The sequence below is a fragment of the Manis javanica genome, chromosome 5, assembly GCF_040802235.1.
Source record: "Manis javanica isolate MJ-LG chromosome 5, MJ_LKY, whole genome shotgun sequence".
Taxonomy (NCBI): Eukaryota; Metazoa; Chordata; class Mammalia; order Pholidota; family Manidae; genus Manis; species Manis javanica.
This window is the reverse complement of record NC_133160.1, coordinates 164,543,425-164,651,092: the sequence shown is the minus strand read 5'-3', so window position 1 is coordinate 164,651,092 and position 107,668 is coordinate 164,543,425. Positions and strand designations below refer to the sequence as shown.

Genomic DNA, 107,668 nt, shown 5'->3' with positions numbered 1-107,668 from the left:
ATGGTGAGACGCTTTGTGGAGTTTGCTAGCACCTACTCGCCAGCTGCCGAGCTCCAGGAAGAATCTTGAACCTGAGGCCCGAGAACTTGACGCCAGACACACCGGACTCTCGTGCTTGGCCTTTTCCCTAAGACCCGCGCCCAATCGGCCGGGAGAAGCAGAATGTGAAGCGGCTGGGAAAGGCTCCGCGCGCTCCTGCCCCGCGCTAGCTTCGCGCCTGCGCCTGTGACCGAGGGCTCGGAGCCCGAGGCTGGTGGGTGGGATGTGCGTGGTCGGGCCCCACGAGGACAGAACTGCAGGATCCTGGTCTTTATTCATGAGTCCTTACAGTACATTGAACGTCAACGAGCGACAGGTGCTGAGCTGGGCGCTAGGGCCACCACGGGGGCAAGCCCTCCGGGCCCTGTCTTTCCAGAGGTCTCTAGGCCAGGCCAGACGACCCCAGCGCACGCGCTGTACCCAATATCACTTAACACTGCGGCAGGTGATAAGGACCGGGGAGGAGAGACATACTCAGGAGGGACTTTTAATCGAAACCTACGGGCGTGTTGACTTGGGGAAGGCCCCAGGCCGGTGAGTCAGAACTTGGACACCGACGACGGGGCCAAGCGAGGTCTTCTCGTTGGCCCACTTTTTCTCTCACCTGCCCCGCGTGCTCGCACGTTCCTCCACCACCCTTTCTCACCACCTTGTACGTGCGTGTCTCCGGCTTCCTTTCCCACAGTCCCGGGTACCAAGAATGCGTCGCTCAACTTCCCTCAGAAATAAAAGGAGGGGCAGCGTCCCGGGCCCCCTTGCGGAGGAGAGACTCCCGGAAGTCAGTAGTAGCTCGTGTGATACTCCTACCCCCGGTCCAGGACGCTCGCATTCCAAGCCCGGACGCCCGCCCACGAGAGCAGGGTTACCCGACACCTGCGCGACAGTGGAGATTTTACTACTTCGTATTTTAATCTGCAGCGAGGAAGGTCAGTTCCACCCACTCGCATTGCAAAAAACACACGCAAAAATGTTGTAGAGAGGCAAACCCCCAGACCTGCGGCTTTTTCCAAGCTGTAGGGGCAATTCGGGGCCGCATTTAGGGTCACTCGAGCTCGTCGGCGACCTGTGACCCCACACAGCCCAGGATCCTCCAACGTCACAGTCTCCCAGACAGCTGGTGCGCGCAAAGGCATGGCCCGACCAGGGACACCGGGGTCCTTACTTGGCACTGTGGGTGCCGCCCAGCAGCCCCCGCCTCACCAGGACCCCAGTGCCCAGAGAGGCAGTACCGGCGCGCGTGTGTGCTGGTCGGTGACTCAATATCCCCACCTCACTGCTCCGCCTCGCCACCAAGAGAGGCCTTGGCGCGCACAAGGGGAGTCATTCAAAAATGTTAATAAGCTTATTAAATTAAGCAGCTTTACTGGCTCTTGTTTTACAGCATGCCTCCCACCCTTGTTCTCCGTTAGACCATGGGAGAGAAAATACTTGTGACATTAATTTTTTTTTCTTTTCTTAAGGCGTTTCCATTCTAGGACAGGGTCCGGAGCTCGTCGGCCACAGAGGCAGAACAGCCTCCGAGCGCGGTGAGTGGGGAGAAGTCGTAACCGAGGAAAAGCTGGATTTTCCAAACAACTGACCACCCAGGCCTGGGAATCAGACACAGGGGACCCAGAGATAATGACCTTGGAGAGGCCTGCAGGGTGGCAACTCCAAGGACCTAACTACTTTTTAAAAAATGAAACAAAACAACCTCCCCTTCCACACCCCATCACCACCATTAAAAAACCGCTTAGGGGGGACATTATTTAGAGTAGAAAGGCTTTGTCCTTTCCTCTGCTCCAAGCCAGAGGGGAGTGTGGACTCCACATGACTCGGAAGCTTTAAGCAGTATCTCACCTTTTTTTTTTTTTTTAAAATAGAGATCCAGAGAAAAGAAGTTAATTGCTTAAGATCCATCAAGTTAATGGCAGAACTACCTCCCACCTGTAGACTCCAGGCCCGAGGCAGAATCACCCTACGGCCCTATGGAGCCATTAAGCCGAATCTGACCACTTTCCACTCTCGTGAGTTTGCAGGCTGGAGAGAGAAGCTCTCACCCTACATCCCAGGTTCCCAGGACCGGGACTCACCTGAGCGCTGGGTCCACGCCCAGCTCCGAGGCCTGAGTGGACCGCCTGCGGGGACCAGGTCGTGACCGGAAGGACTCACTGAGAAACCCACACTACTGAGCGGCCCAAGTCAGAAGCTGTAGTTGCACTTGCAGGAACAGTAAGGAGTGATGCAGGCGCTCGCTGAAGACCGTGTGGCTTTTGCAGAGAACGCGCGCTCTTGGCTTCCCAGGCAAGCTAACCGCAGCGCTGAGGGGCCGCACACGGGACCGTGGGCGGAGGCACCAAGGTTTGAAAACGGGGGTGTTTGTGGGAGGGAGAAGGTGAGAGCGCGGACCTGGGGCCGGGGGAGCGCGTCACGCACCCTCACGCAAGCGTGGAAGAAATGTTTGAGCCCTGGAGCGAGCTTATCTTGACAGAGGCTTGAGGAAAGGTGACGCCCGGCTCCAGCAGCTACCGCATATTCCTTTTGAATTTGACATTCCAGCAGGAGCAAAGAAATGCTATTCACCTATGCGACGAATTTCGGGTGAGCTCCGGGAAAGCCAGAACGCTTTAGCTGTTCACTACAGCGCTAGCGACGGGTTGCAGGGCTGCAGAGCCATTTGCCTAGTCCTCTTTCGTGAATTGTCCCGAATTTGACGTTTTCTTCATAGGAGGCACAGCATCGTATACACCCACCAGGTTGGAAAGAAGTTCATGATTCACCTTAGCCTGTACCCTACACCTGAGCACCCCTGCTTGTAGGGCCCCTGGGAATCAATCTTCTTATATAAATGTTTTAATGATTTGAACAACCCAGTTTCTGTTGAATAACTTCTGTGTGTAACTCCAGGGGGAAAAAAACTTAAGTTACATGGTGTAACCATTTACAATATAACCAAAATTTTTGCAACCCTGCGTTGGCGTTTCTTCGTTTTTAAAACATATTTATCAGAAGACTTGAAAACTGTTTAAGAACTGTTGAAAACTTTACTTCTGAGGGACCTTTCGCTGAACATGCTACTTGGAACCCTTGGATGCAGGAGTTCAAGGAAGATTGTTTCAGATCAGCTCATGCATTGGCCAGAAGTTCATCATACTAATCATCATGGCAACACTAATAGAAAGGCCATACCAGTTGCACAGTGTTTAATGGTTTCCGCACCCTCACACTTCTGTGATCCAACCACCCATAATCAAACCTGGTGGATGCCAACTCTAAAAGATTATCCACCCTTCCGCCTCAACTCCTGAAATACGCTGCTGATGAGCTTTGAAAGACACTGAAGAGACCTCTTGATGAATGGCCTGAGACTTTGGCAAGTTACACCTCCTTTTTAAGCCTCAGTTTCCCCACCTGTAAAATGGAGGTCCTGTCCAAAAGGCCAAGGTGACCTCAGCAGACAGACAGAAGCACTTTTTCCCGTGTAACACCCTAGATCAACAAATGGAATTACAGTTATTATTGTTAGGTATTTTTTAGCTTCTCCTCCGAGCCTCCCTCGGATTAGGAGCCTCTGTTCTTGCTTCCTTAGAGGCTCTGGGCCCGGCCGTCTGCAGTAGCCACGCGCAGCTAGAGTGCGTACCAACAGCCCCCAGGCTCCTCCTCCCTGCGCTTTCTGATTTTAGGGAGCACCTGCAAGCACTAGCTGTGTTCTGCAGTTCCCCCACGCAGGTCGGTGCGGTTCCCAGTTAAGACTGTCAGCATGGTGAGATTGGTGGCCCGCCAAGACTTAAGCCCAGCAGCTCATTGGCCCCAGAGCCCATCTGTCTCGCTCCCCTCCTTGTCCTTTGAGGTCCGGGAGGTCTTCCTCCACTTTTCGGGTTTTGGGAAATTTCTAAATATCCTAGAGGCTCAGGCTCCGTCGGGGGGCAGTTTTCTCCCGAGGCAGGGGCCTTTCTGTAAAGCTAGCTGTACTCATGGACTTTGTGGGAGGCCATGCTGTACCTTTTCGTGGAGAGCACCGATGAAACATGGGTGGGGCAGCTGGTTGGGGGTTTGGGTCACAGGACACCCTCTCCACGGAACATCTGCAGGCCTGGGGTGAGGTCTTGCATCTGCAATGCTAGTTGTGCCCTGCCAGGCTTGCCAGGTCGGTAAAGGCTCCCCACGCCTCAGAAGCCCCCAGATATCACCCTCTACGAGCCCAACTTCTCGGTGGCCATGACTTGGCACCACCAAACCACCTCTGAGAGGCGGGGGGACGTCGTGTTTGAACCCTCCAGAATGAAGTCAGATTGTTGTCACCCTCCGCCCTTTGCTAGCTTGGAGGAGCCGCAAGTGAGCGGAGATTTCGCCTCAGTCCAGAGGCACCTTATTTTCTGAAACGCTGCCTATCCTCACACTCCCCCTACTTGTCCCAGTTCTTTGCAGATACTGTCTGGGGATCTGTGAGTCCCTCAAACCCCATCACTTGGAGTGCGGCACAGCTTGGGATTGCCATGGCCAATAGGCCAGCGGGTATGGGGTGTGGCGGTGCGGTAGGGTGGGAGGGCTGGAGAGAGAGACTCACCCTGCACCCCAGGTTTCCAGGGCTGGGACTCCAGTAAGCGCTGGGTCCACACCCAAATGGGAGGGAGCCGTGGTCAGGACTGAGGCCTGAGTGTGAAGACCAGAGGAGGCCAGGCCGGAAGGGAAGGACTCACCAAGAAGCCCCCAGGTCTGTGCAGCCCCTGCTCTGGATCCTCGCGTCGGAAACTGCAGTCCTCAAGTGAGAAGCTCTTTCAAATCCTCAAGTCACTCAGACACACACACATGCACACACGCAATAGCGATATTTAGCATCATTCCATACTAAATTTGCTGCCCAGAACACTATTTATAGGCTGAGCCTGACTCCTTGGGACCGATTTTAGCATGTTCTGACCCCTTCCCAGCGTTTCCTCCCGCCTTGGTTTACCCGTGCAGGTGTGTGGGTCGGTCCCAACGATCCCCAAGGGCAGCTCTGAGATTCACTGAGGACAAAAGGACTGAGAAAGATGAAGAGGTCAAAAGTCCGCTGGGCCCAGAAGGCAGCTGCTCGGGAGATCGGGCCGGAGAAGGCAGAAAGGGCTGGGCGCAGCCCAGGGGGCGCAAGGAGCTGGTGGGGGCAGATGCCCTCGGGCAGGCAGCAGGGCGGGGAGGGAGCAGGACTGACTGTTCCTCTTCTTTTAAAAACAAGGCGGGGCGGGGCGACGGAGTGGTAATAGAAAAAGAAAAGGAAATGAATAAAGTAATACTGCAAATTTCTAACCAAAATGCGACTGAGGCCGGGGAACCAGGTCGAGACACGCATCTTGGGTCAGAAAATGCGGTGGGGAATCCTCGGAGCCGAGCTGGCCTCCCAGGCTGCCTGGTTCCCGGATTCAGATCTCGGGGTGCTGGCGGTAACGTCAGCCTCATGGCTGCCCGAGTGACATGCAACAATCCGGGTCAAACTGAATTCGTTTGAGTAATTTTGTCGGGGGGTCCGGAGCCAGCCTAGCAGACCTGGCCCTGGCGGGGAGCCGGGGAGGGTACAGGTCAGCAAAGGCGCGGCGCCCGGCCTGCTCGGAAGACAGTCTCTCAGCTGCAAATTCGCACGGACGGGAAACAAACTACTGTCTTAGGACGCCGTCACAACCAACTGCCATTTTCGGACGGGGAAAATACCGACTTCCTTCACTCCGCAAAAAAAAAAAACCCTCTGGAGAGAGGCAGAGCCATCTGTGGAGACGGGAAGGGGTAGGGGGGAGATTTCAGCATTATCAGAAATGTTCTAACTTTGTAGAAGGAAAATACTTTCACGATTATTTACGAAATTAAAATGGATTTTTAAACATGTCATAAAGAAACAAAATGATTGCAGGAACCATTTGGTAGCTGGACTTGGGCGCGCCGGTGTGCCCATCGCGAAGGCTTCTGTCTTTCCCTTTGCTTTTTCTTGTTTCCAGAAGTGGAGATTTTTTCGTAAAACGCTTGTTGGGACCCTCCGCCCCGCCGTCCCGAGCCTCTGAGGTTCCAAGGCCTGAGGGTCCCGAGGCTGGGAAAAGCTGCGGGCGGGGTAGGAGGGTGCAGTGCGCTTTTCCACTGCGGGCGAAATTGAAAGTAGCCAGGGCCTGGGTTTCCGCAGCGTTTCCCCGGCTTCGGCCGCGGACTGGAGGCCTCCGCGCCCGCAGCGTGGCACTAACTCTTCTTGCTCGCCCCGGACCCGGCAAGAGAGAACAGAGAGGTGAGCATTAGGCTCTGGTGAATCTGTGGCATTCTGAGTAGTCCTGAAACGCTGGCGGGACTATATTCATCCGTGAAATGGGATAATATGTAATCTTGGCCCTACCTGTTTTCTGCTCCCACCTTGGAATTCTGTGCGAATCAAATAAGGCCGCCTCATACAGAAAGTGGAAGCGCTTTGGGACAAGGCGAATGCATTTGCACTCAGCACGGGTCAGAACGCAGGCGACCGTCCCCGGGGGACACCTTATTATCGCCTTGTTCGCCCCTAACGTCTTCAAAGCTTCAACAGGAGTTTTTGCTAGCTTATTCTCGAAACGAGATTAAAGACAGAATCACTTAGAGAAACGCATGGAGAATGAAAAGCAGAGGGAACGCAAGGAGGTGGAGGGGTCAGCAGGCTAGGTTGGGGGGTGAAAATTGGCTGCGGGTTCACCAATGCCCGCCAGAAAAAAAGGAATACTGGGTATTTGCTCCCGATTCAGTGGGCTTCATCGGTGACCCTTGCAGAGTCTCGAAAATCTCGAATCCCTGAGCTGCCCGGGTGTAAACCCTTCCTGCGGGGTGGGTGGCAGGGCGTCTGCCTGCAGGAGTGAAGCGTCCTCCGTCCAGAATTGGAAAGAGGATGGTAAAGGAGCCCCAGAAATATTCTTTGTTACTGGATTCCCTGAAGCCGGTGGAAAGAGGCTCAGAGAAAACACGGCGTCCAGGAGGGCGTGTTAAACTAAAGGTTTATAAATTAAATGAGAAAAGAAAAATAAAGCGAAGAGAACTTCCAAACTTCACAAATCTTTTTAAAGTTAATACTCTAGTTGAGTGCACGGTGCCTTGAAGGAGGCAAAAGCGGCGAAGTTGACACGAGGTTGACAGGATAATCTGTTTTAGGGGCAGGGACAGGGATGGGAGAATCCTGGGTCCGAACACAGGAATCCTGCAAATGGACGGTAGACAGAGAGCCTGGCGGCCGAACTGCGGGCCAGCCAATAAGAGGCTGGTAGGGATATTCACATTGAATACAAAAATAACCGTCATTTGAGTACAAACAACTGAAAAGTGCTACAAGTTTTAACCTCCTTTTTAAAACTTTAAAAAAATAAAAAGACAGGGAAATTTCTACGAAGGGCTGCCGAGTTTGCTCTCTCTTGGTTCGGGGGCTCCCAGGCGCCCCCCAGTTGGTCGCGGCTCTGGACCTCAGAGAGGAAAGAGATTCAGGACCCCTGCCTGCCCTGAGCTCCTGGGCTAAGGCGCTCCTTTCCTTACATGTAGCACCCAATAGGGAGCCCCACCTGAGCTCTGACTCCGGGGCAGGAGTGGGGGGGGCAGAGGGCCCGAAAACCAAACCCTTCACGGTTCAGATCAACTGGCCTGGGGCTCCTTGGGGCTGCCAGGGTTCCTCACCCCCTTGAAACAAATGCGATTTTCAAAAATAATAGATATGTAGATACACATAGATTGGTAGCATGGATACCATGAACTAGTGTGGCCTAGCACGAAGCTCCCGGCAGGCCTGAAATTCTGGGGATTCAGGCTATGTGGTCTCCAGGAGTTCTCTTTGCTCTGGGGAGACGCCATCCCCAGGCAGACACAATCCAAATTCAACATTGTCGTGGTAATAAATAATGTCCAAGGGCTTCCAGGCAGATGAGCGTGGGGCGGGTAGAGCAGGGCCCCTAGGCTATAGGGTGCCTCTGTCCAAATTAGAAAAAGGCGACCCCTCTGGACGTTCAGTCCCGCTGCCAGGGCCCACTGCTGGATAGCAGAGCCGGTGCTGTATTTTATGCACCACTTGCCCCCTCGGCGCGGCGCCTCTGTGCAGTACACAACCTGCACAGCCGTCAGCGGCCATCTGGAGCTGGGGCGTGGGGATCGTTTTCTGCCTCCCCCCAGGTCAGCTCACTGGGTGCCCGCGGCGGCCGCGCAAGTGGAGAGTGCCCAGCCCGGGAGGCAGTAGTAAGGGTAATAATAAGAGGGCTGCAGAGGCAGCAGCGAGGGTGGCCGCAGCACCTCGCCGGGCAGGTACTGTCTCTGGTCGTCACGCACCAACACTTTCACCGCCACCTTCTTGGCGGCGGGCGCCGAGGCCAGGAGGTCGGCGGCCATCTGCCGGCGCTTGGTCTTGTAGCGGCGGTTCTGGAACCAGATCTTCACCTGCGTCTCAGTGAGCTTCAGCGAGGCGGCCAGGTCGGCGCGCTCCGGCCCGGACAGGTAGCGCTGGTGGTTGAAGCGGCGCTCCAGCTCGAAGACCTGCGCGTGGGAGAAGGCGGCCCTCGAGCGCTTCTTGCGCGGTTTGGGCGCCGCGGGCTCCTCCTCCTCCGCGCCGCCCGCCGGCCCGCTGCCTCCGCCGCCGGCTCGGCTGCACAGCGTCGGCACGCGTGCGCTTCCGGGGCCACCGCCGTGGTCCTCCGCCCTCGGGCTGCGGTCGCCTGCGAACCCCAGTGGGAACAGAAACAGATGTCAGCACCGCAGGGGATGTGAGGTCGGGCCTCAACTGCGGGGATGGGGTGGGGGTGGGGGGCCCGTAATACACTTTGATCCCACCTCAGAGGTGGGAAGGGCCTGGAAGCTGTGCGTCGTGAAGACAAGTCTCAGGATCCCTCGCACTCGCTTTCAGCACCTAGGCCCTTCCTCTTGAGGGCCACGGACCCAGCCGCTGTATCAACTCTGTGCAGCCGAGATCCAGCTGCCTGCCCTCTCTGGGCCTCAGGCTCCCCTCGGTAACATGGGGGTCCTTGGCCTGAGCATCCTCACAAGCCTTCTCAGCTCTCTGCGCTGAGTCCTGGGGTTCCAAATTGCATTTCGGTATCCTTCCTTGGGTTCACCCGCCTCCCCACATTCATGCTCTCACAGGCATGGTCCTGGCACACGCATGGCGGCTTCAGGTAAAGGGAAGGTGGGGGCTGGATCATGGGGACAGAAGTATTCCGAGTCTTAGGGCCCCAACCACCCGGGATCGTGTGAAGTCTGTGGCAATAGGATGCAACAAGGCCTTCGTGGGCTTCTCCTTCTCTTTTCTCAAAGAAATGAGAAGAGGGCTGGGGGTTGGGACGAGGAGGAGGGTGTCACTGTTTTGATTCCTTGGACCCTCATCTGATGCCAGCTGCTTGGCTTCTTCCTCACAGCACCCTAGCAGAGAATTCCAACTCTGACTCTGGCAGATACTATTTGCATGGGGCCGGCGTGAAGCTGACTGCAGCATCCACCCCACAAGGGCAGACGCAGGGTTCTCTCTGCCAAATGACGTGCCAGCTCATTGCTGGGGTCCCTCTCCCCGCTGTGCCTTGGATGACCTAAATCAAGCCCCTCTGCCTTCAGCTGGCTGCTAGGTTTGCCTGCAGCTCTTGGGTCCTCAGCCCAGGGCAGCCCTCCTGGGCTGGGACTGGGAAAGCTAAATTAGCTCTCCTCCCAAAGCTTGGGCTTCGCTGATCGGCAGATCGTCGGCCTCGGCCCCATGTTGGGGAATCCCTCGTTACCTATCCTTGAGCTGTGGGGCGGGACCCTGGAACCTCAAGCCGAGAGTGTCTCTGCTCTCTGGGCCAGGGCCTGAGTACAGGCTACCCGAGGTCTCGGGGCCCCTCGCTCTTCCCCTTGGCTGATTTTGGGGAACTGGAGACAGACACCGCCGAAGGCACTGACCATGGACTCAAAAAGCCGGGGTGCAGCGGTTTACCCCCAGCCCGGTGTGGACATTGCCCCATGAGGGCTCAGGCGTCGCTCCAACACTCAGGGCTCTGAGTTATTTCTTGGTCCTCAGGCTCAGTTCCCGGAGGGTTAGAGCAGTATGCGCCAGCGCGCAGGGCTCCGGGTCTTGGTCAGCCCCGGGGCCCCAGGGCTCAGGGTGCTCACAGCAGGCCCACCCCACCTGGCTTGGTTGCCCTTCTTGCCCAGCCTCTCAGCCCGGCCCTCTTCCCCGCGAAGCCTCTGCAGACCTGAGACGCTGGCCGACATCTCGCTGTCGCTCCGGCCCGCGGCTTCCTCCTCCAGATCCTTGGCGGCTGGCAGCTCGCAGACCGGCTGGCCGAGGCCCACGGTTCCCCCCGCACGGCCGGCCCCACTGGCCCCCGGCGCGTCCGCGCAGCGCTGCCCGCCCTCGTTCTCCTCGCTCAGCGCGGAGTCCGAGTCCCAGCCGCCCAGGCTCTCGGCGGTCCGCCCCGCAGCAGTTCTGGTCCCGGCAGGCGACGCCAGCAGAGAGTCCTCGGAGCCCCCCAGAGCGCCTGCGTCTGTCTCCCCAAAGAGCCGCCAGCAGCAGACGGCGGGAGCCGCAGCCACTGCCACCGCTGTGCCCCCGGGCACCGGGCGCCCATCCAGCGCGGGCAGACCGCCGCGCTCTTCTTTCTTGTTGAGGATCGCCTGGATGGAGAAGGGCGTCAAGGTGTTGGCGCCGCGCACAGCCATCTGCGCCGCAGGCCGGGGCGGCCGGCCCAGCGGGCGGCGGGGCGCGGGGCAGCTCCGAGCTGGAGGGAGCGCGCGGGCCGCCGCAGCGCGAGTGAGCCCCGCGCGCGAGGCCCCTGCAGCCCACTCCTGCGCGGCGCAGCAGCCCCCGCCCCCCTCTGGCCAGGAGTCGGCGCAGACCCTCACCCCCACTTCCGAGGCCCACCCCGCCCGGAGACCCCCTCCCCCAACGATCCAGCGCCAGACGCTCTCGTTCCGCAGCTCAGCTGGATTATCTCATCGCCTCGCGCCCTTAGGGGCGGGCTGGGGTCGGCCCCCGCGGAGGACGTGGTGGGAGGATCGGCGGGGGCCCCGCCGAGGCCGCAGTCCCCTCCTGAGCGCCTCCGGGGCGCTCGGCCGGAGTTAACTTCTTCTCTGCGCCTCTGTCTTCCCCGCCTGCAGTATTTGGCTCCTCGACTTGTCCTCTCCCTTCCCTGACGGGTCGGCTCTTCCGGAGCGCACCCCCGGCGGCGGCGGCGGCGGCCGCTGGATTCCGAGAGGCGCGGGGCACCTTTTTACCCCCTGCCCTGGTTTTATCTGCTTCTTCTCTTTCCTTCACCAGCGTTCCACCGGGGGCCCCCTCCTCCCGCCCGGGTGTCATTCCTCACCGCTGAGTGACAGCCTTAGGCCACGCCCCTTCACGGGGCTGTCCCGGGCGCTCCCGGACGCCCATTGGCTGGCTCCAGCTGGGCAATGTTGACGGTAACAGACAAAACTGGGCACAGATCGCAGAGAAAGTCAGGGTCTGACTTAACCCCTTTCCTCCCAGGCGTGGTGCTCGAAGCATCTCCAGCAACAAGGCGGTTCACCCACCCAGACATCCTGCCCGAAATACCAGGTTGCTTACCTCTGTAGATATATACCCCTATTTCAGCGCTTTCATGGAACACGGTATTTAGTTGACTCAAAATCCGGGGGACGGGGGAAGGGAGAATAAAAGATAACATTGTCCCATAAACCGCACGCATAGTTTCTAGGAGGGTTCGTACTTATGACGAACAAAGTGCTTCTCCTTTCGGGGCTTCCTAATTCTTTTCGCTGGCATAATTAAAATCACTCTATTTTTGTATTAGATTTGATTTGATTTCTGTATTTGATTTGATTTCTATAGAAGAATCAAAAAGGTAAAGACTGTACAGTTAGAGAACCAAATTCAGGCGAGAAATTAGAAGGCATATTTGAGAGAGTTTCTGGAAATTGTGCGGTTTTTCCCTGGGCTGTTAAAACTGCATTTAATTAGAGTTTGTTAAATTTTACACCAGAAAGGAAAATAAAAACCTTTCAATCTGTTCTTTAAATATTCTGTTATTTGTAAATTGAATAAGATTAGAAAAAGATACCTGTTTTTTTTAAAAAAGAGTATCTGGGAAGTACCATAAGTAATGATCCTGAACTTACATTAAGTGCTTTAAAAAAAGTACTGCATATTTTATGTAATAAAAGGAACCAAGCTAAGAAACACAAATATTGTGGGCATATCAAAACATTTGTTACTTATTTGTTACTTATTTGTTATTTATTTTTAGATAAAAATTTGCTCAAGTAGCATACTTTACTGTCTCCGTAAGTTTTACCAGAGGTTTAACTTAACACCAAATGCTCAACTTGAACCATTAAATAAGTTGAGAATACTGTGATTTTAATTTAGTAAATTGCTGGGATTGGTCTTTTTGTTCTCACTAAAATAAATATTTCCCTTGTTTCTCTCTTTGTGGTGGTTCTTGTTCTGCGCCACAGGATGAAATACACCCATTACTAATTTCGGGGCGGGAGGAGGGGTGGAAGTTTACAGCATCTATACTTTCCAATATTTCAGCCACATTTTGCACCTTAAATACGCTACAGTGCACACATTCTGTGGTGTATTTGGGGGAAAACTCACACTTGGAGAGGCCGTTGCCCTTTATAGTTCTTTAGGATTACATCAATTTTGAGGGAGAGGTGTTTAAATTTGATGTCAATATCCCCCAAATATAAGGAAGGGGAACGCAAATGAACGTTTAGTAGGATTCACAAAAAGGGAGCCCTTTCCCTCCTCCCGCTGACCTTTATTTGTTCTTTAAATTACCCCCTCCCCCACCACTCTAAAGCAATTTCTTGTTATTCTCTGGGGGCCAATCCAGGAGGAGATTGACGCTGATCACCCGGAAGGTGAGAGATGGGCAGATGTGAACGCTGTGTCCTAGACAGTGTCTCACTGTGAGGTTAGGATATAGTGTGGTGTGCAGAGATTATAATAAAGTGTGAGACATACAGGTAGGTGGAGATGTTTGGGAGATGAATGACCGAATTAAGTAAATAATTACTTGAGACTTACTTGAAAATAATAACTATTATTTAGTTACCCCTTCCCCATCTTTTTTTTTTTTTTTTAAGAAACCCAAATCACAGTAGGATATGCCCTTTGCCACAGGGTTGGAAAGATGCGGTTCGGTGATTTTGAGTAGTCCGTTTTGTGTGTGTGTCCAGGGTGTAAGAAAATGACTGCGCTTCGAGTCTTCAGGAGGCGCAAAGCCAGAGTGGTCGTGTCATCTCGGGGCAACTGCGGCCGTGTGTCGACCTTTAGGTCTGGTGAACGGCTGCAGGCAGGGCCGGGAGGCGGTTGTTGGCGGAAGATAAACACACGGGTCTGGACTGCAAGTTGCTCCTAGCGAGGGGTCGGTGGGGATGAAAAGGCTTTGGGAAGACGGTGATCGGAGGTGGTCAAAGGCCAGCGCTTGGGGTTGAGCGGCGAGGGCTGAGCAGGTCAGCGCATATGGGGGGTAGGAGGTCGGCGAGGCCCCGCGAGCAGCCCACTGCGGGCGCTTTGCTCCCGGCGGGGCCGCGAGCACCTGGAACCCCGCGGCCGCCTGGCTGCGCCTGACCCTCCGCCGGCGCCGCGCTCAGGCCTGGGCCGGCCCGGGAATCAGCAGAGCCCTGGTGGCCGCCAGTCTTCTAAACGCGCCCGGGTAGCGTGCGGGTCCTTGGCCTGAGCATCCTCTGCTACCCCTCGCCCGGCTCTTCCCTCGTCTTCTCCCCCTCCTCGCTTCGTACCCCACCCTGCATCTACGCGCATTCGCTCCTTCCTCCTCCGCAGTTTGGTTCCTGCGCGCCCCCTAGGTGCCCCTCCTCCCGCCCCGGGAACAGCCCCGGACCGGAGCGCTGCTGGGCGGTGATGCTTCCGCCGGCCGCGACGCAGGGTGGGATGCAGGGAAGAGTCAAGGGGGGCGAACCCAGGCCTTAGGGCGCACGCCGCAAGCTGCGCCCGCGCTTTTCGGCGCCAGAGTCCGCAGGGATTTTCCGGTAGGGTTCCCGCGCGCTGCGCCCCAGCTACTACCCTCCACCTGCGCCCTCGGTCTCCCGGGGAGATGACGGCCTTCGATGCCCGGAGCGGCCCGAGGGCGCGCGCCGCGGGCGGCTCTGCACGGGGAGGTCGCGTGGGACTCGTCTTTCAGGCTCCTGTAACCTTGACTGAATTCACCTGCGTTCTCTGGGCCGCGGTTTCCAGTCCTGTAAAATGAGGGCTTGTACGTGGTGCTCTGGGAGGCCGCTGCTGAACTGCATGTGCCGGCGGGCGGGGAGGGGACGCTGGTGCGGGCGAGCCAGGGCCCGGGCTAGACTGCGGCCGCCCGGGTACTGGGGGCGAACGTCTGTCACCATCCTCAGGCTCCCGAGGGCACTCCAAGCATCTGAAGCATCTCAGGCTTCAAGCAACCCTCCACTTTTTCGCCAGCAGACACCGGCTCCTGAGTTCCTCAGTCCTCCTCTTCCAGACCCCCACCAGGGCTTTTAACGTCCAGGTACATCAGACCGCAGAAGGAAGCATCTCACGGGCTAAGGTTTAGTTTTTATATTTGAACAAATGCTGCTCACCAACAACATGCCAGGAGCGCAGGCTTTTGTTTTATTTAATCTACATGCCCTTGCGGGTATGATGAGTAGTAAACATCATTATCCCCATTTTACAGATGAGAAAATTAAGACTCAGGGACCATGTTTAAACCACTTGGCCGTCAATGAGCGGCTAAATCAGGATTCAAATTTGACTTTGCCTAATGCCAGCCCAGTTGGGCTTTCTACTCTAACCGGTTTTTAAAAATAAACTCTCTCTTTTATTTTCATTAAATGTTTCCCACCATCTTCCTTACCCGTTCTGTGCTGCTAATTCATCAGAAAAGGAGCTCAGAGCTTAAAATATTCAGGCAGGCAACTCTAACGTCTGTTTTCTGTTCCATGCAGGAAGATCGGAAAAGAAGGACGCACTGGCCTGCGGATCTGAACGTAAGCCTTTATTGTGAAATACATCATTATTATTATAATCAATAAACTAAACCGTGTGTAGAGGGAGACGCCAGGTGATGCAAGTTGTTTGGATTCAGAAATACGGACACCTGGGTTTTGCTCGAGGCCCTAACGTGCAGCAGTATGACCTCACAAAAGAGACTCCCCTTTGGAACTTAAGTTTTCTTTCCTGTAAAAAGCCAGAGTTGGAAATCACCTCCCTGGTTTAAAAGGAAACGTACCAACCCGCTTGGGTACCGTGGAGGACGGGCGCCACCTAGCGGGAAGTCCTGAGGGACGCGTGGCGCTCAGAGAAAGTTAGAGGCAAAAAAGAGGGCTTGATTTCACAAAACGAAATGTTTTTGCTCCGAGTTTTATGTTTCTCAGTTTAACGTTGCCAGTGATCTAATAGAGGAGGTGTGCCATTCTAAAAACTCACCAAGAGACAGTCCAGACCCTCACCGATGACACATTTCGCTCACGGGGATGGGGAAAAGATTGGGGCCCGGTGAGACCCCTAAGATCCGCTTTAGAATCGGGGGCGTTGCAGTGGGGACGGCCCAGAGACGCCCGGCCCAGCGCCTCCTTGATTTCCCTCTGCTGTCTCCTCAGGCTGCCGCTGGATGAGGATTTGGGGTGCATGAGGCCTGTGTGGCTTGTTGGAACCACAGGAAGGTTCTTCAGTACCTTCAAATACTAAGTTCTCCATAAGACTAGTTGGATTTCATCCTAACAGTAGAAAGTTCAGGCGTTACAGACAAACCTGTCTTCTTCCTTAGGTTTCATTTTCTCATTTGGGTTGTTTGTTCAAAAGGGGATGGAGGAGGGTTGTGTGGAATTTTAGGTGCTTGTAAAATACAAAGAAAGTCTCAATTTATTATATTTCTCTAAGTAACTATCGTGGGGACCTTTATGGGTGTGATGCCAGGTTCTCTTTGCAAAATGTTCTGATTGATTTCCCCTTCTCTAGTCTCTTTCTTTCACTCATGTAACATTCGACAGGTATCTTCAGAGTGCTTGCGATGCCTCAGGTACTGTTGAAGGCACCCTGCAAGGTGCTGCGCTCGACAGACTAACGTTCTAGCGCAGGAACGACATCAAGAAACAAATGTCTAAACAAAGCAATGGAGGAAGCGTCAGGTGGGCCAAGTGCCATGAAGAAAATGAAAATACAGTGAGGTGACTGAGGGTGATCTGGGGCTACTTCAGGTCCTTTGAAATTTGAAGTGGAAAGAGGAGGAAGAGGTTTTTCAGACCGAGGGAAAAACATGGGCAGAGGGCATATGGCAGAAAGGATCATACTTGCTCAAGGACCCAGCAGGATGTGTCTGTGGCCTGAGTGTGCTGGGGGACGGGCAGAGTGGTCGGTGTTGGGGTCCAAGGGGTACCCAGAGACCAGACAGGGCGGGCCTTTATAAAGCCACAGTAAGGAGTGTGAGCTTTTTTCTAAGTATGAAGTGAAGTCATGGGAAGACTTTAATAAGCAAAGAGGTATTTGAATATGATTTACATCTTAAAAAAGATTAACAGATGACCTCTGGCTATAAAGGTTCTGGGATGGCAAAAGGAAAATCCGGGAGACCAGCTAGAAGCCAGTGGGTCCGGGCTGGAGGTGGTGACTTGTGTTAGGTAGTGCTGGACATGGAGAGAATGCGGATTTGGCATCTGTTTGGATTGTATTCTTTTTTTAAAAAATCATTTTAAAAATCAAGATACATAACCAAATTCACCACTTCAACCATTTTTAAGTATGCAGTTCAGTGGCATTATGGACATTGACATTGTTCTGTGGCTGTCACCACCATCCCTCTGGAACACATTTTCGTTTTGCAAAACTGGAACTCATTAAACTCTGCCTATCAAACAATCCTCCATTCTCTGGTAGCCTGCATCCTGCATGCAGCTTCCATTCCCTTGGCTACTCTAAGTACCTTGGATACGGGGAGTCATTCAGTGTTTGTGTTTTTGCGACTGGCTTGTTTTACTTGACATCATGTCCATAAGTTTCATCCACATGATAGCATGTGTCAGAATTTCCTTCCTTTTTGAGATTGAATAATGTTCCACTTATGTGTGTACCACATTTTGTTTATCCATTCACCCATCAGTGGACCCTTGGGTTGCTTGTAAATTTTCACTACTGTGAATAATGCTGCTATGAGCACGGATGTACAAACATCTTCTGGACTCTGCTTGCGATTATTTTGGGTATATACCTAGAAATGAAATTGTTGGACTATATGCTGATTCTGTGTTTATTTTGTAAGGAATCTCAGTACTATTTTCCATTATGCCTGCACCATTTTACATTCCTATTCACATGACACGAAGGTTCTGATTTCTCCACATCCCTACCAACATTCGTTATTTTCTGCTGTTTCTGTTCTGCTGTTCATACCTAATGATTGTAAAGAGATATTTCACTGTAGGTTTAATTTTCATTTCCCTAATGATTAGTGATGTTGATTATCTTTTCATATGCTTATTAGTCGATTGTCTATTTGGAGATTTAGAGATATGTGTATTCATGTCCTTTGCCCATTTTTGAATTAGTTGTTTGGTTTTTGTTGTTGTGATTGACTTTTAGTTCTCTATATGCTTTAGATATTAACCTAGTATCAGACATATAATTTGAAAATATTATATGTTCAAGGCACCCTGCAGGGTGCTACGATCATTCTGTGGATTATTTGACAGTATTCTTGAAGGACTTGATGGATTGAATGGAGAGATGAGGGATAGGGAGGAATTCGAGGTACCTCCTGGAGTTGGGTTTGGGTGACTAGCGACCAAAGGAGACTGGGACTCAAGTCACCAGTTCAGTAGACAGAATCAGGAGAGTTCGGTGCTTGAGAAAGCCCAGAGAAGAGAGAGTGGCCCCAAGGAGGGAACACTGGACTGTGATCAAATAACATGAGACAGGGTTGCATCCTTTGGGTCTGGCAACATGGAAATCATTAGTCAACTTGGTAAGGACCCGTCTGGCAATGTGTTGGGAATGCGTCGGAAAGGAGACCAGGTTGGAGTGAGGTGAGAAGAGCATGCTATGGGGAAAAGTGGACATCGTGGACACAGATAACTTCTTAAAGAAGTTTGTCCATGAAAAGGAGAGCAATGAGGTGGAAGATGGAGGGACCCTGGGTCCAGAGATTTATTTTTAGATAGAAGATGCTAGAATATGTTTCTATACTGGTGTAAATAATCCAACAGAGAGGGACAGATGATAATGCAGGAGAGAAGAGAAAACCACAGAAGCAAAGTCCTTGAGAAAGTGAGAGGGGTTGGGCTCCAGTGATCACAGTGACGTGGGCGCTTGTAGGTTGGATCAAGGTGACTGATGGTCAAGTATGATATCCATGGCCAAGTTTACTGAGCACATACTGTGAGCCAGGTACTGTTCAAGCGTTTGTGCTTATTACTTCAAGTCTTTCAACAAGTATGAGATAAACTAAACATGGAGAATGGGGCAGGGGGTGGGGGACAGTGAGAAGTAGTCATTTTGGACAAAGTGAAAAGAAGATACCAGGGTGGTAAGGTGAAACAGCTGAGCAGAGTTGAGTGCGTGTTTAAGATCATCCATGAACAACCGTGTGACCAGTTAACAGAGGTGTACGCTTTACTCCCTTACTCAGGGTGAAAAGTAAAAAACCCAGCATAAGGCGTGTAACAAGTGGGCTACCCATGGTTGGGGCATCACTGGGCCATTAGCAGAACACAAGAGCATCCAGGGATTTAAAGCTGGTCTGCAGGGGAAGGTTTATAATCCTAGAACCATGGAATCTAAGCTGGATCAGGGGAAAAGTAATGACATGAGAAAAATGATTGAGTGATAGATTTAAGATACATGGATTAATTACAAGTCCTGGAAGAGTAAAACACTTGCTGGACCATGAGCATTCGGGATATGAGATGGAAAGAGGCGTGGTCATAGATGTGGGGACTTACTCAAGATGTCAGCGGTGCTCGGATTGTTGGGACACCAAGGTCAAGGATGATGGCCATGGGTGGGAGCTTTGATTGGTGCTCACTGGAGGTGCTGTCCTGCCTTATTTTCACTGATGCCTAACACAGCACATGATTCCATGATTGCTGTTCCTCTGAAACCCCTCCAAGTCTGGCTCCGTGCTGGCTGCCGTGTTCTTCACTGTGGAGATCCCGCTACCCACAAGATAAGGCAGAAAGCACAGAAACGGGCTCTCCGCCTGCCAGGCTCAGCTCACATATTCCTTTAGTCCCAAGTCCCTCTGGGATCCTCCCACCCCACTTGCTGTGAACTTTCCTCCTGGAAACAAGGAAACCTGGCACTTTATAATTCATTTGCAGATGTGCCCAACCTGAGCACTTTGTCTTTAATTAAACCGACTAATCTGGGCAGGTTGCCACCCAGTGGTGAGAAACCAGGGTGCTTAATTTGACAGTGTAGCTTTTTAGAGTAGCCATTTCCTAAATTACAATCACTTGATGCCCCCTTTCACATTTTTGCCATCTGTATCCACCTCTAATCATTATGTACTTAACACCTTTATTTAAATGGCTACTTTTCAAACTTGAAAAAAACTTGTCAAGAGAATCCTTACATAAATAACATGTGAAGGATATAAATACATATACATATATGAATAAATGCAGCACCAGGAACCTCTTGTCAAATATAATCTTAAAAGAATATGGAACGCTGATAGAACAGTGTTGGAAAACTGGCTAGAGAGAATGGGATACTGAAGGCCCTGGGCCCGAGGTTGGCTTTAGGCTATAAGGACATCTTGATGACAGTGAGAGACATGTGACCCTGTACTGGCTCCAACCTGAGACTTTCTATCTGACATAATTTGACTAAAAGGGAATTGACCCAACAGAAATTTGTATGTAAGTTTGCTACAAGACTTATGCCAGAATGTTCACAGCCTCATTTTCCAATTTTCAAAAACCCGAAACTTCTAAATGCTCATTAAGAGTAGAACAGATAAATCAAGTGTGAAGTATTCACAGAATGGGGTATTCTGCATCCATGAGAATGGCCAGTCTCAGCTACATGTAGCCACATGGATGAGTCTCAAAAACACAATGTTTTAAATGACTCCCTGTTGTGTTCCTAATACCTAGAATGGGCCTGGCGCATGGTAGGCTTTTGGCAAATACTGATTAAATGAATGGTCTCATTTTATCCTCATATACTCTATGAGATCAGCAGGACAAGGGTGAGACTTTCTCTTTACAGATGAGGAACCGGATATGTAGAGAGGCTGAGTGCTGGATTCAAGGTCACCCAGGACGGGGCTGTTCGGTCAGGACGCCTGCTAAAACTGCCTGCTCCGTGAGACGTGTCGGCCCACCTCATCCTCTGTTATATAGCTGTTCCTTAAGCCTCTTAGCACAAATACCATATTTCAGTTTCTTTTGTTGTTGTTAAATCATCTTCTGAGGCCTAACTTGGAGATGTTTATTTCCATCATGGAACAGTTTGGACTGGGCTTTGAAAGGAAAGGGCCAGAAGGCTGTGCTTTCAGAGAAAGGGGCCATGGGCAGGGGGAGCCAGTTTAACCAGGAGATTTATGTCAGGGAGTACAGCAAGCTCTGTTATGCTGTCTGAGTGAGGGTGGTGAGAAGCAGGAAGGGGAAAACAGGATACCGTGGTAGCACCGGACTTAACGGAACGTCAAATGGACGGACAGGACTGAGCTGTCCTGGAAACTGTCAGTGGCAAAAGCTTGAGGAGGCTTCTGAGAAATCCCCACACAATGCTGGTGAACTGGGGCTGAGGACATTGAAAAAGGGGCTGTCGATTGAAAAAGGGATCTTAGTGAAATTACATAAGGGAAGAAGGCAAAAGCACCTTCCGTCCAAGCCATCTCTCTAGAGTCAATCCATACACAGGTCAGAAGGAAGTAGAAGTCTGGTGGGTGGAGGATGGACACAATTATTAAGACAGGATTTTCACTTCAAGGTTAGATTTTTTTTCTTAATTTTAAGAATCTGAAATAACCAACGACATCCTTTTGAACTCCAATAGTGTTTGGGGAAAGAATCATTCTGAAGGGCCAGAAGATCCCAAAAGGTCAGGGATGAAATTAACAATTATTGAGGGCAAATGGGAACACATGAGCCACAAAGAGGGAAAGGCAAGCTCTTGTCAAATACTTTGGTTGAAAAAAATGTTAATGTGACTATTTTAAGTAAGACCCCCAGAAGGCTGACAAACTGGTTTCTGTAAATAAAAACAACTTTGAGCTTTGATGATGAAACTCATTTTGAAAAGATGATACTTATATATTTAAAAAATGCTTTGAATGAATTCTGCTAGTGGTTATAGGGACAGCACTTATTAAAAGCTAATGGAGTGGCTGACCCTTCAGGAGATATAAATTGAGGGAATTGTTTGCAGAGGATTTGAAAACTATATTCAGAGTTTCCACTTTAGAAAGCATGATATAACTAGGTACTTGTCAAGACCCTACTGCAGCAAAACACCCAGATGCTAGATTAATCACATGAATTGCAAAGTTCCAGGGCATTGCTGAACTTACTAGAAAATCAAGGAATCCACGAGCCACATGTTGCTCTTGTTGGGAATTAAATATGCACTGCAGGATGGGTGGGTGTGAATAGTCAGAAGTGTGGCTGTGCTGCTAGGAATCAGCCATAATCATGAAGTTGTTGTCTTTGAACTGCAAAGCCACCCTCATATAGTCTGCCTTGTGCTGGGACTGGGACTCCGCAAACCAGGTTCGCCTTAGCCAGCTGGCTCTCCGTGTCAGTGGGGGCACTGAAGGGGGCTGGGAGGCTCAGGTTGGAGAAACGCGTTTCTGCTGCTTGTTTGATCACTTTATTAGCCTCGCCCGGCACCGTGTCTTCACCGTAGCTGCCCCCACTGATTGCTGCCGCAGCTGGTTCCAGCTCCCCATTTCCCACCTGCCCACCCCCGCCACCTGCTCTCCCTGTCTCAGACATACCGCCACCATCAGGCAGTGCTTCTCCTCAGAGCCTGGGGCCCAGCTCTGTGTGCTTATCCTCCAGCCTCACTGAGCTCGGTTTTTCCCTTTTTTCCCCCTGCCAAGCAGTGGTGACGGCTGCTCCCTGAAGCCACTCTGTACTATGTCAGTTAGTCCTCTCATAGCAGTTGAAGCCAGTTACCAGTGTTAAATCATTTATGACAATAGCTGACGTGGTTTCTAATAGCTGACTGGGCCATGATTGCAGCAGGTCTAAACCGATCTCCTCTAATGCAGTATGAAGAGAGCATCTGGCATCAGGCCTGCAGTCCATGCTGGGAGAGGAATAAGGGGACCGGGAGTTAAGAATTCTTGTGAAGTCGCTAGTGGTTGGCCTCCAGGCAAACGACTAATCATGTCTGCTAGTGGGAGAGTTGGTACACATGGAATGCTTTTAGCAGGAAGTACCTGGTCTCTCCAAGATTGCTTATAGCAACAGCACACACACAAAACCCTGTGGAATTTATTGATTTATGGGGCATGACTCCCTGGAAAATGTCACACAAGCTGTGTAACCATCTACGTAGAGATGCTCATGACTGGATTTCCTTCCATGTAAGTATCGGAGCTGCAGGTAGGTTTTAGAGCCGTTCTGTGCTGATCTGTGTACAAACGTGTCTTGATGGGAAGGGACAGGGAGGTAGCCAGCTGTCTCAGTCTTCCATGCTGTATGTGGGCCTGGCAACTACTTATATTCTTGACATTATCGATAGCGCTTGAGGACGGGTAAGATCTCTGATCCAGATCACTGATTTGACAGTTGGTCCTTCATGTTATTACAGAGGCCGTTTCTCAGAATGCTACTGGTGCTTCATCAAAACATGGGAGGAAACAAGCATGAGGAAGATGTGCGCTCTAGGTTTAGGGGATCCAAAAAATGGGAAAAGTGAAGGGCATGCCCAGGACAGTGGTTGGGTGGGACTCAGCAGGAGGTGGCGGCCAGTCCACACCGGCAGAGTATGACTCAAACCACTGATGGCTTGAGAACTGCTCTCAGCTGGATGCCTTGTGGATGTGGGCCATTTTTGAAACCTAGTGGAGGTAGGGAGTGTTCGGGCTAGATTCTTTTGATACTTGGCTTGCCTGGTTTTTGCTTTTTTCTCCACATCCTGAACATGCGGGGCAAAACATCAAAACTTTTTGGAGATATCTTGAGCTTGAGTCTTGTGACATGAGAGTTAACTAAAAAATGACATTTATATTCAGTCACATCAAAATTAAACACTGTTCACCAAAAATACCACAGAGAAAGTGAAAAGATAAACCACACATTGTGTGTGTGTGTGTGTGTATATGTTTGGGGGTGGGTGCTATCTGCAACACATTTCACAAAAGTTTATTATCCTGAATTTTTAAAGAAATCCTATAAAGCAAGAAAAACGAAGAGAACCAAGTGGGAAAATGGACAAAAGATATAAATAAGCATTTCCCAAAAGAGGAAATAAAGATGGACAATAAAGACATTAAGAGATGTCCGCTTCCTTGTAACCAATGCAAATAAGAGCACTTGAGATGTTTCACATCATTAGGTAGGCAAAAATCATGAAGTCTTACACTACTAAATGTCAAGGGACATAAGCACCCTGCTGGTGGGATTCAGGAAACAGTGTGGCATTACCTTGAAAAGCTGGAAGAATGCTTATCCTGGGAATTAGCATTGTACCCGGGAGCAGACAGCTGTGTATCTTGGTGCAAGAATTGAGGACCTATTCATCGCCTAGCCTTCCAGGTGGCTGGGTGGCCTGGCCCTCTGTTCACCGGCTGATGGTCTCAGGCAGTGACCAGTCTTGTCTTTCCCCTTACCTCAACGCCTATTTTCTATCTGTACAAAGATGTTAGTAGTTTTGGTAAGGTCTGCCCACAAAACATTCAGACAAGCATTGTTTCACCTGGAAACAACACAAAGACCTGTGACAGGCAAAAAAAAAGCTTAGTAGCTTGTGACAGAGGGTTTCAGTGGAATCTACTGCAGAGCTGTGAGTGCCCAGCTGAGCTGCATGCTTATCATGGATGAACTTCAGAATGCAGTGTGAAAGGAAGGGCAGGTCTCAAATGATCCTTAAATGATGATTCTATGGAAAGTGCAGAAACAGTCAAAACTTAAAATATTGTTAAGGGATCTATACACATGTAATACAGTGATAAACTTGTATTAGAATGGTGGTGACCTGGAAGCTTTCCACCCACTGGTGTGGTCCTATGTCTCAAACTGAAGGGTAGGTAAATAGGATTTTTAAAAACAATTATTTGTATCATATATGTGTACCTATATTATACATATATATAAATATGTCTTATATATCACATGCATGCACATATATTCATAATATTCATCTAAGTATATCTTATATGTATGTACATACATTATTTGTATGTGGGTGTATGTGTGTATATATATATATATAAGCTTTCTATCCTTTTGATTATAAGAAATATTCAATAAAGTTATATTTAAGGCGTATAAAAAAATCAATATGCAAAATCTCATTTTTGTAAAACACTTACATATTTCATGAGTTCAAAGGTACACTTTCTTCCCTCACATTTTAACACCTCTAAAATTAGGAAGTACCTTAAAATTGTCATGAAGAAGTGGCAGTTATGCTATAGTTGTTGTCATGTGTGAATGTGTTCAAAACCAAATTGTTGTCATTGAACCTAAGTATGTACAGAATTCTATGTGCTTTGATTGTAAACCAGTTAAAAAATCTTTAAAAAGACTGTCCTATGATTTGGCATCAAAACTGTTGGTTTGCACTCTAAATGTCACAGTAACTCCATAGCAAGAAATGATTTTTTTATCAGTCAGGTAAACATTCAGTGTTGGAGAAATACCTGCCACTTTATATGACAACTATGAGATGCTTTCCGAGACCTAAGAAAGGAAGATACCCCAAAGCAGGTGATGCTGCAGGGATTTGTTTCTCTGACACGTGTGAAGGATTATCTAGCACATGCCCAGTCTCAACTGAAAGCGGGAGGAACCGTCAAGTCCCTTGGAACTGGAGAAAGATGCTCCAAAAAAAAGCATCGAGAAGCAGGTATGACAGAATTGTGCATCTCGTATCATGGATTTTTGTCATAGTTTTATTTTTTTTTCTTGGTAGCATATATGATGATGCATTTTGCAGTCAATAGCATTCCAGATGGGATGGAATGTAATCTGAGTTTTACATCTATGTGAATAGAAAATCTGGAGGAATTACCCATCAGAGTGACATTCTGACTTGTGAGATTCCAAGTTCTTTTCTATTTTTCTGTAATCAAGACATTACTCGTACAACAAAAATACTACTTAGAGAGATTCAGATTTTCTAACATTTGTTAAAGAAATCAAGCAAACAACTAAATGACTGTCAAGGGAAACTGTAGCCTCTTCACGTTCACAGGCGCCGCCCTGCAGGCACCAGCTAGGCCACTCTTGTGAACCTTGGTGATGTGGAGAAAACCCTCAAACGAGACTCAAGGGACCTGGGGCCCAGTATGAGTAATGTGTAATAATTGTGTTCTTAAATGAGTTTTGTAAGCACTCTGAACTTCATTTCTCCCAGCTATAAAATGGGGCACCTGATCCTCCTTCCCAGGGCTGTTGGGAAACTCAGGGAAGGGTTTTCAAAGTTGAATAACATCGATTTCCATGGATGTTCAATTGTTTTGTTCCAGCGTGTGTGTGGAAACAAGCATTCATAGGTTTAATAAACTTGGAAAATTCTGGGTTAAACAAAGTTAATCAGACTTCTTGGAAATTTGTGTGTGCCAATGTGTGAATTTCCAAGAAGGGCTGCAGTGTGAAGCGGCATCTCTTGGAAGGAGGGTTTTGTGTGCTGTAGAGCTATATAAAGCTATCTATATGGGTCTCCTCCTGGAAGTTTCTGGAAGGTTGACATGGTGGTAAAAATAGCATCCTTCATTGCCTCCAGTCCTCCCTGCTCCTCAGCTCCCCAAATGCTCTCTTCCCTAGGTTCTAACTTTGCTTGAAACTCCATTGTATACTTCAAAAAATTAAACTCTCTCTACTGCGAGGAGTTAGTCTTTCATGCACTCCCCTCAGGAAGGTGTCTGCCATGTCCTGCATCCCATGACTGGACACCAATCTCAATGCAACACAGCTTAGCCTCATGTTGTCACCCCTTGGGACTCGGGGTCAGACTTGTATCCTTGGTGTTGGGTGTGGGGTAAGAGCTCAACAGATGTGTTTCCCGGCACAGCAGCTGCAGTGGGAAAATGCTGGCTGTAAATCACTCAGTGTCTGTCAGCAAATCATGACATTTTTTGTCCTTGATTCAATCATACAAAGATACTTACATGGTAATTTTAGGAAATGTAAGGTGCTCTGGCATATGGGTTTAACAAGAAATAAAAAAAAACCCAAATGAAACAAAAAAGAAAGCAACCTTTGTCAGCATTTCTTTGAGTTCAGATGATCTCCTCCAGATCTCAGATCAGTCAGGTTTCTTCAGTTACAGAGATGTTTGGAGAAAACCTTCACTAGGTTATAGTCTGGTCTGAAGGTTGGTGAGCCTGCTGTTGAGGTAGAAAGATTGACATCTCCCCACCATGGGGCTTAGCAGAAAGAACCCAGCCTGGGGGTTAGCAGAGAAGATTCAGTCCCAACTTTGTCACCAACTCACTGTGAGATCTTGTTTTTGGAAGAGGAAAGGCACTTGATGGCCATCCCTAATCAGGGTGGTTACACCAAGCCACAGTTAGCGGGTTCTAGTCTCTAAGAAGTCTAGGTGGTGGGGTACAAGGTCACGTGGCAAAACCCTAAGGAGAGAGGCCTGAAGTGGGGCAGGAAGGACTGTCGTGGCTGATGAGCTTTAACTGAAGGGGAATCAGCCACATCCCTTTCCGTCAGGGCACACTGACAACCTTCCTGCCCCTCCAGGACATCTTGCTCGTCTCAGCTCTGATGGGGAAAGCCGAGTGGGGTCATTGCGGTGGTCACTAAGCTGAGATCGGGGAAATGGCAAATTTGGAGATGGTCTGCTAGTGTTCAGTAGGCTCCAGGGGAAGCCACCAGCATTAGGGGCATCATAGGATTGAGCATTCCTGAGCTCCTTCCTTCTACTAAATACTAGTACCAAGTCATCATGCTGTCCGAGAACTGCTCCCAGGCCTTTCCAGTGCCCCACGGAGGGTGGTAGCTCCTTCCTACATTGGTTTCAGGACCACTGGAAGCCAAGTGGTCTAGCTAAGTCCACGTGCAGTTAGTTCCACCTTTATTAAGTGGCAGCATTTCCTCACCCAAACCACCTTCCCTATCATATCAGGCCCAGAGCAGGTGTCACCATACCAGATACATGTGCAGGGATGCGCTTCTGGTGAACCAGCTGAAAACTGACGGCACAAAGACAGTTAGTCAAGGAGTTTGGAGCCTTGGGACCTAGTCTGGCTTCTCCCCTTGACTAAGAAAAATTGCTTTAGATTTTTGAGCTTTGGTTAAACTTATCCATGTAAATGAAAACAAGGACTCTGCATGTTCCTTGTCTCCAAGGTCCCTTCCAGGTCTGATGTTCAGTTTTACTGAGGGAGTGGCTATCATCGACTATACCTAAAGGTGAAAATGGAATGCTGTATCTAAGATCAGTTATTTAGGGAGAAGAAGCTGTCTTGACAAATTTAAAAGTCCAGAAAAAAAATTCTTACCACTCAAGTTTTGGGAAACATTTTATAATTTATATATAAAATCTCAGTAAGAAACCATGTAAAATGACAGAAATATCCACCTTACATTAAGAGTCAAAAAAAAAAAAATTCACACTGAATACATTTTAATTATAAAACAAGAATATGAACATTTTAAAATAATCTCAATTGTTTGGCAACTCATATCATTGCTAGAGACAAATTTGATCTTAAGAAAAGTTTAATCTTATGAAAAACTTAAGTTGGACAGTTTGCTCATATGGGAGTTAAAATATGTTTAAAAAAGAATCTGGCAATAGAGCCAGTTTCTATAACTGTGTATAAAATAACATAAAATCCTGAAGCTCAACAGACAGCAGTGGCCTAAACTTCAATGCATTTCTCTTCACTGAAAAAGACAGTATGGAAGGAAATAAGGGTAGAAGCCTCAGAACAGCAGAGAGGAATGGACACGGACAGGGGTTTCTGCTCCAGGTGACAGGATGTGACTTTACCTGAACCCCAACCTCGTGCGCCAGTGGGGCTGGAAGTAAAGTCACAGATTCACATATAAACTAAAAACAAGTTATGTTCTTAAAAAACAGAGTCATGGGGGTGAACAGAAAAGCAACGGAGACCCTTTCTTGAGCTAAACTACTTTACTTGGATGCATGCGAGAAGATTCTATATTTCCTGCCAGACTGTACTCAGACAGCTACAGGGTAGGTGAGGCCTACAACATTTCTACTATGACTGCATAGCATTTAAAACCCCCTTTTTTTAATTAAAAAAAATAATAAAATAAAATAAACAGATATATAGTAAAGTTCACAGATAAGTTTTCTCTGTAAAATAAATAAAGTGTTCATTGATTAGCATCATACAGAGTAAAATACAACCTATTTTTACATGTTTATATACTGTACACAGATTCCCAGTAGGCAGCCTGGTGTCTGATGTGCCGGAAGGGTTTGCGTTTAGTGATATGTCACATCGGGAAATCCCAATTTTCAATGTTAAAATATACAACTACTTTGTTTTGAGTTCAGATACAAAGTAAACTTATTTTTCTTTATCTGAAATAAATGTACATAATATCTTCTATGAACAATAGTTTATAAAGCTGTTTAAAACATAACAAGAGAAAGCTTGCACCTAGGAACTTGAGAGCACATGCATGTCCTTTCCGCGGCTAAAAGAAAGCCGGCGGCCCCGACGTCGGCCTCTTGCCGCAGGGCTATCGCTTTGCCTTCTTTCCGGGGGCCTCCTCCAGCCTCTGCTGGCCTCGCGTGCGCGCCCCTGGAGGGCTGACTTCTCTTTTGCGCTTGGTGGAAGGGGACAGCTGGGCCTTTGATCTGCAGCAAAGTCAAGGCAGTGGTGAGAGTTAAAAGGAGGTGCTTCAAATAACTGGGGAGTTCTTTTAAAAAAAAATGCAAGATTTTAAAACTCAAGAGCCAAGATAAGAAAACCCAGGTCATGTCTGTATAGGAAAAGGAGATTGCAGAAGAGCTCGTCAAGCTGGTATTTGCTGACAGCCCACACGCACACAGGGCTTGGAGGCCTGTGCTCTGGGCCCAGCTCTATCACACTGTAGGTGCTGGCCTTGGTCAAATTAACTTTCTTCTCTGGGCCCTTGTTCTTCTATCTATAAAATAGTTAACAGCCAGGCGCCCCCACAGTCCGAAGTTGAAAACAACCCTCAGGACACAGCAGGGCTACAAACGACATCTGGCCGAGTGCACAGTCACAACTCACTGCTCAGTGTAACAGAAGAGAGGCACCACGGTTTGACAGGCAGGGGAACCCCAGAGGGGCATCCTAGCCAGGCTCCCTGCCGCCCACGCTGCAGCCTGCAGCACATCATGGATACGTCTGTTCCTCCCAGCTCTAAGGCTTTCAAGTCATTGCAGCGTTAACACACGGTCCCTTATCACCTGACCTCGACTCCCACACCAACTTGCACCAGTCCTGCCTAAGCGTTCCTGCTCCCAAACACGATGTTTGCTACCTTTTCATGCTCTGACATGTGAATTTCTGGACGAATCAGCCCACACCTCCTACCTGGCAGGCCTCATTTTTAAGCCCCAGTTCAAAAGCAAGTCCTTCTGGGAAGCCTTCCTGCCCACGGAGCGGGCTGCTCTTCGGAGCGCCCACAGCAGCCTGTGTCCTCGCCACAGCCCTCACCAGTGTGATCTCTCCAGTGGGTTTTCCCAACTGCAGGTTAGTCATTATCTTAAAACAACACCCCATTAATAGAACGTGGCAGAAAACATCACTGATATTACATCTGTTAAATTTGGCTCATGAAAATCCTGCTTCAGGCACCAGCAGCAGAATGTGAGGGAGCACTCGGTGAACTGCAAGACACATTCTTATTGGGGGCCGCTGAGAAAAAGGTTTGAAAGGCATATACACACGTCTCCTCCCTCAGAAGGATGCTTCTCCAGGGCAGCTCATGAAAGCAGGCGTACAAGTTGTACCAATGAATGAAGAGACATGAAAACTGAAAATGCAGGAGATGGAGCAATGGGACTTTTTGATATGAAGACATGTTTGGCTTATTGTTCCTTTAACAGGAAAAGGAAGTAAGTTTGAATCGAGTTGGATGTTGTGTATGATGTAGTTCCAGCACAACATTCCCTATGCTTGGGTGGGGAGCTGTCCATTAATATCCCACTTCAAACTGTGCCCAGGGAAAGCCATCAGCCGCTAAATGAGCACCTGTTTACTGAGCAGTTGGTGCGAGCTGGCCTTGTGCTAGGTGCCGCAGAGCAGAACAGAAGCTCTGAGTCAGAATGCCTCCTCCTAGCTTGGTGAGCTCGGTAGGTCACCGGGGTCTCTGCTGCCATTCAGCGTGTGGCTGGTGACCAGGCGCACTGGCATCACCTGGGAGCTGGTTAGGCTCTCAGGCTCTGCCCTGACTGCCAGAATCAGAATATTCGTCTTAGCAAAACTCTGCAGTGATTGGTCTACACATTCAATTTTGAGAAATATCGGCTGGACCTTTCTGATTCATTCCCACATAAAGTAAGGATGAATACTACATTCCACTTAATGAGGACTGAGTGGGGTGGCAAGGGTCTATGTGAAAGGCGCTGGCACTTCAGTTCGTTCCCTTCTAAACCATAGGGATAGTAACACATACAAACATACACACATGCTGCGAAGAAAACACGGATGTGATAAGAGATGTCAAAACAGTTTCTGTATACAGTGAAGAGTCTTTCACTTCTTGATGCTATAATGTAGAGAAAGACACGTCCCTGATCTCAAGGAAGAACTTCCAGCTCAAGGGAGAAACCTGCAGCAATGGCCCACACCACTGCCAGTGCACAGCCCTGGCCGCAGGGCCGCAGGCCGAGGCACCCTGAGGAGAGTGGGTGTGAGGGCGGCAGGCCCTGCTTACTGGGGCTGGGTGCCGGGGCACTCCTTGAGAACCAGCATAAGCAAACGCAGGGGAGTGGGGCTCGGCGCCGCGTGGAAGGTGGAAGATGGATGGGCCATGGCAGAAGGTGCAAGCAGGCCAGCAGCTGTGTCTCGAGTGGGCACTTTACTCTGCCACCTCGCCACCTCTCCAAAGCTCTGGCTCAAACAGAAACGAGTCTGGCCTGGTACATGCTTGACCATATGCACTGACTTAACCAAGCACTTGGACAGACTGCGCTGGGAGAGACACGCCCCGCCCTGATGCCTGGTGGCCGGAGTGGGCACGAAAGGCCCCCAGGAGTCAAGGGCAAGCCTGCCCTGAGGCGAGGCCGAGCGAGACCCCTCCCACGGTCCAGCCCGTTCCTTTGAGAGTAGGTTTCCATTTGCGGAACCGATGATCCCAAACAGGTATTTGGCAAGACCAAATTGTTAAAGGAACTTTGGAAGAAAACATTACCAAAAATAAAAATAGTCTCAGGGGGTTAAAAATGACTTGAAGTGTAAGCAGGGACTTACCTTTCTAATGGAGGAGATTTACTAACTTTTCTCTGGTAATTTCTCTTGCTAATTTCTGGCATTTTCTAGGAGAAACTGTTTCTGGGCCATCAGGTTCACTATGCTCCTTTCTGAAACAGATTATAGAGACACCCTGCAGGTGGCTGCCCTGAACACGCCAGTCCCTGAGACTCCTTAGGGAAGATGTGGCTCCTCGTGGGCCAGAATGGAGACAAAGAGTAGGAAAAATGGAGGGCTTCCCCTTGATATCACCCAGGAATCCAGGACCAACTCTACCTGCATGACTCTCTTTGCTTTTACTGTGTGGGGACACTCTACTGTGATTTAGAGAAAGAAGAACCTGTGATAAATAGAAAATATACTGCTGACAAGAGAAAGATCCCCCAAGTGCTCACCCGAGGAGAACAAAGGGCCTAGATTGAAGAAAGTGTAGTTCACTAGGCCAAATGACAAGGTTCTGTTATGGGTGCCCAACAGCCGACTGCTCCAGCACCAGTGAGCCAAGGCTGGACCTGCCAGCAAGAGCTCTCGGGCGGGCTCCGCGGGCCGGACATGTAACGCAGTGCCTGCGAGGGCAGGAGCCCGACCCTCCTCCACGTTCAGCAGCCCACCCTCTGTGTAGAACATGCCTCTTCCTAAAGAGGAAGCAGAGGACTTGAGAAGGGGGTGATGAGGGGTCCCAGACAAGAAGACCTGGAAGCTGCTCCCTCATGTTCAAGGGAAAGTTCTACACAAGCCCGAGAGTAGAACCAGAGGCTACAGGGAGGCGGCTTCTACCGGACATAGGGAAGAGAATGCCAGGGCAGCCCCTCCCCGCCAGAGCCCCCGCAGAGCAGAAAGACCTCTGCAGAGTGGCCGCTGGGCCAAGACTGGGCACTGACGGGTTAGCGCTTCTGACCTGCCAAGGCCCCACCTCACCCTGAGAATCTGAAACTATGAGGATACCAGAGCCCTGGAGCCAACTGACCGATGCCAAGAAATCTAAACTAAGAGAAAAGAATCCATTTGAAAATCAGGAGCTCTTAAAGTGCACTCAGGAAAGGCATTAATGATCCAGGTGATGAAAGAACAAGTCAAATAAGATTTACTTTTAAAGAATGATTTTGAAAAGGCAAATCTAATAGCTACTTTGAGACACTTGCATGAAGACAGAGGCCTCCAGAAATCCCCAAGGTGGGCCTGCACACTGGAGGATCTCCACGACTGTTACAGAGCATGCTGTGCTCTGGGCGTCGGCATCCAAATGGAGGGGTGCCGGCCTCCAGCACCCCCACCCTCCCCTCTCAGTAGCAGGCTTGATCCTGTCACTCCCATCTATCTAAGCTGCCTAAAAACAGTCATGAGATGAGGCACATGAGCTCCTGAAGTCTTTTGGTTCTAAAATCTGATTCTTTGAGAAATCAAACCATGGCACAAATCGAACTATGGCTAATTAATGCAAGTCCAGTGGAATTAGAAATAGGTTGATTTTAAGTCTTTGTGCAAACACAAGACACTATACAATGGTGACAAGTGTTAATAAATGATATCCTTGAAATAAATGTTTCTGAACTTTTTGATTAATTTGAGTGATGAAATTATAGATGATACTGAGATTAACAGCTTGTTTCACGTTAAAAATGGAAAATATTCTTTCTTTAGAAAAGTTATCTGTGAAATGTGCTGTGGGGAAAGGAATGCCAACTGATACTAACACCTATGCCACAGTGAGGGGGTCGGGGAGTGTAATCTGCAAATCATGGGTAGACCAAGTCAAGCAGGTTTCTTTCCTTTTGGGTTATGCCAAATGGTATTTTACTGTGTATTTTAATGTACACTGTGACTTACGTAGAAGAGATAATTCATTGGCATTTCCAAAACTCATTTGACACTCGGTGGCACTCTTTCTTCAGAAGCTTCTGGTTATACTAGGATTTGGGAGAACACACTTTGGGAAACAGTTACTTAAGTAAAAACTGGCCACATAAGGGCAAGTCCACAAACTCAACCTGTTACGCAGCTCTGGTGAGATGCTGTGTGTGCTATGCTGGAGCATCTGCTCGCATTCTCTCTGACTGGAGCGAAGCAGGATGCATGCAGACACTGTGTACACCTGTCTGCTTTCAACCACGGTGCTCCGCACAGTAGCCGAGACTTCTACCGATTCTCAACACTAACTTGCAAAGGAATTGAATGAGTTCCACCAAAAAGGCATCTACAACCTGGTAAAGATTCTGATGCAAGCCTCAAAAATGGTTCATGATGGAAAATGGGTTCTCCAAGAGGAACCAGAGCATCAGAGGGCTGAGAGCATGGTTCTCTGCCGAAGATAAAATGGAAGCAAACAGCCGGCGCTGCGGCATGAGTGAGCCGGGGACAGGAGAAGCCCACGAAACCGGAAGCGGTTTTCCGACAGAGAAGCCGCGGGAGGCCTTCAGAGCCCCGCTGCCCCTACCTCTGAGCCTCTGATCTGGTGGCGGACCTCGTGGTGGCTCCTAAGGGCTCATCATCTTCCTCTTCTTCCTCTTCCTCGTCAGACTCCTGCTCTTTCTTGTCTTCAGCTGCTTCAGAAACTGATTTCTGGCGTTTTCTTTCTGGCTCTGAGGATTCTGTTCAAATAGAAGGGCAACACCTGGACTGTACGATTCCCAGAGACATTGCCAAAGACAGAGTCACGGCGTTTAGAACGTAGCATCTTAGGGACTTGGAGGCAGAAGAAGTGGTTTTCCATTTCCTTTTTGTTTCAGCACTTGCAATTCACAACTGTTTAACTTAATCTCAAACACATTTGGGATAGTTTACTTAGGCAGTTCACAGCCAGCATTCATGAAAAATTCACATGTACTCAGAAACACATCTGGGATGTACCATTTCTGACACGGGATTAGAGCCATTTCACACATATTTACGTAATATTAATACTAGCAGTACCCCACTGGATTTTTCTTCATCCATAGAACAACTCTTTAAAAAGGTGATTTTGAACTCAAGACTCTCATGAAGAAGTTACGAGGCACATACCGGCGTCATCTGATAGAGTGAGCGAACGCTTGGGCTTTCTTCCTCTCCGACGCACACTTGCTACTGTTTTTTCCTCACTGTCATCCTGGAAGTAATATAGTTAAAGTTGAAAGGGCAGTCAGGCGAGCATTTACTTAGCATGTTTCTATAGGCCGGGCCTTGCTAAGAAAATGAGCACTTACATTGCTTAGACTCCTTTCTTGGAGGGTAGCTGCTTCTTTACTGGACTCATCTATAAGAAAAGGGAAACTGCTCATTAATACTAGTGTAAAATTAAATCAACAGTCTGGCTTGCTGTTTTTGAATGCACCAGTGCTAATTAATTCACTGTTACACAATTACCATTATTTTTTATCAGGTAAGCAAAGTTCGAATCAGAATACATCAGAAAGCAAGTCAGGACACCCAGGTTTGCATTTCAGGTTTGTCATAAATAACTATGTGATCTGGGCTAATTACTTAAATGCCCTGAGCCTCAGTTCTTCCTCGATAAGAGAAGGGGTTGGGCTAGACCACTTGCAGTTCGGATGCTCTGAACTCAGAAAGGGAGGAGCAAAGGGGCATCATGGGAGTCTCTGGGACACACCAGGAACTGCAGGTCAGCATTACAGATGTCACGTAACTCTCACTGGTGCTCGATTACAATCCCATGTTACAGTTAGGAAAAATGAGGCTCAAGTAACTTGATTTAAGTCATTTGTTTAGTCACATAACTAACAAGTAGACTGACAGGATTCATTTGACTGCAAATACATCATGATGTAAAAAAGTGAGTATTATGAGTCAATTTTAGGTTGTGTATGCCTGTTGTTTATGTATCTGCTTTCTGTAGATGCTGCAGTTTTCTGAGGATTATGTCTTAGAAAGAAAAATGACTGCTCAGTTCAATGCACTGTTTGAAGTTAAAATTACGGGATGCTCATTAGACACCGAACAACCCAAAGGTACTGCTAATTAGTGATGAAGAGGGAGCTGCCCTTCTGCAAGTTGGGTATGCTAATGCAGATGGGGGCACTGGACCAAGACAAAGGCCAACAAAGAAGAACCCTGACTAATGCCAGTCATCTCCTCAGATGCAGAAACTACTGCCAACCACAACTCCAAACAACCACATGGGTTAGAGTCTTCAAAGGGCATTCAAATTATAAGGATTTCTTGTTGTGTGGATTTGAAGTATTATAAAATCATGAATAAAAACTGGTTAAAAGCTGACCATATGCAGAATCTTTTTTCAAAAAACAAACCAACCTTAATTTCTTTTCTAAGAGACAAGATTAGACATAGTTAAATGTGGAAAAATTTAAATTTAGGTTATTTGCTCTACCTTGCTGATCAGGATACTTACTTTCCTAATCTGACCATGCTGTTTATTTGATCCAAAATAGCTGTTACATTCATCTCTTTTGCTTTTGTCACCCCTTTAAAACTCGCCAATTGATCTTCTTGCTTTTACGTAAAGCACTTTAAACCACTAAACTAATATATACACACTAAAGATTTTGGAAAAGGCAGGCAACAGTAACAACACGGAATACTCCCACGAGCCCACCACCCAAAGCTAATCATTCTCAATATTTTGAAGTATTTTTTTCTTCTTGGAATGAGGACACGAATACGTAGACCAGTTTTATCTCTTGCATCCTGGCTCTGCAGGCTGCACAGGCTTCAAAATTCTTCTGAGAACAGGCCCTTGACCTGAATTCCTGTCTTCCTGATAAGAGTGCCCAGTCCCCAAGGCCATCTATTTCTCCCTTAAATACACCCAGTAAATTATTGTTTGGGCTGAGCAGTATGATCCCTATTTTGCTTTGTATTGTCTTCATTCTCCTCCCTGAAGGCTTCCCAGACTTCTAAAACCGAGAATAGCTACAGTGACTCATGGCTACAGGGACAACTGTTTTTACCAGGAGGCCACTCACGTGATTCAGAACAATGATACTCTAAAACCTTCCCAGCCAGCCAGCCTCCCCACGGCTTCCTCAGATCGCACAGAGGAAGGCTTCAGGTACACACCTGTTTGCATCACTTTCAGTTTGCTGCCTGGTGGAGATTGTTCTACCTTAATTTAAACAAACAAAATAATGAATTCAGCAGTTTTCCATCCACACACAGAAAGTCAGCCAATGAGGTAAAGAAGATTTAGGACCTCTACTATATAGGCAGAGTATCTGGAACCTGTTTTCTGCAGCTGATTAAGTCTACCAAGCAAATATGGACACCGCCCACGCTTCTCAATATACGGTCTTTCCAAAGGGAGAACTAGGGCTGCCACAAGCTCCTGCTGCTCTGCTGGGGGTCGGCACTGGGGGAGCTATGGAGCGTGGCCCACGACTAACACCCCAAGCCCGGCAAACCCTCTTACTGCTCGTAGACGCACTCACATGTGGCTCTTTGGTTTTGCTGCCTCACACGAACCCTATGACGTAAGTACTCAAGAACAGTCACCCGACTTTACATCTGAGGAAATGGGAGTTTCAGGGGGGTTACAAGATCGGCCCCGTGTCACAGATCTGGGAGTAAGTGGCAGAACTGAGGCCTGAGTCCCATTTGCTCTTGTTAGGTCAGTGGACACACGTTTGTCCTAATAATGTTCCCACTGAAACTCATGCAATGAGGTCCTGCCGTGGTGATTTTGTTGGGTATACACTTCAGGCTCAAAGAATGTTTAAAAAGATAAAGTGCCACTGAGTATTTTCCTGAAATCAGTATATTTTCTATTGCAAAAGAAACTCCAAAGTGAGTGGCGAGACACACTGGAAATTTCTATAAAAAAGTCACTATCTAGAAATCATGTAAAACTGCTATTTCTATATTTTAATCCAGGATGACCATGGGAAGGTAAGTGACTGGATAATTTTTATATAAACAAATAACAATTATGTTTATATGAAGATATTAGTAATCAAAATACTATTTGAATGGTTATTCCATGTTTTATTTAAGAAAATCTTCTAAAAGCTTTTTGAATATTTAAAAACAAATTAGTTAAAAATACTAATCCTGCAGGATACTCTTTCCAGGTCAAGGGTGAATATTTGAAGAGCTCTCATCCTTTGCAATTACTTACAGTGACAATGCCAGCATCTGTTTTGCAGTCTTCTTCTAAAAAATAAAAACCGCACTTAGAAAATCAGCTTGAAAATTTACTGCCTGTGAACTACAAACACAACAGATACGTACTTGTTTTTAACACTGTTTCTATGGGGTGTTTGCGCGGCCTCCCTCTTTTCCTTTTAATAATTATCGGCTGATCTTCCTAAAGGGGAAAGGAAAAAAAAAGCAAATGAAAAAAAACTTATTCTCTATTATATAAAGTTTGTTTCCTCAAAATGAGTTTTTGAGTTCCCTCCTAAAAGGTCTCAAATTCCAGCTCTGTCACTTAAAAAATACGTGCCCTTGGGCTTAGTGCGTTACTTTTCTCAGCACAGTTCCTGCACTTGATAAATACTTTAAGTACCGCACGAATTCACGGAGTTACGAGGATTATGGGAAAAGAAGGCAATGGAAGTAAGCTCTTGGTGTTACCTTTTATGTCTGTCATAAATATGTCCATTAAATTTGGATTTAGTCTTGGTCATTTGTGACCAAATGCCATCCCTTATAAAAAATAAAGGAGGCCACTGAATTTCTCATATGGACACATGAGAAAATAAAAGGAACTATTAAAAAAGTATCAGGACTGGCAAGCTTGGCAATGGTTATCTAGAAGATGTGGCTGGTGTACGGTTTGTTTCCCGTGGTGGATGGGCCTCTGTGTCAGGCCACTGGGCTGCTGTGCCCCACTGGGCTCCCTGCAGATCTGACTGGGCCTGGAGCAGGCAGAGCTGGAGGCCTGCAGCCTCCCAGGATCCCGACCTTGCCTTCTGAACCCAGGACCCACTCGGCCTCCCTGCTGCTGCTCCCATTCCGGCCTGTCCAGACTCCAGGGCTCAGCAGCCCCTTTTCTTTGACCTGAACTGGTGCCTGGTGTGGCCGTGCTGAGCTGCTAGGTCAGAAACCTGACACGAATGCCGAGGTACAGCTCTGGGCTGATCCTACGTGGCCACGCCAGAAGCAGGTCTCATGCAAACATTTGGATGAATTGAAGATGAAGAGAAGAAAATTAATCAAAATGACAGTGATAAAATGCACTTTATGAAATGGTCCCCCACTGCACTAAAAAAGAAAAAAAAAAATGACTTCAAAAATACTTATAGAACAGTATTATAGATAGATAATATACTAAAAAGGTAATAGCATTTAATGCATTTTATTTTTTATTACTTAAATAAATCTGAATGAATAAATATGAAAAACATTCCTTACCTCTTGAGATTTCAAGCTGTCGTCGTCATTCTGCTCTGCCTTTCCACCGGCAGCTTCACTACTGTTACATTCATCTGCAGGAAGGCAGAGCTGGGGTCACTGACGGGGGCCGCGGTCAGCCTCATCACACCACCTGCCAAGGGGACCTGGGCAGACCCAGTCACGCGCGCACACATGCACTCCGTTCTCAGGCCTACACCTCTCAAGTTACTAAGCTGGAGCCTGGTTAACTGGGAGGAAGCACACTTTAGGTAGGACAGGATCCAAATTGAACATGATGGCTGAGCCCTGCGAAGGGTCAGTGCGAGCGCACTGCATCATAAAGGGGGAGCAGGGCACAAACTGCAGTTCTAGCTGGTGACACCTGGGGACATGCTGCTGTGCAGGCTCAGTCTCCTCTCAAAACAACGGACCTAAGTAGGCGGATCACTCACCTTTCTCCTCCGTGGCCCTTGAAGCGGCGCTGTTTGTCTCGGAACTTGTTTTAGATAGTTCTTCCAAATCTCCCGAGTTCTCTTCCTACAGAGAAGTTGAATAAGTTGAGAAGTTTCTTTTGCAAACTTAACCATGCCTCCATTTGTCCTCCTCAAAGTTTTCTTTACTATATGAAAAGCAATTTCTTAGTGGTCTTTCAGAAGCTTGATGGGAAATTTTTTTAAAGTAACTTATGCTGCCAGTGAGACTAACATAGATTCTGAAGGCAGGAAAGCATAAGGTGCAACTGTGAAGCAACGAGGCTCTTATATTTTCCTGCAAAATGCAAATCCCTCTTCTCCATCATCCTGAACTCTATCTTTCTGAGAGAAACTTCAAAGAAAGAACCGACAGGAATTTACAACAGCTCTTTTCCTTTGCTGGGTGGTAGAGGAGAGGAACTGAGGGGAAAAGGATGAAGTGAAGGTGCCACAGAGAATTTGTGGGAATGCAGCTGGGCTGACACAGGGCCATGATCTTTCAATGGTTAAATTATTCACTCTTAGTTGCAAAAAAGTTTTGAGCATGAAATACCAAAATGTTTATATTACATTAATAACATATGTACACAAAGTATAGAAATTAAAATATAAAATCAGAATACTATAATACTGAAAATACTTTATATGTGATTTTCTTACATGAAAATTACTTAATATTTTACTTGAATTTAATATTAAAAAACTTACATGAAATTGAAGGGAAAATAAAAAGCTACCCCTTCAATCTGCTTTTGTCCAAACTTAGTACTGTCTCGGGATTCTTGTTCTGGATAGGGCAGGGGGAGGGATGGGGTTAACAACCTGTTTCTTTCCTTCTCCGGGACCAACTGAAAGTCATGACGATATAGAACTTTGACCCTTGGGTTGTTAAAATTCTTCTACTACTTTTTATTTAGTTCATCAGTTACTGGCAAAAAGAGACTCGGAACTGGTTTTGGTAAGCTGGACTTCAACTGCATATATTTTTACAAGCTGACAAATACTTTTAGAATAAAATAGAAAAGAATAAATTAGGGAAAGAGAGAACTAGGAGCTGGAGCTAGTCTGGAACAGAAATGGGAGAATGCCTAAGAGGTACCAGCAGGGCATGGAGAAATCTGGGACCAGAGGGCAGGGGAGAAATACAAATATTGTTACTTCATTCCGTAACATGAAAATAAGACCCTAGGAAAACAAAGGCAATGAGTGAGGTCCTTGGACTACTTAACGCTTTGGGGGCAGGAAATGAGGCACAGGCAAGGCAGAACATTAAAAATTTAAAATAACACACATCACTGTATTTCAATGTTTTGTTGCTAATGTAACTGTAATAAAGTATAACACTTTGAAAGAACACACTCAGAAACCTTAAGTCAATGAAGTAACTGAACAAAAGCTTAAACAATGATTGTATCAAAACTGATATTAATATTGCAGTTTAAGATCATAAAGTGCAACATTTGTTATTTTTGCGGGAGCCTAGGAAAACACACCTTTTATAATAAAGTATTATTACAGATACATAAAGTAAAAGGGAGACTAGAATGAAAAAAATACTGTAATAAGTATTCAAAGTGACATAATTAGGTTACCTACCAAACTTAAAATTGATATGTGGAAAAAATACCTTTGCATCTTGTGGTTCTGTTTCAGAACACTGCCTCTGCGCTGTTTCTATTTTGGAATCTAGGACATCTGGATTATCGTCTGTAAATCAGTTTGGACAGAATCACAGAGGAATAAAAGTTAAATGAAAATGAAATGCATTGTTCTATTTTAAGATAGTTTGAGACTTCTTTCTTAGGCTTGTGGTACAGTGGAGCCAAAAGTTATTCTAAATGTACTTATGTCATGTGATTTGAGCACTGAACGCTGGCCATGGCCCTGGAAAAGCCAACATAAAATGTAAAAAATTTACAAATGCTCACATGACACAAAGTAGCAGGTTCTCTGAAAAAGGGCTGAGGGCATACAGGGTCCCAGAGAGACCTTTAACTTTCTGAAGGAGTTAGTACCTAACTTTGCTTAGTGAGAAAACCTGGAAATCAGATTTACTTGGTGGAGATTTGAGTCACAGTCTCCCCTTATGTAAAAAATGGCGATAATGCCTAATTCACAGTTACTGTGAATGTGTACAAAGTCACATAGATCATACCCAGATACAGTGTGAACTCAAAAATCAGAAAATAATTACAGGTTCCTAACCAAAAAGGATTTAACTGGCTACTTTCTCATAATAATTTAATAAGTATTTAGTGCATTTGTACTTTGTGTCAGACATTCAAGGATAGCGGTCTGCACTGTCCAATATGGCAGCCACCACTTACCCATGGCTGGTGAAGTTTGTTAATTAAAGTTGAATGCAATTAAAAATGCAGTCTTTTAGTCACATTGGCCACATTCAAGTGCTCAAAAGTTATACATGGCTAGTAGCTATTGTTCTAGACAAAACAAATCTTAAGAACATTTCCATCACTTTACCAAGTTCTACTGATGGCACTGGTGCAGACCATGAGAACACCAGTATTCTGAAGCATGGGAGAGCTATTACACAAGCCTTAACTTAAGTGCTTCGCTAGCTCTGCAGGGCATCTGTTCATGATATAAAATAAGGAACGTGGTGGTACCTGGCTAAGGCCCAGGACCAAGTTACGGAGGAAGCCTGGGTTGGTGTGAGTTCCAGGGGTTGTGCTTTTTGCAGTGAACAACCTGGTTTCTAGATCAAGCCCAGAGAGGATCCTGGCGGTGTCTAGCCAGTCTGGAAATGGACTAGTCTCAAAAATTGTGAAGTAAATAATTAGCACCCTCAAGATTTTCTGTTACTGGCCTGCTATTTTGGATGTGAAAATAATGTGATTCTCAAATATGTCTAAAACAGGAACATATATATCCAAATACCCAGCTCATCTTCTGAAGAAGGGTAATGCTTCTTTCTTTTTCTTTGAGGCATTTGCCTTTCTTCCTCTTCAAGCTGGAATGAAGAATGACTATATTAAAGGCAACAGAATTTGGAACCAAATCTACTGAAATGGTAGCACATCTTATTAGCTTCTAGCCTTTGGAATTTTTATGTAAGTTTTTAAAAAATCTAGATTAACCCCGATTTGCATTAGACTCATTTTGTAAGGTTGAGTCTTTTCTTTTTGAATTTGAATATAAATCCATACAAAACATCCAAATCTGTTTGTGGCTAGATAGTGTATTCCAACAATTCTAAAAATACATTGAAAAAAAAATTCTCATTTTACCATCTCTGAAGTCAAACTATGTCTTACAATTGGTAGGATGTCATAAATTAATTGGCAGTGTTTTTCTCCTCTCTTTGTGGCCCATTAAAGGGTTGATGAAAGGCAGGGTATGAAATAACATTTAACATTCTTGACTGTACAACACGGACATGTCCAAATAATCCAGGGGCCTGACAAGTTACCTAAACATTACAAGAGCATGAACAGATAAAAGTGATATGGAGAACTCTTAATACATGCATTTAATTTTTAATATATACAAGGAAGTAAAGCCTTTCATTGTGCACTGGTGAAAACAATGTATAAAACATGAAATACTTAAGTTTCTTATGAAAACCCACCTCTTTAGGATTTGCTTCAGCACTATGATCTCTCATGGCTTCTGTGTTGTCTTTTCTACCTTTGGATATCTCTGAGTAATAAATACAAAAAAGAAAAAAAAATCCTTAAATATGTATTCATTTGAATACTCATTTTAGGGGTGTGCATGACCTGGGGGAGGAAAGCAGGGAGGAACACTTCACAGATCAGTGGGACAGGATCCTTGGGACAACTATGTCAGGGACTTCCCATGCTTTCCATTTCTAGACGTAAGTAAATGGGGTTCGGGAGGGGTGAGGGTCACTGAACCACGCAGCAGATTTCAAAGCCATTTCCCCCAGCTCGCGTAGCAACACAGTGTGACGAAGCGTCCAAGGACAACGAGTGCATGGGGCTTCCTAGTCAGCAGGCTAACAAATGCTCACCTGTCTGATAATACCAACAAGGGAGGAGCCATAGAGGGACAACTGGCGCACCAGCTGGGGACAATTTGGCACATTCAGTAAAGCTGATGAGAAGCCCATCAACCCAGCAATTCCAAACCTAGAGTTACAGACGTACTACATGTGCCCTGGGAAGTAAGTACCAGATTATGCATGGCAGCACTTTTTATAATTGGAAAAAGTTACAGAAAACCTAGATGTCCACCAAGGAAAGCTGCAGAAAGGAGGAACTGTGGTATATTCACAAAGGGAATACTAAATAGCAATTGAAATGAAATAACCAGTTACATATACATCAACGTGACAAAACCTCAGGACATAATGCTGGGTGAATAAGGCAGAGGCAGTTCCTGTAATGTGCTAGTAGCCTTTTCCTGAAGCAGACACTGTGAAGCTACGAACATACGCAGCGACTGCAGAATAGTGAGTGGTTCTCTGGATAAAAGGGGAAGAGGCTGGGATTGGGGAGGCGTACAATGTGGTTTGAGCTAATCTGTAACATTTTTTAAACAGTGTAGGAGGCAAATATACTAAATTTTAAGATATGACAAAAACTAGGTGGTGATTATGGCTGCTCTACTTTGGCTCGAAATACGGCACAACACATTATAAAAATAACTGTACAGGGGATTAAGACCTCTTTCCCCACTCTTGGAATAGGGATTAAACAAAATCAGCAGCAATCAACAAAGTTCTATGTTCCATTTGGAAGGAGAATGAATATCCTGCTGAAGTTGGCAGCCTCCACAGGTTTCACAGAATGAGGCCCGACTTCAGAAGAAGACCCACATAAATGTGACACCCCTCATCTGCGACCCAATGAGTCTGCAGCTCACAAGTTCACCCAGTTCAGTATTTAGCACAGAGTGCCTGCTATGGTACAAGCCACGGGCGACTGCATTTTGTGTTCACACTGAATTAAGTCCACTGTGAGGTTACAGGTAAAGTCCTAGTAGCTGTTTAAGGCAAGGTACCACCTACACGCTGCATGGCCATAAACAAGTCCCTAGACCTCTCCAGTTCTCAGTTTTCTCGACACAAATGTGATGCTGTTAACACTAACCTTTCTGGATTATATGAATTAAATGAGAAAACTTGCAAAATAATTAGCAAAGGGCCTGGCACACAGGAGACACTCAACAAATGCTAATTGTAATTAATATTAATGTCAGTATTACTACTATGAAATTCATTAACTGACCTTCTTTGTTAGATTTGCTATGAATTTCTTCATTTGTTCTTGAGCCTGAATTTTCCACCTAGACATCCAATAGAAAAGGTTATGGATAATCTCACAAAAGTCTTGAAGGCAGAAAAAAAATAAGGAAGATAATTTACATAATCTGGCTGTTTTGTGGTAATGCTGAAAGAAACTGGAATAGATGTTCTAAATTTCTCCCAGAAGCTCAAGGGCATAGGGCATCTTCCTTTTGAAGATGTTTCAGTTTAACAAATTTTTGTCCCACTGTGTTTATTCTCTTTAAAATGGTCAGGGCAAAACAGTTAAGAAGGCAGACAGGAAAATTTTCTGAACACTATGATACCCTTTTCATCTAATGATCCCTCATGATTTTCTTTATTCTTTACTTAAAAATGCTGCAGGATTGTGTCTTTCTGTACTAAGAATTTCCTTTGGCAACTCTTGTCAATTGCACTATTTTTTTTTTTTAACTGAGAAGTCTCAGAGTGTCCTACGACATTCTAAACCCTAGCTACACGATGTTGTGCAAATTTGCAAAGGGCAGTCATGCTCAGATGGAGGAAAGGCAGCTGTTGGTGGCCTCAGGGGGAGGAGGGAGGACGGACTGCTTGCGACTGCCTTGGCTGCTTCTGCAGGCTTCAGCCCTATGGCAAACCCTTCTAGCTTCGGGAGGCTAAACCGGAACCAAACTACGGGGTTCTTCTCTGCCGTCTCTCTCTCAGTAGCGTATGAGCTTCTGGCTACACAACAAGAGGTTTCAACCAAGTTAAGGTTAAGCCGGCTGATGCCACAGCTGACTGCAATTTGCAAGCATTTTACAAAATGTTCACTCTCAGTATGATATTAGGTTTTATATGCATTAAGACAAAAAAATTTTTTTTCAGGCACAAAAGGGATTATGAGTGCTACAGCTGGGAAGAATATATATATATATGACAGTTATAGTTTAGCATCCTCAGAAAAGCTTTCTAAAAACAGAGTGAACTTTGGTTCTCAAAATAAAATCGGTTTCATCTACAGCAACAGGATAATCTGATACATCACAAACCAACTGTCAAATCCATTATAATAAAAAATAGAAAGTCATAGTTCTTTGAAGGATTTCATCAGCATTACCAAGTAAGCTTCCTAGTCTGAGGTGTCTGGACCTTCTTGTATTTCCTTAATTATTTGAAGACACTAGCCTGCAAAGCCGCTAGAACACAGTGCTGTGAATTCAGAGTGACTGTTTTTTCTGAGGAAAGCAGTACATTTCATGACAACATGCCTGTAGGCGAACGTGGCACTGAACGTCAGTATGATGGAACTCAACAAAAGCCTCCTGTCTCCTAAAGAAATGCAGACAGCCCCTCCACTTAAGGGTCCGTCCCCAGTCACTCTCAAAACACCAAACCACAACAAAACCACCCCAAGAACAGCAGCACAGCCCAAACCACGCGGTGACTCACACTCAGAGACGCATTCACCAGCGAAGGCGCCCTCTGTATGTCAGCTGTTCAAAAACAAAAAGGAGAAATAAGGAAACTGAATATTGTTTCTGAACTACAGAGAAACAAATTTAGAGATTTTTAGGGTAGTTAAGTAGGACTATGTTTGTTGCTAAGTGGTCTAGCTGCCTTGTGAATTATAAAATTCTGACCAATTATTTTCTGTAATGTACATCCTGTCATACTACCAGAAAAACAACAGATATTAATGTTGCTGCCTTTCATACCAATGGCAGTGGTCTGTTCAGTCACTGCAGTGGCTTAACCATGCTGGTGATCTAAAGCTTAGAAGAAGGTGGAAGACCTATACCGTAACTGTTAGGCTGCAATGCAACCCTGGTTCATTTAAAAATAATGCCATCAAATGAAAAGTCAGATCCTACCCCTCAAACAGCAATGATCTATTTATGTTCTCTGGAAACCTGAAGTACAAGGTCTACTGTTTCTACTCAACAATGACAGTACACACATTTTTCTTTTAAACAACTTCCTTCTACGTAAGTAGATCTCTTCTTCAATTGTACCTAAACACAGTGATCTGAAATGTAACTGTGGGGAACAAAGGACTTCAGAAACCAAAAATGTTACCTTTTTCCCAATTTACAAATGGGATGCTAATTATTTGTAGAACAGCACATATGTACAAATTTTAGGAAATGCATTTGTCCAAGTTTTGGCCATATCAGTCATCGTTTGGGTCTGCCAGCATGAATGGTGGCTTACCAGGTCCTGGGGTGGTCTTCCAGGACTGCCTGGTACTTCTGCTTATACGGCTCTAGAGGTCACATGCTTTGAAGACTGCCCTTTCGACAGGTCTTGCCCCGACCACCCTGGATGGCCCTGGGTGAGGATTCACACACACTACCCCACACATACTACCTTTCTCTTTGCCTGGGCCACCTAATGTACACTAACTCAATCCTTCACTATTTGGCTCCAAGTTAGGGGAAGTGACAAGTGCTTATAAAATTCAAAACTTACATATTCTTTGGGAAATAACCTGAGGAAATACATAGTTATATGTACGTGGAAGTTCACTGCAGTTTTATTTATAACAGTAAAAATTACAAAAACTGGAGGCCACTGAAAGATGGAGCCAAGGGACAATGGGTCACAGACTACTTTCAGCTGTTCAAACAAACGGACTCAGTCTGTGTATGCTGACGGTGAATGCCCGCAGGACACAGCCAAGAAAAAAAAAGAAATTATAGCACAATGTAAATATCATGAGTTCACTTTTGTTTAAAAACAGAACTGTACTTAAGGTGGGTACTGATGAGGAGTCAGAAACTTTACTATGTACATCTACATCTTACCTCTATAACTAAAGAAAAGAGAGAGAGAGACTGGGTCAGCTTACATCCAGGCCTTCCCCAGGGGCCTACCCACAGGGGAGCACCTTAATCAGATGGGGCCTTCCCGCTGCGAGCTCACTTCCGCCGGCTCCCTGAGGGCAGCGCCTGCGTTTTCTATCCTGGTATCTCTTGTCCTCTCAAATACCTGGCTTACCAATGTTTGTCAGGGAAATAATTTAAAGGGCAAGGCAACTACAATGAACATATGGCTATTCTCCTAGCACCCTCCGCAAGCACCCAGCTGTGGTCCGGGGCACGATCTGGTCCCAGGAATTCCAACTCTACTCTTGCCGCAAGAACAGAGGACTTGAATTAATTTAAGTCAACCAGCAAGTTCTGTTCGCCTGGTCACAATAATTAGTCCAGGGTGGGCACAGGTAGCTAAGCTGGATTGGCATAAGTCTCAGGATTTTGGCCACAATGACGGGACAAAGACATTTTTTCTAGGAGCCGTAAGAAAGTGATTACCTCTATTGGGGCTGAGGGAGAAGAAATTGGGGCCTTTGCAAGATGTGTCTTTGGGGACATCATCATGTTCTTGAATCATGCTTTACCTAAACTCTTCCGTTTTGTGGATGCTCTGGAGTAGATGTTTGTGTCCCCCAAAATTCATATAGTGAAACCCTAATCCCCAATGGGCTAGTATTAGAGGTGGGGCCCTTGAGAAGTGATCAGGTTCACATGAGGGTGGAGCCCGTGATGGGATTAGCATCCTTTGAAAAGGAGACCTGAGATCTCTTTCTCTGCAATGCACACATGCGCTAAGGAGGCAGGTGTGAGGACATGGCGAGAAAAAGAGCCCTGAATAAGAACCTGACTGTGCTGGCACCCTGAACTCAGACCTCCAACTTCCAGAGACATGAGCAATCAATGTTGTTCAAGTACTCAGTCTATGGAATTCTGTTACAGCAGCCCAAACTAAGGCAGTGAACTAATGCATATTCCTTTTAAGCAAGTATCTGTAGGGTTTTCTGTTCTTTGCAACCAAAATCACCCTGACTGTTCTGCCTAAGAGGCGTGGATATTTCAACACTATTAAACAAAGAACTGGCTTAAATTTGGTCATGTACTCTGAAGTTCCTCCTAATACTTATTTTTCCTAGTTAATGTTCAAATCAGAAGAAAGTATACAGTAGTGACTAGAGTACAAACCACAAATAAATATACAATGATGACTAGAGGACAAACCAGAACAAATTCTCCAGTCACAATTCTCTTTTCCATTTCCTTAACACACTTCTTTCAAAATGTGGTCCAAGGATCTCCCAGACCTTCCATTAGGGGTCCACAAGGTTCAAACTATTGTCATGATAATACTAAGATGTTTTTCACCTTTTAAACTCATGAGTACACAATGTAATTTTACAGAGGCCACATGATGAACCCAGAATTATCTGAAAAGGCTATTAAAATCCAACCATTTAAGTGAGATGCTGGCTTTCTTCATATACTTTAACCAAGACAACAAACAGCAACTGACTGAATGTGGAAACAGATATGAGAAACCAGTTCTTTTCTATTAAGCCAGATGTAAAGAGTTTTGCAAAAATATAATGTCACTTTTCTTCCTAAAATTTGTTGTCTTGGAAAATCTATTTTTCATGAAAAAAAGGTCTTTATGTTAACTTACAGTGAGTTAATTGTATTGCATTGACATTTAATATCTTCTTTTAGTTTTTTAATCAGAAAATGTCAATAGGTATAATCCATTTAACACATTCTTTGGGATCCTAAATAATTTTTTAGAGTGTGAAGGGGTCCTGGGATCAAAGAGTTTAACAGCTGCTACCCTAACCCTTGCCAAGACAAAGCCCCGCCCTAAAACCTCTGCAGTGGACACTGAAGACAGCTGTAAAAACTGACAAAAGGCCATGCAAGCTGGGAGGGGCTTCAGTGCAGACACTGGGGCAACAGCCAGAGTCCAAGGGCCACGAGCAGGAGGCTGGGAGAAGTGGGCGAGTGGGCTGCCGAGCAGGCTTTTGGAAAGGAGCTCCCATAGTGCCTGGCAGGACAGGAAGGTACACAGAGACACATTTTGTGGAAAGAGCAAGAGTTTGCTCCCAAGTTACTTTCTTTTTGCCGCACTTATTTGGAGACAGAAGATTTAAACAATTATCTTACATAAAATGGATTGACGTGTCATGAGAAAAAAGTGTGTGTTAAAAATGAAATAGTAAAGACTTCTCCTAAAATGTGAGAGGCAGATTCACACAGCCTGTCCGTGCTTTATTTGAACCGGCTGTTGGTTCTAAGCATCAATGAAAGGTAAAACCACATGCAAGGAAAACATAATGTGAACAACCTGTAAAAGCTGCTTACCCACTCCGCTCTGCTCCCTCCCACCTGGACCTGCTGGTGGCGCTGCAGCAGCGTGGTTTTTAACTTCCTCTGATGGTACACATGTCTAAAACGTCCAAAGCACCATAAAAAATAAGTTAACTGCGTTTTTACACCAAGAAAGCAAGACTAACCTCAAGTGAATTAAACAAAAACATTCAGCATATTATAACAAGTCTCCCTGAAGTCTGTGCAAAATTTAAAAATACCTGCTAACCACTAAAATAAAAAATAGAGATATTAATCTAATCTTTTATTTCATCCATCAATGGCTCTCCTCATTTCAAAAATAAAACTCTGACTTGGTGTGGCACTCAAGGCTTCCGGATGAGCACGACTCCCTTGCCAGGCTTAGGTCCAATCACAGCTCGCCTAGCACCCCTGCGGTAGTGCCCAGACTCACTGGTCCTTCCCTCTCTGTCTAGTACATGCTTCTTTGCTTGGAAGGCTCTTTCTTTTCTTTCTCGTCTGGTAAACTTCTATTCTACCTGCAGAACTCCATTCAAGTGTCCTCTTTGCAGCCCCTCCCACCTGCCCACTAAGTGCCCCTGCTGGGTAAGCTGAGCCTCTTCTGCTCTGTATACAGCCCCTGTTTATAGGTATCTTGTCATATCTATTCGGAGGGTGGGTGAGATCAGGCTGGAAATGGGGCATGGAGACTAAATTGTGTAAAACATACAGGCCACTATTAAAAAAATGAGATTTTCTTCTAAGTACAATGGGAAACCACTGGACATTTTAAGCAGAGCAATGACGACCTAATTTGTGTTTCTGAAGAGAACTCTCCGGGCTGTGTAAACTAGAGACTGGAGGATGGGGGCTGGAGAGGAAGGAGGTCCAAATGGGGACACTACTGAAGGGATGGGTGGCCAAGACTAGAGGAGCAGCTGTAGACATAGAAATAGATGGAGTCAATATAGTCCAGAAATGCAAAAATCAGTGATCAATTAAATGTGGGGTGACAGGGAGACACTGAGGGTGACTCTTGGGTTTCTGGTTTGAGTAGATGGAATTATAATGGCATGATTTGCTGAGACTGGTGAAGCTTTCAGCTCTCCCCCCCACAGGCTGTGTCAGTAACAGTGCTTAAGTTTCTCAGGTATGATGAGAACAAGGGCTATGTATTGCTTTAGTGTATATATGTCGATTTATGGTGAAATGGTACTTACACCATTTACAGCTCAGCATAATGGATTTATCAGCCATACCTCAGTTTTCAAGTGGGCTTTCAGTCCCAATCCTCCCAAAACATTCGATGGAAGCTCTTCATTGCCTGATGAAATTTAAACCATTAAACCAATTTAAGAATTTGCTTGCAAAATACATCCTGAATCAAAAGGTACCACAGTGTCATCATCTGACATAGTTGCACTGCTGTTTTATTCTGCTGTCAGTAGAAAACAGTAAAAAGGAAAATGAAAAGCAGGGTTGTTTACTCAATTTTTTTGGGTGAAACTGCTTCTTACAGTTAAGATGCTGCTCAGAAAGAATGAAAAAGTATTATTTACAGAGACATCTTACTTCCACTGCTTTTCTACAGTGATCTGCATCAAGCTGCCCCTAAAAGAAAATATTCTGGGCCACTAAAATATACTCTCAATAAAGAAGGTGATACATGAATAGATGCACTTGACCTGCTTCTTGTTGACTCAGCAAAGTTGAACATAAAGTTTTAAAACTGTGAGGAAGGCAAAAAGAAAGTGCAATTTTCTCTGGTAGAGACTCAGTTCTATCCCTGTCTTGTCTCTTCTTTCTCTACCCCGTCCTTCAACTTGCAGCTTTGTGTTTCTCTCACCTGCCCATACGTATGCCTCCAAAGAAAATTCTTCCTTTCTCTGAGGCTTGCAGGCCTTTCCCTATGCAAAGCCCTTTTACTTTGCTCCTTCAGGGGAAAAATAAGGGGGTGGGAAGGAGAGGAGTAATAGACTGCAGTAATGGTTAAGTCATAAAAAGTTGTAGAGCATTCAATTTACCTCCAGGCTAAATTCCATGGAAAATTTTAAGGTTACTGATTTCAACACTTGGAACATTTCTTCGTATCTCCTCCTAAGTCCCCATATTGAATAGGAGAAACTCTAGTGGCCTCAGTTTCCTGAGACTGCATTTGACAGTATCTAAAGTCTGCTCCAGTTTAAAAGTCTGTGATGTTACAATTTATATAGCCAGAGTGGAGAAGAGGTCAATGCTCCCGACCCCATCAAGTATAGCCTATGGGGTCCCTGTGAGTTCCCACGGTGTCCTGTGCTTAACCCATTCTAAGCACCTTATGCACAGTCACTGTCCACTTACAGTATGTGGCTGGATTGACAGCTTGTCTTCCCCTCTTACATATCTTTGCATTCCTAGTGCCTAGCATAGTATTAGCTGGAATGAAGGGTCCAAGTTGGATGGTAAAATGAATGACTGAGTTCAAAGCATACACCTGTAAAACTTGCCAATTAGTTCCACACTCTCTGACATCTGACCTTGGGAAGCATGCTTCTTTTCTCTTTCAAACTGTAAATCAGAACCAAACTAAATTTTACCTGAACAATAAACTGTTAAAAAAATAATAATGTGCTCCCCTGATGAGAAATAGCCAGTTGGTGGGAACTGACACACACTGCAAATCTATATAGTTAAGTCAGATACAGGAAGAGGATGGAATGACTTGTTTATGTACTATTATCCCCATTTTATACAATGGAAAACTGAGACTCAGAAGTAATTTTTTTCTAAGAGGCAATCAAGTACTGCGCAAGTTACTCTTTGAACCTATTTCCTCATTTGAAAAATGGGATGATAAAGAATACTTATGTCACTGGGCTGTTGTAGTCTTCATTTTGATTGACAAGAAACCTGAAGATCAAAGAGATTTAGTATCTTGTAACAGTTATGCAGGTAACACGTGGCTAGCTGACTTCTTGTCCCTCGGCCTCCTGCCTGCTGTCTTTGTCCACAAAAAATGGGTCTAAGGTTTTAGGCTTTAATACACATATCTTTTTTAGAGAAGCAGAACCTTCAAGTTTGGTAAGAGGTATTTTGTGACATTCTACAACCAAAACCGTCTCTGGTAAGACCATCTGAAATGTACTCTCTGTGGAATTACCTTCGCAAAATGAAGGGATTCTCACCTATGGCACGTAAATTTTCTTCAGAAGAAACAGTGCCCCTGAGGTCTCCTTCCTCCTGGAGTGATTTCAGCATGTTGTTGCCATCATCAGGTTTCTCACTGGACCCCTGAACAGTCTGTCTGCCACTTGGCTCACTCTCTATAGTCAAGTCCTGCTCGCACGTCAGAGCTGACAGAGCTACATCATGGATTGTCACATGGGAAGGAGCAATTTCGGATTCTTGGCCATGAATACAGTCGGCGGTGGTGGTTTTCAAGTTGTCCTCAGGCCCCTGCTGCTCAGGGAGAAGAGAGGACTGCGCAGCAGCAGTGTCTCTGACTTGGGGCATGTCATCAACATTTTCAGCACCTGTATTTACTGCTGTCAAACAGCGACTACTGACAGAGTCCTCTGCTGTCTGCCCAGATGGCTGCTCTGGTCCTGGCCCTCTGAGATCTGCAGGTGAGTCAGCACTCCTTTCCAAGCCCTGCCCTGCTGAACAACTTGCTGCGGCACTGTCCCCCGCAGTCCCTGCCTCACTTTTATCTTCTTTCTTAACAGAGTTCAAGGATACACTTTTCTCTGATGCACATACAGGGCGCAGAGCTCTTCCTGTCAGTGGCACTCTGCCAGGACAGGCTTTGCCATGCCTCTCTTTCTCCTGTGCACACTCAGCACCTAGCTGGCCTTCCCCTGCAGACAGCGCAGGGCCTGCTGCTTCTCCTCCAGGGAATGGCCCAGAACACTGACAGCTGTTCTCGGCGATCAGGCTGGGCATGGGGACCTCACGCTTGCTCACCTTTGTGGCTGACAGGTCATTGTTTCCTCCTGAGTTGCTGGCAGTCAGCTGATTCTCTTCATGCCTGTCTAGGCTGGTGACAGCCAGCCCACACTCGGCCGTGCTGGTGGAGATGACGGCAGCGTCACTCAAGTCCTCCATTCTTGCAACAGTGGGCTGACTGTCATCCTGTGGGGCAGCACCCATCATGACGGCTTCACGTCCTTCTGAGGTGCTGGTGGACATCACGGTGGTGTCACTTACCTCTTCTGCCGGCGTGACTGAGGGGTGGACTGCTTCCCGAGGGATGGCACTGGACACAGTGCCCTCACAGTCTTCCACTGAGCTTGTGGAGATGATCGCACTCCCGTCCTTTTCTTCCATGACTGTAACAGGCCTCTCGTTTTCACCTTCCACAACCACACCAGAAACAGAGGCTTCACATTCTTCTGCTATGCTGGTGGAAATGAGAGCACATTCATCTTTGTCCTCCTTGCTGGTAGAGGCCAGAGGACTTTCAAGTTCTGTGCGTGCGCTGGGCATCGGCACCTCGAAGTCATCCATTACCAAGATCGGACCTTTAGCTCTTTCTTCAACTGCTGCTCCTGGCTGCTGACCTTCTGCACATTTGGTGGTGGTTGCACTGGAAATAGGCACTTCGAACTCTTCCCCTAGGCTTGTGGAAATCATGGCACACTCATCTTTCTCCTCATTCCTCGTGGCAGTGAGTTGGCCCTCATCTTCTGACACCGCACTGGGCATAGGGGCCTCGAACTCTCCCGTGTTTACCCTGGTGCCTTCCACATTCTCTTCAGTTCTCAGAGCACCTGAATGACCTCCTTCCACGTCTACAATCATGCTTAGTTGAGTGGTGTAGTCATTTGTTGTACTGGTGGAGATCACTAAGCCTTTGTCTTGACTTTTAACCCCAGCTAAACAAGTCTGATTGGTGATATTGTCACTGGCTGTAGTGGCCATGAGGCCATCACATTCTTCATTTTCCACAGAGGTGATAATGCCTTCATCTTCTTTTTCACTTGGCAATGTGTGATGAACTGCGTATTCTGGGACTGCGCCGGATACAAGTACCTCATAACTGTCCCCCACCAGCCCAGTGGAAATAGTCAGATCTTCCATTTTCTCTTCTCTAGTGAGCTGACTGTCACTTGGTCCTGAGGCTGCACTGGTCATGGGGCCCTTGCAGCCTGCAGGAACTGATGCCCCTTCACCCTTCCCGGAAACCGCACTGGTCACGCTGCTTTCCACAATCCCTTTCGCGCTGGAGCAGATATCTGTGTCTTTAATTTCCTCCTCAACGCCACTCCTGCTGTCAACATTGCTCTCATTTGCATTGGTGATGGTGGCTCCAGCCTCAGCTTCCACGTGCCCTGCTGCAGTACCAGTCGGACTGTCCCCTTCTGCACTTTCACAGACGGACACCCCCTCAGTGTCTTCTTCTGTCCCTGTGCAAGTGGAAATATGCCCGACTTCATTCCCTCTCCCAGTACTCGTCACCACGCCCTCACCTTCCTCATCCTCCTCCTTTGCGCCAGTGCTGGTTACAATGCCTTCGTCATCACATGGGCCAGCAGCGACTAAGGACACCTTTGTGACGTCTTTGGCTATAGTGCTGTCCATGGCACTCTCCCCATTTTCTTCAGATTCAGAACTTATAGCAAAGCCTTCAATGCTCTCTTCTGAGCCCGTGCAACCTGCCAGCTCCTCTCCGTCTTCTTCTGTTATCCCTGTGCTGGTGACGGCGCTCTCACCCTCTGTGCCGTCATTCACAGAACCATCCCCTTCCTGGGTGGCGCTCGTTCCTGGGGGCGTGTCATCAGCTACCAGGACCACTGCTGCACCCGTGACCAGGCGCTCCTCCTGCGGCCCCGCACCAGTCACTGAGCACACAACAGAGCTGCCACTTCTTTCTGCTCCAGTGCAGGTCACTGTCCCCTCAGTTTCTTTCTTGGGGCCCACTGTCATCATATTTCTCTGGAACCCATCTACATCTTCATTGCTTAAAGACCCCTCTCTTATTTCTGTCCCAGCACTGGTTACTGCTCCATCACTTTCAACTTCACTAATAAAAGTAACAGTTCCTTCGACTACTGAGTCTCTACTCAAGGAATCATCACATTTTCCTTCGGAGCCTGCACTGGTTACGGCATCATCTTTCTCTTCTGTTACAACACTATTGACATTGTCTTCAACTGCAACTGCGTGAGCAGTCACAGGGTCTGCTGCCCTTTCTTCAGGTTCAGCCATCGTGCACTCCCCACTTTCTCCTTCCTTGGTGCTCGTAAGAAGAGTTTCGCTTTCGGCAAATCCTTCTGTGACGATGCCCCCACCTTCTTCAGCTGCAGCAAACACAGTGCAGTCCCTGGCTGCCGCCCCTGCATGAAGAGGACTGTGTGGAGAGCAGGCGCCTGTCAGGAAGCCTTCATCGGCCTCAGTGCTCACGTAAGGCACGGCAGCTTCACTGTCTGCTGTTCCTGAAGATGTGGTCGTGGCATGCCGCGCTTTCACTGGGTTCAAGGAAATGCCTTTGTCCTTCCCTTCAGTGCTGGTAGCAATGGAAGCCTTTTCTGCAGAATCAGACTCAGTCGCCACATTCTCATTCTCAGTTTTTCCATTTCTATGGTGTAAAGCAGAGGATGCATTACTTCCAGCACTGGTGTCTACCTCACTGTTTTCATTCCTTCTTTCAACATCAACTGATGTTCTTTCCAGGCCTCTCCTATGCTTAAGTTCAACAGCTTTAGCATCTTTTTCCATACTCATGCCTCTATGATCAACAGCACTGCCATCCTTCTCACCATTTTCTACAGCAGCTTGAATTGTCTGCTTTGAACTAGGCCCCGTACTTAAGTCGCTTTCTTTCCTGGACATGTCCATGAATCCCCCATCTTTGTTGACATTCTCATTTTCTATAACCACATCTGTTAACGTGCTACTAAGAGGCATGTTTACTTTTTCTTGTTTGTGCAGTACAGGGACCTGGTAACTTTTTGGAGTGTGTCTTTTGCTCTCTATGCCCGCTTTTGCTGGTGTACCTACTGTGGAAACTGCCCTGGCTTCTTTGCTTGTTCCAGGGACTTCTGACTCTGTGGTAACAATCAGACTTTGGTTAGGGATATCAGGGCGGTCCACAAGTGAGTTGCTGGCTGCGCCACCTTCTAGCTCAGTTCTTCTGTCAACTACGGGAATTACATCTGAATCAGGAGATTGTTTCTGAGGCACAACAGTCACTAAACTTAAGGACGGTGAGAGACCTAAATCTGGGGAATGTACAAGAGCACTGTCTCCTCGAGCAACGTGTTCGTCAGTGGGTCTGGCCGTGTTTTTCAAATTCTTTTGTGCCCTACCATTTTCTGATGGGGCATGATGTGACAGTTGGTGACTGGTTTCACAGTCTACATTCATTCCATGAGTTTCTGGTTGAGTGGGCTCTTTTTCCCCCGGATTCGGTCTGGACACAGCATTTGGGATGTGCGTCTTCTTGGTCAGGGCGCTTTTATGGTCAGCATGCTTTTCAGAAGTACTAACAGCTCCTGTGCCACGACCAGATTTCCAGACTGGAGCTGCTGTTTTTGAATCTACTGTGGAAGTTCTTAATTCTTCCTTGAGAACCGTGGCAGTAGCTTTTTGTTTCATAACATTTTCAGAGTCTACGTCTTGCTGAGAACTATCATTGCTGCTGTCTTGGGTTTTAGATGCCTCAAACGCTTTTTCGATGGCTGGCTCAGAATCAGTTTCCATCGGCTCTTGTTCAGGCATCAGTGTGGTGTCGCCACTTTTTTTGGGTCTCTGAAGGGAGGAAGTACTGGGAGTGCCCAGAGCGTTTGCTGATAATTTTTCTTCTCCTTTGGTCATTTCTTGAGATAAGCTTCCTCTTCGATTTTCGCATAACTTTCTGCTTAGTTTCTTTTCCAGGACTGAGCTATTCCCTCTGGCCTTTTCATGATTACTGTCAACTTCTTTACCGTCCTTGTCATCTGGTTTATTTTCGTCCTTCTTTTTCGCTTCCTTGCCGCTGTGCTTCAAGCTCCTGCTTCTGTGTCCCTCTGGCAACTTCCTCTCAAGCCTGAGGGCGGCTGAGTCTTTGTCGCCCTTGTATCTCTCCTTTGCTAGAGCTGCCTTGGCCCTGTGACCAGACTCCCTCTGCGCACCATGTGCCGGAGGCTCAACACCAGCTTCCTCAGGAGGCTTGTCCTCGACTTTAGACTTTCGTTGTCTGTCGGGGTCACTTTCTTCTGTGTTCTTCTCCTTATCTGGTTTTGCCGTGGTCACCAGTTTTGGGACACTTTCTTGTAATTCTGTTTCGACTACTTTTAACTGTTTGCCTTGGCTTTTTGATTTAGACTTCAATCCAAGTTTCTCATCTAATAAGCTCTTTGTTCTTCGCTTCTCCTTGTGAACAACATCTTCTGGTTTTGAACTATTATCTAAACTGGCTGAGTCCATATCACATTTGTCCTCTGAATAATTTTCACTTCTTCTCTGTAATGTGATTCCATGTTGCTTGGAACTCAGAGAACCTTTCTGAACTTTAGAATCACTTGATCTTCTTGATTTGTGCTCTGCCTTAGATTTTTCAGCTGATGTGTGTCTCTCTTTTTTGTTGTTTTCTTTACGAACATTCTCATCTGTTTTTATAATGTATTCAGAAACTGGCTTTCCATCTTTGCCTAAAATTGATAATTTCCTTTCATTCCTGTGTTTACTCTTTCGTTCAGCTTTATCATCTGAAGAAAGTTTTGTTTGTTGACTTTGCTTCTGAATATTTTCATCTACTTTTAACCCTTTCTCAGAAGAGTGGAGCTCAGTCTCATCACCTGTCTTATGCACACCGTCACCTTTATATTTATGTTTCACAGACAATTTGTCTTCTGATGGAGTTTTCTCTTTTTCAGGCTTCTCTTTGGAGGATTTCACCTCTTTCCTAGGGAGGCTTTTCACATGTGGTGTTTCAGGATCATCTTTCTTTAGATGCTTTTCATTTTTGAGTGTGCTTTTCTGTTTCTGGGGTTCTTCTGTGCCAATTTCTGAGCGTTCCACTTGTTTTTTTCCATCTCTTGTGTCAGTCTCTTCCTGTGCCCCTTCCACCACAACAGGGGTAGATGTCCGTCTTTTATGTTCTCTTTCTATTTTGGATTCATTTTTGTTCTCATCAGCTAAATGCAAAGATTCTGAAAGTCTTCGGGTGGGTTTACTGGATTCACTTTTTGCATGAACATGCTTTGAATCCTTTGAAGAAGACAGTTTTTCCTTTTCACAATGCTGCAAGAAAGAAAAAGTTAAAATATAAGAAATACTAAAATCAGTTTTTATATTCAAATTTAACATATGGGTACATTTAATACATTGAGTGCTGTCACATCTGTCATACCTTCTTAACCTTGGCCAACAGCGTGTGGTAGGTATTATTAACTTCATTTAGGTACCAGGAAACCAAGGCTCAGTGTGAGTCAATAACTTAGCACCCAGGTAATGATCTAGATGACTTCACTTTAAGCCTAGTCCTCTTCCCACTCCATCACAGGCATCCAGAGACTAGTTTTTGCTCCTGAGGTTTAGGTTTATCCATACATTTAGGAAGCCTTCTTTAAACCACTAAAGCCAACTAGTCATAAATAAATATAAGCTGAATGAATGACAGTCCAATGTTCTTTTTAGTTCAAAGGCATAATAACCTGATGATGGAGATAATTTAAAGTTTTATACTAAAATAGAGGTTTCCTATATTTTAATTTAGGGATCTGAATTATTTGCGGAAATGTCATGAATTTAGGCAACTGGTAGGACATTCAACTTAAGAAGTTTCAAATACACACAATAGCTCACAATAATAGGAACTGTATCACATAATATTATGTGATTATGTATTCAAGTTAAGATACTGATGGACCAAAGCATCTATACCTTCTTCCCTTCACCACAGTGAGGCACTGAGTAGATTATTCATGTTAATGAAGGGATGCTGATGAAACACACTTTAATAAAGGCTCACTAACTAGCCGTAATTATTCTTATTCAAATAGTGGGCAGAAGCCCTCAGAAAGACCACTGCATCTTCTTAACACAAAGATGAATGCACTTCTTCTAACATAAGGAGCAGGACAGAGCAAGATCTTAAAAAGTACTTTAAAATTAAATTCTTCAAAGAAAGAACTAGCAGGGATTTCATCAATCTAATTTGCCAGTAAGTCCTAATCAATTAATATGAAAAAATTTTGAGATCATTTTTCAGAGAAATTTATCACAAAATAAAGTTAAATATTTAAAAATTTGCCATTAAAATATCAGGATATACTTATAAAAAATGCATCTAATTTCTGAATAAAGAAATCAAGAATATTTACTGGCTATGAATAAATCTTCTTGTATTGCCAACATAAGGCGGGGGGAGAGTAAAAGTAGAAAAGCAGCTATTATCTGGATAAAACGTCACATGAATCAACTTGCCAAAATGAGGAATTCAGGCCATAAAGGGGAGGGGGGAGCTCAAGAATGCTGGAGGTGAGGCTTTTTTTAATTTGGAGAAGATCAAATCACACTCTAAGTTTCATTCTATAGGAGCGAATGGCCTATTTCTAACAAAAGAGCATTTAAAATGGGTTGTATTAAATAAGACACACCTCACTTGTTTTGGGGGTTTCTTTGGAATCTTCTTCAGATTGTTTCCTTTTAGAATTATCTTCAGCATTCCTAAGTTGGGGTGGGGGGAGTCAAAAAAGAACTTTGTTTGAATCAAATATAAGAATTTCTCAGGAAGGTTTAAAAAAAAAAATAACAGCTTAGCTTTCCTTTACTATAAACCTTTAATCCGTCATGGAGACTTGCTAAATTTAAATTTAAATTAGATTCTTTGTCAACAAAGAACACAGTCCCCAAATTGACATGAAGTACTCCTGGTGCTAAAGGAAGGTAAACTTGACACAAAAATTTCTGATATGTTGCATGGAAATGAATGTATTTTATGGGCTATAATCACATTTTGAAAGTCTTAACATCTTTTGAGTAAACAGGATAGTCTTATTTATTCAGATCAACAGGAAGGAGGTACAGTAAGAAAATTGAGAGCTGACTCCTTGCTGGGTTCTACAAATTATTGATTCAGCTGTTTTGAAGTCCGTGATAAATATATATGATTCCATCTTGGTGGAACAGAGAAGTTGTATTCCAAGGCTCATATGCCTCCACAGCCACTCTCAGAGTCTCTTCAGCTTTCTAATTCTTACAGACTTAATCATAAGTTAGTGTCAAAAAGTAATTTGGGTTAGGCTTCTGGTTTATGCCAAGAAGCATGGGATATGTGAAAAGAAATGCGTGAAAAATGGATACAATCCCTGTAAATAAGTGGCCACTGAATGTGTGGACTAAGGATGCCTCCCCGGGTCAGCAGGTCCATAACCTCCCTGAGACGCTAGGGACAGCTGTGTCTACGCAAGTGCATTTTTCTGGGCACAGGATCCAAAGTTTCCATCAGGCATCAAAAAGGTCTCGGACTTACCCCAACCCCCAAAAGGTTAAGATAAACTACTGTGAAATATTATATTAACACAATGAATTATGATACTAAAGCAAAACTCTGAGGTGTCTCATAAACATGCAGTAGTACACACATTCAAGATTTAGCTCTTTGCTCTCATTTTCAGTGTCCCTCTTCTGAAAGCCCGCAGCGAGAACACTAAGTGGGAACGTTGCGAGATACAATATGTACCTTGAGTCTTTCTTTCTTTTTTTGCTTAAGGCTACTTTTTTCTCCAAAACTTTCCGCTCTTTAAGGACTTCTTTAATTCTGGGGGCTTTAGGTCCCAGACTCTTTGTTGATGATTCTTCTAAGTCCACACTGTTTTTGCCTAGGAAAGAAGCAATCAACAAACTATTTCAGAACAGAATTTAAAAGTACAAAGTGCAATATTTATTTGCATTCATTAAGATTTTCTCATCACTGTAAAAATGTAAAATGGCTTTAATATCCTTAAATTGTGCTGGAATAAAAATAGTATTTTAGATGGAGAAGTTTTATCTTTTTTATTTCAAATGCTTTTTTACGTGTATGTACTTGTACATTACACAAGATCAGTGCTCAGAGGGGGTTCAATTTTGTTCAGTGAAATACTGCAGATAAATGTGTGACATTTCAGTTAACATAAAGAGTAGATTAATTCCATTAATATCACCAGCAAGGCTTGGTTACCCATGTGCGAACAATTAATTTTCCAGTGATGATTCATTCCACAATCACTGGAAAATAAACTGTGAGTTGTGTGAGCTGGTACCTGATAGAATGTTTAATGCAGACACAGCAACACAATAAAAATGACTCAGCATATCAGATTAAAAAGGAAAACGTCCATACCCGAAAACAGTAGTTTTTTAATGTAACAGATTTATTGAGATATAATTTAGATGATTTATTTTATAATCATCTAAGTAATCTGTGTATCTAGAAAATAATGGGAGTATATAAGACAGCTTAAAATATTAAAATTAGCATCTTCTATACCTTGACTCTTAGCTTTCGAAGACTTGGTCTTTTCTGCTTTCTGTTTTCGTTTTTCTTCAAGTTTCTCTCTATTAATTTGCCTTCTTAAAAGCCTCTCTTCTTTTTCTTTAGCCTAAAACCACAAAACATTCAAAATTATCCTGATATTATCAGGCAAGAGAAAAATACTCTGAAAAAAAAGGTTTGCCTTTCAAATATTCTTACAAATTAACAGGCTCTGCAAAAGTGCAAAAATACTACACAATTTGGAAGCTACCAAAATAAAAGACAGATGTGAAATTTTTCCATTAGTCTTTCAGAAAGCCATTAAAGAATGGGAAAGGTATCATTCTGGGAAATGGTGGTTTAATAAACTGGTTACTTCAATTTAAAAGGCAGCTGTGGAAATATCTGAGTGTTAAATGTATATAATTTTTTTATTATTCTTAAAAGGGAAAAGTTGAAATGCAGACTCAAGTGATAGGCTAGTCCTACAACAATGGGATCTCTTGGCTAAACTCTGAAGACCCCGGTTTTGGACGTGGCCCTATTTTAAAGCCAGGGAGAATCCAGTTACAGTTTGTTACTACCACGATCCCTTTCTGGCCTAGAACTCTCAATCCTAAGCAAAGGTATAACTCATGATCAAGTAAACCTGTGAAGAGATAAGCCACTTTTATTAGCATTTGGCATACTTCCTTCAAATTATTCTTCTGTGTAATAATACCTCCTCATTCTAAGATGTGCAACTGTATATACTTGAATGTTTCTGAAACTGTAAGTCATCTTAAAACCAATGTACACATAAAATCAGGTAGCAATTATTTTCTGTAAAAAGTTAATAATTCAATGACACATCTTATAATTAGAAGTATTTTCAAGTCCAGGAAATATGTGGGTCACACTTCCCTCTTATTTAATAGCTTCACATCATACCTTTGTGTGGCTCAACCCATACTTGATTCACACATTTCCATACTTCAAAACATTTAGGTTGTCACCAGTTTTTACTACTATTAATCACACTGACATGAAAGCCTGTCACATGTTCGTGTCTGTTCTGCCTAGTTAAATGACAAGGTTCCTGAAGGTAGAACCCGTATGTTCTGTATGCTCCGCAGCACCCTGTACACAGACGAGTCAAGTCTGTCAACTTGACTGAATAGGTAAAATAATAACAGAACAAATCTGACTTACAATCGACTGTCGCCGTTGTTCTACAGTAAGCTCATCATCGGAATCACTATAATACTTCGAGTAAAGGTACGGCTTGTGAACATAAGCATGCCGTACGCTTTTTGCTTTTCCTTCACTGGGATCACTAGTTTGAGTTTTTGTTTTGCTCTGCTTGTTCTTCTCTTCATCTGGAACAAAGTCAACAGAAAGTGGTGTGCTTCTGTGAATCACTGATAAAATCAACATTACGTCTGATTGACATCAAGCCCCCAAACTATGATCAGTTCAAGTGTATTTGTCGATTCAACAGGGGAATTAGCAGTGGGTGCAACCTCAGAGATTGACATTTTTAAAGGCTATATGATCCATATCTTTCTGTGGCATCTCACTACACCGATGGACAGTGACTGCACTGGGGTATGGGTGGGGACTTGATAATAAGGCTAAATGTAGTAACTATATTATTTTTTCATGTGAAACCTTCATAAGAGTGTATATCAATAATACCTTAATAAAAAAAAATCTATACCTTAGTTTATTTAACAATTAGCTTCTCACACAAAAAGAAGGCAAAGAAAAATTATACCTTACAGTTATTTATGTTTTCTTGACAAACAGTTAATTCTCATTTGTATGTCAGTGGACTTGGTATGAATGAATGCTTTACCACTGTTAAACTGAACGAATTCACCTGAAGCCATACTTTACACTTGAGAGTTTACCGACCATCTGCAAGCCTCTCACTTGTGGACGAGGCAAGAATCAGAAGCTGGCCCCACACCAGGTATACTCCAGAAGCCCTCTCCCTTAGGGAGGCAGGTATGCTTCCGGATGATACAGCAAGAAGAAACCTCTGTAAATAAGGTTTTCATTTCTTACCACTCAGAGCTCTCAAAACAGCCATATTCTACTTTTTTAATCCTACACATATAAAATTTAGCCCTGTCCAGGAAAAAAAATTGAGAAGACCCAAAAATGCACCTAGAATTAGAATCCCTCTAAGGTTAGAGGAAGGGAGTGTTCACAGGGCGAGCAGCATTCTTTTTCCACAGGGACGCAGAACAGACCTCACCAGAACAGATGTGAGAAGTGGCAACTGCTGCCCTTGCTTTTTGGGGATGTGATTTAGTTTTTTCAGGGATACTAAGAAAGAATGAAGACTGGGATAGACTGACAAACATATCTGTGGTATTAAAATTTTGCTTCCACTTTTTCTCCTCTATGCCTGTCCAAAAGCCAGTGGCAAATTTACAAATGCTATGCCTACAGGCAAATGCAAATAATATTCAGTATTTTTCATTTTTTAAAAAGGTCATAAACAGGATTTAATCATGTGATGAGGAGCCGCATAACGTGCTGATGAGAAGCCCAGACTCAGGTTTGAAATCCACACTGGCGCTCACTAGCTAGGTGACCCCAGACAAAACACCTTCCCTTGGTAACTTTGTTTCCTTCCCTGGACCTACTTCCCAGGTTTGTGAGGATTACAGGAGTCATTACACAGAACAGTGCAATAACTTAGCACAGTGGCTGGAACACAGTAAGTGCTTAATAAGGGTTCACTGAAATACAAACTGTCAAGAGGGGTCTGGTGTTCGCCCTTGGCTTCTGGGAGGTAACTCTAAGGCTTTGGAATGACATGCCTGATGGGTGTTTGCATGCCTGAGGGTCTTGGGTTAAATCATCTAACAGTGTGATTTGATTTTAGGGTGTGGTTCTTGGGTTATAGGAGGGGCAGGAGACAGACCAGACACATGGGCAGTTGACTAAGTCGACACTATGGAACCCCAGGAGAAACCCCGGATGTCGGGCTCACAGGCGTGTGCGGGCTTCCCTGGCTGGCGATGATCCGTATACACCTCTTATGAGACATCAGTGCTGGGGAAGCAATGCCGCCCACACTCCACAGGGAAGTGACAACTGGGAGCTTCACTCCTGGAACTCTCCTGGACCCCGGCCTGTGGATCTCTTCCCTTGGCTGATTTCAGTGTGTGCCCCTTAGCTATAAACATACCATAAACATGAATTTAAAGGCTTTCAGGGCATTCTATGAGTCTTTCTAGAGAATTATCAAATCAAAATTTGTAATTTGTGTCAGAAGTGAGGGCCGTCCTGTGAACTATACTCCTTGAAACAACAGTGACGCACACCTTCTCCCCCACACAGCATCTCCTATACATCAGCTCATCTAAATCTTAGACTAATCCTAGGCGAAGGAGCTTAGACATAAAGAACCAAGGCTTGTTGAGGTTTAGTAACTTGCTCAGACAGACAACCTCAGAGCTGGGACCCAGAAACAAATCCTTCCAACTACAAAGTCCCATGCTCTCCCCGCTACACCGCACTGTCTTTCAGGATATAGCCGCCTGAATATACAAATAATGCTCAAGAGGAAGCTTCACGGGGGCATTGTAAGTACAATGCTTTACCATCTGATGCAATCTCTCCTTCTTCCATGCTATCAGACACGACAACTTCCTCCTCAGTGTCTTCTTCAAAAGATGAAAGGTCACTGGTATGGACAGAGCTCACTGTGATGTCTGTAAGTCCATCCACATCAGAATCTATCTGTGAGCAATCTTTAAGAACAAAACAGAAGATAAATCATGTTGCTATAAGAACGCACTCAGTGCACAATTCCTAAATCACATGAAAAATGGTTTGTCAGAGAACTTCAACTTTAGGATATAAACCTCTCATCTTTAGTAAGCAATACCAAATAAAGTAGGGCAGTTCCTAGAAAACACAAAGGCAAACTGGTATCCTATAAAAATAACTGAACTATTAATTTATGATGTAAATTATGTCAACAAAAGCAAACTAAGTAATTAAAACACCATCTGATATTTTAAAGATCAGGATATACAACTATAAATTCAGTTGCTTGGAATAAATCACGTGCATAAATTACAAGAGTTAAATTATAAGGTTTAGAGCTTCTCTGTTCATTTGCTTTCTGAAATGGTCTGTTAGTATGGAAAAGAAATATACAAATGTTTATTCCTCATTTCTTAGCAAAGGGAGTATGAGTTTTCAGGCTTTTGAAACACAAATATCAAATAAATTTATGAAAATCTGAAGGCAAATTTGATATCCCCAATGGGTACTCTGTTCTGTAAACTGACTTTTACAAGTGTTTATATACCTTCTTTTGTCCCTTCGATGGTTTTAGTTTTATTACTGGTCTTTTCTGAAGGAAGTTTTGGACACTCTACTTCTTTTTCCTTCGCTGGTTTTTCATCTTTTACTTTCTGTGTATCTTCAGTCCTTTTTGAGTGATCCAATTTCTTTTCAGTCTTTTCCTTCTTCTCTTTCTTTCTTTCTCCTTTATCATTGCTGTCTGGCTTCTTTTCACCTTTGTCGATTGGTTTATTTTTCTGGTCATTGCTTTCCTGTTGAATATCCTTATTTAGCAGAACTGAACTATTAGTACTCTCTTTCATGTGATTTTTAATTTCTTCAACCTGACAAGGAAGGTCACTAAGTTCTTCAGACTTAGGTGCTGTTTCCTGTTCTTCCCCTATAGAGTCAGGCAGAGACTTCTCTCTGTCAGCTGTGTCGTCTGAAGCTCTCTCCTTCTCAGTACTAGTGTCAGTGCTTGGCTGAGATGGGAGTTTTTTGGACACTCTCTCACTGGTCTTGGCATTTGATGTTTCTGTTGAAGCCCTGGCAGCACTAGCTTCTTGGTTAAGAGAAGTTATGGTTTCCAAGATTGACATGGCATCATTAGCTACATTAGCACTGGGTCCAGGAGCAGGAACACCTTTGACAGAAAGAAACGTTTCAGAATAAACTTATGCAGAAGGTAAACCCCTCTGCTGAATCAATGCTACATGCCACCTCTATATGATGAATATGCTGTGTAGAACATTCAAGCTCCTTTAGACTTTCAGATACCAGTGCTAACAACTACCACATTATAAATTCTCTACTGTTCTAACACACTATCTAAGGAAAGGCACTCTGCAAATCTGAGAACAGTGTAGTTCCTAGAAAAAGAATATATTCTCTAGTTATTTTAATTATTCTCTGTATTGAAACATCTATACCCCCAATATATTACTAAAATGCCTATTATTTTGCATTAATTTTAAAGAAATATTAGGCCACTTGAGGAATGTGGGTGATACTTAAAATAGATACTACTTCACTCGGGCAGCCAAATAGAAGAGTGTTTTAAAAACCTAACTGTCCCTAACTTGACACTCAGTTCAAGTAAGAAAAGCAGTGGGACTGACCAAGAGGAAAAGCAAAGCACCTGGTGTAATGGCGGAAGGGTCTGGCTTCTCGTCATCGGGAGCCATGCCGCCACTTGCTTCCTCTCTGTGATTTAGGGTGGCCAAAAACTCATGCACAGCCTTCTCCACCTGAGGCCTGAATGTGTGGTTGATCTTGGGATCCACAACCTGAGAAATAATTCGGTCGATACCGGACTCCAACATTCCTGATCTGAATTAAAAGATAATTTATAGAGGGGTAAAAAAATAATTTCAATTTATCTGCACTAATAACTTTTTTTTTAAACAGTGAAACAAAATTAATATTTAAATCTATAAACCAAGAAAACTTTCTGAAAACAAAAACAAGGCCTGAATATACACAATGAAAAAAGTTTACCACATACTGGGTAAAAACGACCCAGAATAATCAATTCTGAAATATAACCTAGTGAGACAGATTTTTTTTTTTTTTTTGGTGAGGGCATCTCTCCTATTTTTTTTTGATCAAATGGTTGTTAACAACAATAAAATTCTGTATAGGGGACTCAATGCTCAATGTATAATCATTAATCCACCCCAAGCCTAATTTTCATCAGTCTCCAATCTTCTGAAGCATAACAAACAAGTTCTTACATGGAGAACAAATTCTTACATAGTGAATAAGTTACATGGTGAATGGTACAAGGGCATTCATCACAGAAACTTTCGGTTTTGATCATGCATTATGAACTATAAACAGTCAGTTCAAATATGAATATTCGTTTGATTTTTATACTTGATTTATATGTGGATACCACATTTCTCTATTATTATTATTTTTAATAAAATGCTGAAGTGGTAGGTAGATGCAAGATAAAGGCAGAAAACATAGTTTAGTGTTGGAAGAGAGCAAATGTAGATTGCACTAATAACTTTTAAGTAGAACTATATCTATAACATTTATGTTCAACCTTAAATTGCACTAATCCATTCATCTGGATATACAGAAAGCACGGGCAACAGAAAGTAAGTTACACACTAGAGGGTCACTTAGATATACCATGCTGTAAAAACTTTCAGTGTGTCACTAGTGGAAATATTAAAGCAGACGGAAGAAAACCAAACGAACACCTGTAGAAGTAGATACACACAAGACACCTAGAGCCCAGGCTTATACATGATGTTTATCCTAGTCCAACCCTGCCTCCGGCACCTGGAAATAAATAATCACTAAAGCTGAGTTCTGAGCATGAAATAAGTCTATGGACTCTGCAACAGTTTTTTTTTAATAGCAAAATGACAGCCTTCTCTAAGTATTACAGTCTCCAGAAAAACTGAAGACACAAAATGTAATTTCATCAAAACTACCAAAAAAAAAAAAGATGAGGAAGAGAGATTCTCAAGATGGTGGCATGAGCAGGGCGGCGGAAATCTCCTCCCAAAACCATATATATTTTTGAAAATACAACAAATACAACTACGCCTAAAAGAGAGACCAGAAGATGTAGTACAACAGCCAGGCTACATCTACATCTGCAAGAACTCAGCATTTCATGAAAAGGGTAAGATAGAAGCTGTGGCCCGGTGGGACCCGAGCACTCCCCCAGATCCCAGCTCACCGGCAGGAGGAAAAGAACCAGAGTGGAGAGGGAGTGGAAGCACAGGACTGCTGAGTAACCAGCCCTAGTAATCTGCACCAGGAGCACAGATGCACATTGCAAGTGTACTGGATATTAGAGGAACGGAAAAGCAAAATCTGAGACTAAGTCAGACTGTGAACAGGTTCCCACAGCCGGCTGCCCTGGGACAAAAGAAAAGTGGGCGCTTTAAAAGTCTTAAAGGGACAAGAGTTTAACAGGTGGACAAAATTGTCCTGGCACACTGAGCCCAGCAGGCTGGGAACTTTAAGGAACTTCAGGTGCCCTAACACCCTGGATGGTAACGGATCACTGAAGCCCCTCACAGCGATAAGCAGCTACCATTCATTCCCCTCTGCCGGCACTGCAAGCGAATCGGCTGACCTGCCATTGCTGTGGAACAGCTGGGGAGCAGCCCTGCCCACAGCAACCACACAGAGACTACTCCCAGCACATGGCTAACCAGGACAGACCCAGAGGCTGCCCCCTGTGCGTAGCTGACTGGCACAGACAGCAGAGACCAGCGCAGAGTCCAGAACAAAGGGGCTTTGTTTTCATGGTGAATATGTGCTGCTCACATGCAACCACTGTGAGTGCCTAAGCCATCCTGAGGGCCACCCTGCCCACGACAGCTCAGTGGATAAACCCAGAGGCTGCCCCCTGTGCCCAGTTGATGGGCAGAGACAGAGGAGACCAGTGCAGAGTTCGGGAAGCATGAAGGGGCTCTGTTCTCATGGCAAACACACGCTGTTCGGGGGCAACCACCGCCAGTGCCCTAGGCCATCCCGAGGGCTGCCCTGCCCATGGCAGCTCAGGGATTAACCCAGAGGTTGCTCCCTGTGTGCGGTTGAACAACACAGGCAGCGGAGAAGAGCAAGGTGACCAGCAAGCAGGAAAGGACTTTGTTCTCCCAGCTGACACAGGTGCCACTCGCCGGTGACCACTTCCGTCGCCATGAAAATGCAGAAGAACCTTGTTCACTCCAAAATCCCTCAAACACCAGAGAGAGAGCCTGGTGAGACCAAAATCACCAATCTTCCTGAAAGAGAATTCAAAATAAAAGTCATAAACTACAGAGAAATATGTAAGAGCTAAGGGATTAATTCCAGAGGGAGATAATAGAAAAGAGACAAACAATGGAAGGATATAAGACCAGACTTAATGAGGTGGAAGAGACTGTTAATGGAATAGAAATCAGAAAACAGGAATACAGAGGAACTGAGGCAGAGAGAGATAAAAGGATCTCTAGGAATGAAAGAATATTAAGAGAACTGTGAGACCAATCCAAACAGAAGAATATTCACATTATAGGGGTACCAGAAGAAGAAGAGAGAGAAAAAGGGATAGAAAGTGTCTTTGAAGAAATAATTGCTGAAAACTTCCCCAATCTGGGGAAGGAAATAGTCTCTCAGACCATGGAGGTCCACAGATCTCCCAACACAATGGACCCAAGGAGGACAACACCAAGACATACAATAATTAAGATGGCAAAGATCAAAGACAAGGACAGAGTATTGAAAGCAGCCAGGGAGAGAAAAAAAATCACCTATAAAGGAACACCCATCAAGCTATCATGAGACTTCTCAGCAGAAACCTTACAGGCCAGAAAGGGATGGCATGATATATTCAATGCAATGAAACAGAAGGCCTCAAACCAAGATAGTGTATCCAGCAAGATTATCACTTAAATTTGAAGGAGGGATTAAACAATTCTGATAAGTAAAAGTTGAGGGAATTTACCTCCCACAAACCATCTCTACAGTGTATTTTAAAGGGACTGCTCTAGATGGAAGTGCTCCTGAGGCTAAATAGATGTCACCAGACAAAATAAAACCACAGCAGAAAGTAGACCGACCAGATACTAACTAAATGCAAAATAAAGTCAGCTATCCACAAAAATCAGTCAAGGGAAACACCAAGAGTAAGGAATAAAACACTTAACATACAATGAGTGGAGGAGGAAGAAAAAGAAGGGAGAGAAATAAAGAATCATCAGACTGTGTTTATAATACGTAATAAATGAGTTAAGTTAGACAGATGTTAAAGAAGGTACCCTTGAACCTTTGGTAACCATGAATCCAAAGCCTGCAATGGCAAGAAGTACATATCTATTGATAATCACCCTAAATGTAAATGGACTGAATGCACCAATCAAAAGACACAGAGTAATAGTAGTAGAATGGATTAGAAAGCAAGACCCATCTATATGCTGCCTACAAGAGACTCACTTCAAACCCAAAGACATACACAGACTGAAAGAGAAGGGATGTAAAAAGATATTTCATGCAAACAATAGGGAGAAAAAAGCAGGTGTTGCAGCACTTGTATCAGACAAAATAGACTTCAAAACAAAGAAAGTAACAAGAGACAAAGAAGGACATTACATAATGATAAAGGGCTCAGTCCAAAAGAGCCTGAACCCCTGAACCATTATAAATATCTAGGCACCCAACACAGGAGCACCTACATATGTGAAACATATGCGAACACAGAATTAAAGGAGGAAATAGAATGCACTGCATTCATTTTAGGAGACTTCAACACACCACTCACTCCAAAGGACAGATCAACCAGACAGAAAATAAGTAAGGACACAGAGGCACTGAACAACACACTAGAACAGATGGACCTAACAGACATCTACAGAACTCTACACCCAAAAGCAGCAGGATACACATTCTTCTCAAGTGCTCATGGAACATTTTCCAGAGTAGATCACATACTAGGCCGCAAAAAAGAGCCTCAGTAAATTAAAAAAGATTGAAATTCTACCAACCAACTTCTCAGATCAGAAAGGTATAAAACTATAAATAAATTGTACAAAGAAAACAAAAAGGCTCACAAACACATGGAGGCTTAACAACATGTTTCTAAATAATCAATGGATCAATGACCAAATTAAAACAGAAATAAAGCAATATATGGAGACAAATGAAAACAACAGCATAATGCCCCAACTTCTGTGGGACACAGCGAAGGCAGTTCTAAGAGGAAAGTACATAGAAATTCAGGCCTATTTAAAGAAAGAAGAACAATCCCAAATGAATAGTCTAAATTCACCATTATTGAAACTGGAAAAAGAAGAACAAATAAGGCCTGAAGTCAGCAGGAGGGACATAATAAAGATCAGAGAAGAAATATATAAAATTGAGAAGAATAGAACAATATAAAAAGTTAATGAAACCAAGAGCTGATTCTTTGAGAAAATAAACAAAATAGATAAACCTTTACCCAGACTTATTAAGAGAAAAAAAGAATCTATACACATAAACAGAATCAGAAATGAGAAAGGAAAAATCATGACAGACACCACAGAAATACAAAGAACTATTAGAGAATACTATGAAAATCTATAAGCTAACAAACTGGATAACCTAGAAGAAATGGACAACTTTCCAGAAAAATACAACCTTCCAAGGCTGACCAAGGAAGAAACAGAAAATCTAAACAGACCAATTACCAGCAACGAAATTGAATCAGTAATCAAAAAAATACCCAAGAACAAAACCCCTGAACCAGAAGGATTCACCACTGAATTTTATCAGACATTTAGGGAAGACATAATACCCATTCTCCTTAAAGTTTTCCAAAAAATAGAGGAGGAGGGAATACTTCCAAACTCATTCTATGAAGCCAGTATCACTCTAATACCAAAACCAGGAAAAGACACCACAAAAAAAGAAAACTACTGACCAATATCCCTGACGAAAATAGATGCAAAAATCCTCAACAAAATATTAACAAACCAAATTGAAGAATACATCAAGAGGATCGTACACCATGATCAAGTGGGAATCATCTCAGGGATATAAGGATGGTACAACATTTGAAAATCCATCAACATCATCCACCACATCCACAAAAAGAAGGACAAAAAGCACATGATCATCTCCATAGATGCTGAAAAAGCATTCAACAAAATTCAACATACATTCATGATAAAAATTCTCAACAAAATAGGTATAGAGGGCAAGTACTTCAACATAATAAGGCCATATATGACAAACCCACCGCCAACATCATACTTAACAGTGAGAAGTTGAAAGCTTTTCCCCTAAGACTAGGAACAAGACAAGGATGCCCACTATCCCCATTTTTATTCAACATAGTACTGGAGGTCCTAGCCATGGCAATCAGACAACACAAAAAAATAAAAGGCATCCAGATTGGTATGGAAGAAGCCAAATTATCACTGTTTGCAGATGACATGATATGGTACATAAAAATCCTAAAGAATCTACTCCAAAACTACTAGAACTAATATCTGAATCCAGCAAAGTTGCAGGATACAATATTAATACACAGAAATCTGTTGCATTCCTATACAGGAATGATCAAGTAGCAGAAAGAGAAATCAGGCAAACAATTCCATTCACAATTGCATCAAAAAGAATAAAATACCTAGGAATAAACCTAACCAAGGAAGTGAAAGACCTACACCCTGAAAACTACAAGACACTCTTAAGAGAAATTAAGAAGGACCCTAATAAATGCAAATTCATTACATGCTCTTGGGTAGGAAGAATTAATATTGTCAAAATGGCCATCCTGCCTAAAGCAATCTACAGATTCAATGCAATCTCTATCAAAATACCAATAGCATTCTTCAATGAAGTGGAACAAATAGTTCTAAAATTCATATGGAACCACCAAAGACCCTGAATAGCCAAAGCAATCCTGAGAAGGAAGAATAAAGCAGGGGGGATCTTGCTTCCCAACTTCAAGCTCTACTACAAAGCCACAACAATCAAGACAATTTGGTACTGGCACAAGAACAGATCCATAGACCAGTGGAACAGAATAGAGAGTCTAGATATTAACCCCAAGCATATATGGTCAATTAATAAATGATAGAGGAGTCATGGATATATAATGGGGAAATGACAGCCTCTTCAACAGATGGTGCTGGCAAAACTGGACAGCTACATGTAAGAATGAAACTGGATCATGGTCTAACCCCATACACAAAAGTAAATTCGATATGGATCAAAGACCTGAATGTAAGTCATGAAACCAGAAACTGTTAGAAGAAAACATAGGCAAAACTCTCTTGGACATAAACATGAGCAATTTCTTCATGAACATATCTCCCCTGGCAAGGGAAACAAAAGCAAAAATGAACAAGTGGGACTGTATCAAACTAAAAAGCTTCTGTACAGCAAAGGATACCATCAGTAGAACAAAAAGGCATCCTACAGCATGGGAGAATATATTCATAAATGACTTATCTGATAAAGGGTTACCATCTAAAATATATAAAGAGTTCATGCAACTCAACAAACAAAAAGCAAATAAGCCAATTAAAAATGGGCAGAGGATTTGAACAGACACTTCTCCAAAGAAGTTCAGATGGCCAATAGGCACATGAAATGATGCTCCACATCCCTAATCATCAGAGAAATGCAAATTAAAATCACAATGAGATATCACCTCACACAAGTTAGGATGGCCAACATCCAAAAGACAAACAACAACAAATGTTGGCAAGGATGTGGAGAAAGGGGAACCCTCCTACACTGCTGGTGGGAATGCAAATTAGAATGTAAATTGTGGAAAGCAGTATGGAAGTTCCTCAAAAAACTAAAAATAGAAATACCATTTGAGCCAGGAATTCCACTCCTAGGAATTTACCTGAAGAAAACAAGATCCCTGATTCAAAAAGACATATGCATCCCATGTTTATCACAGCACTGTTTACAGTAGCCAAGATATGGAAGCAACCTAAGTGTCCACCAGTAGATGAATGGATAAAGAAGATGTGGTACATATACAAAATGGAATATTATTCACTCATAAGAAGAAAATAAATCCTACTGTTTGAAACCACCTGGATGAAGCTAGAGGGTATTATGCTCAGTGAAATAAACCAGGCAGAGAAAGACAAGTATCAAATGATTTCACTCATCGGTGAAGTATAAGAACAAAGAAAAAACTGAAGGAACAAAACAGCAGCAGACTCACAGAAACCAAGAATGGGCTAACAGTTACCAAAGGGAAAGGGACTGGGAAGGGTGGGTGGGAAGGGAGGGAATAAGGGGGAAAAAGGGGCATTACGATTAGCACATATAATGTAGAGGGGTGGGGACAGGAAGGCAGTATAACACAGAGAAGACAAGTAGTGACTGTATAGCATCTCACTATGCTGATGGACAGTGACTGTAATGGGGTATGTGGGGGGGACTTGATAATGGGGGGAGTCTAGTAACCATAATGTTGCTCATGTAATTATATATTAATGATACCAAAAAAAAAAAAAAAGAAGAGGAAGAAAAACAAAAACAAAACAAAACTAAACCTCCAGACTTCTGGTTTTCCTTTTATTACCTCCCTACTATAAAAACAGAATGATTTATTCATTCAGCAATTATGCTATGAATGTCTTCTACAGAACAGAGAACAGGCACCATGCTGGCCCCTGTTCTGGTGGGGGAAATAGACACAATTACAATACCAGAGGACAGGCCCCAGGAAACACCATACACTGTGGCAAAAGGGTGACGCCAAGGAATTACTAGTACGTCTGAGGTAACTTGGTAATACTTCACAAAGGAGAAGACTTTTGAGCTGAATCTTGATTTCCACAGAAGAGAGGAAGCGAGAGCTTAAAGAAATACCATACACAAGAGACAGAAAGCGAGGTGGGCACCAAAGTCTGGCATGTGCAGAAAATCACAAAGGCATCTCAGCCAAATAGGAGGATGTGAATTTATTTTAGGAAATGCAGAGAAACCCTGTTTCTTCCTTAAAAAAGCCCTGGAGGAGTTAGAGTTCCCTGGACGGTCCTCTCTCCAGCTTCTTCTAGGCTTCAGGCGTTAGGATTTCCTTGTGGCTCTGTAGCATGGGTGAGGTTTCTACTTACACTTTGCTACGCTATTTTTGAGCGCAGCTCTGTCTGGAGTGCAACATGCATTCAAGTTTCATTTCCTCAGGCACCTTGGAACTTTGTGACACTGTAACTCTAAGTATGTGGGCCATAGAGAAAAATGAGTCATCACTGCACAAAGTAGGTAACCTGCTTTTTACAGTTCTAAGATAAACAAAATGCAAATCCTGCAACATTGTTCTATCTTAGAGACCTCTTTAAAATGTAGCCGGTGGAGAAGACACAAGGACAAGCAACCATAAAAATGTTTGCTTTGTATATAATTACTGTCACTATGTTGTACTCTGAAAGCAATATAACACTGCATATCAACTTGACTCCAATTAAAAAAAAAGTTTTGCTGTAGGGCACAAGTACAGAGGCATAACATAAAAAATAAAACCCACTGACTCCAAAATTATTGCTTCAGTCTCTTTCTCTGCACGTATTCTGGCCCCTGGTCTACTTGAGTCTACTCACACCAAAGTCAGCTCTGATGTCAACTAAAAATGCAGGCCAGTGCTAATGGTCACATTGCTCTTGGGGGGTCACGCTGGTGAGGTGTGACCATAGCTGTCTTGCCAGAAGTGAGCTGTAGCTGTGTCCAAGGGTAAAGCCAAAATGCCAGCAGGCAGAATTTCCTGGTTAAAGTCATTTCCTCATCTTCCTTTTAAATGCTGTTTAGTGACAATCATTACTTAGAGTTATCCAGTATTTTTAGACTCTGTTGTACAAATGAATGAATAAATAGAAAAAGACTTTTTCCCCTAATGAGTCACCAGATTACTTATTGAATTGAACAAAAGGATATTGCTGATATTAGACTGCTTTTGTCCTACAAAAATGGCAATTGTAGATGTTTCAACCTAACAGTCAATTGAGTATTTCTCAAAGTCTATGTAGCAAAACTGTTTGAAATGGTATTTAGTGGGGCTAATCCATCCCTGTACCATTGTTGGATACAATTAAATGCCACAGTACCTTTCTTTAAGGAAGCTTTAAAATGTTATTACAAGTAACACATAGCTTTACTAATGGAATTTTAGAGAATACTTTGCTTAAAAATAAATAATAGAGCTAGAAGAAAACTTACAGATGTGCCAGCAAAAGCAATGCCTAAATTATGCAGGAGACAGCTCGTTTCCCCTGTTCTAACATGTCTCTAAGCCCCCATTATCCACAGGCCGACTGCTCCGGTATTCATCACTGACAGTTACCAGAGCCCCTTCCTGATGGGCGCAGTAGCCGGGCATCAAACACACCGCTGTGAAAGCAATGTGTTCTACTGGTACAAGAATTTAAAATACTTGATTTTGCATGGGCAAGACTGAGAGTTTAGTTCCCTTAATAAAGAGAATAAATGATTACTTCCTTCCTTTATAGAGTTTGTATGCTAAGGAGTAAACACAATCCCTGGAAATTTGCCTTCCACTTCAGTCTCCCAACAGTTTTTAAGAAAAAGAATGCAACCTACTCCCTACCTAAGCCCCCCAACAAAAAAAAAATGCTTTTAAAGTGATGTGATTAAGCATTTGTGAAAAGCAAAGCGCGACCATGCGAAAGGTCCCAGGAGGGCAATCAGCAGAGTCTGGGTAGGTGTGCGGGTGCTTCCCCCGCCTCCACCCTCATCCCTCCATCCGCCTGCTATTTGGTCAACAGGACTACAGAAGGCCAGGAAATGGGAGCTCTCTCAGGCCTGCCACCCAACAGACCTCTGCAGGCTCAGGGTTTCCAGGAAAGCTCTGACTTTCCCCATCAGGTTTTATTACGCAGCTCTCCAAGGCACCCTTCATCTCACCTGGACTCTTTCATCGGTTCCTCAAAGAGCCTTTAAAACGGAGACAACAAAGCTATTGTTAGATTTCCCTCTCTTCTCCTTCACTGGGAGACAGCCTGAGCCCCAGGCTCCGGGTTTCTAGTATTACCTGGGGCTAAATGGGTCTTTGGGTCAGAGGGTTTGGCTTTTCCTGTGGGTAGGACTATCAGTGGCGTGGCCACTAGGCAGGCTGGCTCGGTTCCTAGGGGACAAGAGGGAATTCAGAGGTGGCAGGTATGAAATTGATTTAACTGTTTAAAAGCTATATGTCATTTTAAAAGATGAGCTTGAATGTAAATATTTGTCAAAGCAGGAATACTAGGTGCTCTTTAAATAACTTAGTCACCCTTTTTTGGGGGAGGCGAAGCAGTCGTCCTGGCAAATATTTATATTCAAGAACAAAATGATATTGTAAAATCTGCTTTTTTGGGAATAAATATTATTTTTTAGGTCCCTCTAAACATTCCAGCTTTTCTCATTATTTTATGGTCACTGAAAAATGGCTCTGACAGGTCCAAACACACTTTTTCTCTCTTGTTTTGTCTATGTCGTCACTAAAAGGCAGAGTTACAAGTCAGTAAAATGCAAAAGAAAAAAGGAGTTGGGGGTGGGGTGCTGAATCAGAAGACATGGCCTCAAATCAGAGGAAAACATGTTAACTTCAGTGACCTTTAATGGCTTTATTTATAAAAATGGAATAATAATTAGGGTCAAAAAAATAACAGTTGTGAATGTAACTAAAGGATATTCTGGCATTTGCCATCAGTTAATACTGTACCTAGGTCTTTTTTTTTTTTTAAGTCACACTGTTATTTCCTTTCCTTCAAGTATTTCCAAAGGTCTAGACGAGAAATCAGACTCAGCATTTATGGAGAAATGTGAAGCAATTAGAGCCTACACTAAAATTACACTGTATCGTAGATACAAAGCAGTCACACCAAAGTTGATAAAATAACATCATTAGATGAACACACCTCTGTGTAATCCCTGCTTTCATGCAAAGCAGGCTGTGGCATTTTCAAGGCCGGCAAGGACCTCGGGAATTCTGAGACTTACTTGAGGACTTGTTGTCGAATATTGTTTCTTAGCTGGTTCTTATTAAGGTGGGGACTCCACGTATGAGTCGCTAAGTGGTTTGCAACAAAGTTGTCAACACGTTGTCTCAGATTCTGATAGGCAGGCTAGAAAGGAAAAAAAAAAAAAAGACAACAAAACATAAATGTTAAAAATACCCATTTTTATACAGTATCAGTAGTCTCAGGAATTGGAGTGTCTTTAACAGTGTTAACATTTCTTAGATTATTAGTGTCAATGTGGCAACAAATTTTCACAGCTTATGACATTCTCGCTTCAGGACAACCTAGACATTGAAATGAAGCTTCTTTTGTCTAGGACAGGATGTTTGGAGAGAGAAGGAATAGAAGGAAGAAATGCATGCCTCTTTTTGTAGACAGGGACTAGAAAGTAAGACATAAATAAATGTCATTGTTAGATGATTTGGAGCAAAGAAAGGGAGAGGAGTAGAGGAAGGAAGCCTTTGCTGAATATGTGACATTTGAGTTGGACCTTCAAGATTCCACAGTATAGGCAGGAAGTAGAAGGTGCTTCTTGCAGGTACAGCCAATAATATAAGCAAAGAGCCAGTGCATGAGAAAACATGGGGTCAGGAGCATTTGGGAGCCCCCAAATTGGCAGTCCAGTTTGGATCTGGGAAGGGAATATAAAAATCCAGTTTGGAGAAGGGTATAGAGAAATGGCAGAGAAATGAGGCTGATGACAGCCTGGGGCCAGGGACTGAAGGGCTTTGGGTACTTGCATGAGAAGTCTGGAATTGTGGGGTAGGGAATGGGAACCCACTGCACATATGAGCAAAGTGATACGTGGTTGCTGAGTTTTCTGATGATATATCTTCCTACACTGAGAGTAAACAGACACAAAACATGCTTAGGAAAGTAGGCAATCAATAGAATGAAGAGGGTCTGTACTGTGGTGACTGAAAGGCATGGATCCAAAAGAAATTAGAGCACGACCCCCACTGGAACCAAGCAGCACTACAGTTGCTGTAAGGCAGCCATTCTCAACTGAGCCATTCTGCCCTCCTCCCATGGTCTGGAGATGTTTGGTCTGGAGTCACAAGTGAGGGGGCTGCTCCTGGCATGTAGTGAGCAGCAGCATGGATGCTGAACACTCTACAATGCACAGGGGAACCCCCAACAAAGACCTATCCTGTCCCAAATGTCAACAGAGCTGAGGCTAAGAACACCTGACGTAAGGGAAGCAGGAGAGAGCACAGGCCACTTCTACTTCAAAGGACACTGCCTAGCAGGCAGGTCTGACCACTCAGCCTGCACACTCCATTCCTAGAGGCTGTTTCCCGCCACTCATGTGTCTCTCTCTTTTATGTGGCTTGTAACATAGATGACTTGAGTGTCCCTGAATGACTTGAAGCAAAACTGTACAGCTTCATCTTCTGCCATCTGCTGCTCCCTTTACTTTCAAACCTTCAAACCTCCAGCAGTAATTCTCACGCTTCTAGTCTTCTGTACTTAGCATTTCCTCTATTTGTCCTTTTGGCAAACTTCTCACCTTCAGAGTTCACGCTCATCTGTGGTGTCATCCTGACAGCCAAAGCTCTTGTCCCATGTTCCTCCTGTCTTCTGCACATACCCCCGCTGGCTGGCACTGCACTGTCTTTGGCAGTGGGGGCCAGTAGTCTCCCCACTAATGGGACCATTCTCACATAGCTTATCACACTGATGGGCCGATAAGCAATTAAAAAGCAGTTGCTACAAGAGATGACTGAGAAACTATGCCTAACATGGACGGAAGGTTTTATCTCTTTGTTATACCCATTCATCCCTCTGATACCTATTTTCTATCTTACAAGAAAGTCTCAAAATCATTTCTCATGTTCCTCTCCATTTATCTAAAATCAGTGTCAACAAAAACTAATGTTTTCTCCCCAGTGATTCGAAAACATAACTCTTCTTTCCAGTAATTCCAAATCTCAGAAACATTAAGCTCAAACATCAGTGCATTTATCGCCCTAGTCAGTCCACACCAAGCTCCAATTTGAATTCTAACAGGCATTTTTCCTTGTCGCCAACTTCTCCTAAAAAGCTGAGTGACTATAGGAATATTTTGGATTCCATTCTTCTTCTGGCAATATCTACCTCTCTATCTCTTCTTCCTTTTCCAGTGCTCTGGTCAAAAAAGCCTTGGAGTCATCCTTGACACCTCCTTTGCTCTCCCACCTATAGCCAAACCATTCGCAGACTGTCTTAGCACAAACATCAAAATACTTCCAGAATCTGACCACCTCCCACAACCTTTACTGCTACCATTCCAGTCCGAGGCATCATTGTCTCCTGCCTAGATTACAGTAAATGACCTCTCTGCTTCTGCCTTAGTCTACCTAAAGCCTATTTCCTATAGAGTAACTAGAGTAAACATTCTAAAATTAGGGTAATCATACAATGTATTGTCCAAACCAGATCATGACTGAGCTTTAAGGGGAAACTATTAATAATTACACAGTCAACCGGAAGTCAGATCATATTCTTTGTAGCCCAACAACTGCCAATGGCTTCTTAGCCCCAGTAAAGGCCAAACTCTTAAAGGGCTTCTAAGGCCTGCCAGAAATGTGATAGGAGGGAGGGAGGGGCACTCCTACCTCACCTCTACTACTTTCTCCCTCTGAACTTGCCCTGGTGTCTACTTGGAATGCTCAGCCCCGATAACTGGACAGCTCCTTCAGTGATGACTCAAATAGCCTATAGAAGCCTTCCCTCAACAATTTACCCAAAAATAAATTAGCAATTCCTTTCACCCTCATTCTGCTTTATTCCTTCTGTAGAAGTTATCACACATTATTTATTGCCTCTTTTTCTCCTGGGATTCAACTCCATAATAGCAGGAACTTTTCATTCATTGCTGTCTGTAACGCTGGCACCTAAAACAGTGCCTGGTACATAATAAACTGCTGGGTGAATATATTTATGTACTTGTCTTTAATATTCTTTACAAATCTCAAAAGAAAAAAACACACTACTTGCAGTGATCAGGAGCCATTTATAACTGAGAGTATCCAAAAACTGGCCTTTATGACCTGGGGAAGAAGTGCCATATTTGTTTGGCTGGTGAGCTCTCTGCCTAGGACAGACTGATGGGCCTTTCTTGACCTGCTTGCTCTCCTGACACTGGGCAGTTGCTCATCAATACAAAAGGCCAGAATGGCATTGTAACCCCCTGGTTTGCTTCAGGGATCTGGGAACTGGTGATCTACAGGAGAGAAGCCAGCCTTCATATTAAGTGGACCTTGGGGCTGCCCAAGGTTCTGATATTTGAGCAGGAAGGCTGATTTGGTTTGCTATCAGCAGATTTCTCTCTTACTTGGTTAAGGACCATCAGTAACCCAAGGAGAGATTTTGGAGGGGAGGTTCTAAGGTCTCGCAGGGTGGCAGGAGCCGTCCGTACTTCTCATTTTGCTTAAACACACTGGGCTGGATGACAGTTTTACTCTTGGAGAGCACCTGGTAGGTATCAAATGTCTTGGTTCTTAAATATGCATGTGACTGACAATCCAGCTACTGCTACAATGCTATATAAGACACACTCCCTGTCAGAGTGTTGACATAAAGCAGATGAGTCCTCAGGGTTCAGTTATCAAAGGCACCAATGCCACCAGTGTCTCAACTATAAAGTGTCCTTTCTGAACAGCTGAGACCCAAGAACTCTGTTACAGTGAAGCTCCTTTGCATGAACAAGGGATCTAATTTCTATTCTGGCCCACTCATCACATTCATAGGAATATTAAGCTCATATGGAATAAACTTCGGCTTTGTATGTTTTTTGAAGTCTTTCAAGCTTATTTTTTTTAAATAAGAAAAAAAGTGTAAAAATGCTATTCAATAAGAACAAATATTTTAAGTTAAAATCTACATACTTGCTAGCTAAGGAAGAGGAAGGGAAGTGGGAGGAGGAGAAAGACAGTCATGGGGGAAAGAAGCAAAATAACCCGAAACTGCAGGCACAAAGGTTAGAAGACAGAGAAAGAGAGTCGGGGGGCGCACAGGAGGAGTGGGGAAAGAATTCTGACCAGACAGACCCAGGTGGGCCCCCTCTGTTGGGGAAGGGGCACCATTTCTGTTCTCTAGCTTCAAATACTAAAACAGGGGACCTTATTCTGTGCTCCCTGAACTCTCTGAAACTAGTTATTAGGTTGAGCCACAAGCAATTGCCTATATTTGACTACTTCAGAATTATAAAACCAGAATTTTAATGTGCATTTTTCTTGGCAGAAGGTGCATGCTTTCATTAGATTGTCAAAGCAACTGTGCTTTCTTCCTCCAGGAAGACCCCACTTTGAGAAGATCTGGCAAGGACATTACAGACACACAACAGCAACAACACTTAATGGGGATGGGGATGAAAAAGTTGAGCCTTAGCTATTACAGCCCTCCACTCCCCCCATCAGTATATTTAAATTTTCAATTTATATACACAATAACAACATACAGACTTGTAGGTTTCTGGGAACAGCAAAATGAAATCTCTACTTGCCTGTTACAAATAACCAGCTTTACTTGGGTAACATTTACCATGCCACGTCTAATCTTCCACTATTATAGACATTGTTTTCAAAAGGGTGGCTGTGCATATTCCCTAAAACAAAGTGAGAAAACTCCTATCTCATAGAAAGGAGGCTCCTCAGAATAGCCTCATCAAAACTATGAGAACATGCTATGAGAAAACCTCACCTCATCAAAACTCCAATCCGACAGACCCAACCAAATATAAGCCAAAAGCCTCCCCCCCTCAGTATTTCTTCTATTTCCAACGGAAGCTTCCTGCTTCACTTGTTCCCTGAATTCCAAACTCTGTTAACCATCCATCTCACACTGACTTCCTTCCTGGTGTCCTCTGCGCACTTTGCATAACCAGCTAAGTGTACTGGGTCCTGCTAACATCCCTTTCACTGACATTTGGTATATAGCTGTTCCCCTTCTCAGCCCCTAACTGCTTCTGTAGAGGGAACCACTTGGCTGACCTTTCCGCTCTCCCCTTTATTCTCCAAAACGCACTCTTCCTTCCTGTCCTCTTTTCACTTCAATACCTACTGTCACCTCTCCTCCATTCTTTCCCCACTCAATGGCTCGGTTTTCTCCACCCCGCCGCCCACACGAGCTCCCTCTTCCTTCTCACTTGAGGGAACTGATTGGCTTAAGCTGCCTGAATCAGGCAGTCACAGCGAGACACAAAAGTCGCGGTCTCCCTAACCCACCTTTTCACGGTCCACCTCGGCCTCCTTACCTTTACACCCCCCATATCCCCACCCTCACGTCTAGCCATGAACACTACAAGTAATTTGATTCATTACCACTAAATAATTTCTCCAAAGGACAAAGACATGACCCAGAAATCTTCAAGAGAGGAGGCAAAAATAACTTGGATACAGAAGTAAATCGGGGTGGGGGTGGGGGGTAATCAGCAGAGATGAAAGTACCGGTAGACTTGGTGTTTCCGAAAGTCTCCCTAAGAACAAAGACACGCTGGCTCATCGGTGTATTAACAAGAGCCTGCGCGCAATGGGTGCAGAACGCTGGTAGTTAAACGAGTCAAAGGACAGGCGAATGAATGGACGCACCGAGCCCCGCACGGTGCCTGGCACGCAGCGGCAGCTCAGGCAGGAAGCGGCTGCCGCGGGAGCTCGGGGAGAGGCGCGCTGCGGAGGGCGCGGCTGGGGAGGTCGAGGCGCGGCCCGCACACCGGAGGGGACGCGGGCCTGCCCGGGGAGGCAGCCCCCGGTGCTCCCTCCCCGCGCCCCCGCCGCCCCGCACCTTGGTGTCCACGTCGGCCAGGCAGTCCCTGCGGAACTGGTCGAAGAGCCCCTGGCTCTTGAGGTGGTTCACGATCATGGCCACGAGCTGCGGATCCCCGGCGCCCGCCCCCGTGCCGCCAGCACCACCCGCGCCTGGGCCGGCCCCGGGGCCCGGCGGCGGCGGCGGCGGCTGCGGCTGCGGCGGGGGCGGCGGCGGCGCGGGAGGCGGCGGCTGCGGCTGCGGGTTGGTGGCCATGGCGGCCTGGGCCGGGAGGGCGCAGGCCCGGGCGAGCGGGCGCTCCTGGGAGGCGGCGGCTGCACCGGTCCCGCCGCCCGTGGGAAGCCAACGGGATGCTGTTACGGAACCAGAGGACCCAGAGCAACCCCGGAAGCGAAAGGGAACCGGGGGAAGGGAAGGAAAAGGCGGTGACAACGGCAAAGAAGGCCTGACGACGGGGGCCGCGAGGGGCCAGTTCCGGCCTCGGCCGGTCGTGGGCGCCCTCGTGAGGCCCGGCTGCGGCGGAAGCGGCGGCGAGAAGGCGGAGCGGGCGGAGGAGCCCGACAGGACCCGGGTCTGGAGTGCGGCACGACTGCGTGTTCGATGCCCGCGACTCCCGGGCCGAGGCCGACTGGGCGCCTGCTTGGAGCCGGCCTTGGCAGGGGAACGGGACGTAGCCCGGTGGCCTCCGCGGGGGCGTTTACGCCTGACGCCCTCGCTCCAGTCCACCGACCATAGACATTTGTAATGCGAAACTTGGATGGAACCGCTTTTCCGACCGTCTTCGTTGCCTGCCTTTGGTTGGACCACTTTATTACCAGCAGGTAGATCCCGGGGCCTCCTGACCTCACCCCAGGCCTCAGACAACCCCGTTACTGTCCCAGTGAGCCCGGGTCTAGAACCCAATCCCTCCAGCGCCTTCCTGCCCGTGAGACAAACCCACAGGCTTTTCGTATTAAGGCTTTTGCTATTGATTACCTTGCTAGTAACAGGTAACTGCTTGTATAACACGTGCCAGGCATGGTGGTAAGAGCTTTTTACATGCATTTCTTCAGTCCTTGAACAGCGGTAAATTAGGTCTTACTATACTCATCAATTTGCAAATCAGGAAACTGAGGCCCGTTTAATTGTCCAACTCTACACATAAAGCCAATAACCTGATTCTGGACTGGATTATCTTTAAAATTGGTACACAATCAAAACAATATAAGTCTTACACATTTTCATAATTATTATATAGAATGTAAAATGTTTGGGAAAATGCATCTTTTTGGATATTGTGGCTTTTAAAAATTCATATGCCTGTAGAATATGCCTTACTGCTAGAAGGAGAAGTGTTAAGCATCCATTTTATTCCTATGTCTAGCTTTAATATTGGTACGTCCTGAGAAACTTCATATAGAGAAGTACTCTACCTGGGAATAGGGTTTTATTGTAGCAATGTCACTCAATTCTTGATCTCAAAGTAGATTTGATGACTTACGAGTTTGTTAGGAATGTTAGGTAGGAAGATAGACATGGGCAGCTGGGGAAAGAAGAGGTAAATTCAAAGAAAAAAACCCACCCAAACTCTGCCCAGGTTGGGGGTTCCCACGTGGAGACGACACAGGCTTTGCAGGGAGGTAACTTTCCTGCCCATGGGACCAGGCCAAACCGGTCACAAACAGATCCCAATGTCCCAATGTGGACACAATTGACCAGAACTGAGAACTGCCCAAACCACATCTCGTCGTTGGAAAGGCATGCTCCGGGAGAGGGAGGCTATACAGATGCACCCGTAAATCAAATAACCCCACCTTGCCAAAGAGGTGCTTCCTAGACAGAATGTACTCTGAAGGCCTGCCACTGAAGGGATGGGTGCCTTTGTCTACCTTGACTCTGGCCCACTGCTACCTTGGAGTGTATTCAAATAAACTTTCAGTCTGCTTCGCTATTGTATCTCTGCCTTTACATTCTTGGTTATAGTGGGAGAAGGACCGAGGAGAACAGACTCAGCCCAGTAACAAGGTGACTGTTCAGTTAGGCCCTCCTTCAATTTTGTTGAAAGCAAAGAATACAAAACCACCTGACTTGCCAAAGGATTTGTTGACCTAGCCCTCATTCTTCCAGTTTTTCAGTTTCTGGAAAAATAACAAATAGGCTTCATCAAGACATCAAATGACTATGAGACCTGTTTTTTGTTTTTTGTTTTTCCTTTCAATGATTATACAAGGTGATATATACCTTGTATAACCTAATATGCTCAAAGTTTGGGGAAACCTAACATTGTTCATTTTCATAGTTTTGGAAAAAAATATATTTTTGGTGGTGAGGTGGTTCAGTTTCATTTCTGTTAAAACCTGGCGGCTAAATGATAAAGCTCATTCAGGTTGAAACTGTCAAATATGGAAAATGTTTGTCATAACCCAATTAACAGGACTGTTGTGATCATCAAACTAGCCAAATCAGCTTTACTTTCCATCAGAAACAGTTAAACTTCATTGTTCATGCATTCTGAGGGGTACAATGAAGACTGCAGAGAGGAAAAGTTATGGAATGATTGTTAAAAGATGTATTACTAAAAGCAATCACAATTAAAATGGTGTAAGACATCATTATTTTACCCATTTTCAATATTAGTTATGAAAACAAGATGAGAATATGACATTTCCCTTTAATTATTGACAATGCAATACAACATGTGGCTAAATGTTTAATTTATTAACTGTGTAGTATGCTAAGAGTCAATGCATTTCTTTGGTATATATGTATGTGCATATCAAATTTATTCAGCTTTTTGGGAATTATTAAGTAAGATTCATCCATAAAAAATTAGCAAACCTCCATAAAGTTAATTAGGCATAATTATCAACTTAAAAAAAATAATGAAACGATCAGATAATTGCTGCGAAAAATGAATTGGCTGAGTGGCTAGTAAATAATTTTGTTCTATTTCTAAAATGTAATAAAGTGAGAATTATAATTTTAATAGATAATTTACAGTGGAATTTATAAAATGTATGTTAACTGTCTTATTGAATAATGGACACTGAATCTAAAAGAAATAACATTTGTATCCATGGGTTCAAATTACACTGGGTACACACATACTTCATATAGTGTAACCTGAACAATTTTGTAGCCTTGCAAAAATTCTAGTTACATTCAAAAGAATCAGGGTCACTAATGTGTACTGCTTTCATTGTTCAAAGTACTTTTCTTTCCATTGAAGACAAGTCTTAGGGATGAATATTGTGAATGCCTGGGGAAAGCAGCATACATTTAAATCTTAAAAAAAGTCTGTTTTAAGCAGTCATTATTTCTTACTAATGACCTCTGCTTTGCTTTCTCTTCCATTTCTTTAAAAACAGTAATATAACTTTTGACAATAGTGAGGGTACATGACCTCCTGGCGAGGTCTTAAAAAAATTGCCATTGCTCCCTATCAAACTGTGTGTATGGCTGAATTCAGAACATTCCAGCAAGGATCATACTTTCTCCCTGAACATGACTGAGTTCTTTTGTTTCCTAAGTCTGATGCTTAGGTGATGGTTACACTTACTTTACAAACACTTAGGGAATGAGGGGGGCCTTGGTGGGTTACTATGGCAGTATTCCTGGTAGCTATTTGTATCCTGGGATATGAGATTTCTGGCAGGTGTTGGCTCCTGTGACCCTCTCTTTTCTGCAGTCCCGCCTTCTCCATCTGCCACCCTACCCCAGTCCTCCAAACCCTGTTTCTCGGGGCTAATCCAGTGAAAGTCAAAAATCAATGAATGACACGATGATGTAAGTCAGGGAGCCCATCTGCTTATCAGGCAGAGTTGTTTGTTTCCTGTCCCTCCATTCCCAGGGCATCCCCGTACCAAACCAGGCCTAGACCTTGCCTTTCATAAAAAGCCAATGATTATAATTTCCTAGATGACTCCATCAACCGAAAGCCCAATTGAAACCTTCAAAGTTCACTTTTTCAACGATAACAGAGCACATTCTTAGGTGAGGTTCCAAGCATCTGATCAACAGTTTTGTGAGAGGAGGGGAGAGGAGATATATTACTTGGTTTTCTAATTTTTTGTTGCAGTATAAAAGCTGATGAAGGTGGAGATGGTGGTATTAAAAAGAAAAACACAGGCCCAACGTGGGGTTACTTCTGTGCCAAGTCATAACAACTGGGGCTTAACGTCCAACTGAATTGCAGTTTCAGCCTCTTGCAGGAGTGGAATTTTAAACCAATCTATTTGGATTTCCTGATCACTAGTGAGGTGAGACCCCCTGCTCCTCCAAACGGAGAGTGACCTTACTAGAAACCATCCCTAATCTCTTCTTCCGCTAATAACTTACTGCCCCACCCTCTTGGTTTTTCCTATAAAGTCTTTCCATTTTGTACACCTTCTCGGGCCATTTCTCTGTCTGCCAGGTGGATGCTGCTCAATTGGTGAGTGATGTAATAAAACCAATTAGATCTTCAGGTTTGCTTGGTTGCATTTTGTTTTTTAACAGTGGTTAGGCAGGGCATTAGAAAATGCTAGTGTGAGAAGGGGGAAGTTGCATTTTCTCCTGAAGGAACTTGAAATAACTGCCACTTGCTCTGGAGTCAGGATACAGAGGTGAGGGTGGCACGGGGATGGTAAGGTGGAGAGGGAGGGGTGGTTTCAGGACATTTGGCAGAGACTGGAACCTCCTCATTCCCTGAGAGTCTGGGAGTGCCTAGGAGGAGAGGTGCTTAGAAAATGGTGGCTGTGGGGTCAGGTGTTCGCTGGAAGAGCTACTGAGTCCCAGCTGGTCAGAAAATGGGAGATGGGCCTGGTACAGCAAGATAGCTGTTAGGGCAACAGCAGCAGGGTTGGGTTACATACGCGTCTGGTATGTCGGGGCAGGAAATCCAGAGGAGAAAACCCGTGATGGGGAGGCGCAGGGAGGTGCGGGAGGGAGGGCGGGAAACTCTGATAAGGGGGCCATAACTGCCACCTAGTTATTCATACATTATGCGATAGGAGAGGCCTGCGTAGGTGATCAGGAAGATCAGCGGAGATGCTCTTTGTAGCTCCAGGAGGAGGGGGTTTCCCGCCTGAGGCAAGTTCTCTATGCATTTGATGAGACTGAATACAGGCAAGGGCAAGAAGCTGGGGTCAAGGGGGTTATTCTCACTGAGGTCACAGACAGCTCCGTACATGCTGGCTTGAACGTCTCCCGAGGCCAGCCACAGGTTCTGCTCCCCAGCACCAGCCTATTTCTCCAGGAGCACCAGGGCTTCGTGGCTCCCTCCCCACTCTCCGGGCGGTGCCCCAAGTTCCCTGCTCCCACACTCCCGGGGGCTCTGGGATCACCTCTGGGTGGGTCTCTGGGGACTCATGGACACCCAACTGATTACATACCAGAAACACAGGGAGAGGAGAGAATGGGTGTTTCTCTCTACCTCTCCCCTGGGCAGGTACTCCTTTGACTGACCAGTGGCTCTGTCACTGGTAAAAATCCCATAAATGTGCAAACAGGCAATTTTATGTATGTACAGGGAGCACTATTAAGTCCAGGTGGGAATCCTGGTCAGAAAGTTCCATTTTCCCCACACTCTTAAATTTTAGTGTGTGCCAGAATTTCCTGGAAGGCTGGCCCCATTCCCAGGGTCTCTGATCTGTAGGTCTAAGGCAAGGCCTGAGACTTTGCATTCTTAATAAATGCTGATGGATCAATATTTCAGAAACATTGTGCTAGACTGACTATGCCCCGCAGGCCTGATCTGGTTTACCTGTGTTTATAAAGTTTTATTGGACCATAGCCACACCTTTGGCTGTTTCCATCCTGTATGGCTGCTTTTGCTGCAAGGCCAGAGTTGGGAGAGAGCTTGTACGGCTTGCAAAGCTGAGAATATTTGCCCTTTATAGAAAAAGTATGCCAACCCCTAGACTAAAAGGAGGCGGCAAAGGTGTGGTTGTGAGACTTTGGGTTTGGGAAGCCTATTCCAGAACTTCTGCCTTTCACTAGACAACAAGTTGCTTCTCTGAATAGTGGTAATAATGCCTGACTCATCCTGTTGTAAGACTAAGCCAGGTCACAAAAATGCAATGGTTTGTGGTATGCTGCCCAGATGAAATGAATTATTACGAATGGGTGGAGTTTGGACAAAGAGAGAGAAGGGAGGCTCTGCATGTTGAGGAAAGGGCCAATGAAAGGAGATGGGTCAGTTTGTGTTATAGACGCTAGTCATGCCATAAAAGAATATAAAGTCAAGGCAGGAACCCAGACCCCTAGTATGGAGCTGGGTGCACATAATTTATTTAATAAATGCTTATTTAGTATGATACATTTATTCATTTCTATTAGAAATATTCTGTGATGTAACCCATCAATTAATATGAAACTGTCCCTTAACATACAGGTAGGTTTGATACTTTGTGAAGAAATTGCTTTTGGCTTTGGGGGAGGTGGTGGGTACTGCTGAGATAGAATTCTAAACTATGAATTTTCTCCTCAATGTTTGGGGAACCCGGATGGCCATTTATTGCTCCCTTAAGGATTGCCATTTTTGTCATTTTTATTCCATGCTTTCTAGTTTGAACATTTTTCCATAAGATACTCCTTTTCTGCAGGTAACATTACTTTTTTCATATTTCTTTGCTGTTAAGATTTAAACTCCTGGTAGTGATAGCAATTAGATTTATAAAAATAAGATTTATTATGAAGTTCAGTAGCCAGTGTCTATTCATGTTATTGAGTTACCGGCTATTTTGACACTTAACATGTGTAAGACCAAGGGCAGGCTGCCCAGAGATGTGTCATTGACATGCAGGTTATTTCAGGGTTAAGAACAATCAAGGCCCAAAAGACTCAGAAGCTTTGACCTCCCACCCTCAAACCACATAAAAAGAATTTAAGTAGAGGAACTACTCCGGGAGGAGCTATCACCGCAGCTAGCTATGTTATAACGTGGACTAGGTGTGGCAGATGGGAGGGATGGGGCTAAGTCTTAAAGTTCCTCTCTGTCCCAAGTATTTTATTTATCAAATATTTGCTTTTTTCACATTCCTGTGAGTTACCTCCCTCTTCCTTTGCAGTCTCTGACCCCTACCCACCTTTCCTTGGTTCAGGCTGACACATAGACCTCATTCCTAGTGTCTCTGGGACCCATGTCTAGGCCTTCCACCTAAGTATGTAATTAAACTTTTTTTTTCCTCCTGCTTATCTGTCTCATGTCAATTTGATGTTTAGACCAGCTAGAAACTCGAGGGGTAGAGGATATTTCTTCCTCCCCAACACAATATAGCAGATGGCTTGAAATGAAATGTATTCCTTCATATGCACTAAAAGAACAGAAGTTCAACCAAATAAACTTAAAAATCTAGTTGGCTTTATTCAGTGATTTGTGAATCAGGCAACATCTCATCTAATAAATAGAAGGGGGTCTGCAGAGTTGTACAAAACAGAGGGCTTTTATATGCAGAAACTAAGTAGGACCTTACCTTAAAGGAGAGGGAAATGGGTTTATTGTGTATTGGGAAAGGTTGGGACTGCAGTTAGGTTAGGTATTAAGTCTTGGGGGTGGGGGAACTTGACATTAAGTGACTTGATTTTGGATCTATTGTTTCTTTTTTACAATGCTTACAAAGGTGGAAAGGAGTTTTGCATTGAGAAGAGTTAGTCTTCAAGAAGACTGTTTTTATTTAAATAAAAGCCTTAGTGTGTGTGTGTGTTTTCTGACTACTCTAGATAGCACATGGTGTCCTGAAAACTAAAAGTCACGCCTCCAGGGGTGAAATTAGGTAAAGCAGAAATGAAGAGAAGATGTGTAGAAATGATGGGATATTATCTGAATACTCCAAGTCCAACCCAGGCCATCTGGGTGGAAGTTCTGAGAGGGCTTATTTGAGCAGGCAGTTAAACAGACATGACCAGGAGGTGAGAAAGGAAGGTGGCAGACTGCCAGCCTCCAGCCAGTCTACACCCAGACACACCCCGTCTCCCTTAGACCAACCCCTTTTGTGGTTCTGCACAAACTGATAAGCAAAAGATAGGGGTCGCTGGGACCTCCCCCATTTTGGAGCATGTGCACTTGAGAAAGACCGTGTTTGCTAGTGACCCTGTGGCCGTTGCAGTGTCCTTATGACATCATTTACACTGTGGCTTTACCTCCACCGTGAGTTTCAGTAGGTGCTCACGGGGTTCAAACTTGCGCAAAGAGGCTGAAGGGCAGGAACAAACGCAGATCCAAAGGGTGGTGTGAAACTGGCAAAATGGGAGGGAGGGAACCAGATAAACCCCCGTAAAAAACACACAGTGTAGAACCCATTGGGTGGCTACCCGCCCTTGGGATCAGCCCGCTCCTCTGTTTCTGAAGAGTACTTTCCTTTCACTTGGCTAAATAAAAATCTCTTTGTGGCTTTAACTCTATTGGGTTTCTCGACTGAATTCTTTCCTTTGAGAAGACAGGAACTGAGGAATTCCACATCCCCTGCCTGGTAACAGGATGTGAAAGTGGTGATTGTCAGCAAGAAATTGTATACCTAAGTAATGAGAATATTCTAATTCTGAATAAGGAATATTTTCAGGGAGGAACTGGCATAGCATCTGTGAAAGGGGAGGATCCAGAGCATCTAGAGTGGACATGGTTTGTGCGGAGAGCTTACATTGGCTGTGGAGGGGTGGAAAAATTTTCCCTTACTCCCTTCTAGGTTCTTTGGCTAGTCAAACAATTAAATTGGCATAGGACAGATTAACAGGAGGAAAGCAAATTTAATTATGAATGTACTAGAGTCCCATAAAAAAAAGTATTTGGGACCTGTAGGGACGCTGCGTAATCGAACCTTATTTATATAACATCCTGAGCTAAGGAGAGGGGCAGGAGTCTGGGGATACAAAGGGGAGGAAGGGCTTTACAGGAAGGCTAGAGGAGATGTTTGCAGTACAAAGCTGTCCTTGTTTTGCAGAGAAATTTCTTGGGTAAAAGGTATCTCTGGGAAGAGCTCTCTTCCTGGTACAATCCCCCTTTCCAGTGTAAAATCAGGCTGTTGAGGAGGGGTAAAGAGCTTTTCCTGAATCTGCTGGGTCTTGATTGCCTTTAGCTCAAAATAATCCTCATGCCAAAGTGGCATATTTTGGGAAGACTTATTCCGAAATCTTCATCTATTAGGCACCAGCCATTAAGATTGTCTAATTTGTTCTTCTTACGACTCTGTGATCGGTAAGTAACTTTTGAGTCATATTTGGCTTCGCATGTGGATTTGCCTATAGGAAGAAAAAGTTCTGTTCAGCAAATATAGGAAGCTCCTCTCGGTGGTTATATCTCTGTCTATGAAAAATTTTTATGCATAAGGTTCTCTGAGCTTGGTTGTGAAACCACCTGGGATTCAGACCCATTCTTTGTGTACTGATATCCACCTTCTGGTCTTACAAGACTGAAGGCTGGACCCCATACTCTGGATGAACAAATTGAGGCATTGCTGTGGGGACCTGTCTGGGTGGCCAGTTTATCTGTCTCAGGTGACATCCAATGTTACTGGCCATGTTTTAAATTCAAATGACTGTGATTACACTGGTGACTCAATTTCCTTGTAGGAAATGAGGCAATATTAACAGTAGCTAATAGTCTGAAGATAAGCCCTGATCTAAGCTCTACCAGTTAGAACCATCCTTGGTATTTTTTAAGATAATTGGTGTTTCTCTTTGGTGGCCACATTGTAAACACATGTCTGGAGTAGTCAGCCACCAGCTCTTTTGCCATGTGGATAGAACCAGTGTGCAGAAGAAGAAAAAATTGCCAACCCATAGAGTGAAGCACAGATGAGAGACGGACAGCAAATGCCCTGCCCATCCATCACATACTCCTGAGTATGTGGTTGCGTTTGTCCTCACCCGTCATTTGATTATGTGAAACAAATTCCAAAAACATCCTAACTAATAAAAGTCCTATTGTTTACTATGGACGTGACTCATTATGATAATGAGAGGGTACCAAAATGCGAAAGGTTTGTGCAAAATGGTGGCATTGGTATAGGAACCTAAGAAATACCAACATTCATCAATGCTTACCCCTTTGTAATCAAACTGAACCTCCTGACATTTCCTACTAACTAATGCTGGCTACTAAGCAATGCTGGCATACATCAAAGCATCAATACAAATCTAATATTCTTCAAGCCAGATGGCTTGCTCTTTTCATATTAGTGCCTCAGTGTCTCCAGGGAGGCCATCGTTTGGGTGTGGACAACTCTGTAAAGCAAGAACATTCTTGCTGTAAAGTCTCGAATGAAGAATGTTTTCTATGGAGTTGAACCATATGCCCCAAGAGATATCAGAGTTAGTTGTAAAAAAGAGAAGATATGCTCACTTACTGAAGAAAAATTGAATAAAAATACTTGGTATTTATTGTAGACAATGAATACTTAAACTGATAATTATATTTCTCTAGATTTAAGTAAGGAGCTTGTTTAAATGTTTTGCACCATTCTTTTTCTGTGACAAGAGGAAGAGACCACAGTTAACAGGAGAGATTCAGGTCACCATTAAAAAAATCAAAGGCTAACTGCCAAGAATCTTTTGGATTGAGCATAAATTTGTATTTTTACTATTTATGTTATTAGAAATACACACTTTGATGTGGTAAATATGTTGAACAAGTTACAATGGTGGTTAAACAGTGAATTTTACAGTAAAGAAAGTATCTGTGGTGTTCCCCAAATTCAGAAATTTCAACAAATGAGGAAGAGAGAAGTGCACTTTTGTTTATATAGTCACATTTTCTGTTATTAGGCAACTGTACAGGCATTCCATACCATTCTGGTGGCCCTATGTAGATTTGCCTAAGATAGGAGCCCGGTGGGCATAGGCCCCATTTCTGGGAGCCAACATGCTAACTATAAAGACAAAACATGTTTGTTATGCACATACAACACATATATGAAATAAAACAAGAGTAGTTGAATAAAGCAGAAATGAGAGTAAAGTGTAACAAAATGAATGCAACCCCATGTGGAAGGGCGCTGGGACTGGCTGTCAATCAGTGAAGCACTGCAGGAAGGTGGCCTCGAACCTGGTTTTGAGGGATGATGGATACTGCATGGGCAGAGGGGTGGGAGGCATGACCAAGTTGTAAAGCAGCTTAATTTTCAAGGTCAGTCATAGAAAAGATGTATTCATACAATTACAGGCATATTCACTCCTGAAGTGGGCATTTTTCTTAATTTTGATTTACATAAAATAGTGGATAGCCCTTTGCTAAATGAATGGGAAAGGAACTAATTTAAACTGTCTAAAGCAAAGGCAGATTTATTTCCATTTCATGGACTAAATGTGTGATCTATAAGACAGGAAGTGTGAGGGAAGAAGCGTGTTTTGCAGGCATACTGATGAACGGGGAGAGCCTGGGGACTTTGGAGCCACACCTGGGCTTGTGTCTCAGCTTTGCTGTTTCTAGCTTTCTGACTGTGGGCAAATTGTTCAACCTCCCTGTGCCTTGTTTTCTTATTTGTGAAATACAAAGAATTATGGACTTCCCATCGGGTTTTGAGGAAGGTTGATTGAGATCATTCATTCATTCAGCAAGTGTGTTTTGGGCTCCTATTATGTGTCAGGGAATGTTCCAGGTATGGCAGAGAAAATGGGCGAGCTAGACAGACAAACCCTTGTCCTACCAGAGCTTCCATTCCACTGGACTTAGCTGGTCAACAAACAAACAAATGCATAAATAAAAATACCTGATGTAACAGTGCTGAGATAAGCACTCGGAAGATTAAGGATATGATGATGGTGGAGGGCAACCGAACAGCAGCTTGCAGGCTGGGGAAGGTTCTTCTCGGATCTGAATGAAGAGGAGCAGTCCTGGCAGGGAGAAGCTAGAGTGAAGGTCCTGGGGTAGGCATCAGTTTGATGTTTGATGAGCAGAAATAAGGTCATTGCAACTAGAAGATACTGGGCAAGGTGTAGAGTGGTAGCAGATGGAATCAGATTGTGTAGGGCCTTGACATCAAGGACAGGAAATATGTCTTGTCTCAAGTGCAACAAAAGGCCCCCAGGGAATGTTAAGCTGGTGAATGGCACGATTTCATAATGGATGTGAAGTGCTCACTGATGGCCCTGGCATGTGATAAACATTGAGGATATGTCATCTGCTGTTACTATGTCACTTACTGCTCACACTAACCCTATATAATGGTGACTGTGAAAGGAAATCAGTCCAAACCTGATCTGGGGCAGAGTTTTGTGGGCTGATGTGATTTTCAGCCCCATTGGAAAGGATCTAGCCTTCCTGATAAAACACTGCAGTATTTTTCTAATGGACTTAACACAATTTACAATCTTTCTGGGAAGTTAGATTGCCCCTGTGCTCTGCTAACTCTTGTTCTTTAGGTGCATCCAGTAACCTTTAACTAAATATTCAAAGGTACAGTGCTCTCTAAGCCTAATGCTTAAACGATATTCTTTTAAGGATGTTCCTCTTAAAACTCTAGTTGAGTAGTGTTTGTTAAGACCCGTTTGTTTTCCTCCCCAAAGAAAATCTTTGAACTAGTTTTATTTTTTGAAGTCTTTTCCTTTGCCAGCAAACTTAAAATAAAATTTGGATACATGTTCACACTCAATTCATCTGAGAAAGTGCCTTGACAGTATCATTAATATCACCATCTACAGACAAGGAAGCTGAGGCTCGGAAATGGTAAGTCGCTTGATCTATGTCACAGAGAGTCCCCAAAGCCTGTACATTTAAGCACTCCACTGTCCCTCCAACCCAAGACCAAGCATAATCCAGTGTTCTAAGGAGCAAAGCAAATCTAAATCTAAGGGAAAACATAATCCCGAGTCATCATACTGCTTTCTTGTTGCAATCCCATTATCTGTTTCATTTTCTATTGCTCCTTAAAAACTGATGTGCTATGATTCATGTGACCTTCCTATTTCCTCCCAGAGACACATACATGCTCATCCCCTCTCCCACTCTGTTTTTTGATTTTTAAAAGGACTAATTTATTCTTTCACTAGTTAAAGCCATTCCTGACTAGGATGGATCTTTTCCCCAGTTTGTAAAGATCTATGAAATCTATTCTTATGGTCTGTAATGTCACTTACTTAAATCTTCAGTCCATCAAGGCCAGAGCTTTAGTTTATTAGTGTTATGTGACTCATGCCAATCACACAACCAAATTATGAGGGTCTGCCGAGCTGAAGTAAATTATGCATTAACCCTTGTGAGAAAAAACCTGAATGAGGTCCTTGAGGGATGGTCAAATACTCTGGATTACTTTTGGCTGGACGAGGGGAGAAGTCCTTACTTCTAACTAAGAAGCATGATTTCTTAGAACAGAATCAATTCTGTAGGTGTACTGGAGCCCATTCAAACCAGCTCACGTTACATCTTCAGGAAATTTGTGAAGTAGTAGATGCCAAGTTGGTAGCTTGAAATTAGCCACAGTGGGAGTATTTATACCACAGAAATTGGCAAATGCCGCAAATCAAGACTTCTTTCCCCATACAACCAGTTTTTAAACATTTAACAGTACACCACTCAAGTGCTCCCCACGTTTACTTATTTTCCTGTCTAGTTACAGAACAAGGAGAGGACATGGAAAGACAGTGGGACAGTTGCCAAGACAGGTTTTTGCTTGGCTTTCAATATTCTTCCCCCATTTCCCCCCTTCATATACTCTGCCCAGATTCTGTAGTCAAACAGACCTCACACTCCCAGCGGCAAATGAAGTTCACTATCATTTTCCCCTCTACTGTTGAATCCCAGCTCATCACTACTTGCTTGGTGACTTGGGCCAGTCAATTATCCCTGTCTCTAGGCCTGCTTACTCATCACTATAATGAGAATATTGCCCATCTCGTGGTTTATGTGTGTTGGGAAGAGGTGGTGAATGGTGCCCCTGAAAGGCGTTGCTTAGAACTTGGTGCAGTGTACATTTCACTTTCACTATCACTTATAAGTGATAGCTCAAATTGAAATTATGTTGTTATTAACTATGTGTTTACAGTCACTCAGAGGGTTCCTGCCCTGGAGGCACCTGTGCTAGTTCCTGGAGGTTTCACGTCTCTGGTGATGGCTGAAGTCCCATGTGCATGGCTTGCACCATTTTCCCCACAAGGTGGCGCTCTCTCTTTGCCTGCGCTCCGTGCAGCCGGGAGCTGGGCTCAGGTGTGAGTCCCTTGTATTCAGGCCACACCAGCCTCCCTTTCATTCGGTGTCTGACTCCCAGGGGTACCTGCGAGCTTGACAACATTTTCAGCTAGAAAGAAGCTGGGGGAAAGAAACTATCCTTGAAATATGTTCATTTGGTCCAGAGTCTTTGCATCGCCATGCAGGAGTATTTTTTGTTTCTGCAAAATCCCCCTTTTATTCACTGAAACGGTATTTTTAACAGGTAGAAAGACGAAGTCTTTTGTGGGGAAGGGTGTCTTTCTGTTCTCTTTTGTCTGCCTTCTTTTCTGTTTTTTTATTCTCCAGAATCCTCAAAGCAGCACGATAGAATAAAATCAATATTAGGTCAGCAATCAGACCGAACTAGGTTTGACATAGGATTCTACTACTTATTAGTTTAATGACCTTGGGCTGCTTATTTGAATTTCTAACCATCAACTTCCTCATTCATACAATAAGGGCATCTGTCTATCTATCTACCATCTATCTTTCTTTCTTATCTATCGTCTGTCTAATCTGTTTATCTATCCTGTGCTTCACCATCTGGCTACACATTAGATTCACCTAGTGAGAGTTTCAAAAATAGTTGTTTCTTAGACTCCATAGTCAGACAATCCAATCCAGGGAAATCTCCCTGTACACTAGGGGAGACCTCAACCCCGGAGAGGGTTTATGACTTTGATAGAGAAAGAATTTGGGCAAGTGTAGGTAAGGATAAGAAAGGAATTCATTAAATCAAGAGTAGCAGTGGATGGCAGCAGCCATGCAGGCGGTAGAGGGCAAGGAGAGCAGGAAGAAAGGAAAGTTCATCCAACTCCTTCTCGGTAAAGGGAAAATCCCTCGTCAGCTCCTGAAACCAGGGACACCTGGTGTCCAGTGTCTGCTTGAACTAAGCCCCCACCACCTCAGAATTCCGGGGAGCCCCAGAGCACTGGGTGGAGTGAGATTATGTTCTGAGAACCTCCTAAAGCAAAGGAAGGAGACTTTTCAGGCAGGCTGCCAAAGAGTGGGGGCATACAGCCACAACCCCATCTGGGTCACCCGCTGGATGGGAACTTGCAGCCCCCAGTCAGGAATCTCAGTAGCCCATCTCTACTTGTCTGAAGTAGAATAGAGGGAAGACTTGTGCCTAAGACTGGAAAATGGAATGCCATAGCAAAGGGACCAAGACATTTACCCCCAGAGGTGGAAGCTGGTGAGCTCTTGTCTTTATTATGGAAAAGAGATGCAGTGTAATAGGCTTATGCAACAAGAAAGTTTATTTGGCAAGACAGTACACACTCAGCTGGGAGTGGGAGCTTCCGCAGAGAGGAGGAGTGTTTCAAAACTTGGGATTTGGTTATTTAAGGATTTCAGGAATGGGGCAAAAGGTCAGTGGAGCATAGGCTGACATGTGGTCTCATGTCCTTCTCCAGGGAGACACTGTGTCACCATCCCTAGGCAGTCCTCTAGGTATTCTGTAAGATAAACCTAATGCAAGGAATTTATTGGTCCTGTTCCTCTCCAAAACAATGGCTACGCTCAAGCAGTGGAAACACATAATTTAGAACTGCTTGCCCTGCCTTAATACAGGGTCAGTTGTTGGCTAATTACCATAAAAAATGTTAGGAATCTTACCTCCTAATTCCCTGTATTTTTGAAATGGAATCTTAGCCTGAAGATCGAGTTCTTCCTTTTCTTGCTACACTAACCATTTATATCTTTGCATTTTTCATCATAGCCAGGAAAAATTAATTATGATGCTTGTCCCAATGCCCTGCTCTACCTCAGCTCTGCTCCAAAAGACTGATACAGTTGGACTGGAGTTTAGACCCAGCATCAGTCTGCCCCAGCATTGGTCTGTTTAGAAGCTCATATGTGACATGTTCGCACGGCTTGAGGGTAACCATCATCTTAGAGAAGAACAGGACCAATAAATTCCTTGTGTTAAGTTTATTTTGCAGAATATCCAGAGGACTGACTAGAGATGGTGACATAATGTCTCTCACCGGAGACCTCATGAGACGACATGTCAGCCTACACTCCCTCTGAGGGAGGGCAGGGAAATGTGACAAGGGTCATGCCATTATGAAATCTACCTAGCCTGCGACAAAGGCCCAGTTTATTCTTTAACATGATCTGTAGGCTGTTCTTCCTCTTCGTCCCTCCCCTTAATCGATCAAGTAACTTTGTAGCCCGGACAGGGGATAGACCTCTGAAGTGTAAGTGAAACTATGTGGATAAAGAATGCCAAGATCTGAATCAACACGTCGCCTAAATAACCCTGTTCTTAAGCCAAACTTCAAAGGAATCATGAATCACCTGTACACACCATGCCTTGTGCTGACGCCTACCCCAAAGGCCTCATGAAACCCCAACCCCAGGCTTTTAAGCGTGCCTCTCTCTGAGGCTGCCTGCACTCTCCTTTACTTCGAGTACGTACTTTTTACATAAAGCCTTCTCACTGCTCAATTTACTGTGTTTCATCTCTGTGCTCTTCCAGGGGTAAGGGTCTTTGTCAAGTGTGACAAGTAGGGAGGGGCTACTGGGAGCTCTGATTTGGGCTGCAAGTTCCCATTGCCTGGGTGACCCAGACAGGACTGCAGCTGTACGATGATGCTCTTTAGTAGCCTGCCCCCAAATCTCCTTTCTTTGCCTTTGGGAAGTTCTCAGAACATAATCTCACTCCATCCAGTGCTCTGCGGATCCCCAAATTCTGGGGTGGTCGGGGCTTAGTATCCATGTCGTGTGGATCCAAGCAGATGCTGGATGCCAGGTGACCTTGGCTTCAAGAACTGGCAAGGGATTTTTCTCAATGCCAAGCAGGAGTTCAGTGAACTTTCCTCCCCTTTTTCTGCTCTTCCTTGCACTCTGCTGCCTGCATGGCTGTTGCCATTCCCTGCTACTGTCGCTTTAGTGAATTTCCTTCCTTATCTATGCTTGTTCAACCTGCTTGAGAATTCTCTTATTGTCCAGAGTGAAGAATCCTCCCCCGCCAAGGCTGAGGTTTCACCTGGTGCTTCACTTAGTGCAGGGAGAGACCTCCCCAGGTGCAGCTGCCCAGCAATGCCTTGGCCCTTTACACTATTCTTGAAACCCTTAAAAACATGAATCCTAAGCCTTTAAGCACATCTCTTCTCTGAGGCTGCCTGCACTCTCCTTTCTTCAAGTGCATACTTTGCCTTAAATAAAATCTTCTTTCTGCCCAACTTACTGTGTTTTGTCTCAGCACTCTTCCAAGCTTCTCAAGAGGTTAATAAGAGACCCCTTTCCCTGTAGTAAGTGTCTTTGCTACTTTGCTACTGCATTGAATTTTCTAGACTTAAGCACAAGTCTTCACTCTCTCGGTTCTGCTTCAGACAGGTAGGGAAGGGCTGCTAAGATCTCTGATTTGGGCTTGTAAGTTTCTATTGCCTGGGTGACCCGGAAGGGACTGTGGCTGTACCATCATGCTCTTTAGCAGCCTGCCCAATTATCTCCATTCTCTGCTTTTCAGAAGTTCTCAAAACATAACCTCACTCCACCCAGTGCTCTGTGAGTGTAGGGGCTTAGTTCCCACGCCACACAGATTCAAGCAGACCCTGGACACCAGGTGACCCTGGCTTCAGGAGTTGGCAGGGGATTTGCCTTATGATGAGCAGGAATTCAGTGAATTTCTCTTTCCTTCTTTTGTCCTTCCTTGCTTCCGATGGCCTGCGTGGCTGCTCCCATTTGCTGCTACTCTCACTGTAGTGAATTCCTTCCTTGCCTACACTCATCCTACCGGCTTGTAAATTCTCCATCAGAGTCAAGAAGCCTCTCTCAGGCTGAGGTCTCACCAAGAGCACAAAGAAATCTCTCCAGACTGGGTTGGCCAACAACATTACAGCACCCTCCACTCACTGTAGAGGCCAGCGCTCTCTGCCCCAGCAGCCTACGCTGGGGTCGCCCAGTCTACACTCCTCCCTCGTGATGAATTTCCTCTTGGAGATTCTTTTTTTTCTTCCCGCTATCTCGCTTCAGGTGGATCCATCCTTGTCCATCAGATATGGTCTAATAAATGTAGTAAGTGCATAAATACATAAATACCAAACCCTCTTCTCCCAGAAGGCTTCTTGGCCCACTGTGTAGATTAATATATATGAAAAAAAAGTATGGGAGACGATCCCAAGCTCTTCCCAAGCCCTCTCTCCACTAAAAAAGCCCCTTTCCCAAAATAGATGGGTAGGAATGAACTTGCTTTGTGTATGTGTAACTCAGAAGGGCTACTGAAATGGTTATTTTCAAGATAAAGGGACAACTTGGTCCAAAGGTAAGTTTCAGTTTTTACCATAAATATACATTTTTACCATAGAACCACATAAAACACCCAAGATAGTAGTTTTCTTAGTTTCAACCGATTTTAGGATTCAGTCTCCTCTGGGAAACCCATTCCATGTAAATGGAGTTGTGGTTGGCTACACCCAGAGTGGTTGAGAATAACAAATGAGATACATGGTGGAAAGAGCAACCTGTAAAGTCTTATTATTATCTCAGTTACTGATTAGTCATGCTAATGAGAATCTAGCTAGAGTTGCCCCTCTGGACAGTGAGCAAGCACCCCATGGCCAAGCTATTTCCCCTCCTCCTCCCGCCCCCATCCTGTAGTAATCTGAGGTGACCCCTCTCTCTGATCAGTAAGATGCACTGATCGCAGGTTCTCACCGATCAGTACTAAGAGAAGCTGCACTAACTCGAATGACAGGGCCTCTTCACTGCAGTGCAGGCTGTGGGCCCGGGACCATCTGCTCTTTCTCCCTCCTGCTCTGGTTATGAAAGCAGCTCTTGGTCAGGTGGCCTCGGGGTTGGTCCTTGAGCTTCGGTCTTCTACTGGATAGACCCAAAGTTCATTGTCAAGGGGTTAGGAGAAATCAAGGAAGGTCTGGTTTGAGCCATGTTCTCCAACACAGTAAACCCAACACCCCGAATATTGGAGATATTGGGTACTTCCCTGGCCCTCTAAGAAAATTCTCATGCTGTTCCTTGGGATTGCTCTCTATCCTTCAGGAATCTGGGAGGAAGGAGGCTTGCAATTAGCAACCCTAAACCTACATTTCTCCTGGTTCAAAGGCTAAAACACTTCCACCCTGGGGTTTTAGTAACCACTAACATTTGAAGAAACATGTGCATGCCCCTTAAAAGGGAAGGCAGGGTTTGGATGGATGGTGTGGCTGGCTGGTGTGTCTTACGGATGCCCACGGGTTAGCAGGTTGTACTGACTGGGCTCACTGACGGACTGGACGAAGCAGGAAGGGAAGAGGAGGTCTCCAGGGTGACGTGTTTCTTTGAGGGACCCAAAGGCCACAAGATCCGGGTTCAATCAGAGAACTTTGATTTTAAAAATCAGGTCATTAGTGGGCATCCAGTGCAATTGCTCATCTAAGGCCAGAATCTCCTAAAAATACTTCTTCTGCTGACCTGCTGGTGGAGGCACACCATTGCCTCAAGTGGCCAACTCTCCTGCTTTGGGAAGTTCTGGCTGTAGGAAAATGATTCCTTAAGGTGAGCTAAAATCTGGTGGACAGAAAAAATTACTCAAGTTTTATTATTTATGATCACATCTCCACCCTTTGGAGGAGGAAGCCTCCATCCCTGTGCTGTAGGGGGCAGCACAGCGGGCAGGGGGAGAGCTGCAGAAGGTGTCACGACCTCCTTGGGGAAAGAAGCTGGATGCCCTTAGTCAGAAGATGTGGAGAAGGATGTGCAAGGGTGCATAGGGATAGGCCACGAGGAGCTGCAGGTGAGGAAGGAGGCAGAGGCATGGAAGCTGTCTCAAAGCATTCTTCAGTGCTTCTGGAGTAGGATTTAGATTTGTGGGTAAGTTTCCAGATGTTTCAACCAGTTGAAATGCTGTTAAGGCAGAACAGGGAGCCCAAATTGCCCAGGTGTTTGAGCTGTGTCTGTTCTCATGAGGTTCCCTGTGTCAGTCCTGAGCTGTGTCTGTTCTCATGAGGTTCCCTGTGTCAGTCCTGAGCTGTGTCTGTTCTCATGAGGTTCCCTGTGTCAGTCCTGTGCTGTGTCTGTTCTCATGAGGTTCCCTGTGTCAGTCCTGAGCTGTGTCTGTTCTCATGCGGTTCCCTGTGTCAGTCCTGAGCTGTGTCTGTTCTCATGAGGTTCCCTGTGTCAGTCCTGAGCTGTGTCTGTTCTCATGAGGTTCCCTGTGTCAGTCCTGAGCTGTGTCTGTTCTCATGCGGTTCCCTGTGTCAGTCCTGAGCTGTGTCTGTTCTCATGAGGTTCCCTGTGTCAGTCCTGAGCTGTGTCTGTTCTCATGCGGTTCCCTGTGTCAGTCCTGAGCTGTGTCTGTTCTCATGAGGTTCCCTGTGTCAGTCTTATGCTGTGTCTGTTCTCATGCGGTTCCCTGTGTCAGTCTTATGCTGTGTCTGTTCTCATGAGGTTCCCTGTGTCAGTCTTATGCTGTGTCTGTTCTCATGCGGTTCCCTGTGTCAGTCTTATGCTGTGTCTGTTCTCATGAGGTTCCCTGTGTCAGTCTTATGCTGTGTCTGTTCTCATGCGGTTCCCTGTGTCAGTCCTGAGCTGTGTCTGTTCTCATGAGGTTCCCTGTGTCAGTCCTGTGCTGTGTCTGTTCTCATGCGGTTCCCTGTGTCAGTCCTGAGCTGTGTCTGTTCTCATGAGGTTCCCTGTGTCAGTCCTGAGCTGTGTCTGTTCTCATGAGGTTCCCTGTGTCAGTCCTGAGCTGTGTCTGTTCTCATGAGGTTCCCTGTGTCAGTCCTGTGCTGTGTCTGTTCTCATGAGGTTCCCTGTGTCAGTCCTGAGCTGTGTCTGTTCTCATGCGGTTCCCTGTGTCAGTCCTGAGCTGTGTCTGTTCTCATGAGGTTCCCTGTGTCAGTCCTGAGCTGTGTCTGTTCTCATGAGGTTCCCTGTGTCAGTCCTGAGCTGTGTCTGTTCTCATGCGGTTCCCTGTGTCAGTCCTGAGCTGTGTCTGTTCTCATGAGGTTCCCTGTGTCAGTCCTGAGCTGTGTCTGTTCTCATGCGGTTCCCTGTGTCAGTCCTGAGCTGTGTCTGTTCTCATGAGGTTCCCTGTGTCAGTCTTATGCTGTGTCTGTTCTCATGCGGTTCCCTGTGTCAGTCTTATGCTGTGTCTGTTCTCATGAGGTTCCCTGTGTCAGTCTTATGCTGTGTCTGTTCTCATGCGGTTCCCTGTGTCAGTCTTATGCTGTGTCTGTTCTCATGAGGTTCCCTGTGTCAGTCTTATGCTGTGTCTGTTCTCATGCGGTTCCCTGTGTCAGTCCTGAGCTGTGTCTGTTCTCATGAGGTTCCCTGTGTCAGTCCTGTGCTGTGTCTGTTCTCATGCGGTTCCCTGTGTCAGTCCTGAGCTGTGTCTGTTCTCATGAGGTTCCCTGTGTCAGTCCTGAGCTGTGTCTGTTCTCATGAGGTTCCCTGTGTCAGTCCTGAGCTGTGTCTGTTCTCATGAGGTTCCCTGTGTCAGTCCTGTGCTGTGTCTGTTCTCATGCGGTTCCCTGTGTCAGTCCTGAGCTGTGTCTGTTCTCATGAGGTTCCCTGTGTCAGTCCTGAGCTGTGTCTGTTCTCATGCGGTTCCCTGTGTCAGTCCTGAGCTGTGTCTGTTCTCATGAGGTTCCCTGTGTCAGTCTTATGCTGTGTCTGTTCTCATGCGGTTCCCTGTGTCAGTCCTGAGCTGTGTCTGTTCTCATGAGGTTCCCTGTGTCAGTCTTATGCTCTTGACGCCCAAAGAATTTTCAGACGAGTGGTACCCTAGCTGTAGCTGTTTGAATCCCCTTGCTGCCTTCCTTCCTGATACTGATTCCCTCTTCTCTCACCTCAAAGACTGTCCCAAACTAGAAGGTATGGAGGGAGAGAGATGAGGAGGAGACTGTGTACCATCTCTTTGCCCAGGGTTGAAAGGTTTTCCAGGGCACAGAGTAGTGCAAAGATGTCCACATGTGTGCCAGAGCCCTGGACTCAAATCTACTGCAATAACTTCACATGCAACCTTTAGTCAGCAGTTCTCTTTTTTGTGCCGTAAGTTTCCTCATCTGTACAAGAAGACGCTGGAGCTAGAAGAGTGTCTCAAATCTGCTTGTTGAACTCTGGACGTTCTATAGAGGGTTTCCAGGGGCTTCAGGCCAGGAGGGTACCTATGCAGATGCTAAGGGGCTAGGTTTCCTAAAATCCCCCATTACCACCAAATTTCTGCTGCTAAAGAAAAAAAACCCCCTAGAATCCAATGAAACTTTATCAGTATTTCCCAATGTGTGGTGCATGTCCCACTAGAGGGGTACATGCTGGTTTTATATAACACATGGCTGAACATTTTTTTTATTGAGATACACTTGACAGATAAATTAGTTTGGGGTATATAACATAATGATTTGATATTTGTTTACATTGTGAAATAATCACCACAATAAATCTGGTTAAATCCATCAACATATGTAGTTACAACTTTTTTCTTGTGATGAGAACTTTTAAGATCTATTCTTTGCAACATACATACATGCAGTACGGTATTTGTCACTCGAGTCACCATGCTGTGCATTACATCCCTACGACTTACTCATTTTATAACTGGAAGTTTGTGCCTTTTGACCACCTTCACTTATATTCACCACCCCTCTACCCCTACACCCTGCTTCTAGCAACTACCCATCTGATATGTGTATGAGTTTGATTTTTTTAGAGTTCACATATAAATGAGATCAGATGCTGTCTTTCTCTTTCTCTGTCTGACTTATTACACTTAGCATGTCCTCAAAGGCCAATCATATTGTTGCAAATGGCAGAATCTGTTGTTTTTTATGGCTGTCAATGTTCCAGTATACACACACACACACACACACACACACACACACACACATATATATATATATATATATGCATATTCCATATTTTCTTTATCAATTCATCCATTGATGGACAGTTGTCTCCATCTCTTGGCTCTTGTAAATAATGCTGCAATGAACATGGGGGTGTTTTCAAGTTAGTATTTTTGATTCCTTCAGACAAATATGTAGAAGAGGAATTACTGGATCATATGATAGTTCTATTTTTAATTTTTTGAGGAC

The 107,668-nt window shown here is 44.8% G+C and overlaps 3 protein-coding genes and 1 long non-coding RNA gene across 18 annotated transcripts; 2 read left to right on the top strand and 2 right to left on the bottom strand.

Moving 5' to 3' along the window:
- Window positions 1-316: 316 nt before the first annotated feature.
- On the top strand, window positions 317-4,387 carry LOC118967410 (uncharacterized). The gene is made up of 4 exons (XM_073238083.1): window positions 317-573; window positions 763-965; window positions 1,500-1,565; window positions 1,902-4,387. Exons 1-4 carry the CDS (start codon window positions 317-319, stop codon window positions 2,174-2,176), a joined length of 801 nt encoding a protein of 266 aa, XP_073094184.1. The 3' UTR covers window positions 2,177-4,387.
- A 2,647-nt stretch (window positions 4,388-7,034) lies between these two features.
- Window positions 7,035-11,302, bottom strand: NKX3-2 (NK3 homeobox 2). The gene is made up of 2 exons (XM_036990785.2): window positions 10,188-11,302; window positions 7,035-8,684 (listed from the first exon to the last, which is right to left on the bottom strand). The coding sequence occupies exons 1-2, from the start codon at window positions 10,651-10,653 to the stop codon at window positions 8,155-8,157; spliced, it is 996 nt and encodes a 331-aa protein (XP_036846680.1). The 5' UTR covers window positions 10,654-11,302; the 3' UTR covers window positions 7,035-8,154.
- Window positions 11,303-13,074: 1,772 nt separating this feature from the next.
- On the top strand, window positions 13,075-35,819 carry LOC118966990 (uncharacterized). Of its 4 annotated transcripts, XR_012131805.1 has the most exons (5): window positions 13,075-13,971; window positions 14,335-14,468; window positions 14,908-14,949; window positions 24,744-24,979; window positions 35,341-35,819. It is a non-coding gene; the product is annotated as an uncharacterized lncRNA (long non-coding RNA). The 4 variants fall into 4 exon arrangements; XR_012131806.1 differs by lacking the exon at window positions 24,744-24,979; XR_005053754.2 differs by lacking the exon at window positions 35,341-35,819 and having other exon boundaries at window positions 24,744-27,436.
- BOD1L1 (biorientation of chromosomes in cell division 1 like 1) lies at window positions 27,608-85,352 on the bottom strand. 12 transcript variants are annotated; one of them, XM_073237824.1, is made up of 26 exons: window positions 84,551-85,352; window positions 78,768-78,892; window positions 67,456-67,646; window positions 66,343-66,960; window positions 65,627-65,776; window positions 63,219-63,385; window positions 62,043-62,154; window positions 61,254-61,392; window positions 60,169-60,238; window positions 52,774-58,810; window positions 50,869-50,933; window positions 49,643-49,727; window positions 45,930-45,973; window positions 44,482-44,539; window positions 42,858-42,928; window positions 42,167-42,239; window positions 40,896-40,975; window positions 39,248-39,332; window positions 38,814-38,887; window positions 37,689-37,764; window positions 37,576-37,610; window positions 36,522-36,567; window positions 34,691-34,740; window positions 34,509-34,593; window positions 33,943-34,096; window positions 27,608-28,921 (listed from the first exon to the last, which is right to left on the bottom strand). In XM_073237824.1, exons 1-26 carry the CDS (start codon window positions 84,785-84,787, stop codon window positions 28,804-28,806), a joined length of 9,045 nt encoding a protein of 3,014 aa, XP_073093925.1. In that variant the 5' UTR covers window positions 84,788-85,352; the 3' UTR covers window positions 27,608-28,803. The 12 variants fall into 12 exon arrangements, 10 of the variants coding, with proteins under 10 accessions (XP_073093925.1, XP_073093926.1, XP_073093927.1 ...); XM_073237825.1 differs by lacking the exons at window positions 44,482-44,539; window positions 45,930-45,973; XM_073237826.1 differs by lacking the exons at window positions 49,643-49,727; window positions 50,869-50,933.
- Between the last annotated feature and the right edge of the window lie 22,316 nt (window positions 85,353-107,668).

Bases quoted from the DNA above. Each gene is read 5' to 3' on its own strand.
- LOC118967410 (XM_073238083.1), top strand. From the start codon at position 317: ATGAGTCCTTACAGTACATTGAACGTCAACGAGCGACAGGTGCTGAGC. The intron at 574-762 runs GTGAGTCAGAAC...AACTTCCCTCAG, and splicing joins TTGGGGAAGGCCCCAGGCCG to AAATAAAAGGAGGGGCAGCG. The intron at 966-1,499 runs GTCAGTTCCACC...TCTTTTCTTAAG, and splicing joins TTTAATCTGCAGCGAGGAAG to GCGTTTCCATTCTAGGACAG.
- NKX3-2 (XM_036990785.2), bottom strand. From the start codon at position 10,653: ATGGCTGTGCGCGGCGCCAACACCTTGACGCCCTTCTCCATCCAGGCG. The intron at 8,685-10,187 runs GTCTGCAGAGGC...TGGGGTTCGCAG, and splicing joins GATGTCGGCCAGCGTCTCAG to GCGACCGCAGCCCGAGGGCG.
- BOD1L1 (XM_073237824.1), bottom strand. From the start codon at position 84,787: ATGGCCACCAACCCGCAGCCGCAGCCGCCGCCTCCCGCGCCGCCGCCG. The intron at 78,893-84,550 runs GTGCGGGGCGGC...TTTCCTTTCTAG, and splicing joins TGGCCGACGTGGACACCAAG to CCTGCCTATCAGAATCTGAG. The intron at 38,888-39,247 runs GTGAGTGATCCG...GCCTTCCTGCAG, and splicing joins AAGGGCCACGGAGGAGAAAG to ATGAATGTAACAGTAGTGAA.